The 144,179-nt window shown below is 38.7% G+C and overlaps 1 protein-coding gene across 1 annotated transcript; it reads left to right on the top strand.

Moving 5' to 3' along the window:
* The first annotated feature begins 30,858 nt into the window (after nucleotides 1-30,858).
* SYT9 (synaptotagmin 9) lies at nucleotides 30,859-117,102 on the top strand. Its single transcript, XM_070957496.1, has 7 exons — nucleotides 30,859-31,246; nucleotides 81,489-81,834; nucleotides 91,089-91,635; nucleotides 112,540-112,660; nucleotides 114,350-114,521; nucleotides 115,179-115,308; nucleotides 116,995-117,102. Exons 1-7 carry the CDS (start codon nucleotides 30,859-30,861, stop codon nucleotides 117,100-117,102), a joined length of 1,812 nt encoding a protein of 603 aa, XP_070813597.1.
* Nucleotides 117,103-144,179: the final 27,077 nt, after the last annotated feature.

Raw genomic sequence — 144,179 nt, 5'->3', positions numbered from 1 at the left:
GCTTCATAATAGGTCAATATTCCCACAGTTAGAATTTTTAGAAGAACATTCCATGATTCTATTCCAAGAGTCGTGGTGGCACAGTAGTTAGAATGCAGTACTGCTCACTTCAGGAGTTTGATTCTGAATGGTTCAAGGTTGACTCAGCCTTCCATCCTTCTAAGGTCAGTAAAATGAGAATTCAGATTGTTGGGGGCAATATGCTGACTCTGTAAACTGCTGAGAGAGGACGGTACTGCACTATGAAGCAATATATAAGTCTAAGTGCTTTTGCTATTTCTAGCCCAGCTACACTGATCCTCCATTCCATTTACTTCTGCTTTCACATGCAACTTCTCTTAAAGCTCTGACACACTGCCCTTCTCCTGATTAGGTTCTAAGTGAGCATGTATTGAGAGGGTCAAAGGGAACATTTAAGATTAGACATGCCCAATAAAGGCATGGAGCGTGTGGAAGGTTGCAGTAGGCTGGTTCTGCAATGCCTGGCTAAGTGGGAGAAATCGACAAGCCAATTATGGACAATAGAGGTAGCAGGTGGAGACTCCTTCATCTGCACTCCAGGTAGGTACTTGCCTCAAAACATTTGGGCTCATTCTCACCTTCAAACAGACTTAAGGATCCCAAGTAAGGAAGCTGGTGGCATGAAGGAAGGGGGGAGGAGCCAGGTCTCCCTGAAAGCATCAGCTTTGATTGAACTCTGAAACACAAGAAACAATCTGCTATGAAAACAGCTTTATAGAGATGTGAAGACTACACAGAACTAAAGAAGCTCGTGGAAATCCTTACTGGAGAATTCTACAAATTTCAGCCCAGACATTTTCACTCATTACAGCATTTCCATATCGGTATCAATATCATCCATAACGTTCATATTTACATAAATTCTATTTCTATAATTCACTATCCTATATTATACCATTGATTGAGTTATAATATCAATTCACATAAAATCACATTATCATCAATATTATATAGTTATTATACATTATACATTATATATATATATTACTTTATACATCTTATGCATTAATTTTACTTTTATTCTCAAGCCAGGTATACCATCTACTCCAAACTTAGTAGTACTCAGATTCTTCTCTCTCTTTCAATTCCATAGACAGCCTATCCATTTCTGCACACTCATAATTTTTTCTTATTATCATTGCTTCTAAAGGGATATCAGTCTGTTTCCAATTCTGTGCAAAGACGATTCTGGTTGCTGTTAATATATGTAATATTATGTATTGAATTTTTTTACCCATTTTCCCATCTAGAATGCCCAAAAGAAATAGTTCTGGCTTCAATTTGATTTTTTGTTCGGTTATTTCTTCCAACCATTTCCTTATCTTATGCCAATACTTCCTGTCTTTGGGACAAGTCCACCACATGTGGTAGAAAGTTCCCTGTTTATAACCACATCTCCAGCACTCTGGTGAACAGTTTGAAAACATTTTGGCCAATCTGGCTGGTGGTAAATGCCAATGATAGAACATTTTATAGAGGTTTTCCTTATCGGCAGCTGACATTGTTAATTTATAATTTTTCTCCCATAATTTATCCCAATTATCTAATTCAATACTGTATCCGAAATTCCTAGCCCAACTTATCGTCTCCTTCACATTTTCTTCTTCCATTTTAAATCTTTGTAAGAAATTATATGTTTTGGTAATCATTTCCCCCCGTTCCTAATAATATTTTATCAAGTTCCAATTGTTCTCCATAAATGTCATATTGTTCTAGATCTTTTTTATATCTTGTTCTAATTTGGAGATAGGGCCACCAATCAAGGAACATTTTGCCCTTAACCAGATTCCCAGGTATTTCACCTTTTTGACAATTTGGATCCACAATTTCTCTTCCAGTTCCTCATTTTGCCTGTTAGTAAGGTTCTTAATTAGTATTTTAGTTTTTTCTTTATTTATTTTGAGCCCTGCCATTTTGCCGAATTCTTCGATTTCCTGTAATAATATGGTTCCCATCTCTAGAGGATCTTCTATAATAAAGGCCAAATCATCCGCAAAAGCTTGTACTTTGTATTCTTCCTGTTTAATTTTCAATCTTTTTATTCCCCGGTTTTGCCTAATTTGAATCAGTAATGTTTCCAACGATAATAGAAATAAAAGGGGGGATAGGAGACATCCCTGTCTCACCCCTTTGTTTATACTAATATCCTCGGTTGTTTCCCCATTTAATATTATCTTTGCCGATTGGTTAGAGTAAATCGCCCTAATCATTCCTATAAATTTTTCCCAAAAATTCATAATTTTTAATTGATTAATAAGAAAATTCCAATTTAGATTATCAAAGGCTTTTTGAGCATCTACAGATATCAGCGCCACTTGCTTTTCCAGATGGGCCTCAAAATATTCCAATGTATTCATTATAATCCATGTGTTGTTTCTTATATGCCTATTGGGTACAAACCCATTTTGGTCAGAATTAATAATTTCATTTAATATTTGTTTAATGCTTTCGACCATTATTGTCACAAATATTTTGTAGTCAGCATTTAGCAGCGAGATTGGCCTATAGTTTTTAATTTGCTGTTTATCTGTATTGTCTTTTGGAATAAGCGTTATTAATGCCTCAGTCCTCAAAGTAATTTTGTCTTGTCAATCTAAGTTTTTGGGCCATTTCTTCTTGAGAGAGCAAGTTTATTTTGTGCTTAATCATCTCTTTTTTTTCTCGAATTTTTTCATTTGGGGATTCTTGCATCCTAAGTTCCAATTCTTCAAGTTTCTCCTGTAACACTGTTTGTTGTTTCTTTTTTTCTTTATTCCTTTTCGCCAAATAGGCTATTGCTAATATAAGCTTTAGTTGTTTCCCAAAGGTTCTGTAGCATTGTGTATTCATTTAAATTTTCCTTCAAAAAGAACTCCAATTCTTTTTCTGCCCATTGTACTTTTTTTTTTCTTTTAGCACCCTCTGATTCATGGTCCACCTCCCTCTTTTTTTTGCTCTTCTCTTCCATTTCACTATTAACGGATTGTAATCCGCCCATGTATTTGATGTTATATCTATCTCCGCTATGTTTTTACCCAATTCCAAATCCACCCATACCATATCTATCCTGGATCATGAATTATGTGGGTTTGAAAAGAAGGTGTACTGTCTTTTCTGTGGGTTTAATTCTTTCCAAATGTCCTTTAAACTCAGCTCTTGCATCATGTTGAAGAACATGTTTGGCAATGTTTTCCTCTTTTTATTTTTTTTACCAGTTGTGTAATCTTTTTTGGGATCTACTATTGCATTAAAATCCTAATAAACAAATATTCTCCAGGTCTATTTCTACTATTTTCCCATGTAATTTATGATAATATTCCCTCTGATTAGTATTTGGTGCGTAAATAACTGCCAATAGTGTTCATTTTTGCCTTATTGTTACTTCAATTAATAATATTCTCCCTTCATCATCTGTGTATATCTGTCTCGGCTTTAGCAATTATTTTATGTATACTGCTGCGCCCATTTTTTTTTCTCTGTGCAAGAGCCAAATAGATTTCCCTATTTTAGGAGATTCTAAGATGTCACCTTGTTGTTTTTTGATATGTTTTTGATTGTTTTAGACATGTAATGTCCATATTTTGCTTTTGGAGTTTAGAGAGTACTTGCTTTCTTTTAGCCAGAGAGTTCAAGCCATTTATATTGATTGATATTAATTTAATTTCTTCTTCCATATTATTATTGGTAGTCCTCGTTCCTCTCCTTGGTCTTATCTCCCATTGTGTCCTCATCCTCACCCCCTCTGTTTCCTGATGTTCTCTTTCAATCCTCTCTCTTACTTCTCTGTCGAACTCCTTTTCTTCCAGTTGTTGTTCTTCCTGGCTTTTACCATCTGTCTCTTCTCCACTCTCCTGTTCCTCATCCGTTGCTATATAATGTTCATAGAACTCTTGGGCTTTGTCCAATGTATTGATTCTGATTTTTTTAATCTTGCCAAGATACTAGCATACCTTCAGGGATAAGCCACCGAATCATTATCTTGTACTTAATCAGTTGTGAAGAGAGAAAATGGTAATTCTGCCTTTGTTCTCTAATTCTTCTGGGTACCTGCTTAAGGGTTAAGACTTCTCTCCCTTTATAGGTCAATGGTACATCTTGCGTCCTTCTATATATTTCATCTCTGATTGGTTTTTTTGCAAACTGCATGTGCACTTCCCATGGTACTTTATGGTGACATGCCTAATTAGTATGAACTCTATAAACTTCATCAATACCATTCTGCAGTTCAGATTTATTCATCTGCAATGTATCAGCCAGCATTTCTGTCATGAAGTTTGCAAGATCTTCCTCTTTATTCTCTGTTATATTTTGAAATATATAGTATAATTTTCATAACACACTGTGATGTTGCAAAAATAACATAACCTCTTATTTCTGTATAGGCACACATTTACCATAGATGGTGGGTAATTGCATTAGCAAATATTCACACCATAGAAGAGAATTGCCTGTAATCTCAAGTTGCTACAAACACATTAATATGATTGATGAATTCATTTGTACAGGAAGCAAGTCAAGAGCAAATTAACTGTAATTTGACTAAATCAGGTTAATGGTTATGGTTAGATCCCTCATGCCTTTATAATGTTGATAATAGGGAAAACATATTATAAAGATTGACTGATCCTGAAAAAGCATTCTTGTGCTTTACAAATGTGATATAGAATTTTGGCAGTAGAGAAGGAAGGAGGAGAAATTAAGTAAAAACTGAATATATTATATGAGATGGAAAAACATTTTAAATTGTCAGAGCGTTTTCTACTAATGATTATTAAAAGTCAGAGAAGTGAATAATTTATTTAAGAGCCATTTTATTTAACTTGGATGATTACTCACATGTGGTAAATCATACATCTAGTGTACATGAATAGCACAGTGTTATTATTACTCACCTTTACAAATCAGAAAACACATTAATTATACAATTCCATCCAATAAAATTAGTTCACAGCTTAACAATAGCAACAGAAAAATAGTAAACAAATATTAACTAAGACAAACCAAACACAATTACTATATTTATTTAAAACAAGGCCTGAAACAAGCAACCATAATTAAAAGTGTATCATAGCACTATATGTCAATCCTTTTTCTTTTGGATCACTCTTATATTAGGTACTAACCAAGGATGCTCATCATGTTTGCTGACTGGAATATGAAGCTGCACGTTTGCCTCATTTTTGGAGAAACTGTCTGCTTGTGAAGAACCAAAATGAAACCTATTTGTTTTGAGTGAAGGTGAACACTTCTCTGAAGGCTGGTTTCTTCTTTCCTTCTATTTTGTGAAATATTCATAGGAATTCACAGGACATTTTAGGATGAGCTTCGTTCCTTTTCATAAATTCAGGCTCAGTGCTAAGGAATAATATATGAAGACTGTCCGAAACGGTTGGAGCTAATCTCGCCTCGGGGAGGTGGGGGGGGGGGCAATGTTCCAGAGGACTGGCATCATAGCAGAAGAAACTCAACTCCTTATTCCTTCAGATAGCAATAGCAATAGCACTTAGACTTATATACCACTTCACAGGGCTTTCGAGCCCTCTCTAAGCAGTTTACAGAGTCAGCATATTGCAACCCAACAATCTGCGTCATTTTACCCACCTCGGAAGGATGGAAGGCTGAGTCAACCTTGAGCCTCGTGAGATTCGATCTGCCAAACTGCTGGCAGCCGGTGATCAGCAGAAGTAGCCTGCAGTACTGCATTCTAACCACTGTGCCACCGTGGCTCTATTAATGGAACTCCTTAGCAGATGGAACCACCAATATGGCTCTCCTACAGAACCTGATGGAATGGGTAGAAGTAATCAGGGAGAGACAGTCCATCAGATAACTTTGCCTCCTGCCACTTAGGATTTTAAAGATGAAAAACAGCACCATGAATTGCATTCAGAAGCAAGCCAGCCATCAATGCAGCTCATGGACAGAGATATAATATGCATCCTTCTAAGAACACTCATATCTGCCCATGCTGCTGCGTTATGCACTAGCTGAAGCTTCCAGATAATATTCAAGGGCAGACCCATGTAGCATGTTATAGTAGTCCATTCGGGAAATGACGAGGGCATAAGTAATTGAGTAGAAGTTACATGAGTAACTGTGAGAAATAGCAACGTTCCAGAATTAGAAGGCTCTGAAACTACTCAGTCTTGTCAGAATTCAGTTGAAACCTTTTGTACCCCATCCAGACCTCCACAGTCTCCAGGCACCAGAACAGGACATCAATGGTAACAGTTAGTTTGCCAGTGGTAGAGAAGTACAATTGATTATCATCAGCACAGTAATGATTCCTTACCCCATGGTGATGGGTGATCTCTCCCAGCAGTTTCACAGATGTTAAACAGGAATATAGAGAGCATCAAATGTCCCAAAGGTGCTTTTTTTCAAGAGGCAACTGGACTTTCTGGTTTTTCTTTGAAGACATTTTGCTTCTCATCCAATAAACTTTTTCAGCTCTGACTGGATGGTGGGGAATGGAAGGATTTATACTCCTTGCAGACAGCTGGTCATTTGCATTCTTTAAGTGGATTGTTAAGATCACCTGGAGGTTTATCTGTGTCATCAGGATCAGCTGAGTGGTGCAAATTGGTGTGGAGCTTGGAACTGTTGAAAAGACTTTGTTGTAGATTGGAGATAAATGATGTCATGATCTTAACAACCCGCTAAAAGAAGGCAAATGACCAGCTATATGCAAGGAGTATAAATCCTTCCATTCCCAACTATCCAGTCAGAGCTGAACAAGCTTCTTGGATGAGAAGCAAAAAGTCTTCAAAGAAAAACCAGAAAGTCCAGTTGCCTCTTGAAAAAAAGCACCTTTGGGGCAACCATGATCTGGATGACTGAGAATCTCCATAGACATCAAATCCTATGACATCCTACATAGTAGGGGCCAAGGGTGAGATCTCTCACACTCAGTCAACACTGACTAGTATTGGCCCCATAGAAAGGAAGTGAACCAGTTCAATATGATGCTGCCCGCTCCCAATTCCTAAAGCCGATCCAGAAGAATACCATGGTTGATGGTATCAAAAGCCACTGAGAGATTAACAAGAGCCAAGATGGATATACTACCCCATCTCCTTCTACCCCATCTGAAAGAATGTTTAATGCTCAGCCTGAAGACAGACTGAAAAGAGTCCAAATAATCTGCTTCATCCAAGGTCTGTTGAAGCTGTGCACAATCACATTCTCCACAGATACAGTATGGAAACAGAAGTATTGATGCTTCACCATTCTTAATGCCAGAAGGTAGGCCTTAATAGCCTACCTAGCTCTCACCTGTGTTTGGTCAAGTGAATGTCATCTTTTAAGATGTGGCACAAAGATTCTCTTACGGCTCACCAGATGGTTTTTGTCCCCTCCACCCCCAGATTTGATTAACAACTATTCGATTATTGATCTATCCATTTCTCCACCAGCATAATCTTCTGTTCTGCAGATCCATTATATTCATCAAAAAACATTGAAACACTGACCACTAAAATCGAGTACTGACCCTCTGCAATTCTCTAGAACTTGTTTCCTGAGTCTAAAATTTAAATATATTGGGAATGGAGAATGATCAAATAAGTAGAAACTAATTATTACCCTAATATTTAATGAATGCAATGTAGTTCTTCATTAAAGTTATTCCAGATATCCATGGATATCTTAAACAAATGCTATAACTCTGTGTTCCAGTTCCTTTCCTGGGTTGTGTTTTTTTTTAAAGCTGCTTCTTCCAATGCTTCAGAATTTCAATGGACATTTTTTGGTTTGTGTGTGTGTGTTTAGTTTACTTCCTAATTGAAGTGAAGTATTATGTTACTTACATATGTTATTTGCTACTTCCTGATTTGAAGAAAAAAATCACAGTAAAATCCAAAATCAAAAGACCAGGTCCACATGTGAAGGTCTAAATAAACTGATTTATTGTTAAAAAGCCTATGCACAAGAATTTTCTCAACTAACCATTAGCACCAGCTTGGAGTTAGCTAAGCATCAATGGAATTTGGTGGTGGTGGGGGGACGGACTTAGACCACTTGTGGCTATGTACGGATTCTAGGCTGATTCCTCTTTTAACTCCACCCCCAGGTTCTGCCACTCCTCCTACACAAAAGCATACTTCTTATGCTGTCTTCCTTAAGGTTTTTCTGAAACATGGGAAGCTGGGGAGCCCGACTGTAACTGGAAAGATTATTCTTCAAGAAAAAAGACAACAAGCCACTTGCATTTTCCTCTCAGAAATCGTAGATAAGTAGAAGTTCAAAATTGCTGAGCCATTTCCATAAGAGTGTTACTGATGCTTTGCCCCTTCTAAAAAGGGGCAGTCCTTTTTTTTTGTTTTTGTTTTTAAAAAGGAGAGCAGTTTTAAAAAAATGTATAAAAAAGATCAGTTTAGGACCGTGGAGGAGAAAACCAAACCGGCGGGGGGTTGGGGGGGGAGAGAAAACAGGTTTTGCATCTCCTGATAACGAAGGTAATTTTTAATGTTTTCAAAGCTGGTCAAGTTGTTTCCATTCCGAAGGCATTGGTGTTGCCAGTTTGCCATGGAGACGGGTGCACATAGAGGCACTTAATGACTTTACTTCTACAAAAAAAAAAAACACCATCACCAAAACAATAGAACAATAAAATAATCTAATTACAGTGTTGTAAGGGATGTGAATGTCTTCCACTATATAGATCCCTGTGGTAAAATAGGATAATTTGCCTCTCACCCCTGCCACTAGCTGAAAGATAAAGAGACTTGAATTAGTGTGTACCTATTCAGAATGCCAAATTGCACAAAGAGCCCTGGGATGGATACATAGGCAAGGCAATGCCTTGCAAACCAATATGTATCAATTGGAGAGCACCAAGCCATTGATCCTTTGCAAAAAGAAGGATTCCAGTGTTGAAAAACAATGTGCCCATTGTAATATAAAGACAGTGCTGCTAGGATCTCCTCTCCTGTCTAGTTCAATTGTAATTGCCAACTTTCAGATAGATTTCCTTCCAACCCACATAATGCATGGCACAGCTGAGCTCTACCAAACACATTCAGTGGCTGTCCTGACCAGCAGCCTCCTTTGGTTTAACAGCAGGAAAACTCTTGTTGCACCATTCAGATGCAAATTATTTCTTTTGTCTTTCCTCTCTTTTCATGGGCTCACCTGAAGCAGCTCATTTCATTCTGCTGCATGGCAGAGATGGCCATTATTAGTAAAAAATGAGAAGCCAAACACACCCATTTAGTTTCCCTAGTGGACATTTTCTAAACAACAAGAATTCCAGCAACCCAGTGATATTCTGAAGTCAGTGCTTCTTCTCATACCAAGTTCTGTAATTTTATACATCTCTAATCATAGTATGCTTATACCCCAATGATCTTTAGAGAAATTCTCACATCCAGTTGTCTTATCAGCTCTTGAGTATATATTGCAAATGTAATTACATCAATCAGCATATCTGGAGTGATTCCATTTAAGTAAGATTCATTTAAGAGTCACATCTATGGTCAAACAGTGGGAAATCATTGAGATATTGCTGATAGCAATCCATACAAATAATGCTTTGGGGTTATTTGTTGGTATCATTTACTTTATGAAATTGATCAACTTTGCCCAAACGTTTGAACAATATTTGAATGGAAGATGCAGTGGGAGGAAAGAAGGAGGGGTAGGGTAGGGTAGGGTAGGGTAGGAGAGGGTAGGGTAGGAGAGGAAAAGGAAAAGGAAAAGGAAAAGGAAGGAAAGGAAAGGAAAGGAAAGGAAAGGAAAGGAAAGGAAAGGAAAGGAAAGGAAAGGAAAGGAAAGGAAAGGAAAGGAAAGGAAAGGAAAGGAAAACGGAAATCTTCATGGGAAGATGCATTCATGTTTTGCTATGCTTTGTTACTGTGGTTTGTACAAATATAGGGCCTGTTAACTTAAGATTTGGGTTTCCAAAACCAAGCTATCCTTATGTTGAAGTTAACTACCTATTAACTGTTAACTACCTGTTAACTTCAACGTAAGGATGGCTTGGTGTTGGAAATCCAAATCTTTCAATATGGAAAATTAAAGAACAAATAACATATTCTTAAATTCTTCATCCAGCTATTTGTCCCCAGGAAGAATGAGACGGCAAGCACTTGCTACCTATCTTCAATTTGTTATCCAAGAGTACATCAAAGTCCAATATCCTATATATGTTATTGCTTGTATGTGGAAACAGATAAAAATGAAATAGAAAGAAATCAAAGAAAAAAAAGCAATAAAACTCTTTTGAGCTTTATATAGAAATACAGAAATCATCTTAACGGGAAATGTAAACATGTCCAATACTATTATCCAAGAAGAACTTTGAATAGAGGAAGCGTAAAATGTTAGGAAACCTAATATTATTATGGATTAACAGTTGAGATAAAATTTTAATAGAGCAATCTTTAACTGATGCAGATCTTCAAAGACTCTTTATCAGCACTATTTTCCACAATATTATTGATGCAAAGTAAGATTTACTTTAATTCCCAACGTTTGGGAATTAGAAATCTTGCAACTAGCATAAGCTCAATTTTTGCATGAGGACCTTTTAAACTTTTAATGGGATGTGTATACATGTGTTCAATTCTAAATTAATGATTTCTATTTCCATTTGCATAAACATATAAGTGCTCAGCATGGGGCACAGATTACATACATATAAAAATGAAGAGAACATATGAGCTCCAGGCATCTGATTAAATGCTTGAACAAGACCAATAAAGGCAACATTGGTTACCCCAATGCTAGATATGTCATTGTCACAAATTACTTTTCTAAAAAATCTCATTACATGCTTTGAAATAATTTTCAATGTTTTTTTAATGGGCATAATCCAGCCTCGTTAATCATTTTCAAGCTCATTCATTTCAATACATAAACAATTAATTCTGTTTATATGTGCTTAGCATTTCTCACATTGTTCTTTATATCTTTAATGACTTAATTCTTTTACTTCAAAGACCCTAGGTGCCACACAGAGAAAGAAATTACAACTGCAGTATAAATACAATTGCAAGTACCATAATTAAACATTCAAAACAAAAGTTGCTAAGAGCTAATTTAAACAAAGAAAAATGTCTCTAGAATACATCAAGACTTGGGCTTAGCATGTGAGTATCCTTTTTCAAACGCACGTAACACACGGATGATGCTTTTTGAGAGTGCATCTGTAATGACTGAGAAGGAAAAAAAACAGACTGTAAGAGGAAGGAGAAAGTGTTGAGTATTTAAACTATCTAGATTTGAGAGACAAATATCAAGCCAGCTATGGTTTGACTAGAATGTGTAAATCACACAATATTTCACACATTCTTGATGAACTATTACCCTATTATCTAAAGGGAAAAATTGATTTTTTCCTTGTGATGCCAGTTGCTACTCATTATTGCTGGAAAGCAAACATTCTAGTCCTAGGAGGATAAAAAAATGCTACTCTTTGGAAATATAAAATACCAGTAAATATATTGTAATATTTAAATTATTGTTAAATCATTTACATTATTTAGTTATATTATAAATATAATTTCCTTTTCTTACCTTCTTCCTTCCTTCCTTCCTTTTTCTTTCTCTTTCTTTTTTTCTCTTTCTCATTCTTTCTTTTTATTTATTTATTTCTCTCCCTTTGTCCCTTCCTTTGTATTTCTTTCTCTCTCTCTCTCTCTGTCTCTCTCTTTCTTTTCTTTCTCTGTTGACTACAGCCAACTGTAGTCTGAGCAAATTTTCTTGGAAAGATTTCAGAAGTCATTTGTCATTGCTTCCTTCTTAGATTTAAGAAAGAATGACCAGCCCAAGTTTATCTAGCTGCCTTTGTGACTTAAGCATGACTACAATTTATGGTCTTCCAGTTTCTAGACTGATGCCTTCACCATTACATCAAACTGGCTCTCCAGTAACCCTCTCCACCCTGCCCTAATTCTACTTCAGCTTGTAAACATACTGAGAGCTTTTTTTCCCCAGCTTCAATACTTCTGGTGTTTGGATCCCTTTGAAAGTATGGCTTGCTCAGGATGTTCTTGAAATACATGCGATGACTCTCTGCCTACAATTCACTATAAATTAGTAATAGGGCAAAATTCATTACTTTTATTTTTTAATAGAAATGTATCTAATGTCATACCTACAAATAACTTAAAAAATAGTATAATCATCTGAAATGTGTAAATGTGCAGATCCAAATGCAATGGACTTTTCCACCACCACCACCACCACCAAATGTATATTTGTATAAATAATCTGTAGGAAAATCCATACAAAATTCATGAAAATAACATAGACAAATTGGGGAAAATATTATTTATAAAACCTGTGCTTTAGCCAAAATGGCCAATAAAGTGTTTGTGTTTAGAAAACTGCAGAACAAAATCAGCAGAAATATTAATATGGATTTTTTTGTTTATTTATTGTTTATTTATTTATTGTTTATATTTATATACCGCCCTTCTCCCGAAGGACTCCAGGCGGTGAACAGCCAACAGATAAAACACAAGAAGCACAAAATTTAAAAACAGTATTAAAATCTGATTAAATTAATTTGGCCCACAATTAAAAGCACCCCTGTATTAAAACCCATAATTAAACAGTTTAAAAATTAAAACAATTTTAAAGAGTTAGGTCAGCCCGGCTTGTTGGAATAAAAATGTCTTTAGGGCACGGCGAAAGCTGCGTAGATCCGGGATCCACTGTATCTCCGGGGGCAGCTCATTCCAGAGGGTATGTGCCCCCACAGAGAAGGCTCTTCCCCGGGGGCTGCCAGTCGGCATTGTTAGACCGACGGCACCCTGAGGAGCTCCTCTCTGAGGGAGTGTACTGGTCGGTGGGAGGCTATTGGTGGCAGAAGGCGGTCTCGTAAATACCCGGGTCCTAAGCTTGTTGTTCAAGGAGTTTAGTTAAAAGATTTATCAAAATGAAAAAACCAAAACAGTCATATCCTTATATTCATATACTACATGTGCACTTTCTCACAAAATTGATTTGACACAAGACGAAAATGTGTGTGTACCAAGACTTGGAGGGCTTACTATTCCTGCAATATGGAGATCAATGTAACTCTTGGCCATTTTGAGTCCCTTTATGCAGTGGTGGAAATCATTTTTTTTTTACTACTGGTTCTGTGGGCATGGCTTGGTGGGCGTGGCAGGGGAAGGATTCTGCAAAATCTCCATTCCCACCCCACTCCAGGGGAAGGATACTGCAAAATCCCCATTCCCACCCCTCTCTGGGGCCAGCCAGAGGTGGTATTTGCTGGTTCTCCGAACTGCTCAAAATTTCCGCTATCGGTTCCCCAGAACCTGTCAGAACCTGCTGAATAGCACCTCAGCCTTTATGCAGACTTGGGTAGCAAGTGACATTGATTGAGATTCAAAACAGAGAGACTTAAGAAAATAATACAACACTTGCAGAAAAGGATTTTCCTGAGAGCATTCTTTTCTCTGAGAGGGTTTAACAAGGACATTCATAATAGATAAGAAGAGAACAATCAAATGCGAAAATAAAAAATGTGGATGTTTGAAGAGAGAGATTTTGACCCAATTTCATTAGCTTTAATTGAATCTTCCTGCAGGCACTATCAAATGGCAGTAACAGCTTATAAGAAGGAGCTATCGTACACAGAGATACTGGTCCCCTTCTGATAACAAAAGATGGGTGCAAGAATTTACAGTGAAAACAAAATACTCAGCAGTGAGTGGGTTGTAAAAATAAGCCTGACACCAATAATGCTGTATAGTTTGGCCAATACAGGTTAAAGCGATTTCTTCTTAATCCTTTGATAATCAGATGTTTTGATTTTGAATTATAGTTGGAGGAGGTGGCTTGGTTGAAGGGGAAAGACAGAAACCTTATGAGCAAAATTCAATTCTGGGCTGTGTTTATAACATTTTGAAAAGCATATTTTCCTTATTACATGGGCCTTTCCACATAGAACTGTTTTCACTTCTCAATCTTTAACAATGCTTTGAATTGGCCATGTCCTCATCTTCACTCCTATTGACCTCAAAATGTTAAGAGGAGGCAGGAAAACACCATGACACAACAGCATACAAATTTAATCAATTATGGTCCAGTCAGCCAGATGTTCAGATTGGATTTAACACTTTTTCCCCACCTATCCAGTCCTTCCTAGAATAGGAAGATGTTGATGTTAGTGTTAAAAGTATTGTTGCAGGATGTAAGCTGTTCCAAGTAAAGCTGTATTTTGCAAATTGACTGATGGTGAATTTGTCAATGCTAATGCTGACATTTCACAGTAAGCCAGATGTTCAGACTGGATTTGGCATTTTTGTCTACCCATCGAGCCCTTCCCAAGGACCTAGGATAGGCAGATGTGGATGTTTGATGGTGTTAGAGATATCATCGCAGGATGTAAGCTGTTCTGAGTAAAGCTGCCTTTTGCAATTTACTGGTGGTGAATTTGTCAATGCCAATGGTGTTCAAGTGCTACAGTTGTTCCAGTTGTTTCAGAATTGCATGCAAGGCTCCTATTACTATTGGCACTATTTTTGCTTTCTTTTGCCACAGTCATTCTATTTCTATTTGCAGGGAGTTATGTTATCTTCTCCAGTTCTTTTTCTCCTGTTCTGCTATCACCTGGTACTGTCACATCCACTTTCTAGCGTTATGTGACAGGTGACTCTTTCTCTGAATTCTAAGACCCAGAGCATTTTAGCTTCTTCATTTTCTATTGTTTTCTCTATTTTATGTTCTCACCACTTTTTCCTTGCACGCAAATGATATTTCTAGCAGATTTTCCAATGCACCACTGTTGCTAATTCTTCAGTACCTGGAGTATGCTTTTCTCTGGCTGTCTTGTAAACAAAACCCAAGTAACCAGGACGAAACCAATATGACATTCTTCTGGCTCAAGGTTAGGGTTAAGACCTATAACAATTAGATGATGCTACTTGTACAATCAGATACTTTCCCAACAACTGCAAATTCTGATTGTAGGTTGCAATGTCTGGGAGGAGAGACATGACTTGCTGAAGCCCTGAGACTGTGAGGAAGAATAAGGGAAGAGTTTTATACAGAGTCTTTATAAGTAGGGAAATTCAAGCAGGGCAAGATTGATATTGCCTTTACAGAAATTGTAAAGTTGTAAAACAGAAATTCTAAAATTCTAAAAAAATTTAAAATTAACTAGAAAGATTAATATTGGCATTCATGATAAAATTCCCCATGAAATGTAGTAAAGGTAAACGTAAAGGTAAAGGTTCCCCTTGCAGATATGTGCTAGTCGTTTCTGACTCTAGGGGGCAGTGCTCATCTCCGTTTCAAAGCCAAAGAGCCAGCGCTGTCTGAAGACGTCGCCGTGGTCATGTGGCCGGCATGACTAAACACCAAAGGTGCACGGAATGCTGTTACCTTCCCACCAAAGGTGGTCCCTATTTTTCTACTTGCATTTTTTATGTCCTTTCGAACTGCTAAGTTGGCAGAAGCTGGGACAAGTAACGGGAGCTTGCCCTGTTACGCGGCACTAGGGATTTGAACTGCTGAACTGCTGACCTTCTGATCGACAAGCTTAGTGTACAATTTCTACCAAGAATGCAAGACAGGAAACAGTTTCTGCAATTGGATAAATGGTTCACCCTCCAAAACTTGCTGAACTCTTAAGTTTTATTTATGATTTGCACTGCACTGCAGAGAAACCAGAAGATACTAAATGTGTCCAAAGAGGATGATGTCATAAGAACATAGCAATGAAGTTGACATATCAGTATAAATGCCTTGTGAGAAAGAGCCCAGATTTTGGGGGGTGGGTGGCTAGAGAGAGTTATCTTCTCAAATATATCCAGTCTTAATAAATTGAAATTTGCAACCAACTGAATATTGTCTAAAAGAAGCAGGGCTTTTCATGAAGTTTTTGGAGATTTGTATGCAATTTCCCCTTTTATCCAATGCAGGACACAACATTCTACATTTCTATAAGGGCATGCTGTGATCAAGTTTCCTAGCTATCATTCACCAAGCTCAAGCCTGAAACATGCTGCTTAATGAATTCTGGCATGCTAGCAGATTATGGGACTCCTATAGAGTAAACCTATGAAAGTTGCATTGCACGTTGCTTTGTTGAGTTAGATTGGGAATATTAATGGATGACACCTGCTTCAATGCAATGAAATATTTACAGATTGAAATGTATCAAATAAATCAAACTGGAAAACCAATTTAATATTCCTCAAGGTCTACCTCCAACAATTATTCAATCAGTCAAGTAACAGCCAAAGGCATATTTTTTTTACTTTATGGGAAATGAAAATTGGGTATATCCAAGTTTTCTTCCTACACCAAATACAGTATGTTACTCAGCCAATGCTCCGATTAGTTTCCTATACCAATTAAACTATGGCTTATTAAACAAAACAGGATTGAGTTTACATATTATATTTAGCTATAAACAATAGCTTACAAATCACCATTGCTGAGTTCACCTACAAACTACATTATGGTATAGCATAAACATGTAAATTATGGGTAATTTTTGCTTGTATCTTCTCCACTTTCACTAACTGAGAATCTGTTCTGGCTAACTGAGGTCCCACCGGAGAGTCTGGAAGATTTTTGAAGATCATTTCTCTTCTGAAAATGGAAATTTGAGCCATTTTTCCCCCTATAATAGGAGCCTTTCCAATACATTTTTTTTACTATTTCAAAGGAAATAAATCAACTCTGTGAATTAACCGAGATTCAAAGATAATGTGACTAAATTTACAGTGTATTACTGTGTAAATGAGTTTAATCTAGAATAATTATTTAAATCTAAATTATTGCATTAAATTTAGCATAACTGCTAAAATATTTTTCCCAAAACGGGATTTCTATCTCCTTTCCAATGTGCTTTTACTGAAGAGATAAGCTCAATAAATTTATTACCTGTGACACCAAGTTTTCCTTTAGATTTTTTTTTTAATTTGAAAAAACACAGGAAAAATAACCAAGCAAAGAAGCTCCTACCTGCTTCAGTTGTCATTTAAACTGAGGGATCCAAGAATGAAGATGATGACGTAGCAACTCATTTATGGTTAAACTATTACCAAGCACTAGTTGCACTAGCCAATCAAATGCGGTGGAGTAGAAATTCCTTCCTTCCTTCTTTCCTTCCTCCCTCCCTCCCTCCCCCCTTCCCCCCTCCCTTGCAAATGCAAATAATAGTTGCAAAGAATACACTGGGTGTTCCAGGTACATCAATTATCTCATCTAAATAACTCAAGGTTTTTTGAAGAAAAAGGCGAGAAGTTAGTGAGCACCTTCTGACCATTCTCCTGGCCTACATAACAATGCTACAAAAGGGCCAAATTTGGGGCTGGTGGCAGATAGGATTTGAAAAGAGAAACACAGAAATTGAAAGAAACTAATCAAATTTCTAAAAGAAGCCTCTATCCCTGCAAAGTCCTGTCAATTATTATGTGTCTGCAGTAGTGGTGGGTTGCCCCCGGTTTGGACCGGTTCACAAGAACTGGTAGTAAAACCAGCAGGAGGCTCCGCCCACTAATTTGGCCATCATCAAAGTTGATCTGTGCATGCGCAGAAGAGCACACGAGAGAGAGAGCAAAGCGAGCATGCACGATGCGAACCGGTAGTAAAGGTAAGTAGAACTTACCCCTGGTCTGCAGGGAAGTAGTCTTCATGAACATCTCCATACTGCATATGAATGCTTCCTCACTATAGACACTATTGCTAAATATGTGGGTGCCTTTAAGATTATTTATTATTTATTTATTTATTTATTTATTTATTTATTATTTATTTATTTATTTATTTATTTATTGGTTTGTTTTATATGCCGCCCTTCTCCGGAGACTCAGGGCAGCTTACAATGTGTTAAGCAACAGCCTTCATACTTTTGTATATACCTGCTTAGTAGGGCTTTCGGCCCCCCCCAAGCGGTGTTCTTTTTATACAAAGTCAGCTTATTGCCCCCACAATCTGGGTCCTCATTTTACCTACCTCGAAAGGATGGAAGGCTTAGTCAACCTTGAGCCTGGTGAGATTTGAACTTGCAGTAATTGCAGGCAGCTGGTGCTACTTAACAGCACTTTAGTCTGCTTCGCCATGTCTACTGCTCATTTTCATAATGTATTTATTTGCAGACCATCCTAAACACAAGATTCTAGGCAGTGTTTGAGAAGAGAGACAATAACAATAAATGGAAATAAAACAGAACAAGACTTACATATAAGATGCCAACTTAGTTCAGTTGGGACCAAACACCTGGTAATAATCAACTGAATAGTACTAAAATGGCTTTCACTGCTTTCTTGTTAAGTAACCTATGTAATTAGTTTAGCATGTTTTATTTGTTAAACTTTGCTAGTGGATTCTGAACAGATACTAAGCAATTATGGTTTATAAACCATATTTTAAATTTAAACTGGGCCCCGGAGACTTCTTCAACAATCCTGGTTAAAATATATCTTGGCTGAGGGATATGTGTAACTACCTTTTGTTTGCCTTACGACAATAGCTCTTCAGATTAAGAATTGGGGCTGCTGTGGCCCAACACATCTGGAGGATGACAGGTAGGAGAAGTCTGATTCATAGTCTCTCTGGCCCTTTCCCCACGTTGAGTTGAAATCCACTACACATATCCTTGAAATAGGAGAAATGGCATAACATTGCTTCTACTCCCAGCTCCTCTCCTATTTATTTTGTTCTTTTTGAAGTCATCTTACTCACTGGGCTTCCTCCAAAGTGACATACCATACTATACACCATACCATACCATACCATACCATACCATACCATACCATACCATCAATGTTTGGCAACCACAAAAGCTTATTGAAGCTTTTCCCTCCCACCCTCCCCCCCCCCCCTCTCTCTCTCTCTCTCTCTCTCTCCCCCTCCTCTTTTTCTCTCTTGGAAGCTACAAAATCTTACTGGTTCTGCCTCCATTCTCTCCTAAGCAGCTTGCAGTGAGGAGCAATATGCCCCAAAATAGGTCAAATAGATGTGACATATGATTATGACTGTTCCTGATTTAAACACAGAGCCATTTTTCATTTGCATAAAAAGCTGCTTATGGTTCCCCTTCTAAACTTTTTAGTACTGTAAAATGTAAGGCTTTTCCCTTTCATAGTCAGAGGCTTCCAAATACACATGCATTATTTATGGAAAGTAACAGCGAGACAATTAGAGGAGTGGCGGAAACAATTTTTTGAATTAGAGTTTGTAGCAGAACATGAAAAACATATGGCATTGCCCCAACTGTTTGTAAATATTTTTGCATAACAAAAGAGCAGCTTTTTATAATAATCAAGGAAAATAACTAAATATTTGTTATAAATGGCTGATTACTCATGACATCATCTTCATCATCTTGGCTTTTTCATCCTTTATGGTACTCCCAGGTATATTTCTATACTTTCCCATTATAATCCCTGCTGAAGATTTCTATTTGAAGTAAGTTATCTTCTTGAAATAACTCGTTTATTTATGCTTTAAAGCCATAAATACCAAGTTGATTTGAAAAGGTTCTCAGAAAACCATTTGGAAAGTTTATCCCAACAACACTGAAGAAGAGCCTTGATGGTACAGTGGTTAATGCACCCTGTTATTAACACAGCTGCCTGCAATTTCTGCTGGTTCGAATCTCTCCAAGGCTCAAGGTTGACTCAGCCTTCCATCCTTTCTAAGGTAGGTGAAATGAGGACCCAGTTTGTGGGGGCAATAAGCTGACTTTGTATAAAATATACAAAAGAATGAAGGCTATTGCTTAACGCACTGTAAGCCGCCCTGAGTCTCCGGAGAAGGGCGGCATATAAATCAAATTAAAAAAAAAAAAAAAAAAGAGCTAGATTTTGCCCCTTGTCACTAAGAGTCAGGCAGCATCCATAAGTTGCTGGGTGTGAGATCCCTGTTCATTAAGTTGAGTTCTAGGGATCAATTGTATGATTGTATTGTACCAACTTCCCTGCTGCCTAATGACCACTCTGCCTGAGCTTTTCAATTCACCCTCAGTATATGCAATGGAGGTTTATGGTCCTGGGAGACTTCAATCTACATTTTCTAGGGGTGGGGCCTGAGGTAGCCATGGCCATCACAATAGTCACTCCAGGTCATCCAAGGCATGGCATAAGACAATGGTTACACTCCTGGTCTGAAGCTCTTGTTGAAGCAATGTCAATTATGATCTGGAATTAGGGGAACATTTGGTGTCTCCCATCATGGTCAGATCATGTTCTGGTAGTGATGATATTCTCTGGTATTGGCCTCAGTCACAAGAGACAGGACCTATTAGATCAGTCCACCCCAAGCAACTGATGGACCCAGATGCAACTCCGAGGGAATTGGGCATTATTCCTGATGATCTGATGCATATGCCAACTGAGCTCTTGAAAGGGAAGCTCACTGCATTGTACCACATGGCTCAGTTTGTGTCCGGGTGTTTTTATCCTTGGGGTGGACAAGCTTCTGCCTTAGTGTATTCTTGGGTTTGAAGTGTGCATGTATGTTTTGTTGGCTGAAGATCCTCCTGAGCTAGAGTCTGTAATTTTTCTGCCATCCGCTGCTCATCCACGGTTTTGTTGCAGAAGCATGACAGCCCTAGAAGGACAGTTTCTGCCTCCCAAGGCTTCAGGGAAGCCTGCTAGGCCAAAAATGGGGTGCGGGGGGTCGCATACACCTGCACAGGGGGTGGGGCAGCATGGGGGGATTGGGTGGGCAGGTGGGTGGGACATGCAGGGGGCATTGCATTATGGGTCTGGGCACATGCACGCACGCTATTGGGTGCATGTGCATGTTTTTGGCACCTGAGGAAAAAAAGGTTAGCCATCACTGATCTAGGATAACCCACCATGGCCAACTCACCACAGCCATCTCGCCACAGCCAAGTCACTGCGAGACAACTTGCTGTGGTCAACTCACCGTGGGACAATGCACCATGGGACAATCCACGTAGAAATAATGCAATAAATGCTATCTGCCACTGTTTCATCTACATTACTTCCATTTTTGTCAATGGAAATAATGTTGAAGAAACAGTGGCAGATAATATTATCATGTTGAATTATCCCAGATGTAATTGCCCTGCAGCAAGTTGTCCCACATTGACATGGCTGTGGTGAGTTGTCCTGTAGCGAGGTGGCCACAGCGAGATGGCCACAGTTAGATGGGTGTGGTGGGCTGGCCATGACAAGATGGCCGCAGCTAGTTGTCCCATTCCAATTTTGATTGTATACAGCAAATAATTGACTTATCGGCAGAGATGTGTGATTTCATACAGCAAACTCTGGCTTGGTGAGAGAGAATTTTGATTTTAAACTCCCCTGGAGTCCCAGTTAACCCTGCTGGGAGTGACTAAAAAAATTATAACTGATTTAGAGATGTGTTTGCAGTTTCTTGTGATAGAAGAGCAAACCAAACAATGCAAACAAAGAATTTTGCACACTGTGTTATACATAACACATTACATAACCAACCCTTTCTTCAGAAAATCCATTCAAAACCTGGAACAGGATGACCCTGTCCATTGTTAGTATTGTTCTACTTTTTAAATCCTTAGTCCATTGAAACTTATTTATGCCAGGGTACATAATCTTGATGAGGCAAGAAAGGGCCACATAAACCTTTGAATGTAGTGCTGGAGAATATACTCCAAAAAATAAATAGTTGAAATGGAAACTTAATATTATTAATTTATTGATATTTATTGACTAAGCTAATTGCCTGTGAAACAATTATCTGCAAACTTCACTAATTCCCCCATATGTATGCATATTTTATCTTCCATATACCACATTGTTTTCCTTTAGGCACAAATATAATTTCTGAATTTCCGGCAGGCCCATTTTTCGTCCTCCCAGAGCCTCCACGCGAGCCCTGTACTTACCTGGCATCCAAAACGGGCTGCGTGAAGACTCCTGAGAGGGACAGCATGGGCATGCGGCACGTCTCCCACATGCGCGGCAGAGATCCAAAAATCAGCTGGCCGGCAGCATGCGCGGTGGCGCTGATCTAGGGCAATGGCTCGCGTGCCCACAGAAATGGTTCCGTGTGCCACCTGTGGCACGCGTGCCATGGGTTCGCCATCATGGTCCTAGACCCATCAAAACTCCGTGTCACTTAAATCAAAATTTGCAAAGTGAAATGAAAACTCTATGTCACTTAGATCAATTTCTGCTAAAATCAATACCTGTCTCAGGCAGGGAGTAGAAGGAGGCCGAGGTTGTTTTAAAAAGCTCAACTCTCAGATTATACTTTCTGGAATCTGGCACCACCTCTCCCAGTAGTTATATGCTTCCTTGCTATTCCTAGTCTATGGGTGTCAAACTTCTGACGTCATGTTGCCATCACGTGACATATCATGACTTTTTTTACCTTCGCAGAGCTGGGGTGGGTGTGGCCTGCGCATGACGCATCCGGCCTGCGGGCTGCCGGTTTGACACCCCTTTCCTAGTCTCTGATATCATGTAGGAGGTAGCAGTCACCTTCATTCCCATGGACACGTACTTTTGAACTTGAATGACAGCCGTGGTTTGTTACCATCCACTGTCATCTTCTGCCACTGCCTACCAGTATCCTTTCCCTGCAATTATTGTATGGGACTGGAGACAACAATGCCAGATATTTTGGGGCAATCTTTGCAACTGGGACTAAAAAAGGACTGTTTGGGGCAAGCCAAATGCATGACAACTCCATCAGTGATTACAGTAATTGGTTTAAATTGGCTAATTGTTTACAAAAAATCACAGCTGACAAGCATTTTTACAGCACGGTTAAGGATCACTGCAGCAAAGTTTTAGGTCTGTTTTAGGAAACACTTGTTATAATATCTTCATTAGCAGTCAAATATTCTGATTATTATCCCAAAATAATTTATGACCAAGGTGCACTTTAAAGAAATGCGGTATTAATGCTTAACACTTTCACCCCAATGTTTATATTTATTTAAAATATTTGTATCCCAGTTTTTTAAAAATAATAATTCAGTAAGTATTTATGGTATTAGAACTTTAAAACAGGTTACACATTCCTATTCCTGAATAGGAAGATTTTCACCAATTTCAGAAAATTAGCAGCACATAATAAAGACAAACATCTTGGAACTGGAATCCAGAGCCACTCTCTAAAAGACTGTTTCCCCAGTCTCCATCAGAGAGATCAAGAATTACAGAGAAATACAAAGATTTTCTTAGAAGATGGATTCCCAAACATTCCTCCTACCATGTAAGTAAGAACACAGGAAAAAGATAGGGGGCCAAATGAAGATAGCTACCAAGGATTAATTGTTGCGATCCGAAGAAAGGATCCCATTTATTCATATGTTTATCTAGCCTTTTGCTTTTCCTTATTTACCTATTCTTATTTTTTTTGTTCATCTATATATGTCTTGTTTTTCTCCAGATTTGTTAAATTTATATGCTGCCCACCTCACTCTACAAAGCATCTCTGGGCTTCTCATTTACTCCCATGCTCCCATCACATACGCACTCTTCATCCATAGGCCCACACACTCAACCAACTGCACTCTTCTTGTCTGCCCTAGTTTTAGATGGCCAAACTATAAGCAATTGCAGTGGAAACTCCTTATCCATCTGCCTTCTGCAACTACTCGCAATACCATCTTTATCCAATGATGAAGATCAACAACAGCAAATCACAATTTGCTCAGTCTAAAAAGTCTGCAAGTCCTTATCCGTTGAATTCTTGTTTGTTGTAACTACTTGAAAGAATGGGAGGAGATTTAAGAATAAAATTTCTTTTAACTTTTCTTTTAAAAAGTTTGGAGGTTTAAAAATAACCTCCTGTAGTGTATATTGGAAGTGGTGAGCCTTTGAGAGCTATATGCAACGAAATTTCATTTTAATGTATGCCGGTTAGTGTACATTTAAAGTGACAATAAAGTTATTCTCAGTTCTAAGTGAAAAGAAGAATAACAAACATGATAAAAATTCTGGCAGCTAAATTGTATATGATAACTGTTTTTTTTTTTATTATTGAAAAGTTTTAAAATATTTTTACAAACAAATTCCCCCCTTCCTCCCCCCACCCATTCCCTTCTCCCTCCCCCCCCCCCCGACTTCCCAGAGCAAAATACAGGGTATAGCATTTAACAAACATAATCAAACATAAACAAACTAACTATAAGCTCTTCACTCCCTCTTACACTTTAACTCCCCCATAGATACCAAAATATAAGAATATAAGAATTCACCTAAATATTTCATTCATAAGCTGTTTGCAACTTTTTAGTCCCATATTTGTTTTGAATATAATCAATCCATCTTCTCCATTATATGATAACTGTTGAAGGAGGTAGACATGTCTAGCCTATTAAAGAGAAGGATTGGGGGAACATCTGTCTTCCTGTACTTGAGGGCTCTCACAGAGAAGAGTGTCAAGGGCTAGGGAAATCAGGAGATCTATACAGTTCAAATGGGTATAAAGATTTATTGCAAGCTTAAGCTCTCTACAAGAATCTAAACTACTAACAGTCAAAGCAATTTGGCGGTAGAAAAGGAATTCAAGATAGGTGGACTTAGATCTCTTGTGGAAGAGATCTTAGATCTCTGTATGAAGGGACTCATGATTCATGATGACCTATTCCTCAGGTTCAGCCTGGTTATCTCCTACAAAGAGGTGGTCAACCTATTTTCTAAAGCATCAGAGGCATGGATGCTGTTCAGCAGGTTCTGACAGATTCTGGAGAATTGGTAGCGGAAATTTTGAATAGTGTGGAGAACTGGCAAATACCACCTCTGGCTGGCCCCAGAGTGGGGTGGGAATGGAGATTTTGCAATATCCTTCCCCAGGAGTGGGGAGGGAATGCGGATTTTGCAATATCCTTCCCCCAGGAGTGGGGAGGGAATGGGGATTTTGCAGTATCCTTCCCCTGGAGTGGGGTGGGAATGGAGATTTTGCAGTATCCTTCCCCCAGGAGTGGGATAGGAATGGAGATTTTGCAGTATCTTTTCCCTGCCATGCCCATCAAGCCACACCAAGCCCACCAAGCCACACCCACAGAACTGGTAGTAAAAAAAATTGAATTCCACCACTGATCAGAGGGCAGGACAAGCATGTTAACCTAGAAGTCCAACCTAGAAGTCAGGAGATATTTTCTGACAGTGAGAACAATTAATCAACGGAATAGCTTGCTTCCTAGAGTTGTGGGCACTCCATTCATGTAGGTTTTAGAAATAGACTAGACAACCATTTGACTGGGAAGGTGTAAGATCTCCTGCCTTGAGCAGGGCCTTGGACTAGAAGATCCTGTCAAATGCTATGATTCTTTGTTTCCATGAGTAATGCAAAAGACGAAGATATATGGGAAAGGCAAGAAGATTTCTGATTTTTTTTTAGTGTGCCTTGACATGTTAGTGTCAATCTTCAGATTTACCGTCCTCTCCAGGAAAGCTAGTTTTAATCAGCACAGCAAATATGTCTCATCTCTATTACAAATGCAGCTTATTAATGAAGTTGTGCTATGCATAACTGACCACTTCACATCCTAGAAAGACTAGCTTTAAAATATTCATAAATCAGGCTAAGGAAACTTGTTTCAATTATTTTATTTGAATTCCATCCTTTTACCAGGAACAAATGATGATATGAAAAAAAAAGAACTTTTCCTAAAATTATGATTGCTTGTGGGCACCCAGGGAAAATGCCATTTGTCGATCAGTCTCAAGCAGCAAATTATTGGGCTGGTCACAGGGATACTCATAGGAATTTAAAAAGAGACTCTGCAACCCAGTCTTGGTTTATTTTCATTAAGGAAATAGCAATGCAGGTGGCTGCAAATCTAACTATTTTTCCCCTATACATTTACACAAAACCAAGGAGCAAAACATAGGCCCAATTCAGTTTGCTATGACACCCTCGTGTCTTGCTGGATAGCAAGTAACTTTGTATAGTGGAACGAACATGTGGATAGAGAATAACTAGAGTTAGGAGTATAACTTTCATAAATAGTACAGTATTCTTAAGGTTGTTGCTTGTTTGAAAGAAAAGTAAAAATAAGTTTTATTTAGGAAAACTGGGGCTACTGAAGCCAACCTACTGCTAAGAATCTATAATGTAGTCATGAGCACTTGAATTGCACAAGTCAGAAAGAGAAGAAAAAGAATTAAATTGAATAAGGATGTGATGAAAAATCTGAAAATATCAGTTTAACCAATACGAGACACACTGAATGCATTTATGGGGAAAAAAGCCTTTTAGACAAGGAAAGAAGATAAAACCGCATAGTTTTCCACTATCTCTGCAGCTATCGCCCTTAGTTATTGAACAGTTTGTAGGTTGAGAAAGCGGGCACATGCAAAGTTGAATTTCAGCCCTGACTACCCCAATCTTCTTCCTGATAACACAAAACAGTGACTTCGTTCATTCCCAGTTCAAACCTAAATCACAATTAAGTGCATAAACATACTCTTCCTTCTTCCCCTTTAAACATTATCCCATCATAACTTTGGAGTGGGTATCACTCTGTCATCCTTCATTTTGAAGGTGAAGTAGATGACTCATGGATCCAAGCAGAGGTCTGCTTAATGTTGGGACAGTGGGCACCCAACCATTCGTTCCTCTGGTCACTAATTGCAGGGCCGAGCTGAGGATTTTGTACAGTATCTGGATGATAAAATAACTCAGATTCAGGAAGACTTGGCCGCCGACTGGGTTAGTTCAGACGAGATGACTGAGGCAGGCCTTGAGAGTGTTATCTGGGAGGAGTTCGATCCTGTGGCTCCCGAGGACGTGGACAGGATCTTGGGGCGGCTGAACGCAACCACATGTTTATTGGACCCGTGTCCCTCCTGGTTGGTGCTGGCTTCCCGGGAGGTTACACGAGGCTGGCTCCAGGGGATTATTAACGCTTCTTTGAGCGAGGGTGTCCTGCCGGCCGCCTTGAAAGAGGCGGTGGTGAGGCCTCTCCTCACGAAGCCATCCCTGGATCCGGCTGTTTTGGCTAACTATCGTCCAGTCTCCAACCTTCGCTTTATTGCGAAGGTTGTTGAGAGTGTGGTGGCGCGACAGCTTCCCCAGTACCTAGATGAAGCTGTCTATCTGGATCCGCTCCAGTCCGGCTTCAGACCTGGGTACAGCACGGAAACGGCATTGGTCGCGTTGGTGGATGATCTCTGGAGGACCCGGGATAGGGGTTCTTCCTCTATCCTGGTCCTATTAGACCTCTCAGCGGCTTTTGATACCATCGACTATGGTATCATGTTGCGCCGGCTGGAGGGACTGGGAGTGGGGGGCACCGTTTTGCGGTGGTTCTCCTCCTATCTCTCCGACCGGTCGCAATCCGTGTTGACAGGGGGGCAGCGGTCGACCCCAAGGTGCCTTGTTTGTGGGGTGCCGCAAGGGTCGGTCCTCTCGCCCCTCCTGTTCAACATTTATGTGAAGCTGCTGGGTGAGATCATCCGTGGTTTTGGGGTGGAGTTCTATCAGTACGCTGATGATACTCAGCTGTACATTTCCACCCCAGACCATCCCAATGATGCCTTGGAAGTGATGTCCCAGTGCCTGGAGGCCGTGCGGGTCTGGATGGGGAGAAACAGGCTTCGACTCAACCCTTCCAAGACCGAGTGGCTGTGGCTGCCGGCGTCCCGGTATAGCCAGCTGACGCCATCGCTGGTTATTGGGGGCGAATCATTGGCCCCCACGGAGAGGGCCCGCAACTTGGGTGTCCTCCTGGATGCGCGGCTGTCTTTAGAAGGGCATATGACAGCCGTGGCCAGGGGGGCTTTTTGTCAGGTTCGCCTGATCCACCAGTTGCGCCCCTTTCTGGACCGGGACTCCCTACGCACGGTCACTCAAGCACTCGTCACTTCTCGTCTGGACTATTGTAATGCTCTCTACATGGGGCTCCCCTTGGGGTACACCCGGAGGCTCCAACTGGTGCAGAATGCGGCTGCGCGGGGGATTATGGGAGCGACGGGGCGCTCCCATGTGACTCCTCTCCTGCGCGAGCTGCATTGGCTTCCGGTGGACTTCCGGGTGCGCTTCAAGGTGTTGGTGATCACCTTTAAAGCGCTCCATGGCTTAGGGCCAGGGTACTTACGGGACTGCCTTCTGCCACCAATAGCCTCCCACCGGCCGGTTCGCTCCCACAGAGAGGGCCTCCTCAGGGTGCCGTCGGCCAGACAATGCCGGCTGACGACCCCCAGGAGGAGAGCCTTCTCTGTGGTGGCACCTACCCTATGGAACAATCTACCCCCAGAGATACGAGTGATCTCCGACCTTCGGATTTTTCGTCGGGCCCTAAAAACTCATTTTTTCCAGTTAGCCGGTCTGTCTTGATTTTAGGGTTAGTTTTAAAATTTTAATATTGATTTTAATTGACAAGTTTTAAATTATGGGCCAAATTTATAAATTATTTTAACTTTATTTTTTAACTGTGATGTTTTGTATAGATGTTTTTATCTTGGCTGTTCACCGCCCTGAGTCCGAAAGGAGAAGGGCGGTATAGAAATTTGAATAAATAAATAAATAAATAAATAAATAAATAAATAAATAAATAAATAAATAAATAAATAACTTTCACTGCAACCATTTATCTTTGCTTGCTTGGCCTGTTTTTGCTTTCTGAATTGCTTTTTAATCTGCATTTTGGTCCCCATCTAAAGGGGAACCAATAGTTTTGAAACTATTCTCACTCTTCTAGCCAGGCAAAAGAGCAGAGAATAGATCTCCATTACATTATCTGGGCATGAACAAAAGTTGTATTGGAACCAGGGGTGGTATTCACTTACCTTCGCTACCGGTTCACAACTGTGAGCATGTGCAGGGCCTTCCGTGCATGTGCAGAGCGTCAAAAATGGGACGTGATGATGTCTGGGCGGGTGGGAGGAGCCTCCCGCAGCTGCTTCTACCGGTTCGCCCAAACCAGATAGAACCGGCTGAATACAACCACTGATTGGAACACTCCCACCAACACCGACAGGACAAGCCACTTGCATATAAACAGAAAGCAAAAGTCCCACTCTTTTCTAGCACTGATGATGTTACTTAGTTGGGTAATGAAACGACTGCAAGAAAATAACCAAGCTCAGAGAGCACTAAGGAGCCCATAATTCTAGATTAACTAAATAATCAACTAATTCACTAACATGATAAAAGCACCAATATTTTACTTGGGGAAGAAAAGGAGGTGTACTAGCACAAGTAAAAACATTCTGAAATGGCATGAAATCTTTACCTTTAGTTCCATCTTTTCTCCATTGCAGAGCTCAGAAAAATAATAAGAGGTATTGAACTGAGCTTCTGTTACTTGTTTTCCATTTTCTCTGAATTTCAATCACTTTCTTCTCCCATAAAGGAAGGGGGATGACAGCTAGCAACTAGTCAACCTTAATCTTGCAGGTACATTCTCCTCCCTAGATCCTAGTTCTACTGTTGTGAGAGTGAGTGTCTTCCACCTTTCTCTCTATTTTTGTTCTGCTGTCTTTCCATATCTTTCCTTATTTCACATCGTTTTAATTTAAGAGATGCCCAAAGGGAGATGGACGGATCCGCAGACAAACCACCCTAGAAAATCCAAGTGTGGTCATGAAGTCAAACAGGTCCCATTCAATGCTGCAGCATCCTGGTTGGGGGATGCCTAGCCCGCTGATTAAGGAGAACTGTAGGGATTAGCACTACCAATCACCTTGTTGATAGGATTTAGTTTGATCCAGCCACAACGTAAGAACAGCATTTCGTATTTGTCCCAAAGTACATGCTATAAGAAGAAATCGAACCTCCCCTCCCCCCTTTATCCCAAATAAAATATTAACCATAAGGAAAAACTTCAGAAAAACCAAAAGACCCAAGACGCTAATAAAAAAACCTGTCCGAAGCCCATTCCACATTCCAGCCAGACACCTAAAGAAAACATTGTAACAAGAAGCTAACGGCACTTAAGATAACACGCTTATTGAAAGAGGAAGCCAACTATCTAGATGGCTCCATTCATAAGCAAAACAAATACTGCCGGCAGAAGTCCATTCAAGACAGGATATTTCGAAACCCCTTACAGCAATTTTGACAGCTAACAAAAGCAGAGTGATAGGATCAGAGCAAGCATCCCTCATCCAAAAATCTAACAAAGGATGTAGCCATCAGCCATAATAAGAATTACCCAACACCCTCTCAGAACACAAAGCCCATATTACACAAATCCCAAACTTCAAAGTTGCAGAACCATATAAGAACCCTTCCATTCACCCAGTTGGTTGGTCAGCTGCCCCAGAACCACAGGTTGGTTTTGTTCTTCGATGTACAGAGTCTTTCTTTCCAATCGGCCTCCATATTATTTCCAGCGTCTTTCTCCCATCTGAACCAGATGGATTTTCCTTCCAACAATGCTAACTAAAAAATTCCAAGCCCCTCTTACTTACAACAACACTCGTGCTTCTCCACCCTCCGCTTCCCCCCCACCCTTTTATATATGCAGCATTCATTTCCTAATTAGAGAAGGGGAGCGATGTTCTTAATAAAAAGCTCAGAAAGAGGGTAACTCTTGACTTCATCTGCATCCAGAGACAGGCAGAGTGGAGCCGGTAAGCTCCCAGGATGGGAGAATGAGGGAAAACTAGGGCTGCATCCTACACCGACGAACCCAAAAAAAAAAAAAAAAAATCGCCGAAGAAGGAAGCGCCGATTTCTTTTTGTGTCAAGGAAATGTTATATTCACGCGTCGCAGGCGACCGGGTCTGGTTAAAGCGCGCCAAGTTTGACGGCACAAGAAAAGGCAAAGTGGCTGGTGGGGCCTGGCTCGTAACAAAAAAGTTCCTGCCACTAGGGAGCGCTGTTAGGGCGCCGCTTGGACTTTTAAGGTAAGGCTTGCTTCGGAGCCGCTGCGCGTCGACGGATGAGCCTAGACTACGCGCAACTGGTGGCGGGTTCCTCCTCCTCCTCTTCCTCCTCCTCCTCCTCCTTCGGGAGGGGACCTTCCTATCTCGCATGCCGGGCGGCAGAGGAGGCAGCAGCAGCAGCACCTCTTCTATCCAAGCACCAAGGCCGAGAGGAGGAAGTTGGGAGCGGCAGACCTCGGGGGGCAACGGCTTTGCCGCCGCCGCCAAACATGCGGGCGTCTCCCCAGTTGCCTCGCTGTGGGCGCCAGACGAGAGGCGGGCAGCAGCCGAAGCCGCGCGTGTGAGCGAGCGGGGAGCTCCTCTCCTCTCACAAGGATGCTGGGGGACGATGCCTCGTGGCAGGGAGGACGAGATTTGCCGGAAAGCGCTGAAGCTGCTGGTCGAGCTCTGCTCCGAGGGGACGGTCGAGAACGACAGGTGCCTGGAGTTCAACTACTACCTGCGGGACAGCGGCAGACCCCGGCCGGCCGACGCAGGTAAGCTGGGGTGGAGTGGCGGGAACACGAGGGGCTCCCGAGAACTTCCCAGATGCCAACCAGAGACCTCTTCAAAGAAGCGGGCGCCCCGTGCCGGCTGCGCTGGGCGGAGGGGCGCGCGTCTATCCTATCAACTGCCCGAATGCTGCCCATTGGATCCAGGCGAGCGCGGAAAATTCGGGGCGTCGAGGGAGCGCGTGTGCGGGCTCCCCCCCCCAATCCCAATTGACTTCGGACTGGCGTTTACTACCTGGTGGTGTTTGGAGGGGACTCGAAAGAGCAAACGATCCTTTCGTTTGTTCTCAACATTTGATGCTAAGATATATATTACATTGCATGTGAATCCCAACGCAACGTTTTTATCCAACGCACCTTTACATTGTTACTATAATTTAGCGGTTTAACCAGATGTATCTACTCCAAGCTGAAGTCCTACTACAGAGTTCGGTGGAAGGCGGTCTCAGATGGGTTTCCATCAGTTGTGTGAAGCCGTCTGAGCTATTTTTAGACCCTGTCGGGTTTCCCAGCGCTGATGCAGTACTTGATGTAGGTATATAGAAAGAAAGGCACCAATCCTTCTCCAACAACTGTAGAATGACAGGAGATCAGGCTGGCATTGTATTCCTGAAGGCATTAACTTTGCACACAGCTCTTCCTGAAACTTACAGAGTAGAGTATAAACTTCCAGGGCAATTCAAAATTTCCTGGACTATTTATCTTCTTATATATCCACCCAGGTCATACACATCAGTAAAAGTCACAGTAATAAAAAGAATCAAATGTGAAAGACGCAGTAAGTTTCCTACTAGCATGTAAGCAACTGGGGAAATGTTAGCATTTTCATTTGATTCCTTTAAGATCAAACTGGCCATGACAGTAACTGGAAGCAAATCTTGTTTTTCTTGCTAACCTGTTTCCAGCTGGATTGGACTAGTTGCTCTTGAGTGAGTAGGTGCTGTCCCAGCATAATAATAAGCTAATTCATTATTAGTGGTAATAAGTTGTAGCTAGACTGAGTATATTTGAAATTAGCCAGGCTAACTTTGGTAAACTCAGCAAGGATCAGGGGAGGGAACGTACATATGCCAAATGGTTAGAATGGTAAATGTTTATTTTCTTTCCTAGAATGCTTGTAATATTTCCTTGGAAGCAAATATGATTTAAAGAAGTCTGTTTTAAAATAAATGTAAATGTATAGCCTGAAGGAGTTTAAATTGTTTTGTTTTAGTAAAATCCATATTTGGTCCATTTATTCTGCAAGTAAATTTGTTGCACCACGTTTAATTTCCAACAGATCCAATATCCATACTAGCCTTTGTGGATAGGATTTATCCTGGATTATGTTTTAAACCGAACAATTTTAGTTTATTTTTTGAATAATGTACTCTTGGACATTTTTGTCTTTAAAAACTACTTCGGGGTGCATTGTTGCTGCTCTACTTTCTAAAAGGATATTAATTATTATTTTGCCCTGAAGTCCCAGAACTATTCCCTGAATATTAGGATATACTCTATTAAAAATTCAGTGTTCCCATTAATGCATTTACAACTGTATTTTATCAAGGGAATGTTTTCCAGATTACTATCCAATGGCCTAGTGTACGTTTTTAAGTTGGAATCATAATGATTATCCAGTACACATCCAACCTCTAAAATCTACACATGGATAGTTCTTCCACATTAGTTACACTGCAGATACAGGTGTTGGCCAGCCTAGAGTAGGTCATGTAGATATCTACTGAGACACAAAAAGCTTCTCTCATGCCTGTATGCCACACTTTCTTCAGTCTATCTCTTGCATACTCAATGCCATTTATATTCTTTTTTAAAATAGTAATATTAAAAATTACAATTTCAAAGAAAAAAACTAATACAAACTAAAAGAATAAAAAGAAAAATAGAATGAAAAATAGAAAAGAAAAATAATAATATAGTAAAATATATAAATGAAGTCTTACAGAGAAAGACACCCCTAAAATTAACTTCTAAGTAAATTATTCAAAAATATCCATTAATATATCAAATATTAAAATATTTTGCTTCATTCTGTATTAATAAGACAAATTTAAGAGTTCTTTAATTGTCATCTTTAGTTCCTTCTGATTCCCTATAGCATTCAATTTTCAAAGTCTCAACCTATCGTTTTTTAAAGAATTCAAAACAAAAGGATTTTCCCACGGAAAGGACTCATAATTAATTCCAAAATTTTGTTTCAAATTTATCTGGATCCTTAACCCATTTGTAACTTTCCAAAATGTACGTTCTTAAACTTGTACTAAAAATACTTGTTTTCTGAAACATTGAAGTATGATGGAATATAGTAAGGAGCTGTGATCTCAGGAAGGAGAGGGTGCATTCCAGAGGTGTAAGAAGCAACTCAATCCAGTTGTTACATTTGAAAAAAGAGAGTGAAGACATCCCCTCCCTAATAGTTCATAGAGTATATTGTAGATGCAGAGGGTAAAGTGCTCAATCCGGCAAGATTTCACCTATATCTGTGGAGACAATAAATAAGTCAATTTGGAAGAATTATTATGCATCATTCTTGGATTTGAACATGACATAAAGAAAACTCACCTAGTGTTTTCAGATTTGTCAGTCCAAAGATTCCTAATAGCTAAAAAGCAATTTCAGAAAGTGATTAGAAAAGGAAGCAAAAAAGAAGGAATATAAAGTTGGTTTAATTGATTAAGGTTAAATATTTAGGATTTTTTTTCTTAATTGGTTTTTCTTGAATGATGGGGCTTTACAGATTTGTTTATAGATAAGATATGAGAAGAAGATATTTTTTCTTGTATTCTCAGAGGAGGTGTTAAAGCTAAGGTGTCAACTTTATAATCCTTAATTCTTTCATTAAGATTAATATATAGATGTTATTTCTAGGACATGTTAAATTTTTGAAGGAGTTTCTGAGCCAAAGAGAAAATGATGAGAAATCAACTTGTGGGACACAATGTGAAAGGATTAATGATCAAGATTCTTAATATGTTGTTTTTTTCTGGTAGTTGCTAATGTTTTTTTTTTTTACTAGTTTTGAATTGTGAGGCTTTAAAGATTGATTTATAGATAAGAGATAAGGTAAATGAAGAAGGGTTTTTTTGTTGTTTACAGAAAATGATAAGTTACTGTACTAAAAGGAAAGGAATATAAAACCAATTTATTTGATGAAGGTTAAATATGTATGTTATTTCCAGTAATTTATGTGTATGTGAACTCAGTGTTCTTAAAAGTGCCAATTATGGTTTGAGCAAGATAGCTATTACTTTGCCTCCCAGAGCTTTAAACCTCCATAAGGATCAATTATCTGGAGCACTTATGGATGATCTCAAGTCCTCTCCCTGTCTGGAGAGGTATTATGAAGAGCTGGTTTACTCACTGATTCGTTATTCTGCTGCGATTGTTGGCTCTGATTTTAGTGGATCTATCTTCCAAGTTTGCTTTTTCTTCCCTGAAGCCCTGCCATTTACATTCTTAATTTTGGTTTAGCAATAGCACTTAGACTTGTATACTGCTTCATAGTGCTTTACCCCTTAAGTGGTTTACAGAGTCAGCATATTGCCTCCAACAATCTGAGTCTTCATTTTATCTACCTCGAAAGGATGGAAGGCTGAGTCAACCTTGAGCTGGTCAGAATCGAACTCCTGGCAGTGAACAGTGAGTTAGCCTACAATACTGCATTCTAACCCCTGTGCACCATGACTCTTCCTAACTGGAATATTTACTAGGAAACATATACCTTTGAATTTACTGGGGGTTCCAATTTGCTGTATATTTTTGATTGCTTGAGCCTGTGTTCTAGAGAGCAAGAGTAAACCAAAGTTAGCATCAAAGACAGGAATCTCTCCTATAATTAGAACATTGTTGCATTTTTAAAGTAGGGCCTGTGAAAAATATTAATAGCTTGTTTGCAAGTCTGTAGTGCATACTTCTACTACATGGATTGCTACATGCATATCTTTACTGGATATAACCTGGTGGAAACCTGAGGGTTACAAGTGAAGAATGACACTTGTACCTGAAGGTTTACAGTTTGAAAGATAGGATAGGTGAGGTGACTGGAAATTCAAATCCTTTTCCCCTTTCTTCTTTTTGCATCTGATGAAGTAAACTCAACTCATGAAAGTTTGTGTGATTTAATAAAGTTTGTTACTCTAGAAAGGTGCTACTAGACTCCCATTGTTCCCCTCTCTGTGATCTTTTCCTTCTCCTGAGTAGCCTTTCTCCCTTGGCCTGCCCTGGTCATTGTCTTCATTAGTATCTTTTACGCAGTTTTGTGTGTACTCCAGAGGTGGTATTCAGCAGGTTCTGACCAGTTCTGGAGAACCAGTAGCAGAAATTTTGAGTAGTTTGGAGAACTAATAAATACCATCTCTGACTGGCCCTGCCCCCATCTATTCTCTGCCTCCCGAGTCCCAGCTGATCAGGAGGAAATGGGGATTTTGCAGTAACCTTCCCCTGGATTGGGGAGGGAATGGAGATTTTACAGTATCCTTCCCCTGGAGTGGGGTGAGAATGGAGATTTTACAGTATCCTTACCCTGCCATGCCCACCAAGCCATGCCATGCCATGCCACGCCCACCAAGCCATGCCCACAGATCCAATAGTAAAACATGTTGAATCCCACCACTGGTGTATTCCATCTCGTTTTCCACCTAACTCAGCATGCGTGTCCATTGAGCAAGGTCTATCTTTCATTTCAGTACTGTCTGTTAACTTCTGAAGAACAAATGTCAGTGTAAAGATTTCCCCAAACCTGTTGATGGGCTACTTAACTGTGGTCACCAGGACAACAGAACCTGCATTAAAATACAAAGTGGTCCTTTTGAATTACATGGAAGCTTCCACCAGAACAGGCAAAGTTCCATATTGTCTTGAGTCTTTAGTTACATTATTTACACTGTGATTTAGTAAACATTTTCTGTATATTGATAGTGCTTCAATAAAAAGAAAGAAAATGTGAAGAAAGCATATGCTAGGGGACTGATTAGTCAATGTAACCCTGCAAATAAATCCACAAACTATATTAGCCAACAATGATCTGCTATGTTTACCTGTCAAGTCATCTGAGGCATAATAACATCAAAACATAGAAACAGATGTATCCATTTTCAAGTGATTTCCTTGAGTCGGTATCAGGATGCCATAGATAAATATCCAGTCCCACAGATTATATGCAAATATGCCCTAGCTGGAGAGCATCTGTAATCATATTAAGCACTTCAAGTAAACAGAAGGTTAATTAAGTCAGACGGGATATATGTGTGTGTTTGTGGGTATGGTAAACTTTACTTATAAATTATATGTTGAGTGATTGATGGCTGTCTATCAGAAGGGATTCATAAAATAATGGTTGTGTTAAGTTTTTATCATATTAAATAATGTTAATGAGACACCATCCCAAAATGATCTAACTTGAACTGTATTTTTCCTGTTGTTCTTCTGGTCTTATTTCTGGTCTTCTGGTCTTCGTTAGTTGCAAAGTAGATTAGCTGAATTTTTAAACATTGAAGTCATCAACACCTTTGGGGAGTTTTTACCAAAGTTGCCTCACTTCTATAGAAATACCATTTGGGGAAGGAAGCACAGTAGGTGCAATATTCATTTTTCCGAACTAACACAATGAACTGAACTTGGCAGGTAGAGTATCTTCCCCTACTTAGTACTCCCTGAAGTAAGTATGACTTTTTTTAACCAACAAATAAGAAAACTTTTCTTAAGATACAGAACAGACTTGAACATTGGGCACTATCTAACAAACTGAAATTTCAGTTGTGAAAAAAGTAAAGTTCTACATTTATGCAAGAAAAACAAAATGCACAGTCACAGTATAGGTGGTACCAGACTCAACTGTGGGAGGGTTCATTTAAATATGGGCCAGCAATGTGCTGCAGCTGCCAAAAAAGCCAACACAGTTCTAGATTGCATAAACAGAGGGATAGAATTAAGATCATGTGAAGTGTTAATACCGCTTTATAATGCCTTGGTAAGGCCATACCTGGAATACTGCATCCAGTTTTACTCGCCATGATGTAAAAAAGATGTTGAGACTCTAGAAAGAGTGAGAGAAGAGCAACGAAGATGATTGGGGGACTGGAGGCTAAAATATATAAAGAACGGTTGTTGGAATTGGGTATGTCTAGTTTAATGAAAAGAAGGACTAGGGGTGACATGATAGCAGTGTTCTGATATCTCGGGTTGCCACAAAGAAGAGGGAGTCAAGCTATTCTCCAAAGCACCTGAGGGTAGGGCAAGAAGCAATGGATGGAAACTAATCAAGGAGAGAAGCAACCTATAGCTAAGAAGAAACTTCCCGTCAGTTAGAACAGTTAATCAGTGGAACAACTTGCTTCCAGAAGTTGTGAATGCTCCAATAATGGAAGTTTTTAAGAAGAGATTGGATAACCATTTGTCTGAAATGGTATAGGGTTTCCTGTCTAAGCAGGGGGTTGGACTAGAAGACCTCCAAGGTCCCTTGGAGAATAGAAAATAACTCTGTTATTCTATTTGCTGCAACAAAACGGTCACTCTTGCATCGTATAAATTCATCCCATATTTATGTTTAAAATACATCTTTGCTATTATTTTATCCTGGCATACTTTATTTTCAGTTGTTTATTTTGGAAGGAGATGTATTGAAGTAGCAGAAAAAAAAGCCTTGTTGGTACTGTAATAATACAATGACTTTACAGATTATAAAAAAATAAGGTGAAAAAAGCAAATCACAGGTATAAGTTTCCAGAAAGGTCACTGTACCAACTTGGTGCTAGTTTATTGTCTTTATATAATAGGTTGAAATGCACAGCCTAATTTTCAAAAGAAAATGGATAAGAAAGTATAATACCGTCTGTGTTCATATAATACTGCATCCAGGTGAGCTACACCCCATACATTTGAAATTATCTTTAAATTACAAGATGAATTTACTCCACATTTGGTGGGGCCCCTGAACTTTTACGTTGATTTTGGGCCTGTGTTTATATGGTTCAGATAATAACCTCTGTTGTACATATTAATTTGATGAAAGAAGGGCCAACCTTTGACCCTCTTCATCAAAAAGACCTACCATTTTTCTTCATGTCTAGGCAGAATGGGCAACTGGAATAAATTTATTTATTTATTTATTTATTTTATTATATTTTTATACCGCCCTTCTCCCGAAGGACTCAGGGCGGTGAACAGCCATAATAAAACAATATACAAGACAAATTTAAAAACCATATTAAAATAATTCAAGTACGTGTAAAGTATATGTTTTTGATATAATTCTGTATCTTGTTGCTTTTGGTCTTTCGGTTATAGCTGCCATTACGATATTGGATACTGTAATTGGGGTTTTCATACGTGGGTATGGAATAGAAGTGTTCAGCTGGTACATCCATGTTCAGAGTCCCAAAGGTGCTTTTTCAAGAGACAAGAAGCTTCTTGGATGAGAAGTGAAACATCTTCAAAGAAAAACCAGAAAGTCCAGTTGCCTCTTGAAAAAGCACTTTTGGGACAACCATGACTTGGATGACCGAGAATCTCCATAGACATCCATGTTCAGACGTTATGCCCAGAAGCTTGTTTCTACATCAGATCTCTCTTGCAGTGAGAGATCGGGTGTTAATATAGGTAGTCCTCGACTTACAACAGTTCATTTCATGACCATTCAAAGTTACAGCAGTGGAAAAAAGTGACTTATGACTGTTTTTCACACTGACGACCATTTCAGTATCCCCATGATCATGTGATCAAAATTCAGATGTTTGGCAACTGATTTATATCTATGATGGTTGCAGAATCCCAGGCTTATATGATCCCCTTTTGGGATCTTCTGACAAGCAAAGTCGATGGGGAAGCCAACTTCACTTAACAACTGGGGTACTAACTTAACAACTGCAGTGATTCACTTAACAACTATGGCAAGAAAAGTTGTAAAATGGGGCAAAGTTCACTTAACAAATGTTTGGCTTATCAATAGATATGTTGGGCTCAATGGTGGTCGTTAAGTCAGGGACTACCTGTACAGTCAACGGATGAAACAGTCTGCTTTTCAACATAATACTTTCCTAAGTAATGTTCCATGTTTCTGTATTTTCCAAATGAGGCTCAATAATCTCCTTTTGCTTTTTATGTGCTTTGTCATGTCTTGTTTGGCCATTGAACAGGGAGCTAAAAGACAAAGCCCTTTGCTTTAGAAAGCTGTGCATTTAGCTCACATTTCAGTGATTGGAACAGTATTATATGAAGATTAAAGGCAATATCCCCTTCCTGTCTGGTATTTTTCAGCCAAGAAGTTAAATTTCTTATCTTAGTTGTAAAACAATATATTGAGTTTACTAAAGGAGGGGGGGACGACATCCCTAAGGTAGTGTTTACTGTGGCTCCACAGAAACCCATCAGTAGTAGACAGTCCCAAGACATCTTGATTTATTCAGACAAGCTGTCTTGCTCAGTTAGTGGGAGACAATTAATGGGCTCTGAAGAATGTCTCTTCACGTTTCCAAGAATTGAGCAAATGATGATTGCAATGGGAGGGGGACAACTAAGTGGGGGAAATCTGTACTCTACCATGACCCTAATTTTATTCATATTTTAGCTAATTTCATACACAAGCATTTGGGTTAGAGGATTTTGTTACTAGAAATATATAAGGATAGGAAGAAGGAAACAGAAAAAAGATACTTTCTCCTTTTTACCAAATCTAAAAATAAAGACACAGTGAAAGGAATCATTCATGTAAGGATAGAGCAATCAGGAATGTTTTCCACATTTCTGTTCTTCTTTTATACCGCTAGCCAAGATTCTGTCACATTAAATAATGTACATTTACATCTACTAGTTCTACCAGTACAGCAGTGTCCAGCCCATTAGCAATAGCAATACCACTTAGACTTATATACCGCTTCATTGGGCTTTACCGCCCTCTCTAAGCAGTTTACAGAGTCAGCATACTGCTCCCAACAATATAGGTCCTCATTTTACCAACCTTGGTAGGATGGAAGGATGAGTCAACCTTGAGCCGATCATAATCGAACTCCCAGCAGTTGGCAGAATTAGCCTGCAATATTGAATTCTAACCACTACACCTCCACAGCTCTTCAGGTCTTCTTCCTCCAGGCCAGTCTCCAGTGGTGGGTTTGGCTTGGTGGGTGTGGCATGGCTTGGTGGGCGTGGCTTGGTGGGTGTGGCAGGGGAAGGATACTATAAAATCTCCATTCCCACCCCACTCCAGGGAAAAGTTACTGCAAAATCCCCATTTCCTCCCAATCAGCTGGGATTTGGGAGGCAAAGAATAGATGGGGGCAGGGCCTGTCAGAATTTTTACTACCAGTTCTCCGAACGACTCAAAATTTCCACTACCGGTTCTCCAGAACTGGTCAGAACTTGCTGAAACCCACCTCTGTCTGTCTCTGAACTCAGCTTAAAACATTTTATTCCTGATCCACATGCCACATGTTTTTTGTGTTCTATTTTCTTGATTTTTTGTATTTTTTTTGTATTTTCTATAGATCATAGATCAGACATATAGCATGCTGATACTTTCAATCAACCTGTTACATGAGCCCTAGCGTGCCTTCTAGACAATCCCTTCTTTTTGGATACTGACTGAATTAATGATATCTCCTTCCCTTTCCCTCCCTGCTTGAGCAGGGGGTTGGAGTAGAGGACCTTCAAGGTCCCTTCCAACTCTGTAATTCTATTATTCAGTTATTCAGTGGGTTTTTTTGGGTTCTTTTTGCAGTTGTAGGATGTATTCTGTCAATATTAAGTTAAAATCATAATTGGAAGCATTAGTTGCCAAGGAAATTGCTTGGTTATTTTTTTTCCTGTCACTCTTGGAGACATCTTATTCCAACACGTGCTCTGAGGTGTGCAGCTTTTTTGAGTAGACACTTGGATTCTATTCTCTATAACTCAGCTCAGAGAGTAGACAAGTAATTGTAAAGGAAAAGGCTCTATGTTGAGCACACAACCTAAGGTAAACAGTATCCCTATAACTCTAGGAAGAGCAGCTGAATTGTATCCGGATATACCTCCATAAAATGAGATGTTTATGTGTTCCCTGTCAACCAGTTCTGCAGTTGTAATAACCAAAATATGTGGCCTATTAGATGTATGTTACAGGGGTGGGTTCTACTTACCTTTACTACTAGTTTGCATCGTGCTCGCGCACGCGCTCTTCTGTGCATGTGCAGATCACCTATGATGACGTCCGGGTCAGTGGGCAGAGCCTCCTGCTGGTTCTACTTCTTGCAAACCGGTTCGAACCGGGGGCACCCACCACTGGTATGTTAGCTTATAGAGAAATAGATCAAAGTCATAGGAAGAGATTTTGTCATACAAACATACATGCAATTTTCACTATGAATCTTTTTATTTCCAGAGGATTGTGTTCCTTTTCAGTGCCCAAAACTGCTAAGACAATCATATACAACATTTATAGAGCCAGTTTGACGTAGTAGTTAAGCTGCTGGCCTAGAAACCAGTAGACCGTTTGTTCTAATTCCATCTTAAGTATGAAAACTATGGATCACTTTGAACCAGTCACTCTCTTTCAACCCAATTCATCTCGCAGGGTTGTTGTGGTAAAAATAGGAAGAGGATTAATTATTATGTATGTTCACCACCTTGAGTTACCTGTAAAAATAACAAAAGTAAGAAATAAATAATAAGTAGAATGTTTCCTCAATACTAGGTTGAAGGGCAATCCATCCACCCATTAGCTGGCAGAAGTTTGTAGTGGCTTGAAACAGGTGTTCATAACACAGAAAGTAGTTTAGAAATGATCTTGAATAGAAAATAATAATAATAATAATAATGCATGGTTCTAAGTAGATCACAAAATTAGATATACCTGCTTCTAATTTAGAGGATACTCTGTTTAAAGAAATTCCAAGTTGCATAAACTTACATATACTGAATTTGCATAAATAGAACAAATGTCACAGATATTAAATTGCCGGGGACAATAAAAAATTCCTGGTTGAAATGTTTACCTGTTTATGTTATAAATGATTACGGCAGAAATTCTTTCTTCCTTGTTTCTCCTAGATTCTCTTAGGAGAATATGACAAAAGAAAGGCTGAGGAGATAAATGTTCCCTTTTTCTTTTTCCCTAGCCATTGTACCTCAATTCTTGCTTGTATTTAAATGAAAAACAAACTTTCTTTCTAGACGAAAAGAGGGGGTTGAATTATCATTCTACATAGTGTTTCCAGCCTGTCTCAGCCTAGAGAAAATGCTATATTTGAGTAACAGTCTGGTATTTTCCCTGAAAGGTTGGCATGCAGACTGCTGAGAATGCAAGTAGTAGCCTTCCCATCTACTATCTACTATTAAAGTACTACGACTTACATTTATTCCAATAATGTACATTTGTAATGTGAATTTTACTAGCAATGTTCACTATTAAATGTCAGAGCATGTAATATTCCTGCCAGATGGATGCTGCCAAAAATGACACGTCCATGTATAACCTTTAAAAGCCATCATTACCTTGAAAGTAACTTTCATTTACTAAGTACGTTGGATTGCTCCATGTTTTTACCAGCTTCTAAGAAGATTATAATATTAATTTTAGCATCTTGGATGACTGTAGCAAGGATGTGGTTTTCAATGTGATCCACATAGAAAATAAAATATGTAGTCTGTTTCTTTCTATAGCACCTCTATTCAAGTCATGGCATCTCACAATAGGTTTGCTCAACCTATTGGGAGTAGCAAGATACATAACACTAATACAGGGAGGGTCAGGATCTTTGGATTATAATTCTTAAGGGTGATTTTTAAAAACTGATATGCCATTCAAACAATTCCTTCAGTTGGGTTCTTTTCTGAGAAATACATCAGGTTTTGAACCTAAGAAACTTACATACAAAATTCATAAAGGTCATGGACTGCTGTGAAGCTCAGAATAGGGATGAAACAGAAATCAGGAAATATTTATGTAGATAAGGATGATGAAAAGAAAGACTAGATCATTAATCACATTGAATTTCATTAATATCATGGTGAGTAGAAGAATGACATGGCCAATATTAAGTAAAGCTCTCTTGTTTTTTATTGTCCTACTGGGTGTATATTGTTGAAGTCCCCAAAATAAACTAATGGGCTACTACTCTTTGTTCATATTAAAAACAGCTTCTGACACATTGCAATGTAGATAAAGATTTTTTTTTAGAAGCATAAATTAAATTTCTGGAGGTTATGAATCAAAAATACTATACGTGGGAAGAAGAATGACCTAACTGGCCACAGGTTTTCTAGTATTTTACTCTTTTTCATAGGCTTTTACTCAATTTAAGGAATTTTTAACAAGAGTTAAATCCACCATAAACATGAAAATAAAAGAAAGAGTCTTTTCTTTTCAAAGACAGTTCAATTTTTTTTATATTCAAGTGATTTTGGTCATTTTCATAACCGTATAAACTCTTAAAGGTTTATTTAAGCATGACAAATTTCAGCCGAAAGGAGAAACCATTTATGAAGTCAAAAGCAAATTAAACTTTGGATTTATAAACAGAAAAATTCTTTCAAGTTAAAAGTACATTTTGCAGTGAGTTAGCTATGACTTGAGTTATGCTTATCAGTATTTCTTACATTTGTGTCAAGGTGAAAATAGATTAAATAATGCAGCCTTTCCAGTTTGGTAGACTTTTGTCCATCTTGTTTATACAAGATCCCATACGTCAAGATGGCAGAGGCATGAACGTTCTGGAAAACATAATATTATCATACCAAACCAGCCTTTCTGAAATGGCATACAAGAGATGTTTAAGGAAGGTTAGTTTATGTATAGAGTTCAATATATAATAACCACCCCAAAAAGCAATACAGATTGTGCAGAGTCTTCTACTTATAACGAAGGGATCCAGATCAAAGCTGCCACAGGAACACTAATTCATCAGCTCAGCTGCCATACAGAAACCATTCCATACATTGATAGAAAAATCTGTAGTGAGTCCAGAAGGCAAGAGTATCAACATACACTATTAAATACAAATTTATTGAAGAGACTGAAAAACAGAGGTGCTTGTGACACAGAACTGCAAAGCAAAGCTGTGTGGCAGCATTTTTCATTAACCTGAACATCAATAGTAAGTTTTATTACTGGGTTTGATATATGGTATGTTATTTTTCAAGATTACATTGATGGTGATCTAATCTAGAAACCTATTGCATTAAGAACTACTCAAATCTCTCTCTACTTTTTCTTCCTATCCCTCTGACAGGGATCTTTATTTTTGGTTGTTGTTGTTTTCATTTCCTTTATCCCTGTAGTGGGATTCAAATCCCGGCGCTACCGGTTCGCTATCGGTAGCGCGTGGGTGTGTGCACTCACTTTGCAAGCATGCGGTGATTCTGCACATGTGCAGAGCTTTTTTTATGACGGATGGGCGGAGCCTCCCACCGCCGCCACTACCGGTTCGCCCGGTTGCTCATTTGCTGCCAGACCTTAATTCAGGGCAGCCAGCTCCAGCGACTCTTCAGCTGCTTCTCCAGCCTCCTTCCCTGGCCAAAATTTGCCTTCATGCTGTTCCTAATCCAAGACTCTCTGCTGCCTCACAGTGTGGAGCGAAGATTTCCAAAAGTGGGGCTGCTAGTGCAAGGAGCTTTGAGTCTTCAACTGTATGGCACGGTTGATCAGGCCCTACCATTGTTGGGAAATCCTCTGAGTTGGCTGATATGGCCATTGTAGTCCTGGTATTCCTTTTTCTGGAATGCTTCTGTGGCCTACACATCTGCACAACACTAAGTGCCCTGATTTGCTGGGCAAATCAGATCCTATAAATTGCAAGCTGTAAAAGACCTTTTATTGAGTGCGGAACTCTTTCTACTTCTCAATTTGGGGGAAGAACCTCTCTCAAGGTCTTCTGTTTGGTCCTTTCCCAAGGACCAAGGATTCACCAATACCAGCTTATCCCCTCCTAATTCATCTTGGTTCTTGCATAAAAATGCCACCCTGCAACCAACAAAGTTCCTCCTTGCCATCTTAGATTTTGGGTGAAGGTGTCTCTTTGCCACTTTTCTTTCTCCAGGAAAGCCACCCGGGACCTTTATTTTTCTTTGCCAAAGCAGAACTGACAACTGTTCCACACACTCATGTAACTTTACTCTCCAACTTTTCTCTCCAGTTACTCTGTTTTGCAGTCTTTTTTTTTCTCCTGCTCTCCTTTTTTTGGGGGTCAGACCAGCAGCAGGTCCCCCAACAACTAAGGAAGTAAGTGTCCCTCTAAGGGCTCTAGTCTCCAGTATCTATATAACAAGCTGGATCAATGGGACTGCTGTCTATATTTCCTGCACCAGCTGTGGGGAAGAGCTAGAAACTGTAGTTCAGGGGTGTTAAACTCGATTTCATTGAGGGCCACATCAGGGTTGTGTTTGACCTTGGGGGGCTAGGTTTGGCCAGGGTGGCCAGCTTGACATCACTTATGTTGGGGGGGCCCTGTGGTGGCCCTGGTGCTCTGCTAGTGAAAACTGGTTCCCAAGCTCCATTTTCAACTTCGACAGCCTCCTGCAACCGTCTGCCAGTGAAAACGGAGCACGGGGGGGCGTTCATGGCTCTCTTGGGCTCCGTTTTCACTAGCAGAGGCACCAAGGGACAGTGCTTTGTTTCCAGGGCGGCCCTGCAGGCCAGATCTAAGCATCCTGTGGGCCGGATCCAGCCCTCGGGTCTTGAGTTTGACACCCCGGCTATAATTCATCAGCCCGCAAAACTGCCCTTCAAGACTAAAATTCAGCTTCTTCTCCCCTTTTCTCATGACGTTTACTGACCTGCACCAACACATCAGCAGCCAAGTCAGGCCACTAAAAACCATAAGTTGCAAATAGAAAGCTGCAAATCATACAAATTTACCTATGTAAAATAATCATCTTCAAACTGTGCGTAAATCCATACAATATAAAATGAACCCAGGAATAAAATTCATAGTGAACTTATTTTAAAAGACATTCTATTGAAAAGAAGGAAAATGTTAGGCATCTATAAGAACTATCTTCAGCTAAGATATTAGAGTTGAATTCATTGGCTTTTGCGAACATTAGCTGTACGGGGATAGGCTCTTAACCTTATTAGTGTCAACAGATAATGTTTAAGTACTTGCATTACAAGGCAGGAAAACCGACTCTACAGCAATAACTGCTAAGTAACTTTGAAGATGAAGGCAAAGAAATAGTCATTAATAGGATCTACAGACTTTCTGCAAGCAAGATTGGGCTCTTTTATATGGTAGTGACAATGGAGATCTTAAGGGGTTATGCTCTTTCCGTTGGTATGGGATATAAAAGAAAATTCTTCCATCGCTTTTGAATAATGCTATTTAAGAGAAATTATGGAAGCTGAGATTTTAGCTTTCTGGGAAGCTTATCCTTTTTTCTTAGCCTTTGTTCTTTTATAAACTACATCATATGTCAGGTTTACTGTGCCATTATGGGCTGTTTTTATTATCTCTAGGATACAGGGCTGTCCTATTCACATAAAATGGAAAGACTCCCTGGAGTCAGATTCGGTTCCTAGTGGCTTCATGGACATAAGTATCTAGTTTTCTTGGCAACCACAGAGAAGTAGTTTGCCCTTGCCTTGTTTTTGTTTGTCTGTTTGTTTCATTCCCCCAGGGTAACCTACAGGCACGATAGTCTCCTAACCTATTACTAATTGCTAGTAGAATATTTTGTTCTCTGTTAGTACTGGAGTAGGAGACTATCAGGAAATTCCATAGCAGTAAAGTATATTGAGAAGTATATATTGGTTGACTAGGTGGCTCAGTGGCTAAGACACTGAGCTTGTCGATCAGAAAGGTCGGCAGTTCGGTGGTTCAAATCCCTAGTACAGGTCTCCCGTGTGAGCAGGGGGTTGGACTAGATGACTTCCAAGGTCTCTTCCAACTCTGTTACTGTTAAAAAAAAAAGTAAAGAAAAAGAAAAATAAAGCCACAACAGTTCCAGTCAGTGGTGGGTTGCCCCCGGTTCAGACCGGTTCTATAGAACTAGTAGTAAAACTGGAGGGAGGCTCCGCCCACCAACATCATCAGAACACTTCTGCGCAGGCGCAGATCGTGCGCGGCCCAGTTGTGAACCGGTAGTAAAGGTAAGTAGAACCCACCCCTGGTTCCAGTGATACCTAAAAAAAAACCTGAGGATCTGTTTACCTATAGAACCATCTCCTATCTTGTCTGTCTGGAAGAGTTAATGTACTCCAGCACCCAGCTATAAAGCACTGACCCAGGAGATGTGCCTTCTCTATAGGTGCCCCTATAGAATAGAATTTGCCCTATGTCCAAATAGTCCTCACTCTGCTGCCTTTTCATAAAGATATAAAACCTGGCTCTCTGGGTCATCATTGTCATCAGCCATTCAGTCTTTTCTGAACCTCAGCCACTTTATGGATTAGCCCTTTCCATGCCCCCTCTACCTCTCTGCTATCTGGGTAGAGTATAGTAATTCATTTCCTGATAATATGCCTTGCTTTTGTGATCATTTGAATTTATTTTATTCTTTTCCAGATGTATTACATAGGTGGCCTCCAACCTTTTGGGCACCAGGGATCGGTTCCCTGGAGAAAGGTTTTTCTGTGGACTGGAGGGGGCGTGGTTTTGCTTACTGCCTGCATCCCGCAAATGGGGCTTCGCTGGTTTGCGCAGCCCAGTTGCTGGCATACTGCGGACTGCTGCCGGTCCACGGACCAGGGATTGGGGACCCCTGTATTACATGTATTTTTGTTTTCTTGGTCTTTTCTTTTCTACTTTTTAAGCCCTAATGTATAAGGCACCTAGAGTTACTCCAATAATTGAGTAGGCATGCAAGCTGAGTTAAAGGAAAGTAAGAATGTTGGTATTGGATTGCTCTCATTGAAATTAAGCCTTTTAGAATTGATATCATTGGAGACTATATTTGCTTGCAACAGTCTGGTTCCAGGATCTGTTTTAAAACAACATTCAGACTACTGTTTGTACAATCAGATTTGTGTAAATAGGCTGTCCAGAAGTGTCTGCTACTCTCATTGGTGGTGACTCCACAAACATTCTTGTATTTTCAATACGTCACATTCATTTCTCATTTCCTGCTAGCTTTGGAATTGGAAAGCCTCTTGAATTTTCTATCAAGGCTGTAATATTTTCTAAGATGAAATGTGTGTGCCTCTGTTATTAACTGCTAAAAACGTTTCCATATAATCTGTGTCTCCTGCTTGAATTCAATATGTCCCTGTTCTACCTTCAGTTTCAAAGCTATTGCATTTATTTTGTTTAGGACAAACATATCGTGCCCTTTGAAACTTTTCAAATCATTCTGGATTTTAGCTGTATTTATGGCATTAATGTAAGCTGTTCAGGAGCTTTACTTAGCATGGAGAGACAAAAGGAGATTATTAGTTTTAAACCTATATTTTGTTGATGGAATCTTGTGATATATTTGCCAATATTATTCTTATTTTCTGTTTTCTTGTTTCTTAATAAATGATTCATTATAATTTATTAAATGTTGACATTTATATTTTACTTTAAGTAAATGAAGTTTTTAATTTCTTCTTTGGTTCTGTCTACAGTGAATGAAATATATACCCTTCCTGCACAACAGCTGGTACTTTATTGTTGTGATCACACTTAAGCCTCAGCAGTATTGGATTATTCATGTACTCTAGCAATCTAACATAGTAAGAACAATTGTAGTATGCCCTGAGTGTATCTATATAGAAATTATGACATTGTGTATAATGGAATTTGTAAGCATGCATCTAAAAGGGGCATCTGTAGAGTACTTGTGGCTTCACAATTCCCATTTTGCAACTCCCAGAATAACCCATTTGCACCACCAAAATTCAGTAATTACACTTGCGATATTCAGAAGTAATGTTTTCTTCCCGTATTTTTGTTTATTCTTAATAAGGTTGATGTGTTAACTGTTTTGAGGCAGTTTCATTCATTCATCCATCCCAATGTTTTTCCCCAAAATATGAAAACGTGACAAAACATTTCAGTGCTCCCCATCTGGTAATATATATTTCCCTGAAGCTTCTCTGATGAATAGAGTTGGAAGCATCCATCATTTCATAGGGTCAATTTTCTTTGAATCTGCAACTATGAGATAAAAAGTATGTACACCATGTGATGATGATGGTCGAGAATGCTTCCTAAGAATGCTTTTAAAAGTATTTTTTTTTATTATTATTATTATTATTATTATTATTATTATTATTATTATTATTTAGATTTAAAAAAAAACAAGCTAAAATCTTAGGTGATAGGTTGATTTAATTGGGGAAAGGCATTCCTTACATTATGGGACATTTCATCCACTTGTATGGAACAAGGAGAGGTTGATGACAAACTTTTATAGCCAGCTTTTATAAATTAGAATGAACAAACCAGAAGGAAATAGAACTAAGCATATATGTTTCCAAACATTTGGTCTGTGTCGTGAAATAGTCAGTAACTGTGTGCAGCTCTGTATTTAAATGCATGTTAGTCTCATTCCTGGAGGTACAGTGAAAACAATGCTTCGTTCAAACGTATATATTTGCAATATCTTAAAATCATATCTGAGAAGAAGTCATTGATACATTAAGCTGACTTTGACAGAAAACTTAATATTTTTAGATATCCATATTCTTTTTAAACAAATATCTATTATCTGAAAATTTATGACCGGCAACAAAACTGGATTTGTTGTGCCATTCTTATTGCTCCATCACTGGTAAGAAAAAAAAAATGCTTCAATTATTGAGTGGATATTATATATGACTTATGAACAATGCAATACAGAAATCCTTTATTGAAACTCTGGTAACACCCCCCCCCACACACACACACACAAACACGTTTAAACACAAGATCTCTCTCATTTCTCATGTCTTTTGTTAAATATTGATTTATTAAATAAATACAGATTTTGTTGTTGGTTTTTAAACAAAAGATGTGTAATAGTTGAGGCCAGCAGTGTTATACTGATGCTTAGGGGAAACCACATAAATACCATGTTTCCCCGAAAATAAGATCCTGTCATATATTTTTTTTGAACCTTGAAATAAGCGCTTGGCCTTATTGCCATGCGCTCAAAAGCCCAATTGGGCTTATTATCAGGGGATGTCTTATTTTGGGGGAAACAAGGTAGCTCTTCCTGAAAATAAATAAATAAATAAATAAATAAATAAATAAATAAATAAATAAATAAATAAATAAATAAATAAATAAATAAATAAATAAATAATAATAAATAAAAGCTAGCTGTTATTTGATGGCAAACTAGGTAGAACCAGTAGAAAACCTAAACTTGACTTGATTTAAAGTTTAATTAACATTAATGACTTCACCTGTATTTAACTATTTTCTTTTTCTGTGAAAAATTGCAGTGTTTTAATATAATGTTTGTAGGGGTATCAATGAAGTTGGCCTGGGGCCCCATCAAACTTCAAGTATTAGATAATATTGCTCTTCTTTAATTCAAACGAAACATCTTTTTAATTAACTGCTTTTAATGTATCCATTTTGCCAGTTACTTAACATTGCAGGATATCTAAAAAGTGGTTTTATCCAGTTGTAGTTCATTGCTGAGTTCTTTTTTTTTCCCTGTCTTTGATCTCTATACGCCCCCATTCAAGTGTGCTGCTTGTGTGGATTTCTTAGAAGAGAGAATGGGATTGCTTTGCATACAGGAAAGTTCCAGTAGAAGAACTGTGGAGTTCTTAGTGCTCTCTGAGCTTGGTTGTTTACTTTAAGTTGCTTCATTACCGGACTAAGTTTATAACTGCTGATTAAAGTTTGTACCAAAGTAACAAGCAGCCCCCAACTTCAAAGCTCTTTTTCTTAATACATGCTGTGTTGTGTCCTTGTCGGGGGCGGGGTGATTTGTTCATTTGATATTAAACTGTTTTTTTTCTCCTATTACTTCAAAGATAAAATAGTGGAGAGACATTCACTTATTCTGCTCATTTTCCCTTTTTTATCTCCATTGTGTGTGTGTTCATGTGTGTGTGTGTGTGTGTGTGTGTGTATCAAATTTATATTTGCTGATAAAGAAGTAAAGGGAGACTAGTATAGATCTATTTCAAGCTCTTTAACTCTCATCAGCTAGTCATACCCTTACTCACATTCAAACTTGGGCTGCCTGCATATTAGGCAGTTGTATTAACCTCTGAGCCACAAGTTCTCCTCCCTTTATCAGCTTGAGCCAGGGGAGAGTAGGTGAGTAAGAGAGTAAGCCAGTAAGGATAAGGCTAGCTGATGAGAGCTAAATAGCTTGAAATACCTCTATACTACTCTCCCTTTATTTCTTTATCAGCAAATATAAATTTGGTATAAAATGGTTTGTCATGATTGCAACTGCTTGAGGGCTCCTAGATTGGAGCTGAAAGGCAAAAGGGAAGCAGTATGCTCCCTCCCATATTGGGGTAGACCAGGTGCTTCGACAGAAAAACACTAGATAGATAGATAGATAGATAGATAGATAGATAGATAGATAGAGTGTGTGTGTGTATAAACCTTCTCCCACATAATTGATATTATACTTTTAATTTATCTGGAAGTATTTCCACAGAGCATTGGGTGTCACCCAATGCAAGATAAATTGTCCAGACTAAGAGAGGACTTGAGGAAAAACAGGGAAAAGATGAAGAGCAACAACACAAGCTTTGTTCTAACATTAGGCAGGCTGAGGCAACCCAAAATAGCTAATTTCACAGCAGTCTCAAATGAGCAATCTTCCTTTGCTCTTCTACAGTCTGGTAGAAAGATTGATGGATAACAGACTCTCCACAGCTTCAGAAGGAGATTACTGCAAAAGTCCAGAGTTTTGAAGGTATAGCCATACTTTTTCTGTGGTAATTGATCTGAGGGGAAAAAGAAGAGTCAGAGAAAATATATTGAAGGACTGGAAAATATCATGGGGAACAGTCTCAATCATTTTGTCTTCTGGATGTTTTGTTACATGTCACACTCACACACCAACACTGTAATTATATGAGAGCTCTAATGTGACACCAGATTTCCAAATGTGCTCATTAACGACAGTTATCAACACAATACCTGCCTATTGTTATTATTTTTGTTTAAATTGGCTTCAGCAGGCTATAATAATCAAGGTTCTTGGATGCATCATTTTACAATCTCCTACAACTAACCATTTGCTCATATAGGTGTGGCTTGATAAAAGGCCGTGTGTACAGGAAAAAATAGCTTTTGGAAAAGCTAACTTTTGGATTTACTACAAGTAATTCTCGACGCACGATCACAATTGAGCCCAATTTTTTTCTTTTTTGCTAAGTGAAACAGTTTTTAGATGAGTTTTGCTCCATTTTGCAACCTTTATTGACACAGGTGTTAAGAGAATCACTGCAGTTGTTAAGTTAGTAACATGGTTGTTAAGTAAAACTGGCTTCTCCATTGACTTTGCTTGTCAAAAGGTCAGAAAAGGTCATCACATGACCCCGGGATATTGCAACCATCATAAATATGAACCAGTTGCCAACCATCTGAATTTTGATCAAATGACCAAGGGGATGCAGCTACAATTATAAGTGTGAAAAATGCTCATAAGTCATTTTTTTCAGTGCCATTGTAACTTCGAATGGTCCCTAAACAAATGGTTTTAAGTCAAGGACTACCTATACAAGTATTTTAAACAGAAACAGGTTTTGTCATAAAAATTTATTGCTCTATCTATGCACTTTTATGAAAAGTAATATTTTTACGTCCTTAATTTTAGTTTAGATTACATTCCTTTAAACAATGAAACGGGAAAATAATCCTTGAAATTAGCCCTCTTGTTATCTATATTTATTTCTTTAGCTAATCACTACTATTTGTTCCACACTTCTTTTCAGGGTGGGCAAGCTTCTTAAAACCCTTACAAAAGAATTCTGCATATTGTCTCTTTACCTAGCTTCTGACAGTTCTTTCAACCTCTTCATTTTAGTGAAATAGAAGCTTAAAAGGATATTCATTCAATTTTAGGAAAAGTTGAAAGTTATACAGTGTCAATTTGGGATGGCATAATGATTGAGACCAATGCAGCTTTGCATTAGCCCCTTGAATGGCTCATAAGATGTTAGATCACAAACTGTCATGTAGTAGCAAAACTTCTTTGTTGTAGTCTGAACTTTGCTAATTATTGTTTCAAACTTTTAATGTTGCAATGTAGTTCTCTATGTTGGTAGAGGTGCCAGGCTCAAGGAGAACCAAGTAAATAATACCAAAAGTTGACTTTTCCTGCCAATGGAGTTTTTTTATTTTTTATTTTCCACAGGTGAAATTTTGTGATAATACTCTATGGACCGCTGCTTAATTTCTGGGTCATAATGTTAAATTGATTTTTTGTCATCTTTAAAATATTGTGGAGAAATCCCTTACTTTCACTTTCATAGCATAACAACTGTGTACAAATTTTGACTTACAAAGCTTTAATCTCTACCATCAGCGTGCAAGGAACCCATCTGGCATAAATGTTCTAATCCTGAAGAATATCAATAACCTTACCCACATGTTCCTGTGAAGGACAAAGCTTGACAGCAATATTCTTTTGAGTGCTCTGCCCAGCTATTGTAAATCATATCATCAACTTTTCTCATGTGAAGCTCACTGATTGCTGTCACAGGTCATTCACTTGGTTCTGGATCACACAAATGAACTCTTTCATCGTATTTTCTGGCCCAGCAACATACAGTACCCTCTTCAACATAGCGATTTCCATAAACAACCTGCATTCAGTAGTGAATTTCAATTGGAAGAAGGCTTTCAATCATAGCCCTTTGCTTAAAGTACACTGAGTAATCGCTGCAGACTTTCATTTCACTAGCAATATCAACCCAAGCTTTTTTCACAGCCACTTTCCCATCGTGAGATTAAGAGCACATTAGAGCTTCTAGCATATACCGGTAAATCATCTGTTGGCAACTTACAATATTAGAGGCAAAACTTTTCATTCCATCCTCATACTCCCCAGTGTGAACTTTTCAATTGGTTCTTTAGTTGTTGCCATTAAGTTCATATAAAAGAAGCTGTTGTTTCCACTACGGTTACTGTTTCTTCTTCCTCTTCCTCTTCCTCTCTGAAACATCCACATTGAAAAGTTACAACATTCTGGACAGAGAATGCCAATTGATTTAAAAGAACAGTGAAATTTGAACAGTAAATATGACATCATGTTCTGACATTGGATTTTGCTTTGCTTCATCAGATATATGAAGTATCCTTTACAAGCAATACTGCAAAGCAGCAGTATTCGTCTAACCAATGAAATACAATGTCTTGTATTCCTAGGCAATTTTGTTATGCATATAAATTGCTAGAAGAGCAGCTAGCATTAGATTATGATAAATCCCCCCCTCCCCAGTTTCATTGAATTGTACTGCTGTGTTTCATCAAGGAAAGTCATATTCCTATATCAGACATATCTGGGCTATGTAAAGCCAATTCTAACATATTCCTAATGGCTTTTCTTCCCTGGATTGTTGGTGGAGGTCTCATTCACATATACTAACAATTGGTTAAAAATTATGTGAAGACTGCTTTTTTTTTTCAACTTCAGAAATATTAAAATGTATGGACTTTAATTCATGCTGTCTAGGAAATTCTGGGAGTTGAACTCTATACAGGTTATAGTTGTTGAGGTTGAGAAACAGTGTGTTAGGACCCACTTGAAGACTAAAGTACTCTCAGACCATGTAATGGTATATGGGAATGACCTCGGGAGTAGAGATGGGAAGGCCTGGAAAAAAACTGGAAAAATTGGGGAAACAAGGGAGGGTTCATTTTTTTCCAAAGCTGTTTGGGAAAAAAAATGGGGGAAAACTTTTCCCCCCCAATTTTTCTACTTAGTTATTTATTTATTTATTTTATTTGTTTGTTTGTTTTGTCAAGCATGTATGAGAAAAGTATAAGTATGAACATAACATAACATATAAATCTATAAGTATAAACAGGTATAGGTATATACATAAGAAATGAGTGAATAAATGGGAACAGTAGGACAGGGACGATAGGCACGCATAGGAATAGGGTGAGGTCCATGGTAGATAGTTTAAGGTTAAAGTTTTGGGGGTTTGAGGATGTAACAACAGTCAGGTAGTACCCTCCAGGCATTGACCACTCTGTTGCTGAAGTCATATTTTCTGCAATCAAGTTTGGAGTGGTTTACTTTGAGTTTCTATCTGTTGTTTGCCCGTGTATTATTGCGGTTGAAGCTGAAGTAGTCATTGACAGGTAGGATGTTGTAGCAGACAATTTTGTGCACTGAGCTTAGGTCAGACCATAGGCGGTGTAGTTCTAGGTTGTCCAGGTCCAAAATTTCAAGCCTGGTGGCATAAGATACTTGGGAGATAGGAGGGAGAGTTTCAGACTGGATAACTGGCATGTGAAAGAGATCTCAATTCACAGAAGGAGGGAGATCATGGGATGCTTTTCAGAAAAGTCTCTCCCAAGTTTTCTGGGAAGTAAAATAAAGGAGGGCAGAAATACTTTCAGTCTTGCAAGATTCTGTTGATGTAACTTTACAATAAAGGCAGAGATAGTACTCCTCATTGAGCATCTTGTCTGGAGTATCTCCAAGGGCTAATGCACTGAGATTTTCTCTGTATCTTCCTACTCACAGAGGGAATGTAGATTTCAGCTATGTTGGGTTTTGTTGACATTTTGACACGTGTTTTGATACAGTTAAAAGCACCACTTTTAAAGTTGCAGGGAATGTTTCTAAATCAAACATTGTTATAAAATTTTCCTAGAGCAATTTTATAGAAACACAGAAAGATAAAAGTAGATTCATTTCCAGAGGGGAGGACACACTAAAAGTAAAAATTAATGTGATATAATTGATGCCTTTTGCATACTTAATCCCTCAGACAACTCAAGATAAGTCTTACTTTTAGATAAATAAAACTGTTTTTAGAAACAGACTGACTTTTAAAGACTTCTAGTTTTTTAGAACTCTTGTGGTAGATTTTTAAAAGCTAATTTTTTTTAATTCAGTGCAGTCGTATACAAGTAGTCCTTGACTTATGATCACAATTGAGAAACAAGATTTCTGTTGCTAAGTGAGACGTGTTAAGTGAGTTTTGCTCCATTTTGCAACCTCTCTTGTGACAGTTGTTAAGTGGATCACTGCAATTGTTAAATTAGTAACATGGTCATTAAGTGAATTGGGCTTCCCCGTTGACTTTGCTCGTCAGAAGGTCACAAAAGGGAATCGCATAACCCTGGGATACCGCAACCATCATAAATAGGAGTCAGTTGCCAAGTGCCTGAATTTTGATTGCATGACCTGGGGCTGCTTTAATGGATGTAAGAGTGAAAAATGGTTATAAGTCACTTTTTTTCAGTGCTGTTTAACTTTGAACGGTCACTAAATGAACTATTATAAGTTGAGGACTACCTGTATCACTTCCAGAGGTTTGTCCCATGAATATGCTAGTGTATGCTTTAAAAATTATATTTTGATTAAGTGTGGGAATAGAACGTCTGAATGATGAAATAGAAGGCATTCCTAATTGTGCTAAAGTTGTTAAGAAGGCCTGTGATTTCTATGTTAGTGCATATTTGGTCAGTTTGGAAAGAAATTGTATGTCTCAAACAATATGAGATACCTGTCAAAATCTTGAGGAGCCTGAACAGATGGAAGGAGGCTGCTTACTTATCTCATGGCATCATGAATGTGTCTGGAAAAGTTGCCATTTAAAATCATAAATAAAAGTATCATGCACAATATGGAATGACACTTTTTTGTTTTCACTCCAAATGATCATCTTATTTCTATAAGCATATTGGATAATGTTAAACCTGAAGGTTCCCGTTATTTCAAACTCTCGATAATTCACAGGTTGGATCAAATTACACCTCTTCCCGTGGTATTACTGACTCAGTCAAATTGGGAAGCCATGACAGCAGCTTTAAAGTAGAAGAAAATAAAAATATCTGCTCTATATTGATCCTGAAATCTTTCAACTGGTGTTAATTCCAAGTAGAAAGGAAACAGGAATTTTTCATACAAAATGCACAACCTGTTTCATGGATTACTATCCTATAAAATCAAATTAGAAATGTTCTGGGTTAAGGTTTCAGCATCTTGGGCCAAAGTAATTATACCACTGATAATGGTCTACGGCATTGTTATGGCTATGAAAAGCCATGTGTATTGTCAGTTCCAAAACCAAGAGTGACCACATGGTGGTTTTTTCCAAGCTAAATTCTTTATTGTTTCACACCTATAAACAAATTTTTGGCAGACTGAGCACTCTACTATCAGCATCTGCAAAATATACTTTGTGAACTATTAGGGCAGAACCATCTTCGCCCTTTTTCTCTCACAAATATCTCAACTGAGTTGCTTCTAACTCCTCTGGAATCAGTTTGTGAGTGAGTGACCATAAGTAGAACCTAGGAGTACACGTAACAGTGAGCAGGCTTTGGCCTAGCTGCTATATGAGAATCTTTCCCTCCTTTCCTCTATTTCACCTTTTATTTCCCACTGCCCTTCAAGCTCCTCTTTCAGCATGGAGCCCAGCAGAAGATCTAGAGCAAGGCCAGGCCATCGGGCAAGAATGTCATTTGTGAAGGTAGCTTTAAAGGAACATTCTGATATGCCTTCCTGTAAATGATAAGACTTTAGTTATCAATAATGTTCTAAGCCATTCCTAAGAGCAAGCTGCATTTATTTTAAGTTTATTTATTTATTTATTTATTTATTTATTTATTTATTTATTTATTGGTTTGATTTATATGCCGCCCTTCTCCGGAGACTCAGGGCTGCTTACAATGCGTTAAGCAATAGCCTTCATACTTTTGTATATACCTGCTTAGTAGGGCTTTCGCCCCCCCCCCCAAAGTGGTGTTCTTTTTATACAAAGTCAGTTTATTGCCCCCACAATCCGGGTCCTCATTTTACCTACCTCGAAAGGATGGAAGGCTGAGTCAACCTTGAGCCTGGTGAGATTTGAACTTGCAGTAATTGCAGGCAGCTGGTGCTACTTAACAGCACTTTAGTCTGCTGCGCCACCAAGGCTCATATTAAGTGCCTATGAACGAAGGAAAATAAAAAGGCATGAGGCTCTATCAAGAAGTTTTATCTATGAATGTCCCCTGAGGTAATGGAAGAATAACAATATTATTTATGTGCAAAGGGTACCAGGGAAGCAGGATTTCCACTAAACTAAACCATGTTACAGTTATTGAAGTTTACATCTTATTTAACCTTTTCTCAGATTCAAGGGATAGCCCAACCCAAATAGAAGTCTATACTCTACCTGCAAACATCTGTTATTTACATAAAAATAACAATACAAGATACAATAAAAGGTACAATATACACCTTATTCCTAATACCATTTTACCATTCAGTACACTTCAGACAGGCCAAAGTAATATTTATTCAGCATATTTCTTTCAGCTGTAATATTTCTAGTGGCTTCCATGACTCTGTGTTTCCCAGAATAACATGACAGAAGAGGACAGTGTCATCATAGCAAACTTTGCATGCTATGATGTCCATATTGATAAGGTAAAGGTAAAGATTTCCTCGCACATATGTGCTAGTCATTCCCGACACTAGGAGGCGGTGCTCATCTCCGTTTCAAAGCCAAAGAGCCAGCGCTGTCCAAAGATGTCTCCATGGTTATGTGGCCGGCATGACTCAACGCCCAAGCACACGGAATGCTGTTACCTTCCCACCAAAGGTGGTCCCTATTTTTCTACTTGCATTTTTTACGTGCTTTCAAACTGCTAGGTTGGCAGAAGCTGGGACAAGTAACAGAAGCTCACCTTGTTACCGGCACTAGGGATTCAAACCGCTGAACTGCCAATCTTTCGATCAACAAGCTCAGCATCTTAGCCCCTGAGCCACCGCATCCCTATTGATAGGCCATGGTTAAAGCTGCTGTTTTGCTTCCTGAAGTCACAATTACGGCTGTGAACTACCATGCCTTCCCACTTCCCACCCAGCAGTTCCAACATTGCCCTTCCTTTCCTGTAGTGGCTGTCTTTTCCATCTTTTTTTTTTTTTTTAAATCTAAAGACTGAGAAAGAATCAATAGTGAAATCATGTAGGCTAATGAAAGACAATCCTGTTTTTCTGATTGCTGTAAAAATTATAATCTCTGTTCCTTCTTTAAGTTACAGTTTTACTCTGTTGTACACTATTCATTTTATATAAATTTGCTAATTTATTTTTGGTGGGGTTTAAAGCCTTTACTGTTTAATCAGATGCTTGTTTTAGACACCACACCAGTGAAGGTTAAAAAAGGAACAAAGGCAAAGGTATTTTTCACTGAAGTTTCTCAATTGAATTGCCCTGTTTAGGTCAATTGCTTTGTGCTATTATAGTTCTCATAATCAACTGTTACCAAGACAGACAACACTGGTCCATTAGTATCATAGTGCAAGAATGTTATTTCAGATGTGAAGAATGTTTTGAACTTGGTTTTTTTAAATAAAATGCTTTATATGATTTTAGGCTCCTCATGCTGCATTTCTCCTGAGAGCACTGACTAGACAACTTAGCAGTTTTCAGAAATTCTGCTATGCTTCCCAGAAACTCCCTTGTGTATATTTTCTCTCCCTCTCCCCCCCCTCCCATTTCTCATACTGGGTACTTACCATTGATTGCTGTGGCTTTCTACAGGATTCTCAGATGCAGCCTAATCAAGTATTCATAAATATTGTTTTTTTCTTTATTATACATTGGATAAAATTCCAATTCCTGCCAGCCTTTGGACAGCAATAGGATGCAACCTCCAGAAATTTCTTAACTCCAAAATTATGAATGTGGAGTTTTGGATAATTCTAGACAAAATCTATACTATATTTATTTTATGCAAAATTATATAAATTAATTCATTGCTGCATTTTAATTATTACTCCACTGCAAATCAATTAACCATTGCATCAAAAGCATTCCAGATCCAGAAAGTATCAGGACTATTTCCAATTATTATGCCTATTTCAAATGGCATATACTTTACAAATGTTGTATAAAATTACAGGTTTTTTTTTCCTGAATTCCAGTAGCAACTCCAGTGAATATAAAGATCCATCCCCATTACATTCAGAAAGCAAGAATATTTCCTGAATAAAAAATAAACTCAGAGCAGCAAGAAAATAATTCACCTCTTGTTCTGTGTAGGGATGGATTCTATTAACTCCAAACTTAAGTAGTTTACCATATCTCTTTTCCTGACTACTAAATGCCAATTCACACAGGTTGCGTGCTCCCTTGGAAACCTTGAGATTCAGATTTGAAGCAACAAGAATGAACAAAATGCACATGTAGTCTGCTCTTCTGTTATGGGAGAGTTAGCCTTTCAAAAAACCTTGGTAGCCAGAAGGCTAGATATTTATTATTAGAATAGAATAGAATAGAATAGAATAGAATAGAATAGAATAGAATAGAATAGAATAGAATAGAATAGAATAGAATAGAATAGAATAGAATAACAGAGTTGGAAGGGACCTTGGAGGTCTTCTAGTCCAACCCCCTGCTTAGGCAGGAAACCCTACACCACTTCAGACAAATAGTTATCCAACATCTTAAAAACTTCCAGGGTTAGAACATTCACAACTTCTGGAGGCAAGTTGTTCCAGTGATTAATTGTTCTAACTGTCAGAAAATTTCTCCTTAGTTCAAAGTTGTTTCTCTCCTTGATTAGTTTCCACCCATTGCTTTTGTCCTGTCTTCAGGAGAATACAGTATTTGACTCCCTCTTCTTTGTGGCAGCCCCTGAGATATTGGAACACTGCTATCATGTCTCCCCTAGTCCTTCTTTTCATTAAACTAGACATACCCAGTTCCTGCAACCGTCCTTCATATGTTTTAGCCTCCAGTCCACCAATCATCTTTGTTGCTCTTCTCTGCACTCTTTCTAGAGTCTCAAAATCTTTTTTACATTGTGGTGACCAAAACTGGATGCAGTATTCCAAGTGTGGCCTTACCAAGGCATTATAAAATGGTATTAACACTTCATGTGATCTTGATTCTATCCCTCTGTTTATGCAGCCTAGAATTGTATTGGTTTTTTTGGCAGCAGTTGCACACATTTTTTACAAAGGGTTTGCATATGGGACAAACATTGCTTTCCATCACCACTACCTCATTCACTAACTTTGCTCATTGCAGTCATTTCAAGATTGACAATCATCTAAGCACACAAGCAGAGAATAGGCAAGCACAAAAGACAAACCCAGCCTTGCTTGAACAAGATAAATGGGATTGTCAGCCTCCGACTTTCTGCTTTGGCTGCCATAAGAAACGGGGGAGGGAAAAGAGGAGGGGGAGGGAAGCAAGTTGGTGGATTGAAGAAACGAAACCTAAGCACCGAAGTGGCTATCGGGTCAACCGTCATCGCGTTCCTGATTGATGACGATGCCAGACGTGTGTCCACCTGACCTCTGGGAGACCTTTGGATTGGGTGATTGATGATGAACAGTGGGAGGGGATGCTTTCTATATGCAACTTTCGTGCCTTTTGCTTTAGTTTCAGCTTTCCATGATTGCATTCATTTCATTTTCCAGTAAAAGTACATTACTCTATAAAATATGGAGTTTGGCTCATTCTTTCCTGGACTTTGAAGGAAGCAAGCCTGACATTAAGCTGAAACTCACTTCAGTCATCCCGGAAAACCACCGAGCGGACTGTGATCCAGATCATGTCAGATCAGGGAACTGAGGAAACACAAATGGGAGCATCGGGCTCAGCGATGCCTCCATTTCAAACAGAGGAAGAAACTGCCGAACGGTTGAGAAGACTCCAACTCCCAGAGTAGACTGAGGAAACCAAATGGTCGAAAGGAGTAGGAAGGCTGCCGGACTGGGGAGGGACCCCCCAGGATGTAACCAGCTCCAGACCACGTAAGGGGGAGGCAGTGTGGCTGCAGGAAGAAAAGGAGAAACTCATGCTGGCACAGGCAGCGCAACTCCTCCGTGATGTTGAAGAAAGCCGGAAAAACCGTGAGTTTTATGGGTTCCCTGTGGAGAAGGGAGGAGACGGCCCCAGAGGGAAGTCGGAAGAAACAGCTTGTGGGGGAGAAGATGAGGAAGCTGAGGAAAGAACATCTCAGGCTTCGGAGGCTCGAGTGAGGGATGCAACAGGTCAGGGACCCCCAGCCTTGCAGGCTCCTCCCCGCAGACGTAAAAAACCAAAAATTCCCCCCCTAACCGGGAAATATGATGGAAATTCGAAGACCTTGGGTTATTTTTTGACTCAAGTATGGAACCACATGCAAGATTGGGGGGGAAGACTATTTGTCAGATGCTGTTCGAGTGAGATGCATCACGAGCGTATTAGAGGGAGCCGCAGCTGAATGGATGGTGGTCCTCCACAATAATGACTCCCCTTTGCTAAGAAACTACAACCAATTCATGCGAGCTCTTAGGAGGCGTTTTGAAGACCACCTGGCTGAACGGAAAGTGAGACTTAGAATGAAAAGCATCCAGCAAGGCCGGAGATCAGTGGCAGAATACACCCAAGAATTCCGCAAGCTAGCACCCTACATGACAGGGTGGTCAGAAGCGGCTCTTCTGGAGAGTTTCAAAGATGGGCTGAATGAAGAGATATACAAGCATTGTAGAGGCCGGGGGGTTCCCGAAGATTTGCAGAGTTGGTATATAGCAGCTGAGGATGTGGAGATCGAGCTGGCCTGAAGCCGACTCAGAGGGGGGCGTGCTGGAGACCCGCCATCCTCCTTTTACTGCAAGGGAGCACCTAAGATGGCCGAAAGGAAGGCGGAATTCAAACCAAAGTCAAAGCCTTTCACCTGTTTCAAATGTGGGAAGGAAGGACATCGGGCTGCCGAATGTTTCTCCAAACCAGTACCTAAGACCACCGGTTTGGGGTCAAGGAGGGCCGACAAAACACCCGCTAAAACCCGTGGCACCGCCCTGAAAGGAGAAGTCGTTGAGTTCGCTCCCTGAAACGAGGGTGAGTTGGGAACTCCGACCACCGACGACGACAGTGGGACGGACTCCAACTCCGACTCCGATGATCTGGTGAGTCACACCGAGGACCCCAAGGTCATCCCCATAGAAATAAGGGTGCCATCCACAGGGACACAAGCGCAGATATTAGCCCTACTAGACTTAATGGGGGGAAAATGGCAATTTTAAATGTGCCTTAAATGGGGAAAACTCTAGTATCAAGATTAAAAAAGTACCAGAAACGGAATTTATCATCTTCCTTGAACTTCAGAACATAAGCTTGGTCATCCCAGAAAAGCTAAAATCAAAAAAACATGGAATTAGGAAGAAACATCTGATTCCAAAAATAGATATTTCGTTATCAAATTAACCAAATTCATCTAGAATACCTGCCAGTCGTTTGTGTTTTATTTTAATGTCTCTTACTAGTGAACTTCTTTAATGTCCCTTAAGATTTTAGTGCTTGGATTCATTGCTTGTTGCTTCACATTCTCTGCCTAGTTTATATAGTTCTTTCTGTTTCACGCATCTTGGAACTGATATCTCTGTGTGTTTCCAAAGAAGAGCAAGCCAGGAGGCCATCAGAGAGGCTGTTCTGCAACCTTTCTTCTCCTTTTTATCATTCAATATATTATCTGTATCATATATAGATGATATCATTATCATACATCATTCAATATCCAAGGAGGCGGTTTAAATTGTGTGGAGGGGGAAAAAAATAGCAAGCCATTAAAATATCAACCAAAGCAAGGGAAATCCAAAAGAAAGTTTCTTTGACTGAAAGCTCCAACAATAGTTTGACAGAGGATTATAGAGGAGATAGAAAAGGTGCATCAACAGTCATGAATAATGAATTACCCTTGCGTAGGCAAGAAAAGCCACCAAGCCTCTATTCCCAATAAATGTAATCATCCAAATCCAGACCTTGGTGCCAGTGTTTTGCATTCATCTCTTTTACACGATCCTTTGCCTGACATTTTTACGCCTTGTTATCTGGTTTCCATTTTCTTTCCTTCTTCCAAGGTTACTTGGAACTGAGTTTCAGTATCAGAGGGTATCCTGTATCCCGACAATTGCCTTAATTCTTTGCCATTTTTTTTACTGGCACAGGAAACATGATTTAAGTATAAAAATCAAAGTCTTGACTAAGAAAAATGCAATACAAACTCAACTACATTTATAGAAGGGGATTATAGATTTTAGTTCACTTTTACCATTCTTATATTTCTGTGATTTGCCAATAAAGGTAAAAGGTAAAGGTTCCCCTCACACATATGTGCTAGTCATTCCCATCTCTAGGGGGCGGTGCTCATCTCTGTTTCAAGCTGAAGAGCCAGCACTATCCGAAGACGTCTCCATGGTCATGTAGCCGGCATGACTAAATGCCAAAGGAGCATAGAATGCTGTTACCTTTTTTTTTTTTAATTTAATTTATATGCCGCCCTTCTCCGGAGACTCAGGACGGCTTACAATGCGTTAAGCAATACCTTCCCACAAAGGTAGCCCCTATTTTTCTACTTGCATTTCTTATGTGCTTACAAACTGCTAGGTTGTCAGAAGTTGGGACAAGTAACAGGAGCTCACCCCGTTACGCGGCACTAGGGATTCGAACCGCTGAACTGCCGACCTTTTGATCGACAAGCTCAGTGTCTTAGCCACTGAGCCACTGTGTCCTATTTGCCAGTATGGATTCCTAATTGTCCAACTGTGTCGAGAAATAACTGTATAAGAATTCTATTATAGTGACCAGGTTCAGCCTTATTTCCCTCTTCTGCTTTTTGTACATCCTGACCTCTCTAAATGCCTTGGCATTTTCAACACAAGCTCTTGAAAATATACTTTATAATTTGAGATTTAAATTTTAAGTCTTGAAAACCGTTACAGACACATTGTTCATAAAAGTAATAAATTACTAATATCAATAACAACATCATTGGTGTAATGAGAAGGAAGACATTTACCAGCTGTGTGGTCATACAATTAAACTGAATAGCACATGTTAAAAATAAAGGCAGAGTTAAAAACGTAACTCCCCATATCATTGTGGATACATTGGCTTTCTACTGCTATAACTCTTATGACAAAGGTTGTGGTTTCATTGTGCTAGAATGTATCCAATTTTGTAGTGTTGCTTCTGGCAGGATCCCTTAAATAGTACAAACCAAAGATTTATATACTCCCTTTCCATTCCTGTGAAATTGAATACAAGGCAGTGCCTGATATCAGTCACTTGAAAAGGCACAGTAGTTTTCCATCAGTCACAATTAACTTTTCCTCTTTTTATCAAAATCCCCATTGTAATTATTTGGACACTGCATTTAAAGTCTGTTTTCAAAAGCTTGTTCATAGCATAGCTCAGCTGCAAATAACCAATCATTGTCTTAGCGTGTTAAGAAATAGAGGGTTTTTTTAAAATAATTTTTTTTATTCTGCCTGTATTACTGTATTTTATAAATAAAATACAGTAATACAGGTTTATTACTTTACAATAATAAAGATGGAAAATATATCAAATACTACTTCTCCTCTATTTTCCCCACAATTCAAATTCCTTTATTTCCTGAAAGTTCAGAGATTGCAAACATTCTTCTTGTTTCTTCTACATTAAAAGAATTTCTGTTTATTTTTTTAATGTGGCACTGAATAGGTCTTTTGCCCCTGTGTCCTACATAGCAGATATTCTAGCAGCCAGGTAATAGACTAAATGCTGACATTAAAATGCCTGTAGTGAAATGAGAGAAGAATTGGACATGGTTGAAGCATTTTATCCACTAACCACAAGCTTCTGTAATCCATAGAACAGATGGATTTTTTTTAAAAAAAATCTGAAAACTAATTATGTGTATCTGTAGACGGCCACCCACTGTTTTTGTATTCTTCTCTTTACCACGTGACAATTTTGTCTTAACAACATCTATTTCAGAAGTCATCGCTGCTCACTTTTGCTTTCTGTTTTGCTCTGCGCTTCCATCAGATCTCTCATTATGAGCAGCTTGTACTGTATATTCCAAGGTTGCAGTGAATTTTTGTTTGGTGTAGTGGTTAAAGCATTAGACTAGAAACTAGGAGATCGTCCGTGACCCACTTTAGACTCAAAGCTGGCTGGTGACCTTGGGCTCATCACTTTCTCTCAGCCCCAGGAAGGAGATAATGCAAACTGCTTCTGAAAAACGTTGCTAAGAAAATTACAGGGACTTTATCCAAGTAGTCTCCCAGAATCAGATATGATTGAACCAAAGAGGGGAAAGTCTTCATGGAGGACTGTGATACATTGGAACACTTTGGCTTTTGTGTTTGATATGTCATAGAATGGAATGAGATTTTACTTCTTGGCCCTATAGAATTTGAATCCCATAGTCAATTAAGCTCCCTGTAAAGTACGAAATTATAGTTCCCAGAGTTTTGCTTCTGCATAATAAGAAATTTAAGAATTAGTGCAATTCAGTCTTTGCTATAAAAAAAGAAGTTATTTTGCCCCAAAATAATTTAACTTTAAAATGGGAAGTTAATCTTAAAGTATCTAAGAATACAGTCAGGGTGGACAATTATATTTTTTCCTGTGCATCCTATTTCTTAAGAGTGGGAAATTATTTCTCATTTATATAAATATATAAAAATAAATTATATAAATAGTTGCATTGGGGTTTGTTTGTTTGTTTTATTTATTTATTTTACAACATTTGCACACAGCTTACTTTGTGGGACAGGATGGCTCACCATTATGAAACATTATAAAGAGCCACCATAACATAAAATCTTAATAACACAATCATTAAATCATTTTAAAAAAACACACACACAATAAGCTTCCAATCACAGCCATGAGAGACTCTCTGTCAACTTTGTGGCTCTTGATCTACCACTTGAAAGCCTGACGATAGAGGATGGCCATTGCTTTCCTGGCTTTGCTGCTGCGTGGCTGTTAAGGGTAATTACGCAGCTATAAATTTCTTAGCTGAGACAGGCTGTAAAACCCTTCTGCCCTACATAAAGAGCAGAGAGGTACTAAGATGAGCAAAAATGGGAAGCTAATCAGGCTTGCTTTCAAATACCTTAGGCAGTCATATGCTGCAGCAGAAGCCACAGCAAGTTGAGAAACGAATCCAACTAGATAGAGAATTTGGAAGTGTATTTAAACAACACGCCAAGTGCTAACAAAAAGATGAAATTGGTAGGAAAGCAAGCAGCAGCCAGAGCAAAAGACCGGTTTTCAGCAATTTGCTCTATGTAAGAGAAGACTTTAATGCTCCTTTCTCAGCCTATTTCCAGCATAGAGTTGAGAGCCATCAGTTCTACTATAGCAACTTCTCTGCTCTTCTGCCAGGAGCCAGTCTGGCACCAATGTACTATGCCGACATCTAATCTGATTCTCTGGTCTGCATCTTTCCTAAGGGTGTTAGGGTCTCACTTCTAAATCAGGGTATGGACAACTTGGTTTGGGCAAAGAGGTCTTGGAGGTAGAAAATTGGTCCATGGTTATCAAGGCTTCTTGCATCTTAAAATGTCTGGGGGCACTGCCTTATTTTTTTACAAAAACAATTACACTGTTGATTTAAATAGATCCCAGTATAACCTTGATGCAGATGTTCTGCATTTTATATAGTGATTCTTTATTTTTCATGAATGAAGGTGAATATACGTGTCCTAGGATAATGCTGCAGGATCTAATCTGGGTCGGTCACCAGGGCCATAAATTTTGTCTCCCAAGCTTTGAGACTCATGCTAGACCCCATCTTTAGGGAGCTTCTCTCGAGTTTAGGCAGGTGACCAATCCCAGATTGGATCCTGCAGTCTTTATTTTTTTTCCATTCTTGTCCTTAGATTTATCCCTCCTCCCACCCACCAAAGATGTTCTCCTGAATAATAATATATGTATGCATTTGTTCATGTTTTCTTTGTTTTAATAACTATTATAGAAAGAAACCTTTATTTTTTGTATTTGTTGAATTGTCCTGCGGCGAGTTGTCCCACAACGAGTTGGCTGTGGCGGGTTGTCCCATTTCGCTCTATTCCCAACTTTGCCTAATCCATCCCTAGCATTTGGCATTTTTGATAGTACCAAACTGTTTTATGTTACTTGAAGATTTTTCACTCAAATGTATTGTTAACATTTGCATTATCTCCCACTTTTCTTCTGAATGGGGCTCCTTGCACTTCCAGTCAAAAGATGCTATCCATATTTTTCACTCCATTAATAACATTCTTTTTGGTAGGAAGCTAAAACAGAATAAATGATGAGAAAACAAATGGAAGAAGGAAACTGATGTTTCCTTCCAATACAGTTTCATGACTGATGTAGGATAGTTGGACAGCCTTAAGCAACGCAGCTTAGTCTTTCCTGACCTATGAAGCCTCCAGATAGTTACAGGAAGTTTAGTGCTCAGACTTCTCCAAGTATACTGTCTGGGAAAGCTGGATTAAAATTCTCATAATCAAATCCATATGGCCAATTATAAGGAGAGCTGCAACTTAGAATTTATCAGGATCTGAAAGGTGGCCATGTATATTTCCCTTATTTGATCTATGTATAATCTGGTTTCCATAACATTTTGGCACTTATCTTTGTTCTCTCCCGTTAATTTCAGTTTTTGTAGTTTGAGCATAAGCGGGGTTTTTTTAGTTATAATTAATCTAGACCTGTTAAATTTGTGAAGTCAACGATGGCTATTGAGTGTGAGGCTGGTTAGTGTTCGTACGCAGAATGCTATTCTGTCAGACTCAAGGCAGTGCAAAATTTTAATTAAAAACAACCTATTTTTCACCTTAGTTTTCCTTGGAGCAACGATGAAACATTTGGCTATTGACCCACTTTTGACTGTGTTGATAATATGCAAACAGAATTTAATTGTATGCATGTCAGGGCAAAAATCAGAATCTACTTACTTAAAGCCCATAGTCATAGAAAAAGATGAATTTAATTATTTTATATTAATTATTTTGTCCAGTCTCATTTGGAATAGTCTAAATATCTAAATATAAAATTCTTAACAGAGTACTCCAGTGCACATCTATTGTGATCAGTGAGATATAATAGAGCAGAGTGCTTGAAGTTACAGTCTTCTAGCCAAAGTAAGTTCCACTGAACTCAGTAGGGTGTTTTTGAGCAGGTATAATTATGGTTTCACCAAGAGATAGGGTGGAAATTTCATTTAAAGACCACCACAGAAATGCTTATGGGTTTATCTATTTATTTTCAAAGGTACATTTGTTTTTCTTGTTGCAAGATGAGAGGAGGTGAAGGCATACACTATGCTGTCAGCTATTAATCCTATCTGGTGATCAACCCATCCCTTCATAGAATAGCTGAAATAAAGAAGCTGTGTGAATAGAAAAGTTAGGTCATGAATAAGTAATATTGAGTATTCCCATTGCCCCAGTTCATGGCAACCTATCAATTTTTTATATTCTAGTGAGGATTAAAGGCTTCTTCTGTGCGTTTTCATGCAAAAGGTGATAGATTTCAGACCCCTTCCTCTTTCCAATGGGTTGGCACAGGGTAACCTCATTTTGTATCTTCTGACATTTGTATCTTTCAGACTTTGTAAAGATAAAAGTCTCTCCATACAGAAATCACTGCAGAGCTTTGCACTTGGTGTATTTTTTTTTCTTAAAAGATACTTAACATTTCTGTAGCATATTCAATAACATTTTGAATGAAGCAGGATTAAAAAAAAATCAGGTGAGGAGAAATGTCCAGCATATGTGGCTCTTTTCTATCAACAAGCAGTTTTCTTCTAAATATAAGCTCAATAATATTTGACCTACTTGCAACCTTTTTTCAACTGTATCCATGTTATACAGAAGGAAGGGAGGGAAGGAAAGAAGGAAGGAATCTTCATTCTGAGCTCAGCTGTATTAGATGTCTATTTGTTTGTTTTAATATGTCACTGAGTGGGTCACACACCAGACAGTATCATAATGTTCTCATTCTGTAATCTAAATTTGGAATCAATTTAAATGCTGCAAATTGGACAGGTTATGCAGAACATATGTTGCTTGTTGTGAGTTGTTTCTTCAGTTTCCCAAGATCTCTGTTAAAGTGATAATTAATCGTACTCATTCTTTGAGATAAAGATTGTAAGAAAGAGGAGATCAAATGCTTGCCAGGAAATAGAAGACACAAAGAAAAGCTGTTCATAAAACTGCAGCTTCAGCACTTGGCTCTGAGAACTGTTACGTGTTGCTCATCAAGTTGTCATGCCAAGTACTGCTTCACAGTTTTCCTGGGTATAACAAATTACTTTCTAAATATCAACTGCTCCATGTGGCAATCCCAAAATATATTTCACTTGGCTGTATTTCTCTACCAACCCCACTGTTTACGCAGTGCAATTTCTTGCAAGGGCTGTTTTCTTTACGCCATGCTCTGACCTGAGCCGCTGATTTATTGATATTACCTGAAAAACTCCATTGTACTTACAATGCAATGAAGTAGGTGTGAAAATTGTCATTTCCTTGATCCAGTTGTGTCATCGTCCAGATGTGGGCTGCTTCAGTTGGATATGTTGCTGGCTGAGCCATAGTTTTTTTGACCACGCCCCTTGCTCCTCCCTTTTGGGCCCAACTGTTGCAAGTCCCCCCTGTAACAGCTCTTTCGTCTCCCTCCTCCTATGTGACAGGGGATACTTCCGAGGGTCTACGACCAGAGGATAAAAAATTAGACTTCCTGTGCAAGAAGAACTACCAGGCTGCTGCATGGGCAATTCAATCGGCTGCCTCAGCCTCCTTTTTCAACCGATCAACCATCCTTTGGCTTCAGCAATTGCAAGCAAGAGTGCCCCCTAGTGAGGTTCGCCTCCATCAGGATAAAATCATAGCTGCTACTCAATTCTCAGCAGATGCCACTCTAAATTCGGTTAAATTCGCCTCTAGGGCCCTAGCCTCTACTGTATCAGCCCGCAGGATGATCTGGCTCCGTCAGTGGCCAGCAGATCTTCGGGCCAAATGGCGTTTGGCTGCAGCTCCATATTCTGCAGCGAAATTATTTGGTGAATCACTTGAGCCCCTCCTCATTGAAACACGGGACAAGCGTAAGGTTCTTCCTTCAACATCTACACGTGTTGACAGACAATCTTATCCTTATTACAAGAGGGCATCCTTTCGTCCCTATTACCATGGAAACACCTCCCAACAGGGCTTCCCTCAGGGATCAAGCCGGTCTTCGGACCGTCAGTCCTTTCGGGATAGGGGCAGACAATTCACACAGTCCAAGCGGCCCTTTCATGGCTCCTGCTACCGCCAGTCCCGCGGCCATAAGTAATTCATCACCAAACCCTCCCATTGGAGGCCGCCTGGCTCTCTTCGCAGACAGGTGGAAAGCCTCTACCCCAGACCTCTGGGTCCTATCCATAGTAACATTTGGCCTCCCCCTGGAATTTCTATCCACACCTCCGACACGTTTCATTCAATGCCCACCTTACAGCAGCGAGTCCAGACGCCTCCTGCATATTCGCGCCATAGAGGAGGTCCCTCAAAGCGAATAGAAACAGGGATTTTATTCTATCCTGTTTGTGGTTCCAAAACGGTCGGGGGGCTGGAGGGCAATACTGGATTTAAAATCTCTCAATTCTTACATAGTGTATCGCAGATTCAAAATGTGTTCACTAACCTCTATTCTTCAGGGGATTCGTCCCAACGACTTTCTAGTTTCCATAGATCTCACAGAGGCCTACCTTCACATCCCAATACTTCCAAGGCATCGGCAATATCTCCGCTTCAGCTACGCAGGAAAACATCTACAGTACCGGGCCCTTCCCTTCGGCCTGGCGTCCGCGCCAAGGGTCTTCACAAAGGTACTGGCAGTAGTAGCAGCTCACCTGAGGCAACAACCGGTAAGACTCCAGGCTTACCTGGATGATATTTTGATTCTAGCTCCATCTCACGACCAAGCCTTACACGATCTACACATCACAATTCAAACCTTGACCGAACACGGGTTCCTAGTCAACTACAAGAAGAGCCACTTAGTACCAACCCACAGACTCGTCCACCTCGGGACCATCATAGATACACATCAAGGCGCAGTCTACCTGTCCTTGGAACGCCGAGCCGACATCAAAGACATGATAGCTCACATTCACAAAAACCTTCTGTTCCATTGGCCACCTTGTCAAAACTTCTAGGCAAAATGATCTCTTGCATTCAGATCGTCCCCTGGGCACGCCTTCACGCCCGACACCTGCAGTGGTTTCTACTGCCTTTCCAACGAAAGCAACAAGCTCACACCATGGCCACTGTCAGAGCCCCACTATCAGTCAGGCGATCACTACACTGGTGGACATCGCCTTCTCTAGACGGGAGATGACTTTTCATGGACCAAAACAGGATCACCCTCACGACAGACGCCAGTCTTCATGGCTGGGGGGCGCATCTCGATTCGCATGTGGCTCAAGGTCGTTGGTCTCCATCAGACCTGTCCAACCCCATAAATTGGCTAGAACTGAAGGCCATCCGCCTAGCTCTCATACAGTTTCAACAGCTTGTTCAAAACTATCACGTTCTGGTGCTGACAGACAATGTAGCTGCAAAAGCACATGTCAATCGTCACGGGGGGACTCGATCGAGACGTCTCATGGAGGAAGCCTTTCATCTAGGCAAGTGGGCCGAGCAACATCTCCTCTCCATCCGAGCAGATCACATAGCGGGGACAGAAAACATCCAAGCAGATTTCCTCAGCAGGACTCAGATAGACAATGCCGAGTGGCAGCTCCATCCGGACATTTTCCAAGCGATATGCAACAGGTTCGGGTTTCCACATATAGACCTCTTCACAACAAATCTGAACACTCAACTTCCTCGCTTCTTTTCAAGGTTCCCGACTCCGGGAGCAGAAGGGATCAATGCTCTCCGCCTCACATGGCCTCCCGGTCTTCACTATGCCTTCCCACCTCTGCCTCTGATCCCAGCTCTGCTCCAGAAGGTGGTCGCCGACAGGGCGGAAATAATCCTGATAGCTCCGCACTGGCCACGGCGCCCGTGGTTTGCGGATCTGGTCAATCTCTCCATATCACACCATTGGAGGATTCCATCAGACCAGATCGTCCTGAGGCAGGGAGTCCTGACCCATCCGGAGCCTCAGTGGCTTCAACTGACTGCTTGGCACCTGAAAGGGCCCTCCTAAAGTGGGGCATGTATTCAGATAGGGTGATTCCTACTGTACAGGCTTGTAGACGCAGGTCCACCGTTAGGATTTACAATATCACCTGGGTAGCTTTTGTACGATGGTGTAGGTCCCACCAGATCAATCCTCTGCTAGCCTCCCCTCCTCAGGTCCTAGAATTCCTGCAGGATGGTTTGGACCGCGGTCTGGCCCACAGCACCCTTAGAAGACATGTGGCGGCACTGTCTATGGCCCTATCCAAGCCCTCTGAACAGCCGCTCACTCACCACCCCGTTATTAGAAAATTTCTGAGAGGTGTCAGGCTCTTACGGCCTTCCTCGATTCATAGGTATCCCACTTGGGACTTACCCAGAGTCCTTGACGCCTTGATGGCATCTCCCTTTGAGCCCCTCCGCATGGTCCATCTTCGTTTCCTCACCCTTAAGGTAGCTTTCTTAGTGGCCATAACTTCGGCTCGCCGTATCTCAGAGCTGGCAGCCCTCTCTGTTAGGGAAGATCTATGTATATTCAGACCCGACACCGTCGTCTTATGACTGGACCCCTCCTTTATTCCTAAAGTTAATTCACTATTTCATAGGACTCAGGACATTATTCTTCCCAATTTTTGTCTTAGACCTTCCCATAACTTGGAACGGAGGTGGCACACCTTAGATGTGTGGAGGGCTCTGAAAATATACATTACACGAACTGCCCCTTTCAGAAAATCCAAGGCCTTGTTTGTCTCTTTCTTGCCAAGTTCCTTAAGGAATAAAGCTTCATCTGCAACGGTTGGTCGCTGGATCAGAGCATGTATTGCCTCGGCATATCAAGCCCAGGCGGTTCCTATTCCCAGTCAAATTACTGCTCACTCCACCCGGAGTGCGGCTACATCGGCAGCCTGGGCAACTCAGGCTTCCCTTGAGGAGGTCTGCAGGGCGGCCACCTGGTCCACCCCCTCGCCATTTATTAGACATTACAAGTTAGATGCCTTTGCTTCTGCAGAAGCGACATTTGGCAGGAGGGTTTTGCAACAGGTGCACCGGTCAGGGGTCTCCCCAGGCCCTTCGTCATCCCGCCCTTAAGACTGTCAAAACTTTGGTATGTCCCACATCTGGATGATGACACAACTGGATCAAGGAAATTAGGCATTGGTCTTACCTTGAAGGCCAAATTTCTTGATAGTTGTGTCATCGTCCAGCCCCTCCCTCTGTCTCAGGGCCTGTACAGTTTGTTTTTTGTTAATGTTAAAGGAGTTTATATCCAGTTGTCCCGTTGGACCAGTTTCTATTTCTGAGGATGATGGTTCCTGTTGGAGCTTGTTCCTGTGGCCTTCTTCGCCAAACTGGGCCCCAAAGGGAGGAGCAAGGGGCGTGGTCAAAAAAACTATGGCTCAGCCAGCAACAGATCCGACTGAAGCAGCCCACATCTGGACGATGACACAACTATCAAGAAATTTGGCCTTCAAGGTAAGACCAATGCCTATTTCTTGTTGTTTAATTCTATCTGGAGCTGTTATGTTTAGAATATTTCCCCATGGACGTGTGATCAAAATTTGGAAGCTTGGCAACTGGCATGTATTCATCGCAATGTCCTGGGATTGTGTGATAACCTTTGGCATGCAGAGTCAATGTGGAAGCCAGATGCACTTGACAACCATGTTACTAACTTAACTACTGCAGTGATGCACTTAGCAACTGTGGCCAAAAAGGTTGTAAAATGGGCCACAGCTCACTTAACAACCATCTTGTTTACCAACAGAAATTTTGCACTCGGTTATGGTCATAAAGTCGAGGACTACATGTCAAATTTGATCCTTGACTGACTATGACCTTGTGGTTTTCTGTGGTTTGTAATTGCATTCTTCCAGGATGTTTCTGGTTTATTCCCATGAATGAAACAAACCATCCTGTCTGGTTTGGTTCTGCAACCCAACAAGACAGACACAGACTTCAGAGGATAATTAGAACTGCAGAAAAAAAAATTGCTACCAACGTGCCTTCCATTGAGGACCTGTATATTGCACAAGTCAAAAAGAGGGCTGTGAAAATATTTACAGACCCCTCACATCCTGGACATAAACTGTTTCAACTCCTACCCTCAAAACGATGCTATAGAGCACTGCACACCAGAACAACTAGACACAAGAACAGTTTTTTTCCCCGAACGCCATCACTCTGCTAAACAAATAATTCCCTCAACACCGTCAAACTATTTACTAAGTCTGCACTACTATTAATTTTCTCAGTATCCCCATCACCCATCTCCTCCCACTTATGACTGTCTGACTGTCTGACTGTAACCTTGTTGCTGGAATCCTTAAGATTTATATTGACTGTTTCCTAATATGATTTGATAGCTTATTTGTTCCTTATGACTATCTTTAAGTGTACTTTATGATTCTTGACGAATGTATCTTTTCTTTTATGTACACTGAGAGCGTATGCACTAAGACAAATTCCTTGTGTGTCCAATCACACTTAGCCAATAAAGAATTCTGTTCTGTTCTGTTCTATCCTTTCACAATCAAGATTGTCTTGGTAAAACCCTGGCAAATATCAAGGAACTTTCCAGCTAACTTACACCATAATGGAGTTGGGCTGTAGTACCAGCAAGAGTGCTATCCATCTCTGTACTGTAGAGTTTCCCAACTTTTCTGGATTTGCGGACTAGTGGGGCGGTGAGCGGGGATGGCTCCACACAAGCAGCTGGCAAGCATGCGTGGGCGTACTTACCCACTGCTCTCACAAGTGGGGGTGCATATGCACTTGTCCGCTGCTTCCATAGCCCGGTTCCAAATAGCAGCCCGGAGGGTTGGGGATCCCTGCTGTACTGCACAGGATAATCAAAGCTTGCTACCAATAAGTGGAATGAATTAATATATGTGCATTAGATACTTTTTCAGGTTTTTTTAAGCAAGCCAACATTCATGGTTCACACATCACTCTAAATTAAGTTAGGGAAGTAGCTTTCATGATTATTTAACCCAGCAGGAAGAATCAAATGAGGATGATGGAGCAGCATATACCAGCAGAATAAGCCAGAATTCTGATGTGAGAAGAGTACACATTAGTATTCTAATATTCTATGTCTGACAAGTGCCCACCTAAATGAAAAGCATATCATATCCTTAAGAATCTGATTTTAGAATTTGGTAGCTTACACTGATTAGGCAATAAATAGGAAAGTTGAGACAATGCACTGAATTCTTTTTTGGACATATGACGAAGATGAGCAGCAAATACTCTATATGGCAAGCAGAAAATTTTCTTTGTTGGTATAAAAAAAAAAGCATAAAGCCAGAGTTACTCCAGTATTGTTTGACAATCCATGTGAGGAAGTGAGAAAAAAACCCATCTCTTGTGCCAGAGAGAAGTAATAAAGAACATTTGGGATGTGTATCTTTGGGTTGCCTTAGATGAAATGGTTTATGATTATTTTGCCTTCATCATAGTCCTCTTTGCACTGTCCCTCTGCCTTCCTTGTCTCAACTCCATAATAATTCTGCCCTAATTCCCTGGAAACCCATAGGATTAACCATACCCATTTTTAAAATGTGAAAGCAACACTGTCTTAGGTAATGAAATAAAAGTCGTTAAAAGTTAACATCTTCTCATCCAAAGTAGCACAAAACTATCCCATACAGTGATAGTCCCCAACTTTTCCAGCTTTGTGGACCAGCGGGGGCAGGGAGGAAAGAAGGGTTGGTTCTACGGCCTGGGGGTTAGGGACCCCAGCCATAAGCTTTTGACATACTATTGCTGGTGGTGCTTCTCTGGTGTGCCTTTAGCTGAAGGTCATTGCAATTATATCATCTCAAGCCAAGATGCCAGACGTCTATGGAGTTGGGAAGTCTAGACTGGGAAGTCTAGACTAGGGCAAAAAATTGTTGCACTTCATATTTGCTTCCTTTCCTTTTGCTTTTTGAAGTGTTTCAGTATATTGAGTGTATACATTGTTGCAGTGTATGTCTAAAGTGTATTGCTGTTCATTTCCCCCTTTTCCTGTTGTCTCTTTTTTTGACTCTTTTTAACAGTGTCTCTCTTTTCTCGTTCGCATTATTCCTTTGGGAGAGAGAAAGAGAATGATGACTGTATATTTCCAAAATACTGTTTCTGAATCTGTGGGAAGCTTTTAAACTATTGCTTTCAATCTGCAGAGAAAATACATCTGCTGTACATTCAGCTTTTAGAGAGGGGGTGGGGTGGGGTCCTTAGACTTTAACCAAAAAAGAGTTCCAAATGTCAGATTTCAAATTTTTAAATAAAGAATTAAGTTGGCAGAAATATGTTTTCTTTCTGCCCTGGCTTTGTGTCATAACACCCTTGAAAGCTCCTCAAATATACTGAAAAGAAGGCAGTCTTATCAAGAGTAAGGTCATTGGCTTGAGGCAGCCATGTATGAGCCAATTCTATGAACCCTGTTGCATTACTATAGAAATCTGGGAAGCAAGTAATTGTGAACAGCAGGCAATGTCCCATATTGAATGACATTCATAGCTACAAAGGTTGCACATTTGGAGATGGCAATGCTTCCATTTTATCTTAGGGTGCTGTGAGAATGTAAGAAGGTCGACGTGATACCTAACCGAAAAGACATAATCACTTCCCATCATTCTCAGCCTATTTCTCATCCTGAAGAGAAATGTAAGAATGCTGTTAAAAGCACAATTGCTTTAGTTCACATATACATGGATCCAGAGGTGCTATTCAGCAGGTTCTGACAGGTTCTGGAGAACCAGTAGCGGAAATTTTGAGTAGTTTGGAGAACCGGTAAATACCACCTCTGGCTGGTCCCAGAGTGGGGTGGGAATGGAGATTTTGCAATATCCTTCCCCTGGAGTGGGGTGGGAATGGAGATTTTGCAGTATTCTTCCCCTGCCACATTCACTAAGCCATGCACACCAAGCCATGCACACAGAACTGGTAGTAAAAAAATTTGAATTCCATCATTGCATGGATCCAGGTTTATCTAAGCTTGTATAATTGTGCAACACATAAAGCCATGGCATCCATGCAGGTAATTTCCGAAAGATCTTTTTCAAAAATCCAATGAGCACATTGTTTTCTCCACCCCCACTATGCCATGTTATCCCCACTAGCCCAATGCTTCTCAACCTTAGGAAGTTTAAGATTGTGGACTTCAACTCCCAGAATTCCCTAGTCAGCATGCTGGCTGGGAAATTCTGGGAGTTGAAGTTCACACATCTTAAACTCCCTAAGGTTGAGCAATACTGTTCCAGCTACTCTTGCCTTGATACAAGGAAAAGAAGTTTTTAAAAAAGGAAGTCAAAATTTCTAAAAACATATATGTATAAACTCCAAATGCGGTTTCAAGATAGCAACCCAGTTTTGTAGTAAAGATCACTAGATATGATAATGCCTATTTTAAGAATACATTAAGTTACTATACAGGACGCAGTACAGATATTTTTATCTATATAATTAGTGTGAAGGCCCAATTCAGATTAGAACTTCCATGCATACATGGATGGAAGGTTAAAGCTTCCTTTCATCCAATTAGCTTTAGAATCTCACCTTCTTTCCCAACATGCAACCAAAAACTAAAGGAAAATGTTTGTTGTTGTTTTTTTTAAAAAGAAGACGATACTGTCCACAGTGGAGGTTCAGAGTTGTTTTTCCACCCTCCCTTTTATTTTTATTTGAATGCAAGGATGTAGATACTTCTGAAACAAAACAAAGAAAGAAAGGAGACATCATGCCTTTATAATCAGTGTTCAGAAACAGCCTATCTCTATTTAATACTCACGTAAACATAGGCAAAAATAAAGGTTTTCTGATTCTGGCTTATATCAATAAACCACCCTTTAATATGTTCAGATGTATACCGTAATCCTCGTCTTATCTCTGGTCATTTAGCAATGGACCCAAATAAAGCTACCAATGACCTGGATTTGAAGTTCTGATGATCTGGTTCTCCTGCAGTCACATGATCTTATTTTTGGACACTTGGCCAGCATTTATGTGGCTGCAATTTATCACATTTTTTGCTGGAAACTGGTGTTTACTTCTGGTTTCTGACAATAAATGCCCATTCCAGATAATTGGGTTAATTACAAATGGCAGTATTCCCTTAATGACTGCTGCAAAATAGGTCATAAAATGATTGTGGTCAGTGATGGACCCACTTAGTGACTGGCACGACTTATAACCATAATTTCAGGGTCAGTTGTAGTCATAAATCAAGGAACTAGCTGTAATGGCATACTATGGTTTGATTGCACCCAAGCAATAGTTGTTTTAAATTTCCTTGTAGCTATGAGGAGTAAAGAAAAAAACCCAAGTAAGACAGGCTCATTTACTAAACTGTGTGATGATTTTAAGTAGCTATTGTATCAATGTTATTATTCAATCTGGATTTCTGTAGATTAATGAACATAAAGCTGATACACGCTTCCTCAAAAATGTGCTTTATGAAAAAGCAGCGATGACCTCCACTTTATGAAAAATCAAGGACAGATACCCCAGAGCTTTGATGAATGCAATCAAAATTTCATTGAAGTAAAGTACTGTAACCCAATAAAACTCTTCTAACACCTCTTCTATAAAGCAGTCACATCTTTAATTGAAACTAGATTACTTCCAACAATTCACTCTTAGTATCTCTTCAGCTCTATTCCATTCTAGTAGCTGTTGAGACCTCTGACTATATTTAAACAACTTTGTGGAGGGTGGGGGGGGAACCCCTCTCCTGCTGGTATTTCATTGATTTTCTTAGTGCAATCATGACTTAACTCTCTATGTTACATTTTTGCAGGAGTTGGGATGGATGAACAAACATTGTAAGATATATAAAGGTCAAGGAGTCATGGCAAGCAGTTCCTTCACGAACCTTGGCTGATCTCAAAAAAAATCTAAGCAAAGTTGGACCTGACTATTATTTGGATTGGAGATCCCCAGAAAGCCCAGTCTGTAAACTGGACTGGGATGTTGTCCAAGCACCTCAGATGCAAAGTCCTTTCTATTCTTTTGAGCTCAACTCAAGAGAGCCTGCTAAAATAGTGATTTTTTTTTACCTGGATTGAACTGTTAAGGAATTGTACGGCATATTTCACATGACTGACAAAAGTATCTATGCACATAGTTGTTTAGAAGTTTTGTTGCTTGGTGTTTTTCCTGGCCTGAATGTTTCTATACAAAGTATTTCTTTCCTATTAACAATGTTAGCACTTTCCTAATTTGATTAATTTGGACAATTTTTTATAACCTCAGTCAAACACTGGTCTGATTAAAAGAACAAGCTTGTCAGTCCCCGTTTCTGCAAAATTCTATATTTAGACATCAAATAAGCAATGTTGTTTAATGTTCTTGCATGTGTACAGAGAAAAACCAAACAAAAATCCATTTGTTTCATAACTAATCACCTTTTTCTAAGTCAATCTTCTGAGCTGCAAATAAGCTGAACAGCCAAATCTCCCATCAGTTGAACATACTGAGATATGAACAATTCTTTCCTCTTACGCACAGTCTTTCTTTCTGCAAGTGAATAAACAAAGCTGAATTTCTTCCTTTAATTAGAGTGTTCCATTTTATCAAAAACCTTGAAACTCTGAGTACTAATTTCAGAACAGGTCAGAATATTAAACCAAGTTGAAGCCACTTTTAATATGCTAATTTTGTTAGCTATAGTTTCCTGAATTGGATAGAATACAAAGAGGGTATTAGATAGATCCTGGTATGAAAATTTGCATGCAAAGGGATGTGAACATTTGGAAGTTTTGTATGTGGATGTTTGGATTCATAAAGACTTCTGTATGGCTGCAAGCCAATACTTTTTTTCATTGTTACTGCAATCAATTCTTTTTTCTCCAGTTCTGGTGGCAACGATCAAATCAGTGATTTTACATTATTTACATTTAAATAATTTAGACATCAGAGTCCATTGGAGCTGGACAGCTAATGAATTCAAATAAATAAATATACATTTATTTTTATTGTATAAATCCCATCTCTGATTGTTGCAGCGAGGTGTTAATTGAATGCAATCACTGAATGCATCCACTAACTCTGTAGGCTTTTGGATTGATCCATTTGAGTCCTTCATATACTTATGAGGCACGATAGCCGTAGTTAAATATACTTCAGCAGAAATCTTTAATGGGCAAAATAACCTTTAATGAGGCATTTAGAAGAAAAAAGGCTTGGGATGTTTTCCTTGGGCTTGCTATGCAAAAAAAAAAGCTTAGTCCTGGTCTACAGAAGGCTTTAGGAGAACATCTCTTCTTTGAGCATTAACACGTATTACTTTATCTTCTTTCCAGATATCACAGTAAGTTTGCTGTCCTTGGTGGTCACCGCATGTGGACTTGCTTTGTTTGGGGTATCTCTGTTTGTGTCCTGGAAGCTTTGTTGGGTTCCATGGCGAGAGCGTGGCCTGCTAGGCAACAAAGACAAGCAGGAATCCTTCAACTACACAGACACAGAGACCAATGACCAAGACTATAGTGAGGAATTCCTGGGACAGCCGACTACCTACCCTGACTCTTCCATGAAAATTAGCCACACTTCTCCAGACATTCCATTGGATGCTAAGGCAGGGACCAAGGAGAACTGCATGCACAATGTTCGGATGCATCGACAAATCACAGAGCCAACACCTTCTGCTCGGTCAGTACTCTGATATCTGTGTAAGGATAATGAAGGAGGAGAGCAAAAAGGTCAATTCTTACCCTTCTATATCCTTAATGCCAAGGAGAAATATATATGGGTAGGGTAGCATTTCCTTCCCTATTGTCTTACATTTCTTTTATTTGATGGGAAGCATCAAAGCAGAGATTCTAAGGATGATGTTAAGGTTAGAAGATGCCTTGCTTTATCAACATTTAGGAGCTGAGTCTAATTGGAGATGAAGCAAAGAAATAGAAATCTGAGCAAAGAGAAGTTAAGTATAGAGGTGATAAATTATGCTTTTCCTTGGGCTTGAGCAAGATCCTATTTCAAAAAAAAAAAAAAAAAGGATTCTAGCAAATAGAAAGCCAGTTGTAAAAGACTGAGAAAGAAGGAAGAAAAAAATATATAGCTTTTACTAGATTAGTCAAAGACAAAGTTGGAAAACTAGAAACAGATGTGTTTTTATAAAAAAATCCATTTTTCCATACAGAATTGGGCATTGGGCATTGAAAAGATCTAATGAAACTTGCCCATTGGTTTGTTTTATATATAGGATTAAAACTTAACCAAAAACTGTTGTCAACACTTTGACTCCTGAATCTCTTCTATAGGGCAAAGGTGGGTTTCAGCAGGTTCTGACCAGTTCTGGAGAACCGGTAGCAGAAATTTTGAGTAGTTCGGAGAACCGGTAATAAAAATTCTGACTGGCCCCACCCCCATCTATTCTCTGCCTCCCAAGTCCCAGCTGATCTGGGAGGAAATGTAGATTTTGCAGTATCCTTCCCCTGCCATGCCCACCATGCCATGCCATGCCCACCAAGCCACACCCACAGAACAGGTAGTAAAGAAAATTGAAACCCACCACTACTATAGGGTCAGTGGCATCCATATGAATTTGCTGCTTTCATTTTTGACCTAAGCAGGATTATAATGTTGTAGCCCACGGACAAAAGAGTAGTACTTATACCACAATGCTCTTGGCACCCGCTTGACTCATCCTGCACATGACTAGTCTATTGGTGTTAAGATTCTTTGTCATTTTAAAAATCCCATTCATGGGGAATCACAGGGTATTCTAACTGGGGAGTTCTGAATAATGATTTATCAGGCAAATATTGTCTGAAATATTTCACTTTTGGGAAAAAATAACTTTTTATTGAATCTCTAGTTAGAAAAGAATAAAACAAGCTTCTAGTTGAGGGTCTCTTTTCTTTCTCCCTTTGCACTGTTGCTGCATTTGGTGTTATAGACACAACCATCTTTTTTTTTTTAAAAGAAGAATTTGAATTGAAAATTAGATTCATAGAAATGAAAGGACAGAAAGAAGGTTAGAAAAACACGAGCAAAAATCTTCTAATTTTTCAGATGGGATTGAAAACTATCACCAAAATCAGTCTGCAATCATTTTTTCCCCTAAAGATCTGTAGCATAACAATAGCATTTTAAGCTCATATACCACCCCATAGTATTTTACAGTGCTCTCTGGGCAGTTTATAATGTAAGCATTATTTGCATATTGCCCCCAACAATCTGGGTCCTTATTTTACCGACCTCAGAAGGATGGAAGGCTGAGTCAACCTTGAGCACCTTCAGGATCAAACTCCAGGCTGTGGGTAGAGTTTGCCTGCAATACTGCATTTTAACCACTGCGCCACAAGAGCTCATGTTTATGGGACTGTACAAAATGCCCCCAAAATGGCCAGAGCAAATTAAATAGGCAAATTAAGTAAATGTTTTGAATTAATGATTTACCCTTCCACAAGATTGCTTATGAACTATATAATTCCTTTTATAAAATTAGTTGAGCCTGCATCTGTATACATTCAGGTAAACCAGGCCTGTCATACTGGCAGCCCACGGGCCGGATACAGCCCCTGCAGGCCACGCCCACCCCGGCTCTGCAAAGGCAAAAAACATTGTGATACGTCATGATACGGCCCATAATGCGAGCCGGTTTGACACCCCTGATGTAAACCATCTGTTATATATGAACTACACTCTGGCATACATATGTAGAAATGCACATACACATTCATACAGAAGACGAGAAGGCTCTAGGCCAGTGATGGCGAAGGTCACATGGAAACATTGTGCATGTGCTCGTCGGGGCCGCGCTCCAGAAAAGCCAAACTTTTGCGTTCTAGCGTGCATGCGCGCCTGACAATCAGTTGGCCGGGGCGCATGAGCAGGCTGGTTTTTGGTACTACTGCCCGCACAAAGGGACGCACTCTAGAAAAGCTGAACTTCCAGGTTCTGGCGCAGATGCGCACCCGACAATCAGCTGGCCGACACTCATGCGCACAGCAGGTTTCGGCACTGCCATACGCACAAAGGACAGCTGATCGTCGTGTGTGCATGCGCTCCAGAAACCTGGAAGACAAACAGGCAAGGCCACACGTGCTGGGCGACATGGCTTTGCGTGCCTCTTTGGGCACGCGTGCCATAGGTTTGCCATAACGGCTCTAGGCTTATCAAGCATAAACCTATGCTGGCACATTCTGTTAATGCAGAGTAAGTCTCGGCCTGTTCAATAGTTTTTAATCCCATCAGGTGGCACCTGCAAGGGAAATAAAAACAGGCAAGATGACAATAATTGAAGCCCTATCCCACTTTATATGCTTTGATATTAGACACATGTATAAAGGAGCAGGGTCAATTGTAATGCCTGCCCCACTATCTTACCTGTTTTGAACCTCCCATGCACTCTCATAACTACCTTATGTGTAATACCACAGAGCAAGAGATCTGTTTAGTTTAGTTCAATGTCATTGCACATGAAGTGGTGTAGAAACAGAAGAAATCCTTTTATACGTTGTTCACAACAAAAAATAGATTAACAGAAGCCTTAACACTAGTATCCAAGCATAAAGGAACATACTCAAGCCTTATTTTGTAAGCATCATATAGAATTCAATGAATCCTATTCCCAGGCAAGTATATTTAGGACCTGTTGAGTCAGAATGGGGAGCCTTTTTCTGCTCCTCATTCATTCATTCATTCATTCATTCATTCATTCAATCATTCATTCATTAAAAACATATATCTGCCCATCTTTCAGACAACTCTGGGTGGGTCTCAGTAAAATCATATAGATTCTGCAGAGGCTCTCCACCAATTTCAGTATTTTGATTTTATTCATTAGCATGGAAAGCCTCCGTTGATGGGAGGAAGTGTTCCATTGGAAATAGTCATAAATGAAATACTAAAAAGTCTTCAAGACCCATCTCACAGGGTTGTTGTGAAAACAGGAATGTTATTATACTTATTATAAAGTAATAAAGGCAGGGGTTTTTTTTAAAAAAAAACTGAATAAATGAATAAATACACTTAAAATGTGACTTCTTCTTTTAATTTGTGATGTGTAGGAAAGGAATGCAGCATTGTTTGGTGCTCACACATGAAAAGCCATCTTGCTGCAAGAATTTAGGGACACTGGGAGCAAACTTGATGAACGAAACAAAAGTGTATGTGTTGCAGGAACAATCCTTCATTTACAGGCCATGTATAGCAAGAGCTATTTTCTAAACCAGATATCATTGCCAAACGTAGTATGTGAAAGCAGTCCTAATTTAATCTTGCAAAGTACTGTATGCTCATTTACACTTATCTCTGCTGCGGTGAGTCCTGATGTATCTCTGCAAAGATGTCAGCAAAAATAGAACAGGTTAATAAAACACTTGTGAGGATAAGAAATGGAAAGTGTTAGGTTTTAGCCACAGCTTTGATTGAGTGGGAGGCATGTGAAGTCACCAAGGGAGACTTTCTGAATATCAAGGGGAACATAACAAAAGGTGGGAGCATGAATGGTAGTGGGCAGAGCATAAACATAAAGATTATCCAGACTATATAAAACTTGTGGCTGAATTGTTACATTGCTGAAAATAACCAATCCCAAAGCTAATGAGACACAGCAAATAGGATTATGCCAAGCATTTAAAAGGGGTGCTTTGTAAAACACTTTTATGTTAGATTTAAGTGCCAGCCCATTTTCTTGAAGCATTACAGCCACAACATCCTCGGATAGGATTGTAACAGCTTTGATGGCTGTTTCAGCTGCATGAACATGTACCTGAGAGTGCCAGGGAAGCAACTGTCCATGTACCCAGGCCCAAGTAGGTAGTAGTCGACGCAAACAGTTCCAAAACAAACAGACTTTATTAGAACAGCTGAGAATTAACTCATTCTCAGCATAGTCCAAACTAATTGAAAACAAATTCTTCATAACACAAATTCTTCAGTCTAATCACCAACCTTGATATAATTAGGCAAACTGCCAAAGGCTTCTCTTGGCAAAAGGTCAGAAGCAGAAGACGCCGACAAGAGATAAGTGCAGCAAGACAAGAACAAGTCTATCAACGTTCTTTTCCGACAAAGAGCCCAAGAGCCATTGCTGGTCTTTTAAACCTTATGGGAGGGGCCAATCCTCTTTTGGCCCTACTCCCGAGTCGTCCTCTTTGCTTTAGCTGCTCTTGCCTTCTGGCAGCTCTTCTCATACGTGCACTAGGAACAGGCTCCTCCTGTTCCTCTGCCTCTCTACTGTCAGCCTCTGGAGGCTCCAGAGTCCACTCCCTGATGGTCCTGGCCCCATCTCTGCCTCCAACGCAGAGTCCTCATCCGGGCCTTCCTCAGCCTCCAGGACTGGCCCATGTTCTTCCTCAGCCTCATCGCTGTCCGACTCTGCAGCCAGCTCCACAGGCTGCTGACAAATCACAACACCCATAGGCTTTTGAAGTGCTTACACTGAATCTTGCAGAGGATTCAAGGAGCTATTTAACCTTCAAGGAGGGATGAAGTGTCCACTCTAATATACTATACAGGTAGTCTTTAGCTTATGTATAGTTATTATTAGCACCATTTAAAGTTATGATGGATCCTCTTAAAGAGGGGTCCCCAACTCCTGGTCCATGGGCTAGCATCGGTCCGTGGCATGCCAGAAACCGGGCCACACAAACAAGTGAAGCCCTATCTGCGGGATGCAACCACCACGCAAAACCACGCTCCCTCTGGTCCACAGAAAAAACTCCACGGAACTGGTCCTTGGTGCCCCAAGAGGTTGATGGCTGCTGCTCTAAAAGATACTTAAGATCCAGTTCCATAGTACAGGAATGACTGTCCACTTGTAGTCATGTGACCGTATTTTGAGTGCTTGGCAACTAGCCCATATTAGCAGCATTCTGTGGTCACATGGCCGATTGGCCTTGATTTATGTCATTTTGGCTGAAAACTGCCAGTTACATTTCATTTTCGATAAAAATGCTCCATAGTGAACAATAGATTTGCTTAACTAAATCACGGCATTGACTTAACAACTGTGATTCACTTAACAACTGCCACAAAAATGGTGATGAAATCAAATCATTCACATGATGACTAGCATCAGGATTGTCATGATTTATGTCCATAACAGGCAGGCTCCATTATGGTTATAAGTAGAAGACTACCTGTGTGAAGTGCTCCTTTCAAATGCTTTGTAGCGCCTGATTGACACATAACAGAAAAGCTGTTTGCCTCCATACATTAATAAAAGGTGCACCAGTTGCCTCTACAACATAAAGTATTCTTATCAACTCTCCAAAGTAAAGAACTAGCATTGATACCATAAAGGTGGATAATAATCCATTGTGACATAATCTATCATAAATTTACCTCACCTTTTATCTGCCAATAATTTAATGCTTAGACCACATCTTGTGAATGAAATCCTACAAATTATGATAGTTACTAGTATTCATCAATTTCCTGAATCTGCTAATTTTTTCCAACTATGATTCCAGAATCCTTTTATTTTCTTTGTCTTTCTTTCTTTCTTTTTGTGCAGTCTAGGGCATTATTTCTGGGTTTGCTAATTTGATGCCCATTGATCAAAGAAGAAGCATTATCTTTTTGCAGCCAGTTAAGAGCAAAGATGGGTTGATAATAGTAAAAATGCTAACTTAACCTTAACTCGTTACCTCCAGTATACATTTTAGTGATGGGTAAGGAGTTTTGCATCCAAGAATTCAGGAGTTTATTACATTTGGAAAAGGGCTGTGCGCAGTGTAGAGAGATTTGGCTGTGAACTATTGGCTATTTTGGGCAGCATTCTGAGGCAGGTCAAATGAGGAAAAAGTTAATGTCTTCCTGATGATATTTTGTTTTGATACTTTAAGGCAGGAGCTTGAAGGGGAGAGATGGGACAAAGGAACATTTATATTTTTCAGAAGCTTCCTCAAAGTTGAAAATTCCATTACTTTGTGTTACTCCATTTTACATAAGAAGGCTGCAATCCTTTGAGAAAGCATTTATTTCTCAAAATAAGCCTCACTAACCCCAATTGGAGTATCATTATTTATCAATAATCATGTTTAGGATTTTACTGTGCAAATAACAATTTATCCTAATATTCACAAAAGAGTAATTTTACAGGTGGTATTGCATCAGCTAGAAAAAAAAGGGATGTTGCAGTGAACCTTTCCTCTAATGTTCATTTGTCTGTATGTGCTTTTATTGTTTAATTTCCTGTAATGAGGCAGCAGCATGATGATACCTACTAGAAAACAAAAGCAGTTTTGTGCACATTATGAGACACTGAAGTTCTCATATCCCTGTTTCTTTTTCTGAAATGTTGGCAGGTATGATTTATTTATGACTGTTTTCTTTTGTTTTTCTTGTTGCCTTTGACTTGTAGCAAATTTTACAACTGGATTGTCTCTCCTCTGCCTGCTGGAAAGATGACTGGTACAGGAAAAACTGAACAAAAGAACGTTTCTTTGCTATTTTTCAGCATGTTTAAAAAAATTATTAGTTATGGTGTTCTACCCTGAGATTCTTTAATAGACGACTGGGGGATATTCTGAAATTTATGTTAGAAAGCAGGGCCATCATTACAAGATACTCTGTGTTCTATAAGGTTGGCCAATGAGTTAATATGGCTCCTGCTGGGATTCTCATCCGAACATCAGGCATTCCAGCTGCAATTTGTAGATGAGTTTACCTGCAAATGCTCTTTTGCATAATTTTTACTCTTCTGGCGATAGTGTGAGTCTCATTCAAATGTAGAAGGATTCTCCCCACTGCCAATAACAGTGCAGAATAAGTATAAATTGGAACCATCAGGAATGTTCCCAACTTATTTTTAAAATTATTGTTTTCCTTCTTTGTAAGATACATTGGTGCTGTAATTTCTTACATTACTGAGAATAGGGTAACGGTAGGAGGCAATCACATTCCTAGCATATTTGATATTGGAAACAAATAGTTTTTAAACCACCCTTCAGTGCCGATAGTCAGTTTGGTGTAGTGGTTAAAGCATCAGATTAGAAATTAGGAGACTGTGAATTCTAGTCCTCCCTTAGCCACAAAGTCAACTGGGTGGAATTGGGCCAGTCAGTTCTCTCAGCCATAGAAGGAGGAGCTGGCAAACCACCTCTGAAAAATCCAGTCAAGAAAGATGCAGGAGGCAGTCACCACAAGTCAAAACTTGAAGGCACTACTTTTTCCCTTCATTGTTGGTGAACCTCAACCAACATGGCAGTAGCAACTGGATTCCACACCCACCACCAGCCTACTTTTTGTCTGTGCCAGAGAAGAATGCCCCCTCCCCCTCTGTACAGATAGTCCTCCACTTACAACAGTTCATTTAGTGACCGTTCAGTTACAATGGCACTGAAAAAAGTAACTTATGACCATTTTTCACACTTATGACCGTTGTAGCATCCCCATGGGTCATGAGATCAAAATCCAGGCGCTTGGCAACTGACTCATATTTATGATGGTTGCAGTATCTCAGGGTCATGTGATCACCTTTTGTGACCTTCTGACAAGCAAAGTCAAGGGGAAAGCCAGATTGACTTGACAACCCAGTTACTAACTTAACAATTGCAGTGATTCACTTAACAACTGTGGCAGGAAAGATGGTAAAAATGGGGCAAGACTCACTTAAATATTTCACTTAGCAACAGAAATTTTGGGCTGCATTATGGTCATAAGTTGAGGACTATCTGTACCTCACTGATTTAAGGCCACCCAAATAATCTGTGCTATTGCTCCAACTGGTTGTTTTACATATATAGCCAGATATTTTTCACTTGTATGAATCATGGAGAAAATGTTCTCCAACCTGATTCTAATTCTGCTTAGAAATAGAGACCCTCATCTCAAATATTGCAATCTTGCAAGCAGCTCCCAAATATAAGAATAATTGAGTGTCGGTTCCAAGCCAGCAGAACAGGAGATATTATCCCTGTTATCAGCAAGTCTTATGATTCCTTCTTGAATTCCATGCCTATTGAATCTCTGAATATTGCAATGTCTTTAAGATTTGTATTCAGATACCCTAAATGTCAGGACATTAATTGGCATTTCTCCTTTTTACATGGTTGTATATTGGCTGTAATGAAATATTATATGGTTTTTGCACAGTATAGTTTTTGGGGGGTAGATTTCTACATTTAGCATCACATCCTTTAAAAATTAAAAATTATGCCTGATTATACAAAGAGCAGGAAAATTAAAAAGTAACCAAGGTTAGTCTGATTGGATGATTTGTAGCTGGAGAAATAAACACACCAAAACACTTCTGTAATAGCCTGATTGATAGAAATGGCCAGGCTCTGAAAGCTATCCCAAAGCCTAGCAATCCTTTTTAAAAGCTAAAGGGGAGGGAGGGATTCCCTTAGGAAACTCCAAAGCATTAGTTACTATGGTAGTCAAAACAGGGGCCATCTGGACTGTTTGCAAATTATTTAAATGCACCAATTCAATACCCTTCCAAGACAATGTTTACAGTTTTTGTGAGTGGGAGAGTCTCTCTCTTTCTCTCTCTCTCTCTCCCTCTCCCTCCCTCTCTCTCTCCCTCCCTCCCTTCCCCCACTCTCTCTCTCCCCTCTCCCTCCCTCCCTCTCTCCCTCTGTCTCTCTCTCTCTCTAACCCAAGTTGTTCATATTTCAAAATCTTGATTTTAATACTGAAGTATCCTTTTTCTAAAAAAAAAATCATATTCCTATCCATTTATCCAATATTCATCAAATCACATTTTCTGTCTCTCTCTCTCTCTCTCCCAGTAAAATATTCTAATCTTGGCCAATATTCACGCTTGGCCAATAAAGCGTTCTGTCCTGTCCTGTTCTCTCTCTGTCCTTCTCTCTTTATAGTAGTTGTATATTTTCATTTCTTTTATTTGTCCACTCTTGAAAACAGATTTTTTTTTAAATTACTGAGTAAGAGATAAATGCAATCAATCAACCAATCAATATATTTTGCTTTCATTTAAGGCACAATTCAATACGAAGACAGCTCAATCTCTCAAATCCTGACTTCAACATCCAGCAGATCCAGAAGCAGGAACAGCTGACAGGCATTGGACGCATCAAGCCAGAGTTGTATAAGCAAAGATCGGTAGACACAGATGATGGTCGGAGAAAAAATAGCAAGTCTTGTGGGAAAATCAATTTTATTGTAAAATATGATTGTGACTTAGAACAACTTATAGTGAAGATTCACAAAGCTGTCAGCCTGCCAGCAAAGGATTTTTCTGGAACTTCAGACCCTTATGTCAAGATCTACTTACTTCCAGATAGGAAAACAAAACATCAGACTAAAGTACATAGAAAAACTCTTAACCCAGTATTTGATGAAGTTTTTTTATTTCCTGTTCCTTACAAAGATTTGAGTTCAAGAAAACTTCATTTTTCTGTCTATGACTTTGACCGCTTCTCCAGGCATGACTTGATTGGCCAAGTGATAGTGGATAATTTTTTAGAGTTATCCGACTTTCCTAGGGAATGTAATATTTGGAAGGATATTGAATATGTCACAAATGTAAGTATATCCTTTTTAATTCTGAAGTTCACTATTTTGTTAAACTGTCAACCTCTTTATCTGCATACAAAATGGAAAACTCAAGATATATGAGCCTAGTGCAAACATCAGTAATAAGTGTATTGTTCATACAGGAATTACTTTCTTGTTACAAATATATTTGTCCCTTATAGGTAATCTTTGATTTATGACCGTAATTGAGCCAAAGTTCTGTTACTATGCAAGACAGTGGTTAAATGAAATTTGCCCCATTTTGCGACCTTTCTTGTCACAGTTCTTATGTGAATCACTGCAGTTGTTGACTTAGTAATACAGTTGTTAAGTGAATCTGACTTCCCATTGACTTTGCTTCTCAGAAGGTCCCAAAAGGTGATCACGTGGCCCCAGGACACTGCAACCATCATAAATATAAGTCAGTTGCCAAACATCTGGATTTTGATCACGTCACCATTAGGATGCTGCAGTGGTTGTAAGTGTGAAAAACGGTCATAAATCACTCTTTCCCATGCTATTGTAAGTTCAAACAGTCACTAAATGAATTGTTGTAAAGTTGAGGACTACCTGTATTTCTGAACTCTCCTCCTAAATATTAGAAGTCTGTGGAGATCACCTGATCACTCATGAGGTCTGAACTAGAGATCTGAGAAGGGCCCAATTTATTCCTGATAATTCTGAAGATAATTTAATCAGACTCAATATCTCAGCAGTATTAACATTATCCCTAGCTACAGTAAGAGTAAGATTATGAAGAGTGTTTTACTCATCTCCCATAGTTTGGCTATGTTCCTTTCTTGAAATAATAGGTTTACTTAACTGTATATAGAAACTGTATTTAGGAACAAAGTTTGCCAAATTTCATTGAAAGCGATGCAGTATTAATCACTCTACAGTCTACACTCTTTTAAAATGTTATTTTCAAAAAACTTTGTTGTATATGTGAAGATATAATTCACTTTATAACAACAGCTGTCTCTGTGGTGTGGAGCATTGTTTACAAATTCTGTACAGCTAGATGAGGGAGGTTTTGTGTACAGTGAGCAGCGCAGAGGTGGGTTTCAGCAGGTTCTGACCAGTTCCAGAGAACTGGTAGAGGAAATTTTGAGTAGTTCGGAGAACCGGTAGTAAAAATTCTGACTGGCCCCAACCTTATCTATTCTCTGCCTCCCGAGTCCCAGCTGATTGGGAAGAAATAGGGATTTTGTAGTAACCTTCTGCTGGAGTGGGGAAGGAATGGAGATTTACAGTATCCTTCCCCTGCCACACCCACCAAGCCACGCCACATCCATCAAGCCACACCCATAGAACCGGTAGTAAAAAAGTGTTGAAACCCACCACTGGAGCAGGAGTATTTGAAAGGAATGTTAGATGTGTTATAAAGATGGTTGTTGGAAAGGGAAGTGGAAGGAGAAGGTATTAACTCATTGGTCTTTTTCCATAAGTACTTAGAAGTTTATGGTTAACCTAAGGTTGTCTCTCAACCCCTGTTTATGCTGTAATTGGTGAGGCAAAATTTGGTTTGATTGCAAGGTTCACTCGTGACATGATGGCCATTGAATCCAATACTCCTCCTAGATTTCATGACACTTTGTATAAAATCGCAGAGTTGGGACAAAGAAGGCAGATTCACCATTTTGCTCTTCTGACAATTTTTAAAAATTATTTTGCTTTTTGTTTTGGAGCAGGTTTTGGAGCCATAGAAATATAAGTTATAAAATAAATAAAATCCAGTGCAAAACCCTATAAAGTTCTTTGCTTACTATCTTGGATTTTCTGACAATAGATGCTATTTTATAAATGATGATCATTATTTAAACATTAATAGACTCTTCAAACTTTCCTTCTAATTCATAATAAGAGATATGGAGGGGAGAACTCAGTCAGGCTTTCAAGATTCTATTATAGCATATTTCTATACAGTTCGTGTCAGATTTGTGAGGTTTATTTCCTGACCTGGCCTATGTTAAAGGGTTGACATATAAGTAGTTCAGGAAATATAAGTTATTTGTGAAGCTTTCCTCCATTCCTTCAGTGTGATATTGAGATATTCAGAAAGATATTGCAATGCTTTCAAGAAGTTGGAATGAAATGCCCTACCTGATTCAGTTGTCTCAGCTACAAATTGAAACTGTGAAAGTTTCAATTACAAATTGACTTCCGTGCACCATACTTCATACTTAAGTGGTCAGTAGAGGGGGCGTACATAAGTGCACTAACATGCCTATCGTCCCTGTCATTGTATTTTTATTCTATTACTCTTGTTCTCATTTTTGTTTGACAAATTCCAATTCCAAGGAAGGAAGGAAGGAGGGAAGGGAAGGGAAGGGAAGGGAAGGGAAGGGAAGGGAAGGGAAGGGAAGGAAGGAAGGAAGGAAGGAAGGAAGGAAGGAAGGAAGGAAGGAAGGAAGGAAGGAAGGAAAAGAGAGAATGAAAGAAAGAAAGGATTTCACAAAAACAAAATCCATTCCAATTCTTGGTATTCAGTTTGTGAAAACTGTTTTGGGGAGGGGGGTTGGATTTCTTTTGGATGGGGGCTTCAGAAAATGCATTTGATAAAGACTTGTGTAGATTTAGCTATTGCTATAAACCGAAAACAGATATTGCCTTATTCCAGTGGCCTGAATAGCAAATAATGAATATGCAGGGAGATTTTTGACCATCCCTAAGTAGTTGCTACTGAACAAGCTATCCTTCAACTGCAGTGAAACTTGGCAGGAAGGAGCTCAATAAGTGAAGAAGGCTGCAAAGAAGTGTCATGTGTCAGAATAGAAAGCTTTTGATGATATGTACATCAAGATCACCTGGATGGACTGATGATGTAAAGTGGCCTGAACCAAGATTTTTTTTAAAAAAATCTGACTGGAGGTTTACTTTATTTTATATATTACCAACCGAAAGTTGGTAAACAGGCCGCTTCTGGCCCCTGGAGAGCCTCCAGGGGGTATGGAAGGCTGTTTTTGCCCTCCCCAGTCTCCTAGAGAGGCTCTAGAGGCTGGGGACAGCAAAAAACGGGCCTTCTGGTCCCACCAGAAGTTGGCAAGTGAGCCGTTTCTGGCCTCTGGAGGGCCTCGGGGGGGGGGGGGCTGAGGAAAGCTGTTTTCACTCTCCCCAGACTCCTAGAAAGGATCTGGAGCCTGGTGAGAGAAAAAGGGACCTACAGGGCCATCGTGTGCCAGGAGCAGGAGAAGCAGGGGGATTGTGGGCACATACGTGGGGGCAGGACACATAGAATTATGAGTGTGGGCACATGCACGCGTTCCCCCCCCCCCCCGGCTCATGATGGCAAAAAGTTTATCACTTATCTAAAAGGACCCTGAAATTCAATATTACAAATTAATGGTCTACTTATGAACTAGTTATAGATCTGTATAGTTTGAATCACAAGAAATTGAAATCAGAATGAAAACACACACACTCAAAATGCTAAACACTTTACAAATTTAGTTAACAATAATAACTTCTTTCCATAAAATAAGTATTTATGTGTGACTCCAAAAGGGAACAGAAGTAATTTATTGTGCATAAATTAGCTTGTTGTTAATATATAATATCTTTGAAGATGCACAATTATATGAAGAGTTACTTAGAGCATGTAGCACTGAGGACAGCAATTGAAAATTGTATGTCAGAAGTAGAGGATAAGATAGACATTGTGTCTTTAACTAACTGTTCATTCCAGGATAGTTGTTTGCCCATTATCAATATGCAAGGGATGTATAATTGTTAATAAGCAAGTTATATATGTCAGTAAAATATGTAAAGGTTAGTCTCAGCAAACGGCAGCATCTAGCTCAGGGGTCAGCAACCTGTGGCTCTGGAGCCGCATGTGGCTCTTTCACGCCTCAGCTCCCTGTCACTCAAAATATGCATCGCAACTGCTAATGTGCGAGACCCACCGGCACACAATGTATTGAGCTTTTCAACCCCGATAGGCCAACCATGGATAAATCCAAGAAAAGAAAAGTTTCAGAAGAAAACAGAACATTTAATTCAACTACATATGCTAGTTTTGTGGTCGCTCAAGAAATAGTCAGGCATGGGAAGGGTTTTGTGGCTCCCGGTGTTTTCTGTGGGAAACGGGTCCAAATGGCTCTTTTGAGTGTTTAAGTTTGCAGACCCCTGATCTAGCTGAGCTTGTCTAGGGTCAGGCATTAATCCAAGTTGGGCTTTATTAGATGTAAGTTTACCAGGAATACTAGACAATAAAAGTGGAATAATAACTAATTCTAGACAATAAAATGAAACAATATATTAGCAAGCGGTGGTGAACAACTTCAATATTTCTGTCAGCAGGAATCAATTGAAAAAAAGTATTTACTTTTATTATTAGTTTAAACAGTATTATTTCACTTTTGTATATGATGGATATAATTCTCTAACTTGATACATCTGAATGCTTTGGTCTAAAATTTCCAGCTCATATGGTTTTAAACATGCTAGTTTGGGATTATGGCTGCTGACATTTACTGTATTTGGAGAGTACAGTGTAAGGGAAATTGCATTGCAACCTGAAAAATAAGTAGAAAATGCTTTACAAGGATAATGAGAATTAGATTTATTTATTTATTTATTTGCCACCATAGATTAACATGGCTGTCCTTCTACAACATCTATGAGAGTAGGGAGAAGGAAAAATCTGCTTCCTTCTAGCCTTGTTTAATGAAATACATCTGGAAGGTCAAGCAAGGTCTTGGGTTTGTTATAAGGTGCAACTAAAAGGTGTTGCATACCAAGTGATGTAAATAAGAAACCTCACCACTGAAAAGGAAAAAATAATTGTTCTTCACACTTGACATGGAAGAATAACTTTTTGTAACGCCTCTGTTGGTTCACTGTCAACATTTTTTTTATAAAAAAAAACTGTTTTATATTGTGTGATCATTTTCATTTCTAAGCACCTTTCGATACTGAGAGTTGGTTTCTTTTAATTTTTAGAAATTGACAACTTTTAAAAATAAGTTATGAGTTCCTGTTAACCTAGAATTAAATAATTGTAAGGAGGAGTGGGAAGAGGTGTGGCTTTTTCAAATATAAAAGTGATATGAAATACTCACAGTATATACATTCCGCCTTTGAACAAAGCTTGCAGCAGGATTTATTTTATAGTTTCTGTAACCTTTGCAAATATATGTGATAAATGTTGGTAGAGGGAAATGATCTCTGTATGGTAAACTCATCATCATTATCATCATCTCAGACTGTTTACTGATCTTTAAGTGATCATTGTTGCAATGATTTTCCCTTCTAGTTTGAAAGGTAATGTGAACTGGCAATGTACACCTTTACATAATGCAAGAAAGTAAAATTATTAAAATATGCTTCATTGAGCCCCAGGTATTTGAAATATGAATTCTTCTGGGATGCTCTTTAGAGTCAAGCTGTACTTTTTATAGTCTTTGTCACTCAGACATACCAAGAGCAAGAGATATAAGGCTACTTAGATCTTATACTGTATGGTAAATTGATCAGAGCCAATTTGAGTAAATGCACACAGTAGCAGAAGCTTCCAAATAAAAATGGAATGACTTTGCATCCCTCCAGTGGAAGGATACTGCAAAATCGCCATTTCCACCTATATCTCTCATGACCATCCATGAAGGCTCCCACTCCAGGGGAAGGATATTGCAAAATCCCCATTCCCTCCCCACTCCGGGGGAAGGATATTGCAAAATCTCCATTCCTACCCCACTCCAGGGGAAGGATACTGCAAAATCTCCATTCCCACCCCACTCTGGGACTAGCCAGTGGTGGTATGTGCCCGTTCTCTGAACTACTTAAAATTTCCGCTGCCAGTTCTCCAGAACCTGTCAGAACCTGTTGGATTTCACGCCTGTAATCATCCCATAATAACAACAAATGCACAAACTGATTCAACATAAGCTCTTATTCCAACCCATCACATACACACATACATTCTGTGAGTCCTTTGTGCTCTCTGAGCTTGGTTGTTTTCTTGTAGACATTGCTGCAAAGAGGCTGGTAATCTAGTCATTGTGCATGTGTGAGAGAGAGAGCGAGGGAGGGGGAGAGAGAGAGTTCATGCACATAATGCAGATAATCTACAAGACTATTACAACTTTCATGTAATGTGACAGACCCCTCCCTCGCTCTCAGTACCTGCTGTATGGAATAGTTTGCATTTGTCTTTGAATATTAGCAGCTCGGGTTGGTAGTTATGTTGTTGGTTTGAGCTCTTAGCTAAACGATTTGGTTGTAAATGTTGCACAAACACTTCCTGGCCATCAAGAGACATGACCCTATATCCCTCATGTCCATCCACGAAGGCTCAAAAGGACACAGATTCGCTCTAACCGGGATCACAGTTGTAACCCATGCGAACCTAAGGAGAGAAAGGGAATTCCTGGAAGCCTGGTTTTCTACCAATAAATCAATAGACAGACACATTGACATCAAGCCAATCTACCAACGAAAGAACAACATCAACCACGATCCTGGAGGCAGCATTTAAAGACCAATGAACAGCCACTCTGCAAACAAAGTTATAACTCGACAGCTCACGAGAAATCGGACCACATCACATGCAGCCAATCAAATCAACCGGAAACCAGACCATGACATCATCAGAAGACATCCGAACAACAATACCAGTGCTAATTTACATCACACAGATGGCACTTAAAACCAAGGACTATTACTCAGCAATTACAGCCAGCCAATCAACCCGAAATCAGACCACGACTCAGAAAGGTATTTAAAAGCCAGTGCTCTCCCAGAGAAGCACAATCCAAAGCACACTGAAGATGTCTTCTCGAATGGGGACGAAACATTTGCAACCAAATCACCAAGCTCAGAGCTCAAACCAACAACATATCTATGGAATAGTCTCTACCCTCTCCCCAAAAAATACAAAAACAACTGACTCTACTAGCATTTTAGAAAGCCATGAAGATCTGGGTCTTCTAATAAGCTTTGTGGCCAAGGTGTTGAGTTACTGAAGCTCTGGCAAGGGCGTATATAGTTGCTGGGAAGTAAGATGTTTATTGGGCCTCATTGGGCCTAGTATTTTTCTCCCTCTTGGTTTCATGAATTAGATTTTTTTTATTTTGTTTGCCACTTAGAGTTTACTAGCTAGATTGATACATAAATACATACATACATACATACATACATACATACATACATACATACATACATGAAGTGGTAGTAGCATCTGTAACAAACCATGATGGCATCAATATGCCATATATCATGGCATTGTGGAAAATGCCATAGTGATGTCTAACTAAAGTAGGTTAGTCATGTAATTTGTGTGGTGTCATCACAAATACCTGCCCCTCCCACAGATGCCTGTGATTTGTACATGTGGAACACATATGTTCCTTTTTCCAGCCCAGCACAAAATTTCTTCATCTGTAATTTTGTATAAAGTCTTTGCTGAGAACAGATTCTAGTTCTATATTTGGGGATTCTGTTTTTGAAGAGTGAACCTTTGCCTAAACCTTTACATGGTCTTTACCTCACCCTTGAATAATTCACACTTGGTAAATGCTTTTTCTCACACATTCAAAGTCTATTTTCTTTTTTCTCAAGATGCTTCTGAGCTCTTTCCTCATCGATATGAACTTTAAAACTCATTTTCCAATGTTAATACATTATTGGTCATTTTTTGTGATTACTATCTTCTTTCTTTGCATTTTCAACCTCTTAAATGAGGCAGAGAAACAGCAGGTTCCAGCTTCTTTTCCAGTAAGGAAGACACACATTCAATGATATCAGGAAATTCTAATTTAACTAATTCCCTGTTTGATCTATTCCTAGATCTGTTCAGTCTGGGTCTGTGTTAAATTAGATCCTAGGTCTGTGCTCTTTTGTGGAACAATTTTAAGTGTATTATGCAATTCTGTGATATTCATAGCATTATAGTGATTAGACATAGATTGTTTAGCATAGCTGCAGTATTCTTAGTTTTCATTGCAACTCTCTGGACTGAGATTACATAAATATTCATTGTTCATCTGTGGACATTCAGCTCAATTCTTGAAACAAAAATTGACTCCAAGCAATTTGATATACTTGATTATGATCTGATTTACTGTTAATTTGGATGCTGCTATGGGGAATCATCCTCTTTCCCTCTCTGTCTCTCTCTCTCTCTGAAAATCAAAGTTGAAGGATTAGGACATAAACTGGCTATGGTGGCCATATCAAAAAAAACTTTGGACTGTATGTAGAAAATCTGCATATTGACAAAATTTTCATCTGTCAATTGCAAAAGGTCATACTACTTGAATCTGTGTATATACTACACCGATACATTATGACATGCTAGGTCAAGGATGGCGAACCTTTTTCCCCTCGGGTGCCGAAAGCGTGCATTCTTGCGTGCCCACTTCTACAATGCAATGCCCCCCCCGTGTGTCACGCCCCCAGCGCATGTGCACACGACCCTCCCCCCCATGCCCCATTTTGGGCCTAGCAGGCCTCCCTGAAGCCTCTGGAGGCCAGGAAAGGCCCGTTTCCAGACTTCCGGTAGGCCCATTTTTTTTGCCCTCCCCAGGTTCCAGAGGCTTTACTGGAGGCCAGGGAAGGGTGAAAACAGCCTTCCCCGGCCCCCCCGGAGGCTGGAAATGGCCCATTTCCGGACTTCCGAGAGGCCCATTTTTGCCTTTCTAGAGTCTTTGTGCAAGCCCTGTACTTACCTGGAATCCAAAATGGGCCATGTAGAGACTTCTGGGAGGGGAGGGGCAGCATGGGCCATCCAAAAATCATCTGGCTGGCACGCGCATGAGTGCTGGAGCTGACCTAGGGTAATGGCTCATGTGTCTGCAGATATGGCTCCATGTGCCACCCGTGGCACGCGTGCCATTGGTTCGCCATCATGGTCCTAGGTTCTCAGGAAAAACATGTGTATGAAGGCCAACACCAGCTAAAAACTGGCAGCTGTGATTTCACATTGTGGTGAACAGAGAATAATATCATAATTGGCAAAAGCAGCTTTGTAATTCAATCACTGTTGATCTGTCCAAGGAGGTCATGATAGTGCCCCATTTTTGAGAAATCTGGTTAGATAGCATTGTTTTTCTATTCTGACACCTGTTCTTCAGAAAAGACTCCTAGAAGTTAGAAGTTATTGATTTCTTGGAGCTGGAGCCCCAGCAGCCCCAGTGTCAGCCCCTCAGAAAGCCAAGGCTGGAGCCGCAACAGCACTGCCATCTCTGTGCATAGCCAAGACAGCAAGAAGAAACACAAGAAACAGATCTATAGAACTGAGATCGGAAATGGGACTAACATGAGTAGTTGTTGAGTAGGGGTGTTAAATACATGTTTATGTATTTTATGCAATAACTATAGCCAACCAGTAGATGGCAGTGTTTATAAATTTGCATCTATGTTATATACTCTATGTCTTTTTGTTCTAAGTAAAGTTTCCTAGTTAGTGTTTCAATTAAGCAGTAAAGCCCATGTGGACTGTACTCTTGTTTGTTCTGTAGAACTATATAAACAGAAAGGTAGGTAGGTAGGTAGGTAGGTAGGTAGGTAGGTAGGTAGGTTAGGTAGGTGGGTGGGTAGGTGGGTGGATGATGGGATGGGGGGATAGGGATACATTCCTCAATATTCTTGACATACTCTTATTAGAAATTTTTTGTAGGAGAAAATTTCTGAGTGGAGAAAATGACTTCAGTCTAGAAAAGAACAGCTTGCTGTCAAATTGTGGTAGATTTAATGAGAAATAATGGGATTTTCCTCATTCTGCTCCAATTCATACAAGTTTTTAGCTTGTGTTTTAGTTTGTTGGGCATAATAACTAACTTAAGAACTAATGTATGTCTTTTGCTACCCTGTGCTGCAGATTCTGAAGTTATTGGCAAAACAAAGAATTGTAGGTTGAGTGATATTTTCAAGATGCTGTCTGTAGTGGGATGATGGCCTAAGAATAAAGTGGCCACGCCAGTTCACTTCAGCTGCTTTACTTACTTCCATCTGCAGCTCCTTAATACCTGAAAAAGATTTCTGTGCCAGCATGTTAGCATTGCTAATGCAGGGAGATTAAAGGATGTGGACCCAAAATGAATCCCATTACCTGCTCAATGTAATGGTATTTTTGCCTTCTCTGAGGAACTTATCCTTAGAGTGTTATGGAAATCAATCTGGCACCATACAGCAGCACAGGATCAAGTAAGCTACAATTATACAGATTCTTATAAAATATTTTAATGCAAAGATTTGAGATACAATACAGAATCTTGAAAATTGTAGTAGGAACTCCTGTCCTCTTTATTTGTAAGTTCATTATGGAAGAATCTCTTTGAATATTTTGATTCATTTACTCTCAGGTATTTTGCAGTCAAGAGCTATTGTTTATTTGATAAGCGGCAGACAATTTCCTCTCCTACTTGTTGTTTATCTCTGGCATTCCTTCCTTGTTTTTCTGTGGGAGTTTTGTTCATTTCAAATGGTACTGGATACTTTGAGAATGTTGGTGATGGAGTAAGTTCCTGGTAGAACAGCTGAGTGTCACAGTCAACAAGGTGGCAGACCATATCACAATGAAATGCCTGCCACTTTTTAATGTATGTGTAATGTTAATGCACATACTGTACAAAGGGGCAAAGCTTGTAGCGCTGATAGCTGATATTAAATATCAGCTATTTTGACTCTTCTGTAAATGCTGTTAGATAAGTGTCAATTACATAACATTTTCTACCCAAAACATTTGTTTTCCTTTTTTTCCCCACAACAGACATAAGCAAGTACAGATGTCTAAAACATTATTTATTGGGAAATGCAGGAATGGGCACTGCACATGTACTTTTTGTATTAACTGCAAAATCTTACCACAAGTAATTGCTGCTGCAGACCTTCATAAGAGTGACTATCTCTGCCTCGACTAAGCAGGAAAGAAGAAAGACAAAGAAAAGCGATAGGAAAAAAAATATCCTTAGCTGCCGCTCTTAGACTTCAGAAACTACCCTGCTTAACCAAAAATAAGAATCCTGAGTGGGAAGAATGGAATCAAGAGGGTGTTTGTTTGGCTTTCACATTATCCCAAGGCACAGACTTGTGAAGCACGAATTGCTGAATAACCGATAATTGGCTACAATTACATGCAGTACACTAATAACATAGTTAAAGAGTACAGACACTAGCTAAGCCACAAATAAGCATGGCTTTTAGCTTTCCTTTTGGGAATTGCAAAGAAGTTAGTAAACTGCAAAAGCACACTTGTAGGTGGTCTATGAGGTGCCTTGTATTTGGGGATTTAATTTAGAGGAAATTAGCTCTTTGGAACAACTGCTTAGAATGATGTTTTTAAAATGTTTGAATAATCTTCATTTCAAAAGCACATTGTGTGTGTGTTAGAAGAATAATGTGGGGTTCCAACTTGAGCCAGGGTTGTGCAAGAATAAATAAAAATGAGATCCAAACAGCTGTGGGAAAAGATGAAATATTTATTCCCAAAAGCAAGTTTGCTTTTAGAGGCAGCTGAAGAGAAATGGGGGTACAGGGACAAAGTTACATAGGGGAGTTTGTCCTGGGTGTGGAAGTGTCTACATGCTGATTCTAGGGTGACACTTGAGGGCCGTGTGTGTAGGTTTTATTCTTGTGAACATGCAGTTCCACTGGGAGACCTAATTTAATTAACAATATTTGTGTTTACAGACCTTATCCTTTGCTATGTGGATTAAGTCTGGATAATTTATTTGCGGGTTTGAGGAAGTTTCAGTAAAAGATTCCCCACCCCCTTTGCTATTCTTACTTGATTTAGTTTCAGCTTGACTGCCAATTATCTAGCAGGGACACTGATTCTCAGTCCATTGTGGATTCTATTAATGTTTTAAGGCAGGGGTGTCAAACTCGTGTCATCACGGCAGTGTCACGTAACGTATTAGGACTTTTTTCCCCTTCACTAACCAGGAGGGTGTGAAGCCAGCATGTGACGCATCCGGCCCGCGGGCCACAAGTTTGACACCCCTGTTTTAAGGGAAGATAGAAACAATATAAAGAATAAGATATATTTTGATATAAAACTTCCCAGGTTTTTTTAAGAAAAAAATGATGAAACATAACACCCACCTGACTGGTAAACTGGAAGTGCTTCTTGTAATGCCACTTTATAGGATACTTGTAATTTTCAGATTGTTGCATTTAAATCTACAAGACCTTGCTTTTACTTTAGAGACTGACCCAAGGGGATTTAATTTGGGTGAGATAATATAAGTAAGAGACTTCAGATAAAAGAGCAAGGACATCTAGCCAGAAGTTTAAGATTTCCAGCAGTCCATTCATTTGGGGATTAACAGTAGTTTCCTCAGTACCTCATTTATCTTTGGCAATCCCTGCCCATGGAGTCCCTTTAGGATTATAGTTCTGTCAGAACTCCTTTCTCTTAGAAGAGTTGCAAGAAAGGTAGAAACTTTACAAAAGTTATATCCCATAGTTATACTCATATGGCCTAAACTTTGATCCTCCTGTTTTATTTGTTGTAAAAAAACCTTAGAAATCAGACTGGAAAAGGGTAAATGAAAATCTCTTTCAGGACAAGCTTGATTCCTGGTAGGCATTTCATTCTAGTTTTTCAACAACAATACTGAAATTGTTATCTTGTCTTAGTGTTTTTACAGTTGTAGCTTTTGTAGTCTGTGGCAGTCTGTCACCCAAATACTAACCAGATTTGGCCCAGTATAGCTTGGAAGCAGGGGTGGATTCTACTTACCTTTACTACCAGTTCGCAACGGGAGCACATGCGCAGATCGTCCATTATTATGTCCGTGCAGGTGGGCGAAGCCTCCTGCCGTTTTTACTACCATTTTGCAAGAACCGAACAGAACTGGGAGCAACCCACCACTGCTTTGAAGGCAGATAAGGTCTCTTGGATTCTACTGCTTGTGAGAGTAGAAATAACAATAGTTCTTCCTTATTACGAATGAATTGTGACTTTCCTCCTTAATCTAAGAAATAGGGGGTTTCTACAGATTTCCTAGATCAGGGTTGTCAAACTCCCGGCCTATCGGCCGGGTGCGTCACATGCTGGCCATGCCCAGTTTAGCGAAGGGGGGGAAAGTCCCGATACATCATGTGACGATGTGAGTTTGACACCCCTTTCTCCTAGATCTACTTAGATTAATTGATTACCTAGTTTGATTTCCTAAATTGGCTTACATAGAATACTGTAGTACAGTTTGGCAATACTAAGATGAAAAGAATGGTAAACTTACTTCTCCTACAACCTGACTGCAATAATGAGGGTTTAGGAGTGCACTTTTCTCTTGATTAGCAGTAGGTTATATCATTCAAACCCAGGGGTGGCTAATCGCAACATTGAAACAAGCCAATTTTAACTCATCACCCTTAAAGTTGTGCCTCTGAAGTAAACAAAAGGTAAGGCTATTCCTATTTTAAGCATTCAAACAATCCACTAAACTTTGATTAATTGGAATCGGAGGCTTTTTATTTTTTCAGTAATGTATTTTTTTCAGTCATTTTTCAGTAATGACCTTCAGTAAAGGTCCATGCAGTTGATTGCTCTCTTTTTAAACCTTTGAGTACTATACATGGATTTTCTAAAATCATATCAACAGAAAGCCTGTTTCATACAATCAAACTGCTTCATCCTCGGGCCTCCAGTGATAGCAAGGCATTAAGACCACAATTCAGTCTCTGCAGTACAGTATGTATATTTTGAGATAGGCAGTTTAATATATTATTTTATTTTCCAAAGCACCAGAGGGCAGGATAAGAAACAATGGGTGGAAACTAATCAAGCAGAGAAGCAACCTGGAATTAAGGAGAAACTTCCTAACAGTGAGGACCATTAACCAGTGGAACAGCTTTGCCTTCAGAAGTTGTAGGTGCTTCATCACTGGAGGTTTTTAAAAAGGGACTGGACGGTCACTTGTCTGAAATGGTATAGGATTGCCTGCTTGAGAAGGGGGTTGAACTAGAAGACCTCCAAGGTCCCTTCCAGTTCTATTCTGATTGAGAATGTGTTGATTTATTGTGTGCTTCTATTAAGATTTTAGTTTTCCTCTTTTATGTTGATATTTTATTTTTAGCGTTACAATTCATATTAAATTCACCCAACAAATATAATATTAACCCAAACCCATTGCTTGTGGTTAAAAATATGTTCTTTTAAAAAGACAAATACTGCGGGTAAAACAAATTAAGCTCATTAACGTCTCAAGACAGCTTATTCCAAAAGATGGTGGATACATTTGGTTTTAATTGTAGTGCTTTGCTTTTTTCTATATTTAAAGTCTGAATGTTTTTTTTTTCCATATTTAAATTTCAGTCGATTAAGTAGGCAGGAGGCAAAGCGCTATATTGATGAGTAGCCCGTTTATTTCATGGTGTTCCCTATCAACAAATGGCTTTAAACTAGAATGGTGGCCCATCTGTATAATTCCTGAAAGAGCCCAGTATTTTTTACCACAGAAATCAGAGATTTCAGAAATCTGCAGGTCTGTGGTATGGCATTTGATTAGGGCATCCTTTCAAAACAAAACATAATCCCAGTCTGTCTGTTCTTTAGCCAAATTGACCTGTCATTACAGTATTTTTTAAAAAGTTATCTCACTTCTTGAGCTCTGCAGAGCTGTTCCTTTGATGAGATTTGAACACTGATCATTGGAGCATGCCTTATGTAAGCCTAATGATACATCAGTCTGCATTAAACGTTGTGCACAGTGCAGCATGGGAAGACCTGTTGCTGCTACTGTCTCTGTCATCATCATGCTATCAAAGTGTTTTCACTTCTGTCCCTCTTGATGGGATTAGAAATTGGTTCTTTAGTCCAGGGGTCTCCAACCTCCGGGCCATGGATCGCTACTGGTCCGTAGCCCGTTGGGAATCAGTGCAAGCAGTGGATGAGCATGCGAAGCTTCATTTGCACAAGCTTAGGAACTAGGTTGCATGCAAGCAAAGCCATCCTCTCTCCCCCCATCTGCCGCTGACACCACTACTGTTGCCACTCCGTGAATTAAGAAAGGTTGGGGGACTGCTGCTTCAATTGGTACAATGAGTAGGGAGCCAAAATAGCACAAAACTTGTTATTTAGTTCAGAGCAAAGGTTAATGGCAGTCAGAGCAAAAACTATAGTTTCTGCCAGTGATGGGATTCATATAACTTAGGAACCAGTTCTCTGCCCTAATGACTGGCTGGCTGGGTTTGGCCAGGGTGGGTGTGGGCGTGGCCAGGGGGCATGACAGCACTCAGCCTCCTGCAGCACTCTGCCAACCAAAATGGGGTGCGGGGGTTAATTACAAGATGTGGGCTTTGCTTTGTGACACCCAGATCCAGCGAGCAAGGGATGTAAACTGAACAGAAAACATGCTTTTTTAAAAAAAAAAAATTATTTGATTTATATGCCGCCCTTCTCTGGAGACTCAGGGTGGCTTACAATGTGCTCAGCAATAGCCTTCATCCTTTTGTATATTTATATAAAGTCAGCTTATTGCCCCCACAACTGGGTCCTCAATTTACCTACCTTAGAAAGGATGGAAGGCTGAGTCAACCTTGAGCCTTGGCGAGATTCGAACCTGCAGTAATTGCAGGCAGCTAGTCTTAATAACCAGCTTAATAACAGGGTGCCTTAGACCACTGTACTACCAAGGCTTTTGTTTGGTTATGAAGAAATATCCCCAAAGTCAGATGTACACTAAATGTAGACTAACTTTTAGCTATATGCCTCCCCAGCAAACAACAAATTTTGAAGCTCCAGGTAAAGAGGATTCATTTTAGGATGCGTAACCACAGTTTGCATGTTGGAGGTTCCTAAAGGGAGCTCCTGCCCTCTGGAACGATTTGCCCCCGGAGATACGAAGGATATCGGATCTCCGGGAATTTCGCTGTGCCCTAAAAACTTTTCCATCAAGCAGGGCTGGTGTGAAACCCCCCTCCCCATTTTTGGTTTTTAAATTGTCAACGGGTTTTAGTTTGAATGCTTTAAATTTTGGGCCAAAGTCATGTAATTCTTTTAAAAATTTTAAATTTTGTATTGGTATGTATTTTAGTTCTGGCTGTGCACCGTCCTGAGTCCACTAGGAGAAGGGTGGTATACAAATTGAATAAAATAAAATAATAAAATAAAATAAAATAAAATAAAATAAAATAAAATAAAATAAAATAATAAAATAAAATAAAATAAAATAAAATAAAATAATAAAATAAAATAAAATAAAATAAAATAAAATAAAATAAAATAAAATAAAATAAAATAATAAAATAAAATAAAATAAAATAATAAAATAAAATAAAATAAAATAAAATAAAATAAAATAAAATAAAATAAAATAAAATAAAATAAAATAATAAAATAAAATAAAATAAAAATAAAATAAAAAAAATAAAAAAAAAATAAAATAAAGGAATGCTCGGAAACTCTGTATTTTAAAGAACATTTGAGGGAAAGGTGCAGCCTTCTCTACCTGAGGCTGTAGAGACCCAGCACCAATCAAAACACTTTTTGTGAAGCAACTGATCAACACTGACAGGGTAAACCACTAATATATGAAAATAAGAGCAAACTCCACTCCCTTCTAGTACTGATGACGTTACCTAGTTTGGTAATGAAACATCTGCAAGAAAACCATCAAGCTCAGAGAACACCAAGGAACCCACAGTTCAGCCCTGAGCTACAAATATTCTCTTCTATCTATAAACACTTTTTGGTTAGAGGGATTCAGAACCTGCCTTATATGAGATGGCTCCCACTGGATTTCATTCTAAATTTTGCTATGATTTCTGTAAATAAGGAATGTAGAATTATAATGGCTGAGTATTTGATCCTTCATACATCAAAAAAAAATAAAATACAAAGCTAAGGGATAAACAAATAAAAAAACAGATTTGAAAAAAAGAAAAGGTTCAGAAAAAAAAGAGTGAAAGTGTAAGAAAGAAAGAGGACAAGAAGGAAAACTGAAAAAGAATGACTTCCAACTTTCTTTGGTATAGATATAAATACGAAAATATATCAAACTCTTACTCTAAGACTAACATTTGTCTACATTATTTCCATAATCCCTTATTTAATCATCAAAGCCCAGATCAACTTTTAATTTCAGTTTCTCACAAAAAGTCCAGTAATGTTTCATATTGTTTTAATCACTATTTGTTAATGAAAACATAACTGATTTATTTACTTGCACCAAACTCTAAATAAAACAGGAATGGAAAATCCTAAACTAGTGTAGACCCATGCTTCTCAACTTTGGCAACTTTAAGGTGCATGGACTTCAATTCCCAGAATTCCCCAGGCATATATAAAACAACCAGTTGGAGCAACAGCATAGATTATTTGGGTGACCTTAAATCAGTGAGGTACCGGTGGTCCTTACCTTATGACCACAATGGAGCCCAAAATTTATGTTGCTAAATGAAATGTTTAAGTGAGTTTTGCTCCATTTTATGACCTCTCTTGCCATAGTTGTTAAGTGAATCGCTGCAGTTATTAAATTAGTAACAAGGTTGTTAAGTAAAACAGGCTTCCTCTTTGATTTTGCTTGCCAGAAGGTTGCAAATGGTGATTGCGTGACCTCAAGACACCACAACGATGATCATATACATGCCAGTTGCCAAGTATCTGAATTTTGATCACACGACCACAAGGATGCTGCAAAGGTCATAAGTGTGAAAAACAGTCAGAAGTTCCATTTTTGAATACTGTTGTAGCTTTGAAAGGTCACTAAGCAAATGGTTGTAAGCTGAGAACTACCTGTTTAAGGATGACAGTTCTGCCAGTTTGAAACTATATGCGAATATATATACTTGTTATCTACTATAGCTGTGGTTCCTAATTTTATTCAAAAAACCTATTACAAGATAATTCTATTTCTAAGCTCATTTATGTTTGAACAACACAAAGAACTGCAGCATTACAGGGAGTCAAGGTATACCATGTTTCCCTGAAAATAAGACCCTGTCTTATAGTTTTTTGAACCCCAAAATAAGTGTTTGGCCTTATTTTCGGAGAGATCTTATTACTTTGGGGTGCGTGGAGGAAACCAGAGGAATTGGTGGGGACCAGCTGTGCATGAATTTAAATATTTTCAGGGAGGGCTTATTTTCAGGGGGGGTTATTTTAGGGCATGCGCTCAAAAGCCCAATTGGGCTTATTATCAGGGGATGTCTTATTTTCAGGGAAACAGGGTATAAAAGAGTGTATTCACATACAGTCTCAAAATGGCGCAAACATTTCTTTTTTTTTTTTGTTAGATATGTTTTATTGTTTTAAATCACATATTCCATTTCTATGTTGACACTTCTGTATGTGTCCATTTTCATTTTTAACAAGACTTAAAACTTTACAAATAGAGCGAATAGGAATAGGCTGGTTGGAAAGATCATTAATGAATGAAGACTTCAAAAGCAATTTGCTGTCTGGGGCACTGTAGGAACTTAAATATTTATTCCCTCTAAACAAAGGGTACTGCCAAAGTGGCTGAACAACTGGATGATTTTAAAGCAACCAGACATTTTAGAGTTACATTTAGGACAAGCGGTTGGCAGTTTTAACTAATGTATCTCTTGTGTTATTAATAGGATTATGCAAGCATTCGCCCAAGTAGCCTAAATCAAGAGTTGATCTCAGTCATTCATCTTGCCTAATATAATGGTGGGTATCATTTTCAGACTTTCTGGCCAGATGGACAAAGCACTTGGATTCTGAACAATTCTTTTTTTTTTTCCTTCCCTATTCCCACAGTAGTTCCATGATTGCTAAGGAGGAACAGTCTCCTCTTTATGTTCTTTGGTACCCAGTTTTGTCTGCTCCTTACTCTTATCAATTTCTGGCATGATAGAAAAGGGGGATAAAATAGGCATTTTTTAAAATGCAGAGCATGAAAACTAGGAATTTATCATAATTCATGATTTGTAGGAATTTGGGCATCAAACTTCCTAATGAAGCCCATATGGTCTAATTGATAATGAGAGAGGGGTAAAAATGTTTTATTATCAATCATGAATTGTAATATTAAATAGTTGTTTTTTACATTTTTGTTTTCAAACTAAAGAGATGAATTCTGGCGAGTTTGTGCAGTAAAGTACTTTTCAGTAATATAACATTTATTCAGTAAATTTGTCTGCTTTATCTAATTCACTAATATTTTTCATGAAAGAATTCTGTTTTTGTCCTGGTGAAGTCTTCCATTACTAATAATAGATGCCCGAGGTGCTGACAAGCCAAAGGAATATGTTAAGGATTCTATTATAAAGAGTTTTGTTTTGTCAATCTGACTTTTGACTGTTATTAAGTTACGTCCTTTCTGAGCTGACAATATTACCTGTGGCAAGTGTTAAATTGTACATCAGAATCCAAACTGAGCCTCCATAAGTTACAACCAATTCTATATCCTTGAAAGTCTTAACTGGAGATACAAATATTGATTTAATTCCTGGGCTTCGTTTATCTAGAAGTAGATAACTGTCTTTAATTTTGAATCCCTCTATACTGTATATAATAGTCTTTTCTTTGGCATATTTTCTTAGGGATACCAAGCAATGCAAATGGAGACAGGGATTGTAAACCTAAATATAGGATTGCTACCAAACAGGCTCCTATACTTGTTCACAAGTACTAACTAGGCAATCTAACTAAAAAAATTGGGCAAATTCAGCAAAAACCTGTCTTGCTATTTGCTGATCAGGATTTCTTTTCCGTTATCATAGCAGTCAATTCAGCCCAATTGGGTTACATTAACAAATGATTCCCTGTAGCATAAATAATTATTAAAATATTTACTTATTTATTCCATTGGAATATAGTTCAAAGCCATATAATTGTTTCTGTTAAGAAAGACAACTTGCAGATATGGTATACATGAAAGCCAAATGTCCCAAAAATGCTTTTGGTTTTTCTTTAAAGACGTTTTGCTTCTTATTCTTTGAACACATTTTGCTTCTTTAGCTTATTGGAAAAAGTTCTTTCTCCTGCAGATAAGCCTCATAAAAATATCTGCCCTTTGAAAATGAATGTGAAATACCTTAAATATAAATTTCCGTAATGTTTGGGAGTTTTCTGGGGATCCATTTACACCTCAAATCAACTCTTCTGAGTTTGTCAAGATCAACTTGTATGTTTTCAACATCTTTCTAGCTTCTCTAATACACTCTGAAGGCAACAGGGACAAGACTACTGTATATTCAGTCTGCATGTTTAAGAAATCTAATTTGCTTAAATCCATAGAACAAAACACATTCCTTCCTGGATTTTTACGATGGTTCTCATGCAAAAGATTTATAATAGGAAAAGTTGCATATTTGAGGAGAAAAACTTTTGTTGACATAAAACAGATATTTGAATAACTAGAAAATCTGATAGAGATAGCTTCCACCCTGATGATATTCAGGAAGCTATTGAAGAGCTGGTTGTATTTTAGCTGTAAAGTGCCCAAAGTTATTAGGAGTCAAGTAGTCTCTAAATCGTTTAACTAAATCAATTGATACATTGTGCTGTGGGTATCCATAGTCCAAAGGAAACAGTAAGTTTCCAACTTTTCCTTCTTAACAGCCATAATTGGTTCCAATGGGGCAATTCTGCTTAGGGATTTACTTGTTCCTATGCTTGGTTTTTCACTCTGCCAGCAAGAAGATAGGAACTAGGTGATAAAAGAAGCTATAAGAAGAACATAGGAATAAATGATAAATCTGGTACTTTGTAGGTCTGGGAATGGGGAGAATTATGTCCCCCCCTTTTATAAAAAAAAAAAAAAAAACCAGCCGAGATTCACAGATGCACTCTTTCCACATGGCAATCTTATTCAGAAAACTTCACTCAGAATTTCCCTTTTGTTCTGGAAACAGCAAACTAGTTGAAAGCCTGATGAATACGGGACTGCTAGGAATAAGAGATGTATCAGTCTATTAGTGATACTTCCACAGATGCTGAAAGACCTTTATAATATTGTTCCATATGTAATACATATTATGTATTCTATTGCTCTGTAGGACAAAGTGGATCTTGGCGAGTTGATGTTTTCGCTTTGCTATCTTCCAACAGCTGGCAGACTAACCATAACTATAATAAAAGCAAGAAATTTAAAAGCAATGGACATAACAGGAGCATCAGGTAGGAGTATCTTTCACAGTGGCCTAAGGTTATATTTGTACGTGTGTGAGAGATAGGCAACTATATAAATTAAATATTATAAATAACAAAAATATTATTGGCATGTGTGTGGCGGGGATAAATGTGTACCTTCCTAATCTTAAATTGCTTAGAAGTTAGTTGTATAAAAAGACTGATAAATAAAATGAGATAGTGAACTTTTTAGGGGGGGGGGTTTCTCTTCAATTGGGGTACAGGAGAACTGCAGTTTATTTTCAGTCCTTGAAACCTGAGTGAGTCTGAAAAATGTCAATTCCAACATGTTAACTCTCTCACCCTCTGGATTTGCTGTGTTTCTGTTTTGCCTTAATATTTTTTCCTATTCCCCTTTGAGATGTGACAGTTATTGGCTAAAGAAACCCAAAGAGGAGAGTGGTCCTGTCCAAAAATTTGATTACTATATCATATTTGCCTTTGGTACTAAATTCAATTATTTGGGGGGGGGGGAGGAGGAGAGATTTAAAAAAATGAATTCTACCCTAATAGTAGCAGTAACTTCTTCTAAACAATTTCTGGTGATATTGCTAATGAAAATGCAGAACTATCTGCCTTAGGCTGTTTGTGGGTTTGGAATGGATTAATCCTTCTAATAAGAGAGAAGTAATTTAGTTTAGACATTTTGTAAAAGCTCTGTTAAACAGGGGATGGACTGTGTATATTTGTAGGCACATTAATGTTGGAGCCCAGCCCAGTAACAGAGTCACTATTCATTTGGATCTCATGAACACAAGGGTGGTCCAAGCTAACCGACTAATGTTCCCTGGGCAGCATGATGACAAGGGAGAGTGGAAAAAGTCAGTTATCCTCCTGGATTACAATACTTCTAAAATAGGCCTGCCTACTAAAAATACATAGCTATAAACAGAACCAGGGTGGATAAAAATCAATGATTTTTTTTAAAAAAAATCAAAAAAATCAGATTTTTTTTATTTAAATTGGATTTTTTTGATTTAAATCGAATTTATTTTAATAAAAAACTTTTGGGGTAAAAATCTATCGTAAGATAGTTTTCTATTTAAGATACATAAATAATTTAGTTTATTCAGCATGAAATGGAGTTTAGTTATGTAGCATGAGGCTGTATATTCTGTAACGCTGGGACTATCGGTGAGTCAACAGTGGGTCAAAGGAGTAGCAGAGATGACAGTTGCTCTTTAAAAATTATGATTTAAATCGAGTTGATTTAAATCAAGCTTTTTTACTAGTGATTTAAATCATGATTTAAATTGTGATTTAAATCAACTCGATTTAAATCAAATCCACCCTGAACAGAACAGCCAAATATTTTTGAATTCTGGCATATTTTTATTGCATGTTTGCTTATGGCAAACTTCACTGCAAATTCCTCTACCTCTACATTTACACACACAGACACACACACACACACACACACACACATACAAAAAGTTAGAAGTTGTGATTTAATGATGCGGGTTTGTCCTCAATGTAATGTAAAAATGCTATTCGTTTTACCCCAAGAAACAAATTCTAAAAGAATTTGCAAGGTAATGAATCAAATCTTTTTGTTGTTGTTGTTGATATTACAGTGAGAAGATTATAAAGACAGGGCAGCTAAGTCATGTGAATAGATTGGTCCAACTTTAAAATAAAGCAAAATAAAAGGCTGCGATTGTTATATCTGTTACGCAGATCCATATGTGAAGGTGTCACTAATGTGTGAAGGGAGACGATTAAAGAAAAGGAAGACTTCTATCAAGCGAAACACCCTCAATCCTGTTTACAATGAAGCCATAGTCTTTGATGTCCCTCCAGAAAGCATTGATCAGATTCACTTGTCTATAGCCGTTATGGATTATGACCGGTGAGATATCTGGACAGCTATGAAAAATGATGAGTGGATCTAAATTAGGATGTTTAGCGACAAAGGTGGTATTATGAATTCCTGCTAAAATGGTTTTTAGTGAAAATAAAGTTAACACGTAATAGCTTCCTTCTTTGCTTTTTCTTAACTTCTCAGTCTGAGGTAAACATTTTTTTTTTCCAAATATTAATCAGATATTACTCCGATTAACTTTTCCAATCAACTAACTGGCCAATAGAAGACTAGAAACACATGGTTCATTTGTAAGAACTAAATTTCTGAGCTGCAAACTGCACAAGCAGCTTTAGGTGTAAAAGGTGGGTTTTTAAAAATTGAACATTAATTTCAAAGTGAACATTAATAGAAACAGGCAAAGAAAGGACATTTCTCCTAACAGGGGGAAAAAATCCTCTACTGGTGTCTTTGGTAGGCTTATACTTTGCAGAACAAATGCTAACTTTGGAGAAGTGATTTTCATTGGGGCTGTTGCAGGAAAGAAAAAGATTATATTTATACTGTTCCCCTACTATGATCTCATTACCATGAACTGCAAAGATATATTTAAGAACCCATCTGCTTCAGCTATTAGATCATTTGGACTGCCTAGTTCCTGAATGCATAATTTTAAGAAATAAATATTATTGAACATTTTCACAGTGTAGGTCACAATGAAGTAATTGGAGTCTGTCAAGTAGGCAACGAAGCAGAAAGTCTTGGGCGAGACCATTGGAATGAAATGCTCTCCTACCCTCGAAAACCCATTGCACGCTGGTATCCGCTTGTGGAGGTAAGACAAACGAGCTTTTACAGGAAGGTGGGTTTTTGCTTAAAAATTTAATTCTTTCTTTCTTTCTTTTCCTTCTTTCTTTTCTTTCTTTCCTTCCTTTCTTTCTTCCTTCTTTCTTTTCTTTCCTTCCTTCCTTCCTTTCTTTTCCTTTCTTTCCTTTCTTTTCCTTTCTTTCCTTACTCTTTTCTTTCTTTCTTTCCTTTCTTTTTTCTTTTTTCTTTTCTCTTTTATTTCTTTCTTTCCTTCCTTCTTTCTTTTTTCCTTCCTTCCTTTCTTTTCCTTTCTTTTCCTTTCTTTTTTCTTTCTTCCTTCCTTTCTTCCTTTTCTTTTTTCTTCTTTCTTTCCTTCCTTCCTTCCTTCCTTCCTTTCTTTTTTCCTTCCTTTCTTTCTTCCTTTCTTTTCCTTTCTTTTCTCTTTTCTTTCTTTCTTTCCTTTCTTTCTTTTCCTTCTTTTTCTCTTTTCTTTCTTTCTTTCCTTCTTTTCTCTTTCTTTCTTTCTTTCTTCCTTTCCTTTCTTTCTTTCTTTTCCTTTCTTTTTTCTTTCTTTCCCTTTCTTCCTTCCTTTTCTTTCTTTCTTTTTCCTTTTCTTTCTTTCCTTTCTTTCCACTTCCTTTTCTTTCTTTCTTGTTTTCTTTTCTTTGTTTCTTTTTCCTTTTTCTTTCTTTTTTTTTCTGTGGCGGGTGAAGGGGTACTGATGGCTTTGAGTCAGTGTTGATGTATGCTGATTGCCTGGACCCTGCAGTTTCCTTGGCAAGATTTCACTAGCACTGGAACAAAGAATCCATTTGCTTAATGTAAATCCTATTAAAACATTTTGGAATCCCTGAGTTTATATCAAAATTGATGCGCAATGCAAATAAAATCTGCCACCAATTTCCTCCCACCGGCCAGTTTGCTCCCATAGAGAGGGCCTCCTCAGGGTGCCGTCGGCCAGACAATGTCAGCTGGCGACCCCCAGGGGGAGAGCCTTCTCTGTGGTGGCACCTACCCTCTGGAACAATCTACCCCCAGAGATACGAGTGATCCCAGACCTCCAGACTTTTCGTCAGGCCCTTAAAACCTACTTCTTTCAGTTAGCCGGGCTGTCCTGATTTTATGGTGGGTTTTTAAAATTTGAAATTGGTTTTAAATTGAAATGTTTTAAATTATGGGCCAAACTTATTTAATTATTTTAAATCTATTTTAACTTTTGTGTACAAATGTTTTACTTTGGCTATTCACCGCCCTGAGTCCGAAAGGAGAAGGGCGGTATAGAAATCGAAAAACAAAACAAAACAAAAAAAAATCTGTTCCTCAGTTATTTTCTCTCTTTTTTATACCTTTTTAAAAAATAAAATTCTTCCAAGTTAAGGTAAAATCCAAATAATATACTGTACCTAAGAATACTTTTTTAAAAAAAAAAATCTTAAATTTGGATAGACAACCAGGTTGTCATTCTCATATACTTAAGCTTTTGTTTTAAGGATGGTGCTTTATTTAAGGCATTGGGTTGTATATATGGAAAAACAATTTCAAAAAACCTATTGTTATATTTATACAGAACTAAGGTAAAGTAATTCCACTTCAGTGTCCAGAGCAATGTCAAACTACTTTGACATTAAAAGTAACATAGAGATTAGAACATGCAGTCGAAAGCTCTCCTCAAGTTGCAATCAGATGCCTTTGTGTTTTTTTTGTCTTTATTTAGGGCCCTATTGAGCAGAAATGTTCTGCAGGCCTTCTGCGCATTGATGGCTGCCGAAGAGGCTTCTTCACTCTTTTAACCTATTCAGCAGAAATTTGGCATTCCTGTTGAACCCTTTCTTAGCCACTTTCTCAGGGGCCATTCTGCAGAGAGTCCAAAGGGGTTAAGGCATTCCTTAATTCCTTATTTGATTGTCGCCTTTACCCCAACCCCAGGATTTATAAATTCCAACCCTTAGAATGCAAAACTTTTATTAGTAACAAAGATGCTCCTGAAGCTTTCTACAGTTTTCATTCTAACACAGTTACCTGTGTCTATCAGGAACACCCTTCTATTGTTACTGATGGGCTTTCAAGTAAATTACATAATAAGTCACACTGTCCCAGTCAAGTGGAAAATCCTATTTTTATTATGGATATTATCATAAATACAATCTTGCCCATCCTACTTTCCATTTCTTTAGATGTCACGCTATTGATAAACCGCTCTTGCAAATTTACAGTCTATGAATTACCATGCAATAAGTGTTCTAGAAGTTTCCACAAACCGAACTCTAACTCCTTTCAATAATCAAGGTGAATTGCCTGCCCGTAGCCATACAAAAAACTCAGAAAATAAAACTAGATTTATAAAGTTTCCTTTGAGTCAAGCTTGAAATGTCCTTGTAGCTTTCTTGGTGGCAGCATGGATAGTTATAATTATATTGTAATTTATATACAATACAAAATTATAATTAATTGTAACAACTGTTAAGGGTCGTTGCATGGTCAGCCAGATGGTTAGACTGTAAAGCAAGGGAAGGGGTATTTTCCTATATTTTTTCTGATTTTTTTTCCTCATTGAAAAATTGGGAATAAGAGTTTACAGTCATAAACATAGTTAGTATTGTATTCTAAAAGCACCCACTAAATATCTATACAGTGAGAAGCCTTTCTCCAGTATCATTAAAGTTATTATCTTGCCACCTTTCCCAAAGCGAAGGAAGGATTTAATACCTTCTTTATATGTTGCCTTTCTTGTTCACTTTTATAGAGGTTGGGAATTTGGCCCTTTCCATCTACCGTAGGGAAAGTAATGGAGTAAGCAGCAAATCATTTATTTTTCTAGAAATAGAAGCTACAAGCTTGTTATCTGGCCTCTTAAAATTTCTTTTGCCCCTGCTATTTTTTTCTAGTTACATAGTACGTATAACCTAGGTTAGCTCAAATAAGCTGGTCTCCCAAATCTTGCCTCTCAAGATTTCTGGAGTAGCTATGGGCCTGATGAGAACAAAGCAAGTATAAAGATTTTGAACTCTTTTTCTGGTCCTTTGAGATGATTGCCCTCCAGGTGAACAGAGCAGCACAGAGGAACTAAATAGCAATGTTTACCTCTTTACTAAAAGACAAGAGTTCCGAATTCTCTATATTAAACTCTATTTTAAGTATAGGACTATATTTTTGTAAATTATAAATTGAAATCATAAATTATAGTTACATTCCTACTAAATAGATATTTTGTGACAAAAGCACCCACCAAATATGCTTTTAAATTTACAGATCAATCACTTTTCAATGTAATCCAAATCAGGCCATATGGTATAATGTTTTGTTTTCAAAGTAACAAATTGATTATACATCTGTAAAACTTACTTTAAGAAAAAGATTTATTCATTCTCTACCCAACCACCTACAAACTAAAATGTATTTTCCTCTAGTTTCAAACATTTCACAAACCTTTCAATTTTTATTGAGGACTATGAATAATTACATAAATTAAATGTATCTCATCATAGTCAGGAAGTTTGTAGATTTTGTGGAATGCTTCAAATCATGTTTAGATAAACCATGACAATACAAAACAAATATTATTTAGAGAGGCATAATTGAAGAAATAACAACATATAGTAAACCATCCCTTACAGTTTTCACAAATCTTCTGCAAAGAAACTTATAAACTTTGTTCTTTCATTAGATATTTGTTGGAACAAAAGAAAAAAGGTTTGATTATATGTAGCTGTTATCACTGTCTTTTGTTTGGTTGACTGGTTGGTTGAACTTCCATTTTCATTGTAACATTGCCTTAAAGGGTTGAAAAATCTGATGTTCAAGCCCTCATCCTAGGGGAAGGTCAATTAATTCAGCTAGTAGATTTTGAAGAAAATGCTGCTACTTAGCAGATATTCCCTGCAGCCTACAACAAATTTCTTAAGCACTTTTTTTACACTGTACTGTATGCAAGATTACTGTCAATCAAAAAGTGGAATGACTGATGAGTTCCTAATGGAAAATGAGTCTTCCCCAATCTGATATCTTTCAGACACATTGAAAATTCTTCAACCAGCATGGCCATTATGGGAATTGAGGACCTGGATTAGGGAAGCTGATGTAGACCAAGACATCTTGATTACAGTATTATTATTATTTTTTTAAATACTCTGGAGTTATGTGGTTTGGTTAATCAGATTTGTAAACCAGTGTTGAGAAAGTCTGATTTCACCGATTCATGCTATCACATGCATAACAAAGAAAAGAATCAAAAGAAATGCGACATTGCAAAGAGTTCTGCTCCCGAGGATACAGTCTCATCCCTAAAGATCATAAGCTAAATATCCCATTTTTTGGTTCCATGTTAAGTTCTCAGTTAACAAATCAATTTTGTAGAATAAATGATCTCCAGACCTGTACATGCATGTCTGCACAAAGACAGGCTATTTCACCTCCTAAAGATTTGGGTGTAATCAGCCATTTAAAACTCTGCTATATTTTCCAGATGCCTCTGTAAGTGATTGTGGATGCTTATTTGTCAATCAAATTTATATAGTTGCCTCCCTCAGAAATGTGATTCTGGGTGGTACACAAAAAACAGTTAAAAACATCTGTAAGCAGCCATTAAAAATGATTAAACATAAATATAAAAATTGTAAGAGAATAGGCCAACATTCTATATAAATATAACACGTTGCACAGTTCCTGATTTCTGGGAGGCATCTATCTGAATGACTTAATGTTCTGAGTGATATAATGTTCCAAAGCCACAATAGAGATGGCACCATAATAGACGGTATCCTTTAAATACTTTGCCTGGTGACTTGATGGAGTGGATAGGTATAACCAGGGAGAAGCAGTCCCACAAACAATCTGTTCCAATGCCATGTTATGGTTATATACATAGACAGACACACATACTGTACACATCTGCATTGATGCTGCCATCTCCTTGCTGTACCGCATTATGCATGTCTGTGTTGCCGTCTGGTAACTATGGTACAGTTTTTGAAGACTGAGTACATCTAAACCTTCTGGAAAGGTCTTATGATTTGGGTATATCTAAACTTTCCATATCAGGTTTATAGGAACACATGGAATCTAGCTTGATTACTTTGTTATTAAATGTGGAAACTTAAGTGCCATAATTCTTCTGAAGGTGTTTTGCAGCAAGTATTATCCAAATTACTCCATTTAAATCTCCAAACAAATTGGTTGAACCTATAAAAATCCAGAGAGAAGAGAGAGAGAGAGAGAGAGAGAGAGAGAGAGAGAGAGAGAGAGGAAAATGAAACAAAAGGAACAAAAAAGGACTTTTGAGCAGTTTGCTTGATTCTTTCATTTTTCTATAATCCTAGGTTAACATAACTATATATACTATATAATTACATATAGTAAAACCACAATTTAACTGGTCTTGATTTAATTATGCAGATAACACATACTTGGATTTAATGTACTCTCTTTCATCCAGGATAGCTTCATTAAATTGAGCATTTTACTGTATATTCTCTTTGTTCTACTAAAATTGGTTTAAAAGAAAAATATGGATTAGACGTGCTTCCAATTAAACTAACCAAGCATAATAGTGGTTAAAAACAATGAAACAAGAAACCTTATAAAGAATTGTTACTTCTAGCCCTCTTTTTTTTGAATCAGAGAATAGTTTCCTAGCAATTACAATGAAATAAGTTTTAATTTGGTACTTTGTCATTTGGGAGAGAACTACCTGAATGACACATAATGAAATACCATATAATATAAATGCAAACAAAACAAATCTTTTAACAGTACCTTCAAATTAAATATATGCATTTCGTGATCATGTGGCTTTGTTGTATCTCTCAAGTTCTTTAGATGTGCACCCCAGTCTTGAAGTTTTTAATATCTTCTGACATTGACTTAGTTGCTACATGTGGAACTCCCACATAAATCTCAGATGTAGGAATGTGAGGAGTTTGTGCTACTTGAAAGATACAGCACAGTGTATGAAGCATTACCGAAGAAGATACCTATCAAGCTAATGAGTTACTCTCCATGATAATTATCACCCTCAGCAAATATTATTGCCTTAAATTCAAATAGCTGTCAGTAGAAACAGACTAACAAGGAGCTGGATTTAGACTTGATGTTCTGCAAGAAATAAGTTCATTTGTGCTAAAGATTTAAAGCCACTCATAGGGATCATAATCCCAATGATGCCAAAAGGACAAAATGTGCACTGCAACATTATAATTCAAGCTCTGACCTTTTATTCTCGCATTGCAACATTGCACACATACATATTGGGGCAGAAGCTTGTGGGAAGTTCTGGCGCACATTTGGTTACTACCTAAGGTTGCCTGTAATGCCTCTGGAGATTCCGAATGACAGAAGAGGCAATTTTTGTTCATTGAATAATATTACTTCTAATCTATTCTTTAAAAAGAAATGATGAATTTCAGTTCTTTACTGTCATCTTTTCAGATTCATATTTGGTCACCAATCCCTTCCAATAATAATAATAATAATAAAATATGGAAACTGGCAGTAATAGAAATACACTATATACATTCCTTTAAAATTCAAATTATACCATTAGGGAGGTGTCCAGTAAGTGTTATTTCAAATAGCACTTGTAGGAAAGTAAAACAAAATAATCCTAAATTAGGGGAATAGTTTAAGATGAAGAAATTAGTGGAAAACCTATTTTAGGGACTTTTTTCCTCTTTATGGTTATTTTAGTAATACAACATGTCCCCATTCTTGATGTTACAGCAAAAAGATGGGAAGCACCTTTTTTTAAAAAAAGAATTTGTTCAAAACAAACTGAATTATCCTTGATTTATCACAGCGTTATTTCATTCTGATAGAGCAATTTACTATAAAATTATTGAACCTATGAACAAATAAAGGCGTCTGATCTGAATGAAATTGTAATGGAAAAATGATTATATCATAAAGTCCATTTTTACAAGATAGCTTGTCCTATTTTTTTTTAAAAAAAAAAATGTATTAACACAAGAGAGGAAAATGTATTAACACAAGAGAGGAAGACCCTAAGATCTATTTTGTTTTGATTCCCACTGTCATTAAACATTGTTCATCAATGTGGAAATCAGCATCATTCTCTGAAAAGCTAATAAACTGTGGCTAACGGATATAAATTCAACTGTGCACATCATTATGTTCAAGCACTGCATTAAGAGATGGCTTCTAATGCAGTGGGTTGGACAAGGAAAGTACATCCGTGAACTGCAAATTCTTTCCAAGGGCCTCAGTCACCCTGAAATAAAATTGTATAAAGTAAAAAACATTATGATGGGACCCCATTCGGAAAGGATAACAACATGGATGATCACCTCAACATCTAAATGAGCTAACTTAACTTGTTATTGTTCAGGCTTTTCAAGAAGATGGACTGTATAACATTTGGATTCTCGTGTTTCTTTCCCAGTGTTTTCTTTTCCTGTTTTTCTTTGATCAAAACAGAGTGACTACAGGTGACCATTTATCATACGGAAATGTGTTCCCATTGTGTTTGTAGTCATTTGAGAAGCGGGTGGTCTTTTATCACGCTGCAAATAATAATAATTGTACTGCTCAGCAAGCTTTGATCAGAACCCTCTAGAGAGTTTGGAGGGAGGAACAGCTGAAACAGTTTATCCGATGATTGCAAGCACATGGTTTGGTATCTGCACTTCTCATAAATAGTCCACTGTATACACTCATTATTTGGAATGTTTTATTCAGTTGCATGCTGGATACTCATCCTTCATTTTTATTTACTATCTGTCTCCAAAGGTACATAGGCAGAGGTCCTGTTATTTTTAATATGACTTTGCTTTTATGACATACTGACATTGTATTATACTTTGATCTTTGCTGTTCTGTTAGTAGTCTTTGTACATCTGTGTTTAATGTCTAATTTTGGAGCATAAAGTTACATCCTTGTCAGGGCTTTGTCAACTTTGTGGACTTTATTTCTCTTTGTTCAGTAAAAGTAATGCATGATTCATTTGCTGTAACAATTTGAGGGATGAAAATTACATTTCTTAATTTTATAAAAAGTATAACGTTCTTATAAATACAATGAAAATGTATGGTGATTTTATTTATATAGCTCTAGTCTGTATAAGCAATTCTGTTCTTAATAAAAATGATGTTGTGCCATTGTAATTTATGCCTATTTTGTATTTATATATTAAAGTCGATGTGGATATTTAAAAGATGTTCAATGTTTTAATATTTGCTCCTTGATTACCATGTATGGGGTAATTTTCTCTAATGCAAAAGCACAAATTAACGAAGGAAGCAAAACAAGCGTGTGCGTTATTCAGCTAGGAGAGGACAATGTAACAAACGATTGCATAGTGCCGTGATGGCGAACATATGTCACGCGTGCCACAGGTGGCACACGGAGCCATATCTGTGGGCACGAGATCGTTGCCCTAGCTCAACTCCAGCTCGCATGTGCACACCAGCCAGCTGATTTTCGGGTCTTCCAGGCCCATCGGAAGTCAGGAAACAAGCTGTTTCCTGCCTCCAGAGGGCCTCCAGGGGGTAGGGAAGGCCATTGTCACCCTCCTCAGGCTCCTAGAAAGCCTCTGGAGCCTGGGGAGGGCAAAAAATGGGCCTACCTGGCCCACCATGCCATCGCGTGCCAAAAGCAGGGGTAGCGGGGAGGTCATGAGCGCAGGCACAGGGGCGGGGCGCATTGAATTATGGTGTGGGCACGCATGCACGTGACTCCCCCACGCTCCCCACGCTTTTGGCACATGACAGTAAAAAGGTTAGCCATCACTGGCATAGTGAAACGAAAATTGGCAAGATAAAAAGCTGTTTTTGCAGAGTTAAATTGTATTTTCTTAAGCACCAATGAGCAATTTAAGGGCAGTATTGTGATTTGATTTACCTACCATATTTCATTTGAATATAATTTTTCAAAGTGACAGAATATTATTTTCTTGTTTAAATGAGTAAAATTGACTTTCTGTTCATGTTTGACATGTCACTTAGGTAAATTTAGATGTGCTCAGCAAGTGTGGTCTTGTACAAAAGAAAAGAAATTGTGAACGACCAAGATGAATTCTCAGCAAAATCATACAGATTTCTTTTACTGAGAGTTATTGCATTGCATTCACACTGAAAAATGCTACTTTAGGATCCTTTCCTTTCCTCCCCTTCCCTTTTCCCTTCCCTTTCCCTTCCCCTTTCCCTTCCCCTTCCCCTTTCCTATTCCATTTATTTATTTATTTATTTATTTATTTATTTATTTATTTATTTATTTATTTATTAGTTTGTCGAGTACATATTAGATAATATATAAGTATAAGCATGAATTGAATACATAAAATGAATACTTCAAGTCAGTGGTGAAATCCAAATTTTTTTACTACCGGTTCTGTGGGCATGGTGTGGCTTGGTGGGCATGGTGTGGCTTGATGGGCATGGCAGGGGAAGGATCCTGCAAAATCTCCATTCCCACCCCACTCCAGCGGAAGGATCCTGCAAAATCCCCATTCCCACCCCACTCCAGGGGAAGGATCCTGCAAAATCTCCATTCCCACCCCACTCTGGGCCAGCCAGAAGTGGCATTTGCTGGTTTTCAGAACCTGCTGGATTTCACCCCTGCTTTACAGGCATATTTGGACCCTTTAATACTGGGCTTCTCAACCTCAGCTACTTTAAGATGTGTGGACTCCAACTCCCAGAGTTTCCCAGTCCCTTAAAAGTGGGCAAGGTTGAGAAACGCTGCCTTGGAAAAAGAATCCAAGTTGCAAATCAGGCAGGGTGCCTTGAGGAATTAAAATTGTTAAAATGCAATGATAACTATCAATAGCCAACTCTTGCTCATAAAGTGAAACCCTCTAGCAGAGAGATCATTTAAGCTCTCCAGAAACAGCACATCCAAGAGAAGCAATCCTTAGATCCATTTGCACCACTTAAAGATACTAGCTGGTCTCACTCACCTCATAAAATATCCTAAGGAAATCATCCAGATTTAAGGAAAGATCACATGCCCCCCAGAAAGGCAATGAAAAAAACCAGCGCCAAGCTTGTATCCTGCCTCTTGGAAGTACACCCCAAAAGGACAGTGCCAAGAACCACTGAAGCAGGTAAGGAAGACCCCACTTTCCAGATAGAAAAAGCACTTGAGATAAGTCTTAATTACAAAGAAAGCAATTAACTCTAGAATGAAGCAAAGGAGCAAACACAGTAGCTGTTGCTTGTTAAACCAATTACCAGAACAAATAGACAAAGGAATTAGCCAGATTTCTGAAGCTGCTTCTTTTCAGGAACAGAGATTAACATTTTTCCTTCCAAACAAAGCTGAATAGGGAAAATTATCCCATCAATACACACAGGATTAAATGTCACCAAGCACAGAATTAAACTTCACCAAAAACCAGTTTTAGACCAAAAGTCAGAAAGGATATGTAAACTCACGTTTGAATGTCAATCTTTCTAGCTAGCCAAGAAGCCTTGCTGAATGTCACTCATCTTGGTTCCTTGTCACTAAAAGCTTCTTTCCAGCACTTCTGCTTTGTTATTCAATTATTTCTTCAAAGTGCTGATCGTTGCATCCCTGCTGGAAGAACTCCAACAGGAGACTATTTCCTCCCAACAGCAATGTAAAAAGCTTAAAACAACCCTTCCCCTTTAAGAAAGAAAGAAAAACTCCAGAGAAGCTCCGGAGACAGTAAGTCTAGGCGTACTGCCAAGAATGTAATAAGGGTTAAGGAGATGCAGTTTCTGTAAGCAGGACAATAAAGATTAGGCTAGAAACAACACCAGAATGTTGTAATTCCTTACAGGATTAACCTTGTAAAGTGGAAAAAAACAAAAGGAGATTTCTTCTAACAATAGGTTCTCAGAACTGCTTAGAAAATTAACTATCGATTCTAGCAAACCGATAGAAACTCACCTCCTGGTTTCAAGCCTTAACTGCTACAGCAAACTATTTTTTTTTACTTGTTTTGCTTTGTTTTAACCCTACAAATTCATTCAGACTATCCTCTAAGTAAACATTTACCAAATTAGACTATAAACATATTTTCTAATATAGACTGAGTTGTTCAAAATTCCTATGATGGATGACAGAGAGAAGTACAATATCAGTTGTCTTCCAAAGAAGTTTTCTGAATTGCTCAGTTATCGTCAAAAAAGATAGTAGTTAATGTGCAAGGGCAGGCAGCATAGTTTCTCTATATTCGGTGACTTCCCCACAAACACCACCAATTGTATGATTTATAAAACTTGTAATCTCAAAATGTTGTAGAACTCCAAGCTACCTACCCATCTGAATTATTAATCACATAAGAATCACATAAGAAACATTTGCTGATAGCCTTCAGAGCTATGGATTTCATATAGGACAAATCAGATTATAGAAACATATAATCAGAAACATCAGGGTTAATGTTAGTCTTAAAAAACTGGACATACTTTGGTTAATCCACTTTGGTGGAAACTTTGCAGCATGCATTTGGAGATTCTCAGTCATCCAGGTCATGGTGCTTTTTCAAGAGGCAACTGGATTTTCTTGTTTTTCTCTGAAGACGTTTCGCTTCTCATCCAAGAAGCTTCTTCAACTCTGACTGGATGGTGGGGAATGGAAGGATTTATATTCCTTGCAGAAAGCTAGTCATTTGCATTCTTTTTAGAGAGTCGTTAGGCCACTTGGAGGTTTGCTTGTGACCTCAAGGTCACCTGAATAGTGTAAACGGGTGTGGAGTCTATGAGCAATAGTTGGAAAGCCTCATTTGTGCCCATACAGAATGCCTTATTGAATCTAAGTCATTGCTTGGCAGTTTAATTGCACTGCGTTCCCGGGAAAGAATATTAATGGAAACAACCTTAGAACCACTTAGACTCAGTCTTACTGTGCAGGTTTCATCTCACTTTTTTTCCCAACCAGGATCATTATCCAGAGACATTCCCTCATCTATGTAACTAAAATTTTACCTGTTAGTATATAAAACTTCTTTTGCACAGCCATAGATTTGCAATTTTGAATTGTAACATTATTTACTGTGATCGTCAGGTTGAAAGCATCCAGATAGAGTTTGATCATCACCTTATACTTTATGGCTTGACAGTAACAAAATCTATAAACCATTTGTTGCTGAGGTAAAATATAAGGACATAGTTATTTTCTAATTATGAACTTGAAATCACTTCCTGCTCTCTCCAGCCTAAGTCGTTTGTCAATGCCTAATTTATTTCTATTAAAAGACAAAAAGAAAAAAGTTACAAGAGATTCCAGACTCATCCCCAAAGTCAAACAAGTGTAAAGGTTGCAGACTACAGTTAAATGCCATTTTATTGTCATTTATATTGCAAATTGTAATGACATTTTCTTTTATGTATTCTGCATAAATTGTCCAGTGATTCTTTTCTTTCTGTCTCACTCTCCCTTTTTATTTTTTTTCAAAATGATATTTCTAAAGATATCTAAGTGAAGCTTAATATTCTAATTTAGCACAACTAATCTCTGGAGCAGCTAGCAGTTCGTAAATGTCACATCCAATAACCAGAAGTGTTAACCAATTATTGGCCAAGTTTGTCCTTTTCATTATTATGGTTTATAAACCAATAGGCAGGGATCACACAGTATACCAAACCAAACCTAAACAAATCTCTTTATAGTTTAGCTATAAAGTTAAGTTGACACACAAAATACTGAAATATTTATTTTACTGGTTATCATTCTCTTGTTCATAAGTAGTTACCACAATTATTGAACCCCATTCAACCTGTTATTATATTATTCTGTTCTATTTACTACTAAGCATAATAGTAATAATACCCCAAGGGAATTTTGGATTTTCTTCTTAGAAATATAAATTCTCTCAGGAATGGAGCAGAGAGATGATAGAGGTCTGGAAAATCAGAAGTTTTACTGAATTTCTTCCATTTAGACTTCCCAATTATAGGAAGAGGTACTAAAAATACTAAGAATATGAAAATCAGCAAATAAAGAATACTCGTCATGTTTAAGCAAAATATGAGGCTTTGAGTTAAGACTGACAGGAAAAAAATGGGAGAGACTTTAAAGGCCACAGATGACAAAGCATTCCAAATGAAAATTCCCTGTCGTCTAGTTAATATGGCGTAAGGTTATGCTTTTTTGAGAAAATTCTGAAACAATAAGACACCTTTTTCTAATCTGAAATTGCATATACAATGCATGCAGAAAGTATTAAGATCAAGGGTGGGTTCTACTTACCTTTACTACCGGTTCGCAACGGGAGCATACATGCGGACTTGCTTCGCACGCGCGCACTTCTGCACATGCGCAGATTGTCAATTATGACGTCCGGGCAGATGGGCAGAGCCTCCCGCCGGTTTTACTACCGGTTCTAAAGAACCAGACAGAACCGGGAGCAACCCACCACTGATTCAGACCACCTTCACTTTTGTCAATTTTGTTATGCTGCAGCCTGATTCTACAGTTGTTGAAATTCTTTTTTTTTCCTTTCATTAATCTACACTCAGTACTTCCATAATGACAAAATGAAAACAGAAATTCAGAAATGTCTGTAAATTTATTGCTCTGTATAGTATAGGTTTCTCAGAAGTGTCTATGGGTGTGATCATAATATCAAGATATCCAGAGTGGGTTGACCTAAGCATTGCCCATTTTCATGTGCATTGCACAAAAGAAACAGAGCTTTCATCACCTTCTTATCACCTTATCGCCTTCTTATGACTGCTGTCTTCAGTGTTTTGACCATATCCAGCCAACAGACCTGAAGTTTCTCCTTCCCATTTCACAGCAAGATAAGCTGTGATAGAACAATAAGCATTGTTCCCTGTCAAGCAAGTAACATGTGACCCTACAGAAATTTTAAATCGGATTTCTATGAACTCTGGTAACATGGCCAGTAGTGAGGGATATAGGATCTATAGTCCAGCAGTAGAGGCTTATCAATTCTGTTCTATGAACTCAGAAGCAAAGTAGAAACCAGATCTTTCCTATCTTGGTCAGCCATCCAATACTCCAGCAGATTGACTTCCAGTGAACCAGTGCACTGAGTGCAGCTAATCAACTATATGAATATTGTAGCTCCATCAAACTAAATGCAATGTCCATCTACTAAAAAAAAATCCCTAATAAGATATTTATCTGTTTGTTTTGCCATCTTCCCAAGAATGCAAAAATAAGATGATCAAGCATCCTGTAAACTATTAATTATAGCTGTGTTTGGCTTCTTACTTCAAGTTATGCAAGAAATGCATGTCAAACTATTTTGTCCATAGCTTAGTGAAGGGAAAAAAATGAATTTCAGGAAACATTTAGAATCTCTTCTGTCTTTGTCTTTCTCCTGATTTGCCCTTTTAACATAGTGATCTATAATCTAGAGACTATATATAGAAGTGTTTGCCATTTTCAATTTAATTAAACCACAAGCCTCTGTTTCATTCAAAGAGTCACGGAGAAGGTCACAGACTTTAATTTAAATAATAAAAGTTGGAAACTTCTAATATTTTGCGACTAGAATGTGTTTATAGATCTAAGAAAGTTCCACTGGTTTCAAAAGATGAAATGAAGGTCAAATGATTTTACATAGAGTGGAATTTTTCAAGAGGCAACTGGACTTTCTTGTTTCTCTTTGAAGATATTTTGCTTCTCATCAAAGAAGTTTCTTCAGCTCTGACTGGATGGTGGGCAATGGAAGGATTTATATTCCGTGCAGACAGTTGGTCATTTCCATTTTTTTCTGTCTGCAAGGAATATAAATCCTTCCATTCACTACCATCCGGTCAGAGTTGAAGAAATTTCTTGGATGAGAAGTAAAGCGTCTTCAAAGACAAACGAGAAAGTCCAGTTGCCTCTTGAAAAAGCACTTTTGGGATATCCATCACCTGGATGACTGTGAAACTCCATAGACACTTATAGTGGAAGTTTTATATAAGCTAGTCAATATCTAGCCTCTCTGCTTTTCTTCTAGCCAGTAGGCAAATAACAGATTAGAAAGACATCCTGACTATAGAAGGCACCTGTGTCTTTAGGTTTAATAGGATTTATCAGTTATGGATTGCAGAAGTCTCTGGAAATCCAAATTTGAAGAGCAAAAGGTGATTTGGGGCATGTATAGGCATCCATACATGGTACCACTAAGTACAACTTAAATGCATATTTTTGAGGATTCTAAATCAGCAATGGAGAACTGTCATACACATCTAGAAAAAGATACAAATCCATTAGTTTGGATACTATTCAGCTTGTAGATCACAAGGTTGCTTAGAGAAAGGAGGGCCACTCTCTGCTTATTCAATACTTTCCCCCGCTGGCTGATTAAACTGGCAAGGACAGGATTAACATCCTGATTTAGGAAGGCACAGGGATGGACAAAATAATGGTCACCAGCTTCACACTGATAGACATGATCAGGCAATCAAACATCTACCCTTGTTGTACACATTGCTTGCATATAAGAAGGGCCAGGGCTCTGATTACTCAGTTGTGTCTGCCACTGTGAAGCTGATAACCATTACTGCAAAATGTCCATGGAAAGTTTATAAGTGCCTTTTCATGGGAGAGATGTACCAGTGTTTCTTGAAGGAGGACAATACCATATTTTTTCAAAGTATAAGACGCACCGGAATATAAAACGCACCTTAGTTTTTGGAGAGGAAAATAAGAAAAAAGCTGATTGGCAGGTGGATCGGCCTCCCGAAATACCCCCAATCAGCTGTTCCCAGAGGTGAATTTTAGCAACAGGTTCCTTGGTTGTGAGCTCTGTGCCTTGCTTTTTTTTATTTGCTTTTTTTCTGTCTCTGAAACTTCTGAAACTCTGTTTCAGAAAAAACTTTTTTTCCTGGCTCTGAAAGCCTCCGAAACAGAGCTTCAGAAAAAAAGCCTCTGAAGCTCTGTTTGGGGGGCTTCTTTTCTGAAGCTCTGTTTGGGGGCTTCTTTTCTGAAGCTTCGTTTCTGATGCTTTTTTTCAGCCTCTGAAACCTCCGTTTGAGAAGCTGGGCAGGGCTACATTCAGAGTATAAGACGCACCCAGATTTTCACCCTCTTTGTGGGGGGAAAGGTACGTCTTATACTCCGAAAAATACAGTAATCAGATATTAATAATCAGATATTAATTGAAGAACTCTTGCATGACTCAGAAGATTTATTCGATTGTTTGAATAGGATCAAATATAGGTAGTCCACATTTAGTGACTATCTCAGACAGTGGCCACAGTTGTGATCGAGATGAAAAAGAAACTTTGTGACAAGTTCTTGCATTTATGACTTACAGGTCTGTAAAATAAAGAAAAACTAAAGAAAGACCATAAGCACAGTTTACTTAGGTCTGTAAAGCAAAGAAAAGCTAAAGAAAGAGTGTAAGCACAGTTGCAGTTTTACTTTGGGACTATTTCACTTAACAACTGAGTTGTCCATCCCAATTGGAGTCACTAACTAAGATCTGTATTCAATTTCTAGAAGAGGTTGTTAAGAAGGTTTTAAACGCATCTGAATAATACTGATTTCTGGATCCATTTCAACTGAGGTTTTGTCCAGGATACGTTATTGAAATTGGTCATCTTGATAGATTATTTATCTTAAAAAAAATAAAAAATAAAAGTAAATTAAATTTTGTATGTGATGTTTTTATTCTTGGCTGTTCACCGCCCTGAGTCCTGTGGGAGAAGGGCGGTATAAAAATCTAATAAAATAAATAAATAAATGTTGGATTGGGAGAATGAAGGCACACAGGTTCTCATGGACTTTCTGGTTACATCTGAAATCAACTTTGGTACTGACAGCTGACAATGCCTTGAATGCACTGTTTTATAATAACCTTTTTCTTGGACAGTGCTTGGGATCGAGAACATTTGATAGTTCTGAATATAACCCAAGAATGAATGATCACTTAATGACCAGCTTGCTGGCCACAATTTGGACTGACAATTTGCTAAGGATTCCATTGCCACAGTCACTAAGCAAAAATTCACATTTTTCTGCTATACTAGAACTGCGCTGGAAAGTTCTAGCAATTATTTGTGCTAGATAATTGAATGTGCTGTGTAATTAAAACTAATAACTTTATTTTCTATCTACCTCCTAATGGAACTTCAATAGTGGAGGTTCTTGTTAGGATTCACACCCAAAATCTGCAGCTCTCAACCACAGGAGCATTACCACCGGTGGCCCTGAGCAAACTCAGATCTCACCATGTAATCTAGAAGCCTATCATTTCCTAGCTAAATGTTCCACATGGAAGAAGTTCCATGACTGTTCTTAGTCTGGTTCTGAACCACTCTGCCCTTTTAATAATATTTGACAATCAGGGTCTCAATCAGTCCCCAGGCCTTACGAACGCAGAAATGAACAAGCTCTGGAAACGGTTGGTACTTTTTTATTCAAACCTGAGGCTTGGCAGAAGTGAGCATTTGACAGTTGCAAAGTTCAGCGCTGGGAGCAACTGCCTCCCAGCGTTTTATTTATATAGGTAAGACCACGCCCCTTCCCGCCCACCAGCATTCCGGCATCAGCAATTGGTTTCTCATCTGCAGTCCACCATCCGGTGGCTGCGCTTACGGCCTCCGACTGGTCTCTGACCACCAATCAGTTGGGCTTCAGAGATCCACCAGTCAGTAGTGCGGATGGTGGGAGAATGCCTCCATTGGCCTCATGTTCGCGACTGCTGTGATCGAAGTCGCCCCTGCCCCAGCCAAGCACTTCATTACCAGCCAGGTCGTCATTGCGCCATTGTTCCCTCCATCGCGGTGACTTCCGTTCCCCCCCCCCCATTCAGGGCTTGACACAGGGACTATGGGACAGAGCCATGACATCTTTTCATGCAACACTCAGGGCATTTTTTTAAAAAAACTTACTTAGGTGTTAAAGATAATCTGAAGGCTTGTAACTTTTTTTAAATTATTCAGGGGGGTGAAAGAGAATTTAAAAACTTGCATCCTTTCGAATTGGAAGTTTTGAACATTGGTGATGAAAACTCTGGAGTGCCTCGAGCTGCTTACGGGCAATATGTTTTTCCTTTCCTGTGACTTAAATGCTTGGAATTCTTTTTTCAAGCAACACATTTTTTGCATTTTGTATATACATTCCAGAGCAACCAACATGGGCCGACTTTGCACATCTCCTAAAATGCCATCAGTTGTACAATTGCAGTCTGAAGCCCAATTAATAAGAGCTTGCAAGTCCTGCTGAAAAGATATAATTAAGGAAATGAAGAATGTGTATGTAGATTTTTCCTGCATACTCAACTATCAATTAAATCATTACCCTCTAAATGTGTTCTTGGGCTACAAAGTGTTCTGTGAGTCAGTAATTCCTGACACTACCAGAAGCCTGTTTTGAGATGTTTTTTAATTGAAATTATTGAATTTATTGAATGAATTAAGGTAAATGCATTACAGCTATGGAAATGAGGGCTAGAGCACTTACAGGTTTTTTCATGGTTAATAGTTCCTACTTCACTGTTCTTGCCTTACTAGTCTAGGTTCAATTTAATAATGGAGGGCTTGTTGTGGGAAAAATATGTAGTTGTGGCTCTGTAACTTTGTAGATCGTTCTTCCTTTTTTAAAAAAATGATTATTTTAAAATATATTTATTAAATTTCCAAATCAGGCAAAATGGAAAGGGACTAATAGGACAATAGCAATAGTACTTAGACTTATACACCACTCTATACAGCACTCTCTAAGCAGTTTACAAACGTCAACATATTGCCCCCAACAATCTGGGTCCTCATTTTACCGATCTTGGAAGAATGGAAGGCTGAGTCAACCTTGAGCCGGTCAGAATTGAACTGCTAGCAGTTGGCAGAATTAGCCTGCAATACGGCATTCTGACCACTTTGCCCCCATGGCTCCTAAAATGAACTAACCAAGTTAAAAAGTAAACACAAAAAAATACATCAAATAGATATATATGGTAACAATAGTTACCCCTGACTTTTCCAGTACAGAGACAATAATATAATACAACAATCTCTAAATTTAAATGAATAGTACTAGTATTTAAAATACCACATTCTAGAAAAACAATATGCATAATGTATTCCTATCTTAATTTCAATGTAACATATAATATATTGTAAGTTATGAATAATAATATAATTATAAGTCCACAATATTTATCTGGTCAAATCAAATCTAATCCTCAAAATCCAAAGTCAAAAATTGATTTTTCTCTTTGTCTTATAAGAAATCTAAGAGAGGTCTCCAAGTCGCAAGAAATTTAATTAAATGATTATCTCTAATCACGGCAGTCAATTTCGCCATTTCCTTTTGATATGGATATTTCGCCCTGAGAAGAATCTAAGTGATTCTCCCAATGGGAGAGTCTAATTGGACAGATTGTTTTTTTCCCAGTTCAATTATGCCTTCTTAAAGGAACAGAATGAGTCTTACCTCAAGAAAAAGAAAAGGCTGGAAGAATTTGACTCGGTATATAGGTAAGGGTTATGCTTCACTCATAGATGCAGACAATCTGGCTTGACAGCAAATGTCAGAATTTGGAGCCTGTACATTCACACCACCGGTCAACTTAACTTTCATTGAGGTTGGTTATTTCATAAAATATACACACTAAAGTAATTTTTAAAAAATGATCCAACTGAGCTATCAGGTTTGCATTGGCAAAATGCGGAAAGCAAACTCAATATATAGGTAGTCCTCAAGTTACAACCATAATTGAGCCCCGGCAAAAATGTCATAAATTGCAGTCATATGACCTTGAATACTGCAAATGGCCATAAATGCTGAACGGACCCAAAATGCCTTCATGTGACATGGGGGTGGGGATGAGGGGGCGGCAGAAGTCAGAACTTCAAAAAAATTTCAGGGTCCATTGTAATTTGGAACAGTCACTAAGCAACCAGTTATAATTCAAGGACTACCTGTATTACATTGAATCAACAGCTTTGAAAAATGTGGGGAATTACTTTGACTGTAAAATTAATATAACAAGAAAATTTACATGGAATGATAAATTTATTGAAATCTGGTGATTACTTTTCTTAATTGACAGATCTAGACAAATGCCACTCTGGATAGAAATATTGAATATGACTTTTAAATGTTTTTATTTTTTTCTTCAGACCATATATACACATAATTATCTGTAAATGCATACACACATCTATCTTTTTTACTTCTTTTATTTTGGTTTTGTCCCTAATTTGTTTTTATTTTTAACTCTGTAATTAAGATTTGGATTTGGTTTGAAGTTTCATCTGTCGAAGAACATGAAAAGGAAAAAGAGCTTTTACCGAAATGCAGATATTAGTCAAAAGCAAATTTCAAATCTCTTGGGAAACCTAGAGAATATTTAAAGCAACCACATCAGAAGCAGAGAGGAAATGGGGCCCATAACTCAGAAAGGATAGTCTATAAGGAATCCGTCCATTGCATTTATTGAACTGCACCATACCACAACTATGGTAATATTAGCTATTCTCGCTCAAAGGCAGAACTGGCACTTCTGGAACCATCTAGAACCAAAGTTCACTGAAACCAAGTGCCTGGCACTCAACCAAGTGGAAGCCATCATCCCTGACTGGCAGGCAAAAAGTGGGAGCCAAATGTAAGCAAATGTAACCCTGCCCAAATGTAACCCTCCTCCTCTCTTTGTATTTAGCTGTGCCCAGAGAAATTAATGCCAAAAGGGCATTAATCTTGCATAGCTTCTTCTCCGGTAATATCACACTACTAACCAGAGCATACAAAACATTTGCTAGACCAATTCTCGAATACAGCTCATCTCTCTGGAACCCGCACTGCATATCCGACATTAATACAATTGAATGTGTCCAGAAATATTTCACAAGAAGAGTCCTCCACTCCTCCGCTCGCAACAAAATACCTTATGCCACCAGACTTGAAATTTTGGGCTTAGAAAATTTAGAACTATGCCGCCTTTGGTATGACCTAAGCGTAGCTCATAAAATCATCTGCTACAATGTCCTATCTGTCAATGACTATTTCAGCTTCAACCACAACAATACACGAGCACACAATAGATACAAACTTAAAGTGAACCGCTCCAAACTCGATTGCAGAAAATATGACTTCAGCAACAGAGTCGTCAATGCCTGGAATGCACTACCTGACTCTGTGGTTTCATCCCAACCCCCCCAAAAAATTTTAACCTTAGACGCTATTGTTGACCTCACCACTTTCCTAAGATGCGTAAGGGGCGTGCATAAGAGCACCAGCATGCCTACCGTCCCTAAATGTTCCCTTTAATTGTATTCATTTAATGTATTCAATTCATGCTTATACTTATATATATTATCTAATATGTACTCAACAAAATAAATAAATTTAAAAAATTTAAAAAATGATTCTCCAGCAGACAGATATACAGTGACTGTTGCCACTCCTGTGAAGCTCTGAGAGAATATTATTTTGTTTCTCATTGTGAATTTTCTACATAGGATGCTGTTAGTAATTACTGGATTTGTCAAATTTCATCTACTTACACACTTTTTAGTTTATTTGAAGTATTGCTCTTTTAAAAAAAAATGGGACTGAAGTTGTATATTTTTCACACATCAGACAAAAAAAATCCCATTAAGCAGACATGACCTTTCTTTAATGAAACACTCCCTGTTGCATTAATAATTAAACATTACTTTAATTAATATGACATTAATAATTTAATAATAGCCCAGGGTGTCTAGGACATGCTCATTTATGTGTTGTCCGTAGCCAAAAAATCCATGCCCTATCATTACTGTAGTTTCAAAAACACCATGCTACATACTGTCACGTTGCAAGATAATATATGGACTAGTTCTACTTCTACTAAGCTGATTTAACCACCATAAATCATAAAAGCAGATGATGACACTTATTAAGGCTATGGTTCTATATGATGAGCTTTGACGACATATGAAAACTACTGCCCAAAATGATAACTCAGAATGATTGACACTTCACAATTGGATGCTAATTGGAGACAAGACGATTTCATGCTGCATGAAATTGAATTCGACGCAACTGAAGATGTGCTTGTTTTTATAAGAATGGTGGATTTGTGATCTGAATCAATGATCCCCACTAAAATAAATTTCAGGTCCACAAATTAAAATAAATTACATGCATTTATAAAAATGCAAAAAGTAGGTTTTCTTCTTTCCTGAAGCAAATGGCTGGTTTGATATGCTGCGCTATAATGACTGCTTTTGGTCTTTCTTTTCTTTTTCTTTTTTTTTTAATTTTCTCTTTTTTTAAAAAAAAAAAATCTTCACTTGCTATTAAGCTTTGAGCTACCATGCTTAAGCTGAGAAGGCATTTGTTTAAGTAAAAGCAGTGGTGCTCATAGACTTTGGCAGGAGTGTGATATAGACTTAATGGGGAATAAATCTGATTGAACTGAGTGGGATTTAATTCTTAATAAATATACTGCAGGCTGCACAGTATTCCATTATCCTACAGCTCTGTTGCACAAACCTTTTAATCCTAGGGCTGTAACAATTACTCTGAGCGAGAAAGGCTGCATTGGGTTTCAGGATATCACAAATTCATGTTTTAGGATTTCCCTTACTCTGTTCGCCTGTTAAGTCAAGCTAGTTTGAGGATTCCCATTCTAAGCATGTATTTTCCCACCTCAAAATGTGAAGAAAGGACGCTGCCAGTTTTGAGAAATGTAACCACAGAATTTGGATAGGGCCTTGGGAAGCACAAGAAGCTGACTTCTGCTTGGTGACACATATGGATTAAGCACCATAGAACTCGGCTGCTTAAAAATGAAGATTTTGAGACACAGAAGTTTTTGTCACTGAAAGGTCTACACAAGAACTTTATATATTTCCCTTCCACTATTTCATTCTACTTTTCTAAGTTTAAACACTTCTTAGGGCAAGATTCCTAGTTATGTTTCATTGCACCTGCGAGATATGTCAGCGGAGAGTTTTCTGATTTCAAGAACTTGTGAACATTTTACAGCTCTTGGGTGCTCATTGGAGTTGAAGGTCTCTCAGGCAGCAGAAAGCCATTTCAGATCTCCAAAGACTACCGTAAAACAAATACAGGAAGTCCTCAACTTACAACCACAATGGAGCCCAAAATTTCCATTGCTAAGCAAGACAGTTGTTAAATGAGTTATGACCAATTTTACAACCTTTTTGATACAGTGGTTACTGCGGTTGTTAAGTGAATCATATGGTTATTAAGCGAATTGGCTTCCTCCAAACAAAATGTTAAAAAGATATGATATTTATGTAGTTACTTACCAACCAGATCTAAATTATATTAAAGTAACCAAAATATCTTTATAATCTCCAAGGCATGTCACAAATTTTGAGCACCCCTAAATTGAAAGTTGAAAAATTTGACACACCCTATGAATCCCCCATTGACTTTGCTTGTCAAAAGGCAGCTGGGAAGGTTACAAATGATGATCACATTACCTCAGGATAGTACAACTGTCATAAATACACGCCAGTTGTCAAGCACTTGAATTTTGATCACATGACCTTAGACGTGCTGCAACAGTCATAAGTGTGAGAGCAGTCATAATTCACACCTGCTAGGATTCTATCATTTTTATATAGCCACCTTAGCGTAGCTGTGAAGGTGCAGGCCTAGAAACCAGGCAACTGTGAATTCTTGTTCCATCTGAGGCATGAAAGCAGGCTGGGTGACTTTGGGCCAGTCACTGTCTCAGCCCCGCCTACCTCACAGGGTTGTTGTGGAGAAATAAGGAATGTAATGTATCCCCATCACTTCAGTTACTTGTATAGTAATAAAAGCAGGATAAAAATGTAATCAATAAATAATAAAACTCCCACTTAGATTTTGAAAGGGGGGAAAATGTAAGAATGCCCAATATTTTACGGATTCTCAAATTGTAGTTTTCCCTCCAGTGTACAATATAGAAATTGTCAGATATGTGCTCTATTTGTATACATTACGGAATCTGAAGGATGCACGCCCTGTTTTTTCATATAACGTGAAAGATAAAAGTATTATAGTCCCACAGTGACTCATTAAACTGTTTGAGAATTCAGGCAGAGTTCGCATCTCATGCAAATGTGTTTGCACTTCACTTATCTCTAGCTTATTTCTAAAATAGGCTCATTAAACGAATGTCTCATAAATCCTTATAGAATATGTTTCTATAAATTATCCCATATACTATATAGACTTGGCAGAGGGAAGCAACAAAATCAGAATAATGCTCAGAATACTGAAAAACCATGTGGATGCTTTTACTTAAAGGAACTATAGGTTTTCAATGGTAAAGAACCATCCATAAAATAGTGAGTATTATGGGAAATAAACAGGGGGGGGGAGTATTAATGAAATAACAATGAATCTTGAGGCGGCTTGAAGACTGACATATTTACTATAGCTGAAGGTTCCATGAACTAGCGTCTGTTATATGTTTCTGCCATAATCAATTTGTTAGCCTTTTTAAGATGTGTCAAAATTTTGTTGTTGTTTTCCTGCAACAGACTAATTTGGTAACTCATAAAGTTAATGGTTAAATTGGGGAATTAGGCACAGGTAGAAACAGAAAGAAGATAGATTTAGGAAATGTGTTGGTAATATCAAGATATGTCAACAATTCTTGTGGTAATTTAATTGCAGGGTTTCATGAACCACTAAAGCAACATGAACCGATGGAAATAGAAGAGATATTATTATCAAATCATTCAGTTTTATGAATCCGCTTTGGTAATATAGCAGCTGAAATCATCTTTAAAATCTTCAAGAAAGATTCTTGAATTTTGCTATTTCTTAATCAAACGAACAGACAAAACTAACCATCCCCTCACCATGTCACAAATAGTGCAAATCTATCCTCAGTCATTTCTATGCCTCCTTTTTTTTCCTGCACCAATATCACTTCAACTCAGATAAAACACATGCAAATATAAGCAAAGTGGTTGTGCAATGGTCATAAAAATGGTAATTGTTTCTGTCACGTTTATAGTGAACAACCCAAGAGACCTTCCTACAGCTTCACATTTTTAATTGCTCAACATTTACATTACTCCATTATTGCTTCTGCCTATCAAGGTAGGATATGACAGCAGTGAACGAAAAAGCTCTAACTGACTCTAATCCCCTGGGCTTGTTCATGCTCTAGCAAGCTCTATTTGGCAGCTGAAGATACTTGGATTGCAATTAGTGAAGTATCGTCCTGCAATTACAGATCTCATTTCTTTAGAATGGAAGTGAATTATTGGCATATTCAGGATAAAATATGGAAGTCATTAATGATTTTTTAGACATTGGGGGACTTATGGAAACTGTCTCTGAGGGTTTAATAAGGTCTAATTTAGCCTTCCAACAAGAATTAATATGGAACTTTTCCCATCAATTTGAAATAGGATCTGAGGTTAGAAGGCAATGGGCACTATTGTGTTTTGATGAGATCAAGCAAAACCCCCAATGGTGTGTAAAAGGGAATGATGGTTTTCATTTGGGGCTTTTGAAAACCAATTTAAAATGTTCAGCTTTTTCCTGTTAAGGTTTGCATGTTTCTTCTATCCCTCCCTTCTAAACTGCTAGCTTTGAAACAATTCCTTTGTAAGTTACAGGGAAAAGAATAGAAAAATGTTTTCCAGTCTTTCTCAACCTCTACAAATTTGGCAATAGCTGAATTTTCTTGACGTATTTGTTTCCTACAACCCCCAATCAGCATGACTGCTACCAGTAAGTGCTTGGGATTGTGAGCCGAGTCTTCCACATTTGATAGGCACAAATTGCTGAAAGCTGCTCTAGCATAATATCACGCCTTTTGTTTTGGGGATTCCATTTCCAACTTAATTTTCTTTTTAAACAAATATTTACTTCTTTAAATTTCCAATATGCTTTTTCACAATAGTTACACACCGCTGTAACAAATTGTTCTAAAAGGTATTCCCCTTAAATTTTTTGGGGGGTCCGGCTTCAGCTGTAAATCTTTTCTTACCCAGATGACACACCATTCACCATTTCTCTGCTCCTGCACAAATTTATTGTTTCTGGATGTTCCCTAGCTTCATGGCAGCCATTTTAACTGCCGCTGCTCCTAGTCTTCGGATGAGGGGGGTTTCTGAGTCAGGGAGGGGAGATGCGGCTCCCCTCAACCTGCCAGGTGGTCCCCCTTTGCTTCACCACCCCTACAGGATGGCTATGGCTTCAAATGAAGCCCCCGACAGGCAGACCTCAGAACGGACCCACAGATCTCACAGATCTCGCTTCCGAAGGTGCCAGAAGTTCAACTGGAATCCAAAGTGCTCTACCATAAAGCCATCAGAAATCATGTGTGAAGACAGAGCCACATAATGTTCAGGGATTTGTATCAAGCAATGAGTATATCTAATTTTTATTAGTTGCAGGATCACGAGAGAGTATCTGTCTGTCTTTCCAAGAGAGTATCTGTCTGTCCTACCAGATGAGATAGAGTAGACATGACTTGGAGTTTGCCTCAGCTAGGATAGTGGGACCTCAGAAGTGTGCCTTTTCCATGGCTGCTCCTACCTTATGGAACATCCTCCACCTGGTGATCTGATAGGCCCCCACGGCCTTTTATCTTTCAAAAGACCACCAAAATGTGGCTTTTCATCCAGGCATTGAGATAGAATAAGGATATCTGGAACTGGTTGCCAGGTATTTGTTTTAGAATTTATGGTTTTATGGTTTATGATTTTACAGTTACTGGGTTTTATTGTTGTTTGTAAGCCACCCAGAGTTGTGTTTAAGATGGGCGTTATACAAATATTTTTTAAAAATGAATTAATTTTTAGACTAGACTAGACTAGACTAGACTAGACTAGACTAGACTAGACTAGACTAGACTAGACTAGACTAGACTAGACTAGACTAGACTACAATAATAGAATTGGAAGAGCCAGTACGCCCAAATATTACCTAATACCATGGAAATCCTTGAAAGAAAAAGGATTTCCATGGTTAGGTAATATTTGGGCAGCATACATATCTTATAAATAAATATAAGAACTACCTAGAACTAAGGAGAAATTTCCTAACAGAACAATTAATCAGTGGAACAACTTGCCTCCAGAAGTTGTGAATGCTCAAAGACTAGAAGTTTTTAAGAAGAAGTTGAATAACCATTTGTCTGAAGTTGTGTAGGGTTTTCTGTCTAAGCAGGGGATTGGACTAGAAGACCTCCAAGGTCTCTTCCAATTCTATTATTCTAGTCTAGTCTAGTCTAGTTTAGCCTAGTTTAGTCTAGCCTAGTCTATTCTAAATAAATAATAGAATTAATCTATCTTCCCATGAATATATTTGTTTTGTCCCTTGGAAATAAGCAGAACATCGGAGTACTTGTCAATGGTCTTATTACTTGCCCTACCAGTAATCTTTAAAAAGCTTCAGTCAGGCTCAAAATACAGCTTCATCTAAATGAATTAAGTCTTTCATCCTAGTTCTTCTTTAGAACTAGGATAAAATTGTGGAAAGTCTCATGTGAGGGACAAAAAAATTACATCAAACAATGAGTCACATAAAGCAGCATGACAAGTCAAGAGGGGGAAGGGAAGGGAAGGGAAGGGAAAAGAAGAGAGAAGCAGAGAAGCAGAGATATTCGTAAAAGCAGATGAATGAATGAAAGAAAAATGAAATGATTCAGATTACTATTTAAATTAGCTTTATGAGTCACAGTACGGTAGGAAGAAAAATATACTTTAATGTTTATTAGCCTTACAAACAAAAAATATAATCCCCAAGAGTTCTTTCCAGCAGAAATGAACAGACGTGGCTTGCTTCTTATAACAGTGAAATGCTGTTTCTAGTATCTAGTATCTTTTTTTTTTTAAAAAAGGGGAGAATTTATCTCCATAGAAGGACCTCTTATTTTTGCAAATGTCTTTTCAGTCTTTCCAAAAACAAATAACATGTTACAGGCTCTTTCCTATAAACACACATGCACGTAAACACATGTAAATGTGAAAGTACTAACCCAATTTCTTTGTAAGTCAATAGAAAAAGCTTCTACATTTGGCTGTTCATCAGTGGTGGGTTGCTACCGGTTCTTTCCGCAAAGCGCGTGCAAAGCGCGTGCATGAAGTGAAACGGTGGTAACATTGGTTGAAACCCGCCACTGCTGTTCATGTCACCCCATTCTAGCAAAAAATGTCCTTTTTGGGTTTTTTTTAAGTTGCAGCAATTTAAAACTGTCAATCAGAGTTTGAATACTGAATCAACCTGGACAGCCTCTGTTTGGTAGAAGTTCATGCAGGTTACTTTATAGAACACTGAATCAGGTCCATCTTGAAGCAAATAGCATTTATTCAAACTGAACGCCTGACTTTAAACTGAGCCTGGGTGGCTCACAGATAGTAAGTATAATGTTAAGTCTGCTGGATGAAGGCAACTCACAATCAAGTTAAGGAAATGGAAGAGGAGGAGGCTCTACCTGAGATGAGAATGGAGATGATGTCCTAGAAAGAGAGAAGAAAAAAATATTCTGACTATGGACCAGAGGTGGTATTCAGCAAGTTCTGACCACTTCTGGAGAACTGGTAGCGGAAATTTTGAGTAGTTCGGAGAACCGGTAAATACCACCTCTGACTGGCCCCATCCCCATCTATTCTCTGACTCCCGAGTCCCAGCTGATCAGGAGAAAATGGGGATTTTGCAGTAACCTTCCCCTTGAGTGGAGAGGGAATGGAGATTTTACAGTATCCTTTCCCTGGAGTGAGGTGGGAATGGAGATTTTACAGTATCCTTCCCCTGCCATGCCCACCAAGCTACGCCCACCTGAACCGGGGGCAACCCACCACTGGATTGGCCCAAAGTCACCCAGCCAGCTTTCATGCTAAAACTCACAGGCTCCTGGTTTCTAAGCCAGAACCTTCACCATTAGATCAGACTGACTCTTTTACTGAGAGAAAAAATGCTGTTTTTTCTAGAAAAAGTAGATTATCTAGAGGGGAGGGGTCAAGCAGGTGGCATCGTAGCTCTGTCCCTTTTTTATATGCGTTGCATGCATGGCATACATAGAGGAGGTGGGACCACACAATCACAGCCCT

Source organism: Pituophis catenifer, unplaced genomic scaffold (genome assembly GCF_029215685.1).
Source record: "Pituophis catenifer annectens isolate HBS135680 unplaced genomic scaffold, rPitCat1.0.hap2 SCAF_1, whole genome shotgun sequence".
Lineage (NCBI taxonomy): Eukaryota > Metazoa > Chordata > Lepidosauria > Squamata > Colubridae > Pituophis > Pituophis catenifer.
Note: the sequence above shows the minus strand (reverse complement) of the source record. Positions and strands in the feature narration are given on the sequence as shown.

Coding starts and splice junctions, on each gene's coding strand:
- SYT9 (XM_070957496.1), top strand. CDS start 30,859: ATGCCGGGCGGCAGAGGAGGCAGCAGCAGCAGCACCTCTTCTATCCAA. Junction 112,661..114,349: donor GGACATAACAGGAGCATCAG/GTAGGAGTATCT, acceptor TCTGTTACGCAG/ATCCATATGTGAAGGTGTCA. Junction 114,522..115,178: donor GCCGTTATGGATTATGACCG/GTGAGATATCTG, acceptor ACATTTTCACAG/TGTAGGTCACAATGAAGTAA.